Genomic DNA, 121,896 nt, shown 5'->3' on the forward strand with positions numbered 1-121,896 from the left:
GGGCTGGTAGCCGAACGTGAACTCCTTCCACTCCCGCAGCTTTTCCCACTAACCTTCTCAGCAGTCTTTGGTGTTTGTGGGTTGAGAAGTCTGGTAACTGCCACAGCTCACTGATTCAGGGTGGTAGGGCCCGCTCCGCCCAGCTCCTGGTCTGGTTGGTCCACGCTGCTCACGCTGGGCTCTGCTCTGCTCCGCTCCCAGCTCCCAGCTCTGTGTGGGATAGACCTCACCCAGAGACCATCCCGGCTGTCCAGGGCTGGAGCCCTGCTTCCCTCTGCTGTTTTGTGGGTTCTGCCGTTCTAGAATTGGTTCAGAGCCATTTTTTATAGGTTTTTGGAGGGACTTGGCAGGGAGCTCACGGTAGTCCCTGCTTTCCAGCCACCATCTTGGTGAGTCCACTCCATTCTACACAGGATTTTTTCATCAGTATTCTCGATTATAGTCTACAGGTACACCCCAAATCAACAGTTCTTTGTAAGGGTCTACATTCATCTTTATTCCCTCTAACTGAAGAGCCTTTTTTTACATTTAATAGTATTTTATTTTTTGCAATTATATATAATGATAATTTTCAACATTCATTTTTGTAAGATTTTGAGTTCCAAATTTTTCTCCCTCCCTCCTTTACCTTCCGCCTCCCCAAGACAGTAAGCAGTCTGATATGGGTTATACATGTACAACCATGTTAAACCTTGCTGTTTGTCCTTCTTTCTCAAAGAGGACTAAGACATCAGGGAAGTAATGCCATGACATGCAAGTGAGTTGGATTTAAGAGAGGGAGGGCTGTGCAAAGCCACCAGTCTCACTTTCTCCTCCAGAGCCATTTGGGTCCAATGGCCAGATATAGATCAGGATGACTGGAGATGGCCCCAGATGCAGTGGGAGACCTTGGCCTTTTCAAGCTAAGAACAGGTCTCAGTTTGACTAAGGCAGCCCCCATTCAGTGATTAAAGCTTTTAAAAAATGAGGCAAAGAATGACCTATTTAAAAAAATAGATCTGAGAGGGTAAGACCCCTCACAGTTTCTGGCCAAAACAGAAATAATTGTTATTTACATTCATTCTGAGTCAATCAGGGCCCAAACAGTGACCAAGTGGGGCTTGATCAGGGACCAGAGTGATTTGGGGTTAAGGCTGGTCTTTAAGAGAAAAACAAAACAAAATTTTTTCCTTTTGTTTTTTCTTCTCTTAATGTTAAACATATTTCCACATTAGTCATGTTGTGAAAGAAGAATCAGAACAAAAAAAGAAAAACCACAGAAAGAAAAAAAAGTGAAAATAGTATGCTTCGATCTGCATTCAGACTCCTTAGTTCTTGCTCTGGATGTGGATAGCATTTTCCATCGCGAGTCTTTTGGAATTGTCTTGGATCATTGCATTGCTGAGAAGAGTTAAATCTATCATAGCTGATCATTGAACAATGTTGCTGTTACTATGTGCAATGTTCCCCTGGTTCTGCTCACTTCACTCAGCATCAGTTCACGTAAGTCTTTCCAGGTTTTTCTGAAATCCTCCTACTCATCGTTTCTTATAGTATTCCATTACATTCATATACCACAACTTGTTCAGCCATCCCCCAGTTGATGGACATCCCCTCAATTTACAATTCTTTGCCACCACAAAAAGAGCTACTACAAATATTTTTGTACAAATAGGTCCTTTTCCATTTTTAATGATCTCTTTGGGATTCAGACCTAGTAGTGGTATTGCTAGATCAAAGGGTATGCACAGTTTTATTTGGACATATTTGGACATAGTTCCAATAGTTCTCCAGAATGGTAGGATCAGTTCAAAACTCCACCAACAATGCATTAGTGTTCCAATTTTTCCACATCTTCTCCAACATTTATCATTTTCCTTTTCAGTCATACTGGCTACTCCGATAGGTGTAAGGTAGTACCTCAGAGTTGTTTTAATTTACATTTCTCTAGTCAACATGATTTAGATCATTTTTTCGTATGACTATAGATAGCTTCATCTGAAAACTGCCTGTTCATATCCTTTGACTATTTATCAGTCAAGGAACAACTTGTACTCTTATAAATCTGACTCAGTTCTCTGTATATTTTAGAAATGGAGCCTTTATGGAAACCCTGGCTGTAAAATTGCTTCCCAGCTTCCTGCTTTCCTTCTAATCTTGGTTGCATTGGTTTTGTTTGTGCAAAATGTTTTTAATTTAATGTGTCAGACCACTGGACCCAGATATCTCTAGAGGAGAAAGTGAGACTGGCGACCTTGAGCAGCCCTCCCTCACTCAAATCAAAGTCAACTGCAAGGCATGTCATCAATTCCCTGATGTCATGGTCCTCTTCAAGAATGAAGGACAAACATAACCTGTGAGTAGCCTCTGCCTCTACCTCTGCCTCTGCTTCCACTTCTGCCTCTGCCTCCTTTCCATGTTCCATTTCAATGGCTAAAGGCTGCCTCCTTAACTTGGGGTTTACTGGCTAGATTTCTTTCTGAAACACTAAGCTTTAAACCCAAATCACTCTGGAGCTCATAGATTGGACAATAGGTCCCTGACCTCCTAACCCAAAGTGAATGTGAATACCAAATAGTAACTGTTTCTCTTTTGGCCAGGAACCCTTTGGGTCTTCCCCTCTCAGTTTGATTTTTTTTTTTTGGAGTTTTGATTAAAAGAGCCATCCCTTGATTAACTTCTTAAAGAGGCCTATTCACTGAATGGGCATTACCTCACTCAAAGAGAGAACCTAGTGATTTGATGAGAAATCAAGATATTATAAAACAGAACCAAAGGAATGAAAAAATGGAAGACAATGTGAAATACCTCATTGGAAAAACCACTGAGCTGGTGACCTTGCACATCCCTCCCTCACTCAAATCAAAATCAACTGCAAGTCACGTCATCATTTCCCTGATATCATGATCCTCTTCGAGAACAAAGGACAAACACAACTACCTGGTTGCATTGGTTTTGTTTGTGCAAAAATTTTTTAATTAAATGTAATCAAAATTATCCATTTTGCAATTCATAATGTTCTCTGTCTCTTATTTGATCATAAATTCTTCCCTTTTCCAGAGATCTGACAGGTAAACTCTTCTATATTAATTTGTTTATGGTATCACCCTTTATGTCTAAAGGATGTACCCATTTTGACCTTTTCTTGGTATAGGGTGTGAGATATTGGTCTATGCCTAGTTTCTGCCACACTGTTTTCCAGTTTTCCCAGCAGCTTTTGTCAAATAGCTAGTTCTTAACCCAGAAGCTGGGAGTCTTTGGGTTTATCAAACAGTAAATTACTATAGTCATTGACTACTGTGTCCTATGTACCTAACCTATTCCACTGATCCACCACTCTTTTTCTTAGCCAGTACCAAATACTTTTGATGATTGCTGCTTTATAATATAGTTTTAGATCTGGTATGGCTAGGCCACTTTACTTTGTGATAACCATTTTATATTAAATTTGAAACCCCAATAAGAACCAGAGCCTGAACTAATCAAACAGAGGAAGAGTCTGGACCTAACAGCTTCTTTGTTCTTTGAGTAACTCAGAAAATGCCTCTTCTTATGTCAACAAGCCCAGATGGGGCTGACTTAGGAGCATTCTTTCTTCTGTCCATGGCCATTAAGGGTAAGAACCTTGACCCCAGACACTATCTTGAATTATGTGACTTTTTCTTATCTTAATATTTTATGGGCATATACCATGTTATGGAATGTTAATGGTAAGTTAAACGCAGAGATCCTAAGTTGTAATTTCAATGGACACTTTGTCAACTATCCTGACTTATTGTATTTACAACCTATTCCATTAAAGAAAATCCTTTTCTTGTATCATGGTTAAACATACATGGGGATCATAAAAGTGAAGTAATGCAGGCATGCTGAATCTGCTAAAAAATAATGCATATAAGCTTTCTCATTCTTTTGTTCGGCAGTCAGACTTTGTCTGGCTCCATACATGCATGTATGTCTGCTAACTTAAGGGAATAAGTGAATAAGTAATATAAAATTTTCTATCACCTAGTCTGTTTGCCTCCTTTAACCAAACTCTCAGGTCAAGATTTGCATTTTTTTTCATTAATTCCCTTGATATTCTTGACCTTTTGTTCTTCCAGATGAATTTTGTTATTTTTTTTCTAGCTCTATAAAATAATTTTTGGTAGTTTGATTGGTATGGCACTGAATAAGTAAATTAATTAGGTAGAATTGTCATTTGTATTATATTAGCTGGTCTACCAATTAATATTTTTCCGATTGCTTAGATCTGATTTTATTTGTGTGAAAAGTGTTTTGTAACTGTGTTCATATAGTTCCTGGGTTTGTCTTGGCAGGTAGATTCCCAAATATTTTATATCATCTACAATTGTTTTAAATCAAAATTCTCTTTTTATCTCTTGCTGCTGGGCATTGTTGGTAATATATAGAAATGCTAATGATTTATATGGGTTTGTTTTATATCCCTGCAACTTTGCTAAAGTTGTTAATTGTTTCAAGTAGTTTTTTAGTCGATTCTCTAAGATTCTCTAAGTATATCATCCTATCATCTGCAAAGAGTAATAGTTTTGTTTCCTCTTTTCCTATTCTAATTCCTGAAAAGCCATTATTATTGCTTACTCCCGACATAACAACACAAAGTGGGACAATTCTCACTAGCTTCAAGCCTGCCGTAGTCCTTGATCTAACTGGATGATCACAAATTTTAAAAGCCTGTAATTGAAAATTCTACCCCACACATCCCCCAAGAATGGAAACCTTGTGTCAAAAACATCCTCCTGAAGAGAAGGGTCCAGGTATACTTTGGGCAATTACTCACTTCCCCGTGTTGTTGTCTCCGTACTGATAATTTGGAAAATTCAGAATTTGACACCTCTGCTCCCTAGCTTCTAATCACCAAATGCCCACTTTCTTAAGGGTAAATGCATGAACAGGTTCATTTATTTGTCAAAAGAAGCAAATAGAATTCATAACAGAGCCCACGGGAAAAAAAATCGTACCCACCAGTTTTATGCCAGCCAGTGCTAAGCATTGTTAAGGGGCATAAAAACAATAAAGGGAACAATCCTTACCCTCAGTGAATTTACAGTCTAGTTACTACCAGTTTGTTGAATGCCCAGATAAATGTGCAATAAGGTTGATCTATCAGCAACCTAGCCTCTTTTAATGTGTCTCAATTCTTTTAGCCAGAATGAAGGAACAAGTTTATACCTGTTTGTTAACTCATTTCTTTTATTGGTAACACATTAGTAATAAGAAACATGAGTCACTACTAGACTAAGAATAGATATAAAGTTTAATGTCTCATGTACCTTTGTTGAGGTTTGGGGGTGCTAGGACCCCAAAATAGCAACAGGTGGGTCCTACCTGAATGAATTCAACCAAAGCCATCTTTCAGCCAAAGAAAAACAAGGTTTATTAACGATCCTTCATACTCGCCAGACTCTTAAGGAATCTGAACATTTGTATGTCTAATGTAAGGGCACCAGAATGAATCTGAGCACTTTTTATGGAACAGGATGAATCTTATATAGGGAAAGATTGTGGGAGGGATCTAGGGTTGGCCAATAGGCTGAGGTGACTGGAGGAGGGGTCTAAGGAGAATCTTGATGGGAGTAGCCAGTGGTCTGGGGTGACTGGAGAAGGGTCTAGAAAGGATCTTGATGGGAGTGGCCAGTGGTCTGGGGTGACTAGAGGTCTGACGCCAGGAACCAAGAGAATGGGATTTAGAGAGGATCAAGGAGTGGGGCTCTAGGTGGGGCCAGATGCTGACTATGTAAGGCCAGTTGAGAGGATTACTGGCATGGGTAGATGCCTCAGGCGAACACCAGATCAAGGCGGGAAATTCAAGGAGAGTTCAAGGGGGTTTCCAGAGCCTGTACTCTGTCACCTTCACTGCCCAAAGCACAGAATCCTCACTGGGATACCCAATGTGGACCTCTCTCTCTCATTCTTGTCCATAGTTAAAAGCCATCCAGACCCTCTGTAGAATTGCCCTCACTCAACAACATCCCTCACTCAGGGCTTTTTGCTCTCACACTTTCCTTCTCATTCTCTTCCTCTTTTTTCTCCGCTTCCTGCTCTTTCTCCTTCTCCTACTTCTCCCTCACCTCCTTCCTCCACTCACTTATCTTCCCTCATCCCCAAAAGACCAGGCTCCACCTATCTTCCAAAGGGGCAATTAGTTCATCCAATAAATTTATTATACTATGTGCTAAAGAAAGAAGGCTATAAGAGCTTCTCAGGACCCTCGCTTCAGTATTAAGCCACAGATGTACATTATAACAAAGACCTTCTGGAGGTAATAAATAAATATTACTTGGTCTTTTTAATCATTTTGTAGTTAGGCATGGTAGTGGGAAGGGGTAAAGGAAGAACAAGCAGATATAATTGAGTAGCTAAGCAATTAAACTAACTCACTCTATTCTACAACAAGATATATGGGAGAGATCTGTGATTTCATTGGCATGAGGAACTCCCAGTGTGAGAAATCCATCTACCTTATAGGGAGCAGACCAAAAACCCCTTCATGACTTTAGTCCCAGGGAGTTAATTGAATTTTTCAGAATCACTCAGTTAGCATCATAGGTGGGAGTTGAACCCAGATCTTACTGACTTCAAACCCAGCACTGTACCTACTAATACCATGCTGCCTATAATGTAATAATTTCTAAAAGTTAAATGAAATAATAAAAATATATAAGCTAGTGCAGAGAAAATTAGCCTAGAATCTCTCTGGCATAAATTTATATGTGTTTTTCTTCCAAAAAGTTACATTCTAAAATGTCGCCAGTGGGTACCACTCCTGTTGGGTACCATTAATTTAGGCAGTTGTGGCTGGATCTGAAACATAGGTTTATCATTTGTTTACCTCTCAAATTCTGGTGAATACTCTTCATGGGCTCCAAAGCTGGCAAGCTACCTCCCTGGACCAATATAGAAACCCATGAACAGCTCACACTGACCTGTCCTTGTGAAGACACAAAAAGGAAGAAAACCCCAGTCTCTAATACTGGGCCCCTACCAATATCCCGGTCCTCCCTGACTCAACTGAATTCTCTGCTTACATACTCACTACATGTTCTACACGTTGCCACATAGAGGCTGGTCTGATCAATGACACACCAACTCTGTTCCCGCTGACTCCTCTAAATACCCTGGCAATAAAGCAACCCCAGCATGTTCAGTGTCCCAGAAGAATATCTTACTTCCTATTGCCTTTGTAGTGCTCAGGCAACTCCCTGGGACTAAAAGTCATTGAGATGTTTTGATCTGCTATCTACAGGGTAGAAGGATTTCCCACACTTGGACTTCCTCATTCTAAAGAAATCGCAGCTCTCTCCCATACTTGGAATCCTGAGAACCCACTAGTCCAGTACCAAAGGGAACAGAATCCATATTCCAAGACTCAGTACCTTCATCATTCAACCAATGGAGCAGGTCATTTGCACATTTTGTTTCTCTTGTTGATGGACCACCCTGTGGATTTAACAGCACAGGGAAGAGACATCCTGGACTTTCTAACTTTTGTTTATGGAGGTTGGAAAGAGTATTTTCTTTGGAAAGCAGGTATTGAGAATGTCCGTGTTTATTTTCATTTCCTTATTTCTGTTACATTCCTATTTTAGGTAAATATCCTTTTGTATCACTCAGCCCTCATGTGTATAGAACTCTGGCTAATTGTGATTCAGAAGGTAAATGAGGGTCCTGTGAGCACTTTGTTCGAATGTTGTCTCCTCTATTAGATCATAAGTTCCTCGAAGGCAGGGACTGTCTTTCTCCCTCTTTTTGTATCCCCAGAGCTTTGCACAGTGTCTGGTGCATAGTAGGTGCTTAATAAATGTTAATCGATTGAATATGGACTTGAACGGGGCTTTGGATACCTGCAGTTAGCATTTAGGGGATGCAATGTGTTAAAGGCAAGTATCAGAATAGATGTTCTCCATTTTACACGATTACAGACTAACGGTTTCTGTGATGACTAACTTTGATAGACTTGGCTCTTCTCAGCGATACAAAGTTGTTCAAAGACAGCTCCAAAAGACTCATGATGGAAAAAGTTATGCACATCCAGAGAAAGAATTATGGAGTCTGGATGCAGATTGAAGCAAACTATTTTCTATCTCTTTTTTTTCCTCTTCTTTTTTGGTTTTGTTTCTTCTTCCTCATGATTCATTCCATTGATTATAATTCTTCTTTACAACTTGACTATTCTGTAAATAAGTTTAATGTGAAGGTATATGTAGAAACTATATTGGATTGCATGCCATCTTGGGGGGAAGGGGGGAGGAAAGGAGGGGCAGAAAATTTGGAACTCAAAAACTTGTGGAACTGAGTGTTGTAAACTAAAAATAAAAAATAAATTTAAAAAAAAAAAGAATAGATGTTCTCTAAGTTACCTTCCAAGTCTAAAGGGCAGCTAGGTGGTGTAGTGCATGCTGGGCCTGGAGTCAGGAAGACCTGCATTCGAATCTCAGACACTTACTAGCTGTGTGACCCTGGGCAAGTCATTGGACCTCTGTCTGCCTCAAGTATAAAATGGGGATAGTAATACCACCAACCTCACAGTGAGGATCAATCAAGTGAAATGATATTTGTGAAGTACTAAGCATAGTTTGGCGTTATGTAAATGCTTGTTCCTTTCCCTCCCTAAGAGGTTATGATGAAGCTACCTTTAAAAAAACAAAGCACATTTGACCAGGAATACCCATCACTGTCATACCTGAAACTTAGGGTCTACAGTTTTAGGCCCCTGGGGGAAAAAAAAAGCTTGCCCTTCTAACCTTTCCTAGGCTCCTATCACTGGGAATCATAGGACAAGGCACAGAAGTGCCCACAAAAATCACAAATTCTGTATGTCTTACACTAGATCTTAAGTGACTATCATATTCAGATTACTTTATGAGCGAATTTTAGACATGTAACTTTAAAGCTTCTGTGGCTTTTATGAAAAGAACTACCCAAAATGGGTTGCAAAGCTGTAGTTTGGAAGGGGGAGGGAATTGGCAAATAAAAATGTTTTATTTTCAAAGCATAGTGGCTGTGTTTCTCAAAATGCCAGATAACATGCATGCATTTTAGCAATATTTCCCTGCACCTCCTTTTACTTTTTTTCTCTCTTTGAATTTTCTGTGTTTTTTTCTAATTACATGTAAAAACAATTTTTAACATTTTTTTAAAATTTTCAGTTCCAAATTCTCTCCTTCCCTCCATCTCCTGCCCACCCCTTAAGAAGGCAAGCAATTTGATATAGATTATACATGCCTGAACCTCTTTTTTAAATTCCATGTTCTTTGATGGGGTTTGTTTTTTTTTAAGGCTAAAGACTGATTGAAGAGTTTTGTCTCTCCATTGCCTGTCTCTGTCAATTGTTTTACCTCAAAGGATCCATCTCAAATCCATCAAACTAGACAAATGAGAAAAGGAAAAAACACAGAAAAGCAAAATCTAAAATATAACCATATGTTTATGAAATGTACTTGTATATAAGTTGCACATGTCATAAGGTCTGAACTACTAGCAGACAGTGTGTGTGTGTGTGTGTGTATGTGTGTGTGTGTGTGCGCAAATACTAGATGCTCAGTGTGGAAAGTAATAGCATATTTCACTTTTCAATTGTTTCAACAGCCTTATTATGCTTGTAATTTATTAGAACTCATATTGGAGCCTAATAATTAAACATTTCACTACAAAGCAAAATTTTATATAAAATGTCCATCTTAGACCTTACTCAAGGAAGTATTTAGTTTCCAATTTAATTCAAGAGATGTTCTTGTTCTCAAAAAGTTTAAAATTCACTGCAAACCTGTAGTTCACAAGGAAGGCTGTGGCTATACATAGTCTTTATGTGTCCAGACCCATGAAATCTTCCTGGAATTATTACATCAACTGATTCTACCCTCTTTAGGGTATTTATTAAGCAGTAAGAAAAAGCTCAGCACCTAAACAACGTGACCACCCCTGCCCCTTGTTCAGAATAGAGAAGGACATTTTGTTCTGTTTCTCCTTTCACAATATAACTAACGTGAAAATATGTCTACATGATTGCACATATATCAGATTGCTTGCTATCTTGGGGAGGAAGGATAGGAGGGAGAAAAAATTTGAAACTCAAAATCTTATTAAAAGCAAATGTTGAAAACTATCTTTACATGTAATTGGAAAAAATAAAATACTATTTACCAAAAAAAAATTTTTAATTTAAAAAAATAATAGAGAAGGATAGAAGGAAAGACTAGAAAAACACACAGAGATTCTCTGAAATTCAGCCCTGTCAGGTTGTTCCCTGAACTGTCAACTTTGAAGAGCGTTCCTGGGAGATTTTAATTTGGAGACTCCCCAATGCCTGAAAAATGAAAGAATTATTTGAAGAAATAAATTCAAAACTAGGTCTGGAATGTTTATATTATATGAATAGGATATAAGATGTACCTAGAGAACAACACGTATTTCACCTCCCCTATCCCCAACTCTAAGTTGCCCTACCCGAAACAATCTTAGAATCCTCATGCATCATCTATAGTAGTGATACATAGGAAGACTAGCAAAATTAGAATGTGTGTGAATGATGAATCTATGAATAAAGAACAAAGGTAGAGTAAGCCACCAATTCAGGATGTCCTCAGTTGACAACCAAGCAGTCAACAGTTCTCTAGATTGGTCCTTCATAATGGGTACTGTCATACAGAAGCCTGCCTTCATTCGTTCAATTTAACCAAAAGTCACAAGAGATTTCTAGGGTACCACTAACTTTTTAGCTGCTTATAGAGAAAATCATAAGCAATATGAACTCCTTAAGGATGCTTGTCAAGAAGGATTACCTCGTTGTGTTTGAGGAGATGTTGGGAAAAATACAAGGAGAGACTGCAAATGTGTAAATTAGGTTGGAGACTACTCACCTAAAGCTATCTAATACCATGTCAGATTTGCCTAGCATCCATCAAATATATGGGGTACATGGAATCTCAGCAGGGAGTGATGAGAAGATGGAAGTTCTCATTAACTGGCTACCTCCGAAGAATTATTTTGAACTGAAGACATTTCTGGGGGCTGGAAATTATTATCAGAGATTTGTATCCAACTATGCCGTCACTACAAACTTCCTCAATGGTTTCCCCTGTGGATATCTTATTGGAAGCAATCAATTGTAATGGCAAAATGACCATAGCATCGCAGAATCTAAGCTTTGGAAGACATCACAAAGGCCATCTAGTCCCACCCAAACTTCAGTCCATTGTAAAAGTATTGGGAAATGGTAACAGGACCAGGGTCAGAAGGTACTTTGGGCCCCTGAAAAAAAATTCTCTCCACCCCCCGTAACCTGACCAAGAATCATTTCAACAACATTCCCAAAAAAAAATGGTCAACCTCTATTTGAATATTTCCAATGAGAAGAAACTCACTGTCCCCGATGCGGATTACTGTATATTTTTATATAACCTTAATTGTTAGGAAGTTTGTTGTTGTTACTCAGTAGTTTTTAGCCATGTTCAACTCTTCTTGACCTCATTTGGGGTTTTCTTGGCAAAGATACTGGAGTGGTTTGCCATTTTCTCCTCTGGTTCATTTTACAGATGAGGAAATTGAGGCAAATAGGGTTAACTGACTTGCCCAAGATCGCACAGCTAGTTAGTGTCTGAGGACAGATTTGAACTTATAGGGGCAGCTAGGCAGCACAGTGACCTCAGACACTTGACACACTTACCAGCTATGTGACCTTGGGCGAGTCACTTAACCCCAATTGCCCTGTCTTCCCCCCTCAGAAAAGAAAAAAAAAAGTAGATTTGAACTCATGAAAATGAGTCTTCCTGAAGTTTGTACATCACACTCAAGTCCACCTCTATGTAACTTTTTCCTAGCTTTTTTTCTGAGAGAACAATTCTAATCATTCCTCTACATGACTACCTTCAAATAGCTGAAGGCAATTATCAAATCCAGCCCCAATTGTCGTACCCATCTTATCATTTCTAGACTATCTGTAGTTTTTCAAGAGGTCGGGGCAGGGGTGGCGGGGTGGGGCGGTTGGCATGTTTTCCAGTCTTTTCACCATCCTGGTTACCCTTTCCTGAATATGTTCCAGCTTGACCCTTTCTTTCCTAAAATGTAGTAGTCCTAACTGAACACCAGATACGACCTGAGTGTATATAACTTTTGTTTTATTGGTTGCCAAGATACATCTGACAAATATTGAGTAAGATTCACAAGGACCTTTACCCTGATAAGAAGCTTAATAAGAGAAATAAAATGTAACTTGAGTCACAATCTAATCACAACTATATTTATGCCCAAATTCACAGTGATTCTGCATTTAGCTGGGTGATTATGAAATGGCTCATGCTTATGACCCCAGTTAAGAGCAAAAATCTCCAACAATGGGCTGGGGGTTGAGATGCCAGCTCCGCGTTAGGAAAAGTCCCTCTCTCCTGTGTGGCTCCCTTCATATAAACTAAAGAGCAGTAGGTATCATAAGGACAGGACTGACCACAGATATTTATGAGAAATAATATAAAGCCTGGCAAATACAATCTTTGATAGAATATATTTAAGAAAAACAGAAATAGAAGAAAGACTAGGGTAGGGAAAAATCTGTTCATTGTTCCTCTCTCCACAGGCTTGCTTCCCTCAATGCTCTTACTCCTGGGCCAGCAAGTGTCCACTTAAAAAAAAAAAAAAAACACAGTCACATGTACCTCTCAGTTTTTCCACTCAAATGGAAGTCATGTCTTATGATCTTACCAAAGGGAATTGCAGATGTGGTAATTCCAGTTTCCTGAGATGACTGTCACATCTCCCTTTTTCTCTTCCTATTCTTCTTGAGAGTGCCACATGACTGAAAAGTCTCCACCTCCCCTACATTTGAAAGCTTATCTCATACCAGTTTCCTCTCTTTTCAAACTGGGAAGAACTAAAAGTCCCAGAAGCCTTTGTGGCTAGCCAGAGTTTTGCCAAGGATTGGTACAAAAAAGAAGATCCAATGTCTGGGGAGATAGAAATAAAATCAGTGAAAGAACAGAAAAATATGATTTCAGTGGGAAATCTTAATAATAAATTAGTGGATTATCTGAGGAATAAAATGGTGCAAATAAATGATAATAATACCAAGATGGCAGGAAAAATAGCAAAACAAAAATTTAAAACTGAAAGATTTGAAATTCCTACAAGTGAAAGTAATGGAGCTAGAGGAAAGAATTCAGTGACAAAAAATTGAAAACTGTATGAAGAAACAGAGTCTGAGTACTATATTTTAAGAAATCATAAAAGAAAAATTTTAATATTATTGCCAAACTTAAAAGCCCCGGCAATGAAAAGAAAATTTTGTAAGCAGTCAGAAAGAAGCAAACCACGTGTCAAAAAGCATCAATTTGAATCTTGTGGAATTTCTTAACAAAGATGAGAAATAATTGCATAGACTAAAAAGTGAAATACCAAAGGAAACTTGGCCTTGACCCCAAAAATTTTCCATCCTGGAAAACTGAGCTTATCCCTTCATAATAAAAGATGTATTTTTAATACAACCAAAGACTTCAAAACTTTCCTTCAAAAGAAACCATTCCTAGGCAGGGCCTTTAATGAGCAAATAGGCTACAAAGCAGAACCACAACACAGTAGCCAATAATTTATTTTTTTCTATTTAGAGTTTGGTTGTCTTGTTGCTTGTTTTTGGTTTTTTTTTTTTTTTTTTTTTTTAGGCAAACAGGGTTAACTGAACCATGCTGGGTTATATAGCTAGCAAGTATCTGAAGCTGGATTTGAACTCAGGTCCTCCTAACTCCAGGACCAGTATGCTATCCAGTGTGCCACCTCACTGCCCCCAGAAAGAAAGTAGCCAATAATTTAAAGCAAGGAAGGAAGTGATGATTCACAGTGTCTGCATATTATAGGAAGCATAAGCAATTGCCTCTGTCCTTCTAAGAAGGACACCGAGAAATTGCAAGAAAAACTGTGAAACAAGCAGAAGCAGGTGACCTTATGTAGGAAAGAGAAAAGAAAAAGAGAATTTTTATCTCTCAATTAGAGTTCTTCAGATAAAGAATAAGAAAACAAGAAATGGAGGAAGGGTGGAGGAAGGTTTTACCCTAAACCATATTTTTATATGGAAAAAGAGCAAAGGCAGTGAAGCTTAGAAAAGACAGTAAAAGTAAATCCCAGGACCTATGGATTCATTTACTTATTTGTTTATATGTTTGAGAGTAAGAAGAAAAGAGGATAGTGTTTTGTGTATTTAGAGACTAGGACTGGTATAATACTAGTGAAACAAACTATATTGTACCTCATACTGACAAAAAACAATATATCAGAGAGAAAATCAAACCAAACCAAAATCTAATCAAAATAACCATAAATATAATATACATAATAATGCAGATTGCATTAAAAAATATGCCTCAACAATATGATACTTTCAAGATATAACACCTGAAGTACAGGATCACATACAGATTTAAAATGAAATATTGGAATAAAAATTTCTTATGTCTCAGCTAAAGTCAAAAAAAGCAGAAGTGTCAATCATTATTTCAAATAAGGAGGAGCCATAATAGATAACATTAAAGGAGACAAAGGGGGAAACTATATTATACTTATTATCATCTAAAGAGAGTGAAACAGTATCAATATAAAATATATATACATATATATATATATATATATATATACATCAAACAGCATAACAGATAAGTACATAAAGGAAAAGTTAACCGGAATGCAAAAAAGATTTAGCTAATAAGATTTTAATGGTCTTTGACCAGAACTTGTCACTTCAAATAGAAAGTTAAATATGAAGGACATACCAGAAAATAGAATGCTGGAAAAACTCAATATTATAGACATATGGAACTGAACTGAATAAGGAACTGAATGGGAATCTTAAAGAGTTTACATATTTTTCTAGCATGCAAAGTAAATTTTCTAAAAACTGATTATGCTTTAGTATAGAATGAACTCATAAATAAATGCAGAAGGGAAGAACTCTTAAATCCCTTAAAAGATCATATTGCAATAAAAATAGTATTCAGTGAAGGAAATAGGAACAAAAGACAGTAGCTAGAACTAATGCCAAATCTCAGAAACAATAAAAAATTATATTAAAGATAATATCAATAGTGATGCAGCATATCAAAATTTATGAGAAAGAGCTAAAGCAGTTCTCTAAGGCAATTTATATCCTTGAACACTTATTAACAAAACAGGGAGAAAAGAAGACTAATGAACTAAACATGCAGATTAAAAAATCTTTAGATCAATAAATCTCCAAAGTACAAAAGAAGGCATTTTGAAAATTAAAAAAACAAACAATTAAAATTTTAAACTAATCAGCTGAACAAAAAGACTGTTTCAAAAACCCACAGAATTGATAAGCTCTTAGCAATTTATCAAAAGAAGGAAATTACAAAGAATGTATTAAAAATAATGAAAATTTAAGAAACAATTAGAGATGGAGTAACAGGAGAATCCTTGATTTGCTGGCCTAGAGAAACTTCTTCGGAACTGGACATGTGTTCGAGCTTCTAACTGAGGGATATGAACCTTGCTGGGATTACATAAGGAATTCTAGATTGCTCCCCACTTACTTGGGAGTGGGGGGAGGGTATTGAAAATGGTTACTGAATGTGAGAAGGGACAGATTCTTGTTGGAGGAACTTCCCTATTCTGTGGTCTAGAAGAGCTATGGAAACATCTCTACGTCTTTCTTTTTGGCCCTTCTTTCTTTGGGATTTTTTTCCAATGCTTTCTCTTCCTCAGATTTCTAGAAAGGAGAAAGGGGCTGGCAGACAACCTCCACCATCAACGATGGCTTGCCACACAAACCAGAGACATGTTCTTGCTTTGGCAGATCTGAAACTAGACCTCAAGTACCTGACTGCTTTCTGCCTTTCTGTCCCCTTCCCTTGAATACAAGACAGCAAGTAGCATTGCTGAGAAATGAATGTTTCCAGTCTTAATTGTTACCTTTTGAATTCAAGAGCTCTTTGATAAGGGATTTGGGCATCAGCCAACTGAAGTGAGATTTCTAAAAGAACACGCTTCTTGGAAGAGATGACCACCACTAGGATCATTGTATAACCAAAGTACTAAATAAAGCCTAACCTTTGATGCAAAATATTAAATAAAATGCTGGCAAAGCAATTACAGTAATATATCCAAAAAGTATTCATTATGACCAAATGGGATTTATACCAAGAATATAGCTAGCTGTAGTCCTGAATGGCAGCTAGGTGGCGCCGTGAATCTCTATCCATCACTGGGTCTGCAGTCAGGAAGATAAGTTCAAATGCAGCCTCAGACACTTGTTAGCTATGTGACCCAGGACAACTCACTTAATCTCCATCTGCCTCGGTTTCCTTAAGCATAAAATAGGGATAATAATAGCTCCTACCTCACAGGGTTGTTGTGAGGATGAAATGAAATAATATTTATAAAGCATATAGCACAGTGTCTGACACAGAGTGGCATTTTCCCTTCCCTACAGGATAGTTCAACATTAGAGAAATAATTAACATGATAAATTACATTAAAATCAAAAATTTATTAAATGGTACCTAATGGAGTTGTGAACTGATCCAACCATTCTGGAGAGCCCAAAGGGCTATAAAATTGTGCATACCCTTTCATCCAGCAATATCATTGCTAGGTCTCTACCCCAAAGAGATTTTTAAAAGTGGGGCAAGCAGGGTGGAGAGGAAGAATCTATTTGGACTAAAATATGTGTAGCAGCTCTTTTTGTGGTGGCTAAGAATTGATAATTGAAGGGATGTCCATCAATTGGGGAATGCATGAATAAATTGTTGTATATAACTGTGATGGAATATTATTGTGCTATAAGAAAGGACAAGCAGGATGACCTCAGAAAAACTAGTAAAGACTTACATGAACTGATGCAAAGTGAAATCAGGATAACATTGCACACAGTAACAGCAATGCTGTACAATGAAGAATTGTGAATGACTTAGCTATTCTCCGCAACACAATGATCCAAGACGATCCCAAAGGACTCATGGTGAAAAAATACCATCTGCCTCCAGAAAAAGAACTGATGTTGTCGAAATACAGACTAAAGCATACTATTTTTCATTTTCTTTCTTTTTTGTTTGTCTTCTTGCACAAAATGATTACTATGGAAATGTTTTACATGATTGCACATGTATAACCTATATCAGATTGCTTATCATCTTAGGAAGAGGGAAGTGGAAGGAGGGAAGGGCAGAATTTGGAACTCAAAACATATTTTTTTAATGTTAAAAATTATTTTTACATATAATTGGGGAAAATGTAAATTTTATTTTTTAAAAATGATACCTAACATTTATCTAGCACTTTAAGGTTAACAAAGTGCTTTACATATACATCTCATTATCCCTCCACAAGGACCATGTGAGGTAGGAACTGTCATTATTAGATGGGGTTACTAAGTTCAGAGAAGTTAAGAAATTTGCCCTGGGTCACACAGCTAGTATTGGGTAATTTGTCAAGTTGGGTTTCATGGAAGCCGAGGAAGAACATCACCCACTAACCATTAAGTCAGCAAGAATGGGGGTCAAGTAAAGCAAGTAGCCAAACTGAAAGGGATATAAATATTTATTAGCACAATTATGAAGACTGCTTGCCAGTAGCAGTTTCGGCTTTCTACAAATTTAGCTTATTTACAAATTTTTCAGGCCTGTTTAAGGAACACAACCAATCAGCAGCATTCTACAGCATTTTAATAGACCCATGGGATATAGTCTGTCCCTACAGGAAAGATTGAAAGGCAAAGGGAAAAGGTGGTGGCAGGGGATAAAATGGATAGACACAATGAACGAGAGCTTGGACACACTTCAAGAGATAGTGAGAGATAGGAGTGCCTGGTGTGCTGTGATCGATGTGGTCATCAAGACTCTGACACGACTGAAAAACAACAACATAGGAGAGTCAGTCTGGAAAGTCCCTACATGCATGTTGGGTGCAACATTTGTGGGCTTCTGTGCTGCTCAAGAGGGTTATGCGCAGCTGGGTTCTGTGTATTCACCCTAAGGGGGATGGCAGTAGTTGAATCAGGTTTAGTTAATCATTTTACAAAAGAATGGGGCATGGGGCAATTTACTCAGGTTTAGTATATTTAGTCTGCAACAGAAAGGGTTGAGGGGGCCTTAATTAAAGCAAGTAGCATGTTCTGACAACAAAGCTGTTTTTTCTCCCACTAGTAAGTATCTGAGGCAAGATTTGAACTTGAGTCTCCCTCCCTCCAAGATCAACACACTCTATTGCTATGCCAAAGCATATCAATAGATTCAGGGGGAAAGCCTTGGGTAAAATATATTTTTTATGTTTCTTATGTAATTACACTAAAAAGTATAGGTATGAAAGGTTCACTGGAACACAGAATCTAAGATTTGGGAGGGGGAGAAATGGAGGGAAAAAGTACTTATTAACCATATACTGTATACCAGGCACTGTTTTTCACAACTGTTATCTCATCTGATCCTCATAACAACCCCAAGAGGAAGGTGGGTGTTACTATTACCCTCATTTATAGCTTGGGAAACTGAGGCAGACAGAGGTTAAGTGACTTGCTCAGGGTGTAGAGAGCTAGGAACTGTCTGAGGCTATATTTGAACTTAGGTGTGCCTGGCTCCAGGCCTCTACATCAAAGGCTGTCCAGTTCACTCTACCTGACCAAAAATCACAACTACAATGTCGCCGACAAGTGGTCATCTCTAACCTCTGATTTAAGATAATGCCGAGAAATCCGCAACCTCATGAGGCGGTTCCTTCCGCTTTGGAGTTGTTAGAAAACATTTCCCTTGATCAAACCAAAATCTGACTCTCTGCCACTTCCCTTATTGCTCCTAGTTCTAGCCTCTGGGGCCAAGAAGAGTAAGCCTACTCCTTCCACATGATTGAGAACTCTTCAAATGCTTAAAGATGGTGATTGTGTTCCATCTAAGGGCTTTTTAGAGACCACTTGAAGAACAAAGCTAAACATCCTTCCTTCGGTTCTCATGTGGCTCAATAGAGAGGGCTTTCTCCATCAAGGCTGCCTTCCCCTGGATGAGACATCTGCCTAAAATATGGCACCTTGAACTGAACATTCCAGATGTGATCTGACCAGAGAAGCATTCAGTGGAACTATTTGCTTCCACAGTCCTGTATACCATCCATCTCTGAGAGTCCTTCAAGCCTGAAAGTTCTATGATTCTATCAAATTATTGCACTGGGTCCTATGGAAAATACAAATATTTATAAAATGTACACAAATAATTGCATTTGTAACTGTGCACAAATAATAAAAAAAAGTATATAACAGTATGGAATACTTGTTGAAGAACTGTTCTATGTGTGGCTGTGCGCAGAGCTGTACTGGTAAATGTTTAATAACTACCTCTTCAAAAATGTATGGAGTACATACTCTTAAATTTAACCTACCTTATTAATATTTTCTTCCTCACTTTCTTAAGTCTGGACAATTGACAAAACAATCAAGCAAGCCTTTATTTGTACTGTTGGATGATTTCAGAGCCGTAAACACTCCCTGAAAATTCAACAACCCACAGTCTCCAGCCCAATGTGAGGAGGCTCCAGCACATCTCTGGCTACGTGCTGGTCACTTCGAAGGATACGTAGAAACGGCACATCTTTGCCCTCAAGAAGTTAATAGGATCAGGGATCTAAAGCTAGGAGAGACCTTGGAAGCTGTCTAGTCTGACTCCTTCATTTTATAGATGAAGAAAACAAGACCCAGAGACTTGCCTATAGTCACATAAGCAGTTAAGCAGCAAAGGCAGAATTTGAACTCAAATCCTCCCACTCCATCTTCAGCATGCTTTCTGCTAAACTGAACTTCCTCATTGTTTATAATCTTCATTCAGCAGTTGACATTAACATAAAAACCCAAGTTTTTATGTTAACCCAAGACACTATCTAAGTGCCACTTTATAACTCACATTTCAATCACCTTCTTAAGTGGATAAAGCCTTTTTCTTCTCAACAATCCTATGAGGTAGTTAGCATAAAGATTATTAACCTCACTTCACAGATGGGGAAGCTAAAGCTGAAAAAAGTTAAGTGACTGGCCCACAAATAGAAATAGTCACTCCTTTGGCTGGAGGAACGAGAAAGACTTCATGAAGGAGCTGGAATTTGAACTGATCAGGAAAAGGAGAGAGGGGATAAAGGGGGATTTGGGAGAGAAAGAGAGAGAGACAGAGAGAGAGAGAAGGGGAGAAAGAAGGGAGGAAAGAGAGAGATGGAGGGAGGGAGAGAGAAGGAAGGGGAGGAGAGAGACAGAGAGAAAAAGAGAAAGAGAGACAGATACAGAGAGAGAGAGACAGAGAGAAAGACACAGAGACACAGAGAGAAATGGAAGGACTCAAGGACAAGGAGGTCTGTCAGTAACGAAGTTCAAGAAGGAAATTGTGGTCATCTCTGAAATGCTGCAGAAAGCTCAGGTAGGATGAAGACTGGGAAAATGCCATTTGAGAAGTCAATTAGGAGGAGCCTAGTGACTTTTGAGAGATCAATTCTAACTTTATTGCCCTTTCAGCTAATCTTTCGTGACTAGAAAATGAAAAGCCATTGATGCTACATTTAATAAATGTTCATTGAATGAATGAACGAGTTTCGTGAATCTGGGTAGTCAAAATCGTCCCCAGGACTTGTATGTAAAATTTGTAACACTAGGAAGCTGGTAGAGTCTAAGTAGACCCTCTGCCTGAACTGGGGCTTTTCCAGAGTTTAAATAGATGCCCTGAGGGAATGAAGGAAAAGTTGAGGATACAAGGAGGGGAGAAGGGTAGTTATCCAAGCTTGAAAGGGGCCTCACAATGAGTCCTCATGATCAGACTTGGTGGTTTCTCCAGTTTTTCCTCTCCCAACTGATGCTTACATATTGTCTCACATCTCCTCCTCCTGCCTGCCTGCCCGTAGCACTTACTTGCCATCTATAAACAATTTTCAGCATGTTTTGACTCTTGGTTATATTTATTTTAGTGCTTCATTATATCCTGCCCTGTCTTGTTTTCATCCTTAATTGTTTCTTGTACCAATCTTAGTCATCACCCTCATTATAAACCACAACAGCCAAGCTCACTTTGACAGCTGAATGTAAGGTGTCCTAGAGTGGGGAAAGCCTTGTGGCTGGGTATTGCAATAGTTCAGGCATGAGATGAAGAGGCCCCACACAGGGTAGTGGCAGTGTCAGAGGAATGAAGGGGGCATATGCAAGAGATGTTATAAAGTTAAAATCAACAGGATTTGGCAACAGACTAGGGACAGTTGGGGGGCAGCGGGGACGTATGACCCTAAGTTCTGAGCCTGAGTGACTGGAAGGATGGTGATGCCCTCAAAAGCAATAGGGAAGTTCAGAAGAAGGGAAGATTTGAGAAGGATCATGAGTTCAGTTTGGGACATAATGAGTTTAACATAACAATGAGACATACAATTCAAGGTGTCCAACAGTTGAAGCTCTGTGAGACTACAGGTCAGGAGAAAGGTTAGGGCTAAATGATTAGATCTGAGAATCATCTGCAAAGAGATAATAATTGCATCCATGGTAGCTGATGAAATCACCATGTGAAATAGTACAGAGGTAGAAGAGAAGAGGCCCAGGACAGAGCCCCATCTATGTGATGTGAGATGAGGAAAGAAAGAGCTCTTAGGGAATGGCCTCAACTTTTTCAGTGAAATACAAGCGAAGGTTCTCAGCTAAGGGTGAAAGGAGGGTGACTTGAGGGAAGTTTGCCCAGGAGTGAAAAGCTTTTGTGGTGAGGTAGTGAATCGATTTGGTTGTTGTTCTTTGTTCTCCAAGAGGACCAAAATGACAGTGTTATGTCAGGGTCTATGTATGGAGTATCCAATCAGACCTATACAAGCTTGGAAGGCTCTACCACAGGTGGGGCACAAATAGCCCCCATGAACATCTTGAGCAGACGTATCTTTAAATTTGCCATCTCCTATTCCTTTTGAGCTATCACGATTCTGTTTTGCTCATAGAGCACAGAGTCTTCTTTAATGTGGGCACACCATGCTGGGCAGTCCTGAGCCAGTGTCTCCCATGTCTCACAATCAATTCCAAAAAGAGACCTTGACAGTGTCCTTGTATCATTTTTTCTGACCTTCATGTGAGTGCTTGCTTTGTGTGAATTTTCAATAAAATAGTCTTTTAGAGTACAAACATACCTTTGGCATTCAAACAATGTGGCCAGCCCATCAGAATTGCACTCTCTGCATTAGAGTTTGACTGCTTGGCAGTTCAGCTTGAGAAATTACCTCAGTGTCTGGTACCTTATCTTGACAGGTGATCTTCTGAATCTTCCTAAGACAATTCAAATGGTCCATTTTACTTCTCTTAGTGTTCTCTGTCTCATGTTTAGTCATAAATTCTTCCCTTTTCCATAGATTTGACAGGGAAACTATTCCAAGCTTCCCTAATTTGCTTATATCACCCTTTATGTCTAAATCATTTACCCATTTTGACCTTATCTTGGCATACAGTGTAAGATGCTGGTCTATACCTAGTTTCTGCCATACTTTTTTCTTCTTTTTATCAAAGAGTCAGTTTTTGTACCAAAAGCTTGGGTCAATGGGTTTATCAAATATGGGTTACTATAGTCATTTACTACTGTGTATTGTGTACCTATTCTATTCTACTAACCCACCACACTATTTCTTAGCCAGTACCAGATAGTTCTGATGATTACCACTTTATAATACAGTTTGAGATCTGGTACAGGTAAGTCACTTTCCTTCACATTTTTTTCCATTAATTCCCTTAGTATTCTTGATTTTTTATTCTTCTAGATGAATTTTGTTATTATTTTTTCTAGCTCTATAAAATAAAACTTTGGTGGTTTGGTTGGTAAGGCACTGTATAAATAGATTAATTTATGTTCATCACTGAGGAATGAATTCAGGTAGGTTATCATTGTCCATAGGGGTTTTCCCTAGACTACAGTTGTCCCAGGGCTTCAAGAAGCTCTGTGTAGCTGTAAAGGAGTAAGGAGAGGGTTTGTGTAGGAAGGGAACAAGGGGTGCCTACAAGGATTAACTGAACTGGAGATATAAAAGGCTAGATATGGGGTACCTGTAGTGTGCTAGAATGGATGTGCAAGGAGGCTAGGAAGCTCCCCTCCTTCCCAGATAGGTACAATCAAGGCCACTCTAGTTGTTTCCTATTGCCTCCAAAATCAAATATAAAATCCTCTTTTTAGCTTTTAAAGCCTTTCATAACCTGACCCCTTTTTGCTTTTCCAATTTTCTGGTACCTTATTTCTTTCCACATACTCTACTATCCAGTGATACTGCCCTTCTTACTGCTCCTCAGACACAATACTCTATCTACCAACCCTTCCTATAATGCTTATCCTTCCCATCTCAACCTCCTGAATTCCTGGGCTTCCTTCAAGACAGAACTCAAATCCCACCTTCTGCAAAAGACTATTCCCAAATCCTCCCATCCATCAACACTGCCTTTCCTCTGAAAGTGCCTCCTGCTTACACTGGTATATATTTTGTATGTAAATAATTTTAGCGTTATCTCCCCCATTAGGATGCAAGCTCCAAGAGGGCAGACTCTGTTTTTGCCTTTCCTTGTCTTCTTAGCACTTAGCCCAGAGACAGGCGCTAATAAGTGCTTAATATATCCTTGTTGACTGACTGACAAACTGACTGCTTAGTTCCTACAGTTCCCTACCTGGAGAGAAAAGCCAGCAAGTTATTCAGACATTGCAGATCCAATGGAAAGGGATGCTTGCTTGGCAGCCTCCAAAATATGTATAACTTCTAGGAAGAATCTAAACCACAGATTGATACTATGAACCTTGGTGGGAACTCTGAAGGACTCTGGGAATGAGGAATTTGCTGGAATGTTAAAAGGTTGTCTTGATAGCAACACCAAGTTTACTTCCCTAATGAGAAAAGTCGGTGGGTTATTTGAGTGCCTTATGGGTTCCTTTGAATCCTCATAGGTCAACTAGGTGGCACAGTGGATAGAGTACTGTGCTTAGAATCAAAAAGACTCCTTTTTGTGAGTTCAAATCCAGTCTCAGACACTATCTGCATGACACGAGGCAAATCACTTGACTGTTTGCCTCAGTTTCCTCATCTGTAAAATGAGTTACAGAAAGAAATGGCAAACTATTCTAGAATCTTTGCCAAGAAAATTCCATAATGATGTCCTGAAGAGTCAGATACAAATAAACAACAAATGAATCCTCACATATTTTCTTCAAGGTGAAATAAAGGCCGTATCATACCCGATTTTCATTTGCCACCTTGAGTACTTGTCCAGAAGCTGGTAACCCTGTTACCTACATTTGGGAAAAGCTAGATACATGATACCCTTTGTAGGAAGTTTTCCTAAATGTAACTCTACGTAGCAGCAACTCAGTGATAACCCTCACGGAGTAAGGTTCCCACCATCAAACATACTCTGTGTAAGACAGTATACTTGAGACCCTGAGCCACAATTTACAACACCAACATATATAAAGATAAATATAATATTTTATATTTCTCTAACACTTTAACATTTGCTATGTGTTTTTCTTATAAAAACCCTGTGAGGTAAGCAGTACAAATATTGTTATTTCCATTTTACTGGAGAGGAAACCGAGACTCTGAGAACTAAAGTGATATGATTTTACTGAAACTTCATAGTTTAATGTCTGAGGTAGGATTTGAATCCAGGTCAAACCTCTTTCTTTCCTTCTGTCTCTTCCTCTTCTAACTAAGCAGGAAGCAGAAGGGAGAGGATAGTGAACTTCCCATCAGTTCCAATTGCTACTGTCCTGTCACATCTAGAGTCCCAGAGAAGGCAGACTTCTAGAAATCAGATTTGGAATGATTCTGCCAACAGCAGGATCCCATAGGGTAGAAAATGGATGTCTCTTCCAGGAGTAGGGAACCTGCTGCCTTGAGGCCACATGTGGCCCTCTAGGTCCTCAAGTGCAGTCCTTTAACTGAATCCAAACTTCACAGAAATTCAAAGAGAAAGCACCAAACCGGTGAGTAACACCTGATTAAGTCACCCATCTTCATAACAATACTATCAGGGCAAGAAGTCTGGGAAGCCAGGATGACATTTCTTCTCAGGGCCAGAAATTTTGCAATGCTTTATAAAAATTAATCTGGGTTGCACTTGAAATCTGAAATTATATTGCACAAGCATCAAATAAACATCAAGACTTTAAAATAACATGAATATTTTATCCCAGAATCCCAGATAATCATCCCAAAGTATTGTCCATAATAATATACACCATAGAAATGCACAATATAAAGTATCATTTGAGAGGGTGCTTCAGTGACAAAGTGTCCAAATTGCATGCAGAAAATGGTATATACACAACCTAAGAGTAAATGCACATCCATAGAATATAATCAAATAACCACAAAGCACGAGAAAGGGCTATAACAGGAATAGGCCTATAAAGAATAAACAAGTATAAGCATTAGTAAATATGCAAATAAACAATGAACAAAAAAGCAATGCATAGCTAACAGGCAGATGATGTTGCTATGATACAAGTGCATAAACAAATAAGTAAGACAAAACTGTAATTCAAAATGCTATAATTAACATGTGTATCAATAAACATGTATAATTACATTTTATATTTGTAATTTTATTGGTAAATTGGTAACCTCTAGTATTGTTGCCTGGTTATATGTGTTACTATTTCTGTTGGTTCACTCCTAACATGGTTAGAGTGGCCACACTTCAAACGGATCTAATTCATTGTTACCTGATAACCTCTCTACCCCTATACCTGAATTGGTTGGTGAAATAAGAGTAGTAGTCATCATAGTCGTAGTAGTAATTATAGTAGTAGTAGCAGTAGTAATAAATAGCTGGTTTTAACATCGTGTCTTAAGATTTTGCAAACACTTTACAAATATTAGTTCATATGGTCCTTACAACAAACCTGTGAAATTGGTACTTTTATTATCCCATTTTACAGAAGAGGACACTGAGGCAGGGTTACATATTTAGTGTCTGAAGCTAGATTTTAATTCAGGTCTTCGTGACTCCAAGTCCAGAGCCCTACCCACTATTCTACCTGGTTCTCCCTCCTCCTTCTCTTCCTACTTCTTTTCCTCCTTGTCCTCCTCCTACTCTTACTCCTCCTCCTTCTCCTCTTCCTCTTCCTCCTCCTCTTCCTCTTTTCCCTCATCACCATTATAGGCCTACTACACTAAATCTGAACTTGCTGAATCAGTATTTCCATGCTCTGTGAAATCTCTCTAACTAAAGTTCTAGGCAAGAAAAAAGTTGCCACTAGATTCAATCTTTCTACTCCGTCTGAAATGGGGTTCCTTTTAGTTCAAGATAAGATATCCTTTTCACAAAAATATTGCTTGCAGTATTAGTTTCTGGTTCAGACAGTCTTTGTATAATTTGTGGATGGTTTCTTCTACTCAAAATCCAATGAGACAAACTCTACCTCTTTTATACACCTGATGATCAGAAATTCCAAGTAGTTCTCCTCTAAACAAAAAACAGATGTGGTCTATTATTTTTATAGTACCCCCTCTATCTCTGGAGCTATTCTGTAAATAGGCAACTTTCCCAAACTCTCAGCAATTTTGTATGGATTACCTTTCCCCTGATCTGCTAACTTGGGTGTCCCTTGAATATCAGGGTTTCCCAATAGTACTTTTTCCATTTGGAAGGTCTTAACCAAGGGGTCAGGCATCACATCATCATTTCTTGTCCGATCTCTTCTGAGCCAAAGTTATGGCTAATTGGTGGTCTTCTTTTAGTAAGCTTCTCTCTAAGCTGAGAGATGTATGGATTGTGAGTATTTGCATCATCTCCTTTCTCTGAAACTCCAGTGCACATGTCAATAGGTAAGCATAGTTCTCACCCAAAAATCAGAAAATATGGTATAAAGACTGTGGCATCATTCCTGGTGGAGTTGTACATGTGTCCTGGCAATGCCACTGGAAAGCATTCTGGAAGAAATTGGGCATAGACCAATATCTTACAACCATTTACCAAGGTAAGATCATAATGGATATATGATCTAGATATAAAGGGAGATATCGTTTTTAAAAATTAGAAGAACAAGGAACATATTACCTGTCAGATTTATGGATAGGAGAACGATATATGAATAAACAAAAGATAGAGAGCATTGTGGATTATAAAATGGATAATTTTGATTACATTAAATTTAAAAGCATTTGTACAAATAAAACCAATGTAGCCAAGATTAGAAGGAGAGCAGAAAATTAGGGATGGGGGGAAACTTATGGACACTTTCTCAGATAAAGGTCTCATGTCTCAAATACATAAAGAACTTTGTCAAATTTAAAAGAATATAAGTCATTCTCCAATTGATAAATGGTCAAAGGATATGAACAGCCAGGTTTTTGATGAAGAAATCAAAACCATATATAGTCCTACGAAAAGATGCTCTAAATCATCATTGATTAGAGAAATACAAATTAAAACTACTTTGAGATATCATCTACACCTATCAGATTGGCTAAAATGATAGGAGAAAGTGACAAACGTTGGAGGGCGTGTGGAAAAATTGGGACACTAAGATGCTGTTGATTGTGAACTGATGCAGCCATTTGGAAAGCAATCTAGAATTATGCCCAAAGAGTTATAAAACTGTGTATACCCTTTGACTCTGCAGTATCACTTTTAGGTCTGTTTCCCAAGATAATTAGGGTAAAAGGAAAAGAACTTGTATGTTCTAAAATATTTATAGCACCTGTCTTTGTGGTGGCAAAGAACTGGAAATTGATGGACTACCCATCAATTGGGGAATAGCTAAACAAGTTGTACTAGATGACTCTCACTGTGCTATAAGAAATGATATTTGGTTTATTTTAGAAAAACACGGACAGACTTGCATGAAATAATGAAGAGGGAAATGAACAGAGCCAAGAGAACATTGTATTCAGTAACAGCAGTAATGTTCTAAGAACAACTATGACCGACTAAATCATTTTGAATATTATAAATAATCAAACCAACTATGAAGAGCCTTTGAAGGAAGATGCTATCCACTTCCAGAGAAAGAACTGATAAATGGATGTATGAGTACGGTTTTACATATGTGTGTATGTATATTTATATATACACATACATACATATATACACACACACATATACATAGTCACACTCACATTTGTATCTATTGGGGGCCTTCTCTAGTGTGGGTGGGGAAGGAGGCAGAAAAAAATAAATAAAAACTACACCAGGGAGAACAAAAGATAACTCAGAAGAAGCGCAGAAAAGCAGGGTAGCTTTGAAAATGATGTGTAGTATTTATTGCATAGTTTTGTTTTTTTTTTAAGTAAACTATGAGGGGCTGCTAGGGGATGCAGTGAGTAGAGCACTAGCCCTGGAGTCAGAAGGACCCGAGTTCAAATCCGGCCTACTTGACACACTGTGTGACCTTGGGCAAGTCATTTAACCCCAATTGCCCTGCCTTCCCCCCTCAAAAAAATTTAAAAAAAAAATAAACTATGAAATGGAGATTCATGGTTTCATATTGAATCTTTTTTGTGTGTTGTGCTGTATACATGAAAATGTTTTTTTTTCTTTTTTGTATTTAAGTTCAAAATTAATTTTAAAAATATTTTTAATGCCACATGTTGACTCCAGCGAGATTTATGTTTCTAACATGTTCAACAGCATGTAGCCAAAACGCTCAGGCTATGTGAATGGTAGAGTATAGTTCTATACTAATTAATATCTATCAAAGTAAACATTTCCTTATTTATAACTTGCTCTCAAAGTCTCTGGATCCCAGAAAGTCATCCATATATGAAGAAATACTTCTCCCACAATACTTAAAGAACTGTGGGAACTTTCTGTTTCCTGGTTGGGTGTGCTTGTCTCTATACATGATGTAATGATCAAATTACCACTAAATGTGACATTAGTTTCTCCTTCCAGAGGTAAAAAGTCAATGTAAGCAAGTTCTAAAGGTTGGCTGGTGCATACATTCTCTAAATTTGCAGCACAAGTTGGCAGTACTTTTCACATACCAGGTACAAGTTTCACACTTTTTAGTGACATCTGATAGCATCTCAGGCCACTAAAATACGTTTCTCTTGAGTTCCAGGGTCCTTTCAAACCATTTATCCAAAGTTTCTTGGTCGCAGGAAGATATGATCTATTTAGCACAAACTGCTTCCAGGTATACAGGTAATCAGTCACAATCTAGCATAGCATTACATATCTCTATTACATAACTTCTGCCCTGGTCTCCATGGTAAGGTACCTTTGACCAACTGAAATTTGAGTCCTTGAGCATCACTTGTTCGCTTCTTGGTTTGTTTCAGTTCTGTTAGACCTTCCTTCATCAGGCATCTGCTCTCACTGTTGGTCATCCATGGGAAACTGAGGCAAAGAAGGTTGATTCAGTGAAACGATCCACTCCTACACTCAGATCCAGCCAAACTGGCCTTGTCTCTGTTCTTCTCTGGTAACACTCCAACTCCATTCTTTGTGTCTTTGCACTGACTCTCTCTCATTCCTAGAATGTACTTCCTCCTTACTTCTGTCCCATAATTCCTCTCTTACTTTAGACTATAACTTTCTTTAGACTATAGACTATAGCTCTTTAGACCGCCATTGAGGGGAGGAAAAAAATAAAATAAAAAGTGAACAGCAGAGAACAAAAGAAAAGCTAGAAGAAAGCACAGAAAAGATGGATTGCTTTGAAAATGTGGAAGATTTATTACATGGGTTTTTGTGAAATGGAAATTTATTGTTTTATATCGAATTCTCTCTTATGTTCTGCTGTGTACATGGAAATGTTCTCTTTTTTTCATTTTCTTAAGTTTAAAATGAATTTTTAAAAAAGAATGTAGCTCAGGCACTATCTTCTGCATGAAGCCTTTCCTAATTCCCCCAGTTTCTAGTGCCCTTTTCCCAGACTCCCTTGTATTTAACTAGTTTGCATTTGTCTTTATTCTCTTTATGTTATATATAATATGTGTGTGTGTGTGTGTGTATATATATATATATGTATATACATATATATATATATATATATATAGAATGATAGAATTATTCAAATATGATGGCAAATTGAGGTCCAGGATATTAGTGCATTCCACATTCTCAATCTTTACCATCACCCCTTCATGGGACCCTACAAATTCAAGTGAAATAAACTCATAATAAATGATGAGGTCTTTGTCACTGTTTGGAGGGTCTGAGGCAACCTCCTACCCTGGCCCCAAATCCTTCTTCTAATGCCAGGTCAGGATATTTTAGCTTCTGCATTTCTTCACTAGCAAATCCTTTATATATATGGCCATCTAATCCATAATTATTGACAGAAGATGGATCTGTTTCTCTGATCATGTCCAGATGGAGGTCTTCTTGTATCAAGCCATTATAGCCTGCATTCCCTTGGCTCTCTCCCTTTCCAAGGAAGACAGTTTTATCCATCTCTAATTCAATTCTTTTTACCCTCCTTTCTTTGAATATTCATTTGCAGTATGGCTCTCTTGCTTTGCTTCTGCGGTCTATAAATAAAAAGATATTCACGAACAAGTCAAGGTTAAGTCCTTTGTGGTGGTGTCCCACATGTCTGTTAGTATCTGCCTCACCTTAGCTAACTCTGGCCATGTCTCAAGGCCAATGACACTCAGGGTTGTATATCAAAACTATGTTGGCTACAATATGACTTTATCCGCTTTCTCAGTTTCTAATGCACCTCTCTCTCTATGAGCCTCTGTAATTGAGAATGTACTCTAAACATAAAAGTCAAAGACCTTTCTCCTTTACGCTGAACCCTAGAATTGATAAATATAGCACATGGCCCCTGTGATGTCTGATCACCACCATATTGTATCTCTAGGTTTTGTAAACATGCATGCCCTGTTATTCCATGCCTTTAAGCCCTTTACAAAGCCAACAGTCATTACTGTAAGCTTTCCGACAATCTTCATCTCTTTGCTGACTCTAGTACCCAGCAATGCTGTAGTGTATCTGACACTTGGCTAACACAGGCTTCCCATAATTGTTCTCTTGGATGTCATGTTTCCTATCCTGAAAAGATCTGTAATTTGGACCTTTACTAGCACTCTGTTACAGAAGGTCTGGCTTTAGCTTTACCTACAAGGGAAGTGTTGTTTTCAGACTTGAATGCAATTCTCAGTTTCTCTGTGGGAAAGCCTTCTTTGTTCAGGAGAGGTCCCACTTTTCTAAGTAGCTCCTCCTCCTCAGAGGGAAGCTTAGAAATTATTTCCCAGGTACTATTCTCTATTTTCAGTACATCGGGAATGTTTGAATGATCAGATGGGTCAGGTAATTCACAGAGTACTTACTGACCTCACCTATCTTTGTTACTCTATAGAGAGGCTCCTAAAAGCCTTAGGGCAATATTAGGCTATTGAAGCACAAAACTGCACGAACACTTTTGGGGCACCATGGATTACTCTGCAACACTCCAAGTCTTATACTGCTTTGCAATATTTTTTAGTCTTACAAATATCTTTAGTCATAATCTGAGTCAACTCCTAGTATAAACGGAGGCATCTATAACTTTCAATCCCTACAATATGATGATACATTTCAACCACTTCAGCTCAAAGCTCAGAACTATCACCAAAAACCTAACCACAAGAGAGAATTAAAATGGCCTTTCAAAATGATAATAAAGCATAAATCCTAACAACAGCACAGAGCAGCAACCAAAAAAAAACTTTCAAAAATTCATTCCTAAAGATAAAATTTTCATATGTAAGAAAGTTGATTAACCATTTTTAGGAGGACCATGTACAGAAAAACTATCTCCTTCCCCCCTCCCCTCACCCAAAGTAAGAGGTATCAGTAACAGACCTAATTCTTCTATAAAGTACTATCACCTCCACCCTGTTCTAGCTCAGCTTGCACTTTCCAAGGTTTATATTAGGTCTAATCTGTGTGTGTGTGTGTGTGTGTGTGTGTGTCTGTGTCTGTGTCTGTGTCTGTGTGTCTGTGTATATGAATATGGATATGTGTGCAGGTGTATGGATGTGTGTGTATGTTTTCCTATTTATTGGAAACTTGCAAGTACTTACCTAAGTTCACAAGATTGGTACATTCCCCTTGTCTGGGGATTTCCATATGGAATTGGAGTTAGTGGCAGCTACTCCTCCCCCTGAGCCTTAGCACCCCCGCTCAATCAGAAATGAGTCTGCCATTTCTTTAAAAGGATCAAAAAGTCTTCCGAAATCACTATTCTCTCCACTAGACAATCCCACTAGACAAGGATTTGGCAGCCACTGAATTTTCTTTGTGTATAATCAGATGCTGGACATAAACAACAATATGGGGTGGGGAGATTGGGGTGGAGCAGAGTTGGAAACTAGAGACATGATGGAAACTGCTCCTTTCATCTTCCCAGAATTTTGTCCTTCAGCAACCTGGAGTTGCACTCATCCATCTTCTCTCTCAAAGTTGGAATACAGAAGCACCTGAAGAGACTGGAAGCTTAAAGAACTCTGAAGAGACTGGATCTTTCTAGCTCTCACCAGCTCCACCCAGCTCCTTGCAGGGCACTGATCTACACCAATGAGGAAAGAGTCTCATACCAATGGGTTTGGGACTTGAGTTACATAAGATAAACAGCATAAACCAGTACTGACCATTTTGGCTACAGTAGTAACATGGAGGAGCCAGTAGAGAGTCTACAAATTAGATGTAGCTTGATCTTGCTAACCACACTTCCTCCTGCTTGACCAGAGACAATTTCTTCTATTCTGGCTTCCTCCTCCCAGAATCCTCTAAAGCCAAGTTTGAAGAGAATTCATCAAACTAGTGAATTCTGGGATTGCATCTGCTTGACTCTCTAGTTTCCATAGCAATGCTATCAGGTAGAGGGTCAGAGAAATCAGTTACATAATTTTTTTTAAACAGTTCTGATTGTCTTTTGATTTACTAGCTTACATATTCAAGTGAGTTGGTATTATAAGTTTACTACCAGTATTTTAAAATTCCATATCTAGGGTATTCTCTAATTGAGGTTCTACACAAGAAAGACAATTTCTCTGAGTTCAGCCCTACCCACTTGTCTGACCAGGGGCTCTCCTCAGTCCTGGGTAAAATTATTGGGTTTCTCAAATGCAGCATCTACTTTACTCCAAGCAATAAGCTTTCTCAGCTGTTTTCTTTGCTGACTGGGAAGGAAGCTGGGCTTCAACCTTCCTGACTTGATGCTTCAATATAACAGGGGCTGTACCCAATCATTTTAATAGATCTTTTGTATCAAGTGGATGGCTTGTTTCTTTTCTTTCAAAGTTTGCTTTACCTCTTTCCAATTCAGCTAAGATAGCTCAGTTCCAGGATTTTCTATCTGACGTTCAAATCTCTAACTTCTATTTCAGATCTCTTTAATATTCTCTGAACGCCAAAGATTTCTGCAGAATTTTGTCATCTTCCTTTAATTATAGATAAACTTGGGCTTTTTTTTAATTTATTTAACATATTTAGTTTTCAGCATTGATTTTCACAAGAGTTTGGATTACAAATTTTCTCCCCATTTCTACCCTCCCCCCCACTCCAAGATGGCGTATATTCTGGTTGCCCTGTTCCCCAGTCAGCGCTCCCCTCTGTCACCCCACCCCCCTCCCATCCCCTTTTCCCTTCCTTTCTTGTAGGGCAAGATAAATTTTTACGCCCCATTGCCTGTGTATCTTATTTTCTTGTTGCATGCAAAAACATTTTTGTTTGTTTTTGAACATCTGTTTTTAAAACTTTGAGTTCCAAATTCTCTCCCCTCTTCCCTTCCCACCCACCCTCCCTAAGAAGTCAAGCAATTCAACATAGGCCACATGTGTATCATTATGTATAACCCTTCCACAATACTCATGTTGTGAAAGACTAACTATATTTTGCTCCTTCCCAACCCATCCCCCTTTATTGAATTTTCTCCCTTGACCCTGTCCCCTTTCAAAAGTGTTTGTTTTTGACTACCTCCACCCCCATCTGCCCTCCCCTCCATCATCCCCCTCCATTTTTTTTATCTTCTTCCCTCTTTTTTCTTGTGGGGTAAGATTCCCAATTGGGTATGTATGGTATTCCCTCCTTAGGCCAAATCTGATGAGAGCAATGTTCACTCATTCCCCCCTCATCCGCCCTCTCCCCTCCTCCCACAGAACTGCTTCCTCTTGCTACCTTTATGGGAGATAATCCATCCCATTCTATCTCTCCTTATCTCCCTCTCTCAGTATGTTCCTCTCTCATCCCTTAATTTGATTTTATTTCTTTTAGATATCTTCCCTTCATCTTCAACTTACCCTGTGTCCGCTCCCTCCCTCTCTCTCTCTCTCTCTCCCTCTCTCTCTCTCTCTGTATATATATATATATATATATATATATATATATATATATATATATATATATACATACATATATATACATACATACACACATAGATATATACATACATACACATTCACATATTCACATACATGCATATTCCCTTCAGCTACCCTAATACTGAGGTCTCATGAATCATACACATCATCTTTCCATGTAAGAATGTCAACAAAACAGTTCACCTTTAGTAAGTCCCTTGCAATTTCTTTTTCTTGTTCTTTTTCTTGATTACCTTTTCATGCTTCTCTTGATTCTTGTGTTTGAAAGTCAAATTTTCTATTCAGTTCTGGTCTTTTCACTGAGAAAGCTTGAAAGTCCTCTATTTTATTGAAAATCCTTATTTTGCCTTGGAGCATGATACTCAGTTTTGCTGGGTAGGTGATTCTAGGTTTTAATCCTAACTCCATTGACCTCCGGAATATCATATTCCAAGCCCTTCGCTCTCTTAATGTAGAGGCTGCCATATCTTGGGTTATTCTAATTGGGTTTCCACAATACTCAAATTGTTTCTTTCTGGCTGCTTGCAGTACTTCCTCCTTGATCTGGGAGCTCTGGAATTTGGCGACAATATTCCTGGGAGATTTCTTTTTGGGATCTATTTGAGGAGGTGATCGATGGATTCTTTCAATTTCTATTTTGCCCTGTGGCTCTAGAATATCAGGGAAGTTCTCCTTGATAATTTCTTGAAACATGATATCTAGGCTCTTTTTTTGATCATGGCTTTCAGGTAGTCCAATAATTTTTAAATTATCTCTCCTGGATCTATTTTCCAGGTCAGTGGTTTTTCCAAGGAGATATTTCACATTGTCTTCCACTTTTTCATTCCTTTGGTTCTGTTTTATAATATTGTGATTTCTCATAAAGTCACTAGCTTCCACTTGCTCCAATCTAATTTTTAAAGTAGTATTTTCTTCAGTGGTCTTTTGGACCTCCTTTTCTGTTTAGCTAATTCTGCCTTTTAAGGCATTCTTCTCCTCATTGGCTTTTTGGAGCTCTTTTGCCATTTGAGTTAGTCTGTTTTTTAAGGTGTTGTTTTCTTCAGTGTATTTTTCGGTATTTTTTTGGGTCTCCTTTAGCAAGTCATTGACTTGTTTTCATGGTTTTCTCACATCCTTCTCATTTGTCTTCCCAATTTTTCCTCTACTTCTCTAACTTGCTTTTCCAAATCCTTTTTGAACTCTTCCATGGCCTGGGACCAGTTCATGTTTTTCTTGGAGGCTGTTGGTGTAGGCTCTTGCACTTTATTGACTTTGGTCTTCTTTGTCAGCAAAGAAAGAATGCAAAGTCTGAGACTGAATCTGGGTGCATTTTCGCTGCCTGGCCATATTCCCAGCCAACTAACTTGACCTTTGAGTTTTTCAGTGGGGTATGACTGCTTGTAGACTAGAGAGTTCTATGTTCCACGTTTGGGGGGGAGGTGCCAGCTCTGCCACACCAGCACTGCTCCTTCCCCAACCCCCAACCTGGACTGGGCTTAGATCTTCAGCAGGCTGAGCACTCCTGCTCTGATCCGCCACTTAATTCCTCCCACCAGGTGGGCCTGGAGCCGGAAGTAACAACAGCTGCAGCTGCCCCACCTCCGCTGCCCCCGGGGCTGGAAGCCGAACCTCGAACTCCTTCTACTCCCACAGCTTTTCCCACTAACCTTCTCCGAAGTCTTTGGTGTTTGCGGGTTAAGGAGTCTGGTAACTGCCGCAGCTCACTGATTCAGGGCGCTAGGGCCCCCTCTGCCCCGCTTCTGGTCTGGATGGTCCATGCCATTCAGGCTGGGTTCTGCTCCTCTCTGTTCCCAGCTCCCAGCTCCGTGTGGGATAGACCTCACCCAGAGACCATCCAGGCTGTCCTGGGCTGGAGCCCTGCTTCCCTCTGCTGTTTTGTGGGTTCTGCCATTCTAGAATTGGTTCAGAGCCATTTTTTATAGGTTTTTGGAGGGACTCGGTACGGAGCTCACACTAGTTCCTGCTTACCAGCCGCCATCTTGGCTCTACTACCTAAACTTGGGCTTTCTAACATTAATTGTTTCATAATACAGATTCTTTGGGCATCAGCTTCCTCTGAACCAAGTGAAAATGCTCCTCATGAGATCATTAATCATAGCTTTCATACAGGACATAGTATATACCAGACATCACATTATGCACTTTACAATTATCATCTTATTTCATCCTCACAACAATCCTGCGAGGCAGGTATTATTAGAGAACTGAGGCAAACAGGGTCCAAAACTGAAGCCCAGGGTCACATAGTTAGTAAATGTCTGAGGCCAAATTTGAACTCAGGTCTTCCTGACTGCAGGCCTGGTGCTCTATCCCCTGGCCATCTAGTCTACATTTGTACTAGAAAAATTCTGCTTCTCAAATTATATCTTTTTAATTGTTTTTAAGTAAGAAAAACAAATTCTCTCTCAATCCTGCCTTCCCTTCTCCATAAAAAAGGAAAAAAAAAAAGCCCTTTTAACCAATATATGCAATCAAGCAAAACAAATCCTTACATTGGCCACTTCCAAAAAGCTTACCTCTCAATCTGTACCTGGGTCTATCACTTCTCCATCAGGAGGTGAGTATCATGTTTTATCACAAGTCTTCTAGAATTGCGGTTGGTCATTTCACTGACATCTTTCAAAGTTTCTTGTCTTTACAATATTGTTGTTGTATCGATTGTTCTGCTTACTTCCTTCTACATCAGTTCATATGAATCTTCCCAGTTTTCTCAGAAACCATTCCATTCATCATTTCTTACAGCACAATAGCATTCTGTCATATTCATATACGATAACTTCTTCAGTATTTCCTCAATTGATGGGGTCCCCTTAGTTTCCAGTTCTCTGGAAACACGAAACAAGAGCTGCTATGAGTATTTTTGTAAACGCTGGATATTTTTCCTTTCTTTGGTCACTCCTGGAATGTATTTCTCCTCTTGAAGAAATATCCTGGAATATCTTCTTCTTGGAATACCTAGCTTCCTTCAAGGCTCAAATCTGGTGCTACCTCCTATTCAAAGCCTCTCCTGAGTCCTTCAATTATAGTGTTTTTCTCAAATTATTTACTAATTTGTGAATGTTATATGACCCAATAGAATGTAAACTCCTTGAGGGCAGAGACTGAAAACCTAGTGGAGACACAGTAGCTGTCCTCAAGGATCTGAAGGACCATCCTATGGAAGAACTGGACTTATTTTGTTGGGCCACAGAAGGAAGAACCAACAACTAAGTAGTTTTAGAGACATAGATTAAATCTTGATGTTAAATGTAAGAGTGGCCCATGCATGGAGCATGTGTGGGGATAGGTCTTCAGTAAAGTCCTTAGGACCCTCCAGAAGTTCTGGGTGCAACACTTGTTATGGAGTGCTGAATCTGTGCCCTGGACATTTCTGTCAAGACATATACTTTGGCCTCTTTATAAAGGGCATGTACAAGTCAAGGCTTCCAATTGGTCCCTGTGTGTCACATCCCTCCACCTCCATCATGGTGTGACTATCTCAAAAAGAGTTGACCACTTAGCAACAAGAGCTATGTATCCTGGCTTGCCAGAAGGCACAGACCTTGAGTGAGTTGTACAGAGTCAAGGGAAAGATTGTGATGTACAAAAAGTCCAAGAGACACAATTTCTGGGTATAAGAAATGGGAGGAGGACTTTTGTTTCCACAGAACTAAAGGTGTACTTCCCCCCCTCCCCCACCCCAGCTTTAGCAGAAACCAGGCCTCAGGGTCAGTCAGGTGAGAGGTTAGAGGCTTGTACACATGCTTTTTGAGAAGGCAGTCCGGGGAATTAGAGAGGCCAAAACACTTGAACCAATTCAAGCTTATCTAGGGTCTGGTCTTGGTCAAGAATCCAGGCCTACTGATTTGCATAATTTGCATATGTTAAAGAGGGAAAGTAGGGGAAGTAAAAAAATGTAGTTTAATCCTAAACTAAGACAAGGAAAATCTAATTAACTTCACTTTTGCTTCTGTATCCTTATTATCCTACCTATATAAACTATATAACCTAGGAAAACTATGTAAAAAATAAAGATTGTAAACTAACCGTTAACTCTAGCAGGAGTGGAGGGAATGGTTACCCCTGTTCCTGCAGCTGTAATCAGTGTTAGTGTTCCAATGAGCACTACACCCACTCTCTCAAGGAGGGTAATAAAATGCCTTCCTCTGCCCACTCTGGTCCTGAGTTCTTTGGGTGAGAACAGGCAGATCACATGGATCTTCCCAAGGTCATGCAATCAGGAAAACAACAAGCAGCGGAAGCTTGTCTTGGGCTGACTTCCTGACCCTGCCTTAGAGAGTCCTGTGATTCCCCACTGGGGTGTTGGTGTTAAGAGGGCTACCACTCAGGATATCACTTGGGTCTTCCGGCTCTGTCCTGGGAGCCTTTTGATCTTACTGCCGTCCTAAGGGGCCATCACTTGGGTCCTCTTTAGGGTCTGACCCCTAGGAGGCCCTGTGATCCCCACAGATTAAGGGGGGCTACGATTTGGTCTTCCTCTGGAAGTCCTGTGGTCTGCACAGCCTTCCTTAGGGATTATCACAGGGTTCTTCCTCAGGACTTTGGCCCTGTGTAGGAAGTCCAGTGATCCCCAAAACCATGTCGTTTCTTTATTTGTTAATGAGCACCTATTTCTTTTGTGGTAGAGGAAATTAATAACCATAATGATCAACTTTGTACATTGAATACCTTTTTGGAAGGTACTCTGTTAATCACTGGTAGTAGAGGGGACAATGCAGACCAAGTCCATAAAGCAATATACTCTTGTTAGTACCAACGTGCATGGAGGCTTGGTTAGTCTGCTTCTAGATGCATGATGGGGGGCCCTTTCCTTCCCTTATTCAGAACATGCACAGGTATCTTCTGCTTTTTTTTTTTTTGGCTTATTGCATGGTTATAAAAAGTCTTATAATTGGATACTGAGTCAGAACTGAGTTTGCATATAAAAGGTTTGAATGAATGAATTTTCTCTCTCTTTCCTGCTGGGTAATAACTGCTGTGGAACTAACTTCAGGTGAGAGAGAGGGTCCTTAGGCGCTCAGACTTTCTCTCCTACATGACTACCATATGGCCATGAGCACATGACACCTCTGTTTCTTCTGTCTTTGTTTTTATTCTTTTATGATCTTAGGTGGAAGAATGTCAGAAATGAGATGGATCAGCCTACAATTTTATGAGGTTTGAAAGGTTGACCAGAAGAAGCATCAAAGGTCCCCCCTCAGCAGCTGGAGCTGGTAGCAGCAGTAGCCAAGTGCTGTACTGAGCAGTGAGCTGCTTGACCCAGCACAGCCAAAATATTGTGTACTGTAAGCAAAAGAGTGACTCTTCCACCAGCAATGGAATGCTTAGAAGTGAACTTGCTGGGGGTGGACAGGGAATGTCTTGTAAAAATAACTTTAATCTTGATTCTACTCTCCCTGGGGAGATAAAGTCATAATAATCTGGTCTGTTCTGCCTTTGATACTAGTTTATCTAAGATCACTAAAGAATAAACACAAAAGAAGTAAGAGGAGGGAGAGAGAGAAAGAGAGAGATAGTATGAGTTCAGAGGCAAGTGGCTTCCCATAGTTCTTGCTTCACTTGCCACCAGGGAAGTGGTGGCAATTTTTTTTTTAACATGCATACTCCGCTTTGAGCCAGTAGCCAATTAATAGGCTTTTTATCATGGCCATTAAGGTGACAAGAAACAAAGGATATTTGTGCCTGCTCTGAAGTGATACAGGAAGCCAGCCCTGCATCTTGCATTTCCTGAAGCAAATTTAACAAGCCTCCACAGAGATTGTTATCAACTAGAGTATATTTCACATGCTGTAAGGAATGAGACCTCATTGGACAGCACTCCCCCTTTATATCTTTTTGAGGAGACCCTACACATAAGCCAAACTTAAACATTGTTCAAGAAATTGTCCTCAGAGTTCTACTCTGGAATCAGGATACATGAAGCCAGAGACAATGATTAAAAACCAAAAGGGGGGGGGCGGGGCGGAGACACCCACGGGTTTCCAAAGATTAAACCCAGTCTACATGATCCCAGTATCAGGGCCTTTTTGGGAGATACACCATTGCTCCTAGGTGTAAGGGGTCTTTACATAAGGAAAATCTTCCTAGCAATTAGAGCTATCCAAGAGTGGAATAGACTACTTTGGGAAGTAGTGGATAACCTTTCATTAGTGTTCAGGCAAGGGTTGGATGAGCACTTTTAAAACTGCACCAAGACTTTTGGGACACTTTATGTTGCAAAAAGAATCCCTATTCAGGTACGAACGGCACCTCATGATGTCTTTAAGAAGGACAAAAAACAGTAACAAAAGTTGTGCATGAAGTCTGTACACAGAGAGGACTTCCCAAGCAAGTGCTCTGTGTTAAAGCTGCCAATTTGAGCACAAGTTGGGGACTGATCCTATTTCTTCTTCTTCTACTTCATTTATTTATTTGTATTAGGGTGTTGTTTTTTTTTTCAAGAAGCTAGGACCATTTACTTTTGTCACCTGTGGTTTTCATTTTTGATTTCTTGAAATATAACTGTGAAAAGATAGGTTTTTAAAAGCCCACTATGTTTGAAATGGAGCTACTTGACTGCACCTTATTGAATAGCCAATAATAGCCCTCAGCCCAAGCTTCTGTAGTTCATTGTTTAGGTTTTTGATGGCTTAGATAGAATGAGCGTAAGTAGCAATTGTTTTCTGTTTGGTTCAGAAAGTAGGAGAGTCTCCCCCTCCCAGATTGATATCTTTGTGGTGGTAAATGAAGCTATCTTTTGTCTCTACTCTGACCCAGCCCTCAATTATTGAATGGGTGTGGCCTCAGACAAACTGAAACCCGGGAAAGACCTTAATTTAGGAAGTCCAAGGTCACCCACAGCATCCAGACAATTGCCAGTCGTCTTGACCTTTGTTTTGCCACTGGAGTTTGATGATTCCAGAAGAAAGAGTGAGGCTGACAACTTTGGACAACTCTGTACCACTCATATCCAATTCACAGTGAGTCAAGACATCACCCTCATGATGTCATTGGTCTTCTTCAAGAATGAAGAACACCAATAGGACTATATGACACTCAATATTCAAATAAATCTGCTATCTCATCAATTTAAGAGTGTTTTCCAGCAATATAGATAGCAACCCATCTATGCCTGCCCATCCTGGGCCACTCTTATCCATACTCTTCCAAAAGTTCAGCACAGGGACTCAGCCCAACATGCTAGAACCCTTCCTTGCTTTCTCCTGCCATCACAAGGGTACTAGTGGAGCACTCTGGAAGTCTACCTGTCATCCTTCACATATCATGTGACCAATTCATCTTTTCTTTCCATCACAATTTCTTGATGATATCCTTTATTCCTGTTCTGCAGAGTTCCACAGTTACAGTTGTAGCCTGCTGATTCACACCATTCCACCTCTTCCATCATCCTCTGTGTGTTACTCAACTTTAGTTCTATGGAGAGAGTGGTGATCCAAATAGTTCTACAAAGCAATGTCACTTAAATGCTAACATTGAAAAGATATGTCTTTGCTTCCTTGGGTAGCTTGGTTTCCCAAGCCAAGTCAGTAAAAGAGCTTTTCAGTTTCTCTAAAGCAATCCAGCCAACTCTCCTCCTGCTGTTCAACTCTGAGTCCAGATCATTGTCTACTTGCAGTGCATTTCAAATGTCCAACATACTGCTGGATAAACTCTACTGAGTATACATCCAAATGCATGCTGGGATCTGGGCAATAGACATTCTTCAACCTCTTGGTCTTTCCCATGTGGACAGATAATCAGCACCTCAGGTGTGATGGCTTGCTGAGCGCTTTTCAGGTCTGCTCATTCACCTTTGGTCTCCACCTGTCATCCAAGTCTCACCTGTGGTTCCAAGAAGCCGTAGTATATGCAGGGCCACACCCCAGTAAAATCTACTCAGCAGACAGGTTAAACCAGGTTGAGGGTATCTGTCAGGCCTCAAACTCATTGGTGAGTTAAGGGAAATAACTACCTGGCAGACTCCACCCTAATAGGAACTTAATAAATGTTTATTGAAGACCTCACTAACCATAGAGAATATCTCTAGACCTTGACTCTGGAATGGGTTTCTCCTCTTTACAATGATTAATCTCTTTAGCAAACACTTATCTGCGTGTTTCATGCCTCAGCTGATGTTTATTATCAGAGGATCATTGAACAATATTATTTCTACCATTATAACTTCCAAAGAATGTTGAATAATCTTGATATATGGAAGGGAGACATTCTGTTGTAAAAGTCTGTAAGTCATCATTTTGTTCTACCAAATCAAATGTTTTTTTTTATTTTTTGTAATCAACAAATAATTGTACAATTGGATCTTAAATTCTTACATCTTTCAGTTTAATTATGAAATGGTAAAGATTTGATTGATTGTTGAGTATTATTTCTAGAATCCCTGGGTTTTTTTCTACTAAAACTCTTATAGTGGATGCCTTCAACTCATGTAAAGAGGACTTTTAAAGATTTTATAGAAATAGGAGAGAATGCATATATATCAATAGTTATTAATATTTTCTCATCTTTTTCAGTATTAATGAAGTCCAAGATTTTTTTCCACACCTTTGATATCTTCTCGTCCAGATACTTTTTACCTATACTGCTATCTCAACATCCTTATAGTTGTACTACCCCAGTTTGAATCTCTCCTACAAATACCTCAGTCGAATCCAACTACTTTCCTTGGTTCTCTTTAGTGTCATTTCTGAGACTTTTGTTCTGGTTTGGTTTGGTTTTTTTCTCCTAAAAACCAGCCTGGTCCTGGACCAAGCCCTACTTGGTCACTGTTTGGGCCCTGATTGGCTCATAATGACCAAAGGGTCTTTTCTTCCCAGATCTATTTTTTTTTAAGACACCATTCTTTGCCTCATTTTTTAAAGTCTTAATCACTGAATGGGCACTGCCTCAGTCAAATTGAGACCTGTTAAAGACCTTAGCTTGAAAAGGCCAAGGACCCCCACTGCATCCTGGGCCATCTCCAGTTGCCCTGATCCATATCTGGCCACTGGACCCAGATGGCTCCAGAGATAGAGTGAAGCTGGTGACTTTGCACAGCCCTCCCTCACTTAAATCCATTTCACTTCCATGTCCTGGCATCACCTCCCTGATGTCATGGTCCTTTTTGAGGACAAACAGCAAGCAATTTAATGTCATTTCTACTGGGTTCAAGCATGGTGCTTCTACAATCCTTAATAGGGAAAACAGTTTCTTTTCATGGTTTTTATAAATCATTCTCATTTTTCCTGTTAGAAGTCCTTCCATTTTGAACGTTGAATGTCCTCGGATTGACTTTGCTTCGTTGGATATCTTACCAAGATTCACTGAAAATGATTTTACCCTCTACTATTCCTTTTTGCTTTATGAGACAATAGTGCTCATAACCTTCAATCATCCTTTTTTTAAAAACGGGTTTCTATTTTAACCCTATGTTGCTTTTGGCGGCTGTCTCTCTCCTCTCGGCAAGCAAGTCAGTTGTTGATTTCTGGGCTCTTTCTGGGCTTTCTGGGCTCTTTTTGCCTCATTGTAGAAACAATTAATTTATATTGGTTAATCTTCTGGACGCAATTACCATAGACAGTGACTATAATCCCTCGTAAAAAAAAAATTAAGGAAAAAAAGCAATTTAGCAAAACCAACCAACACATCAACTGGCTCTGACAGTATGTGCACTATTCCATACCCAGGCTCTCCAACTACTGCAAAGGGAGAATGGATCATTTTATAAGTTCTTCTCTGACAAGCTTTGTTACTTTGCTAAATAAATGAATGGATCACTTGATTGGATGCAAGGTATAGGAATGAGATAAGTAGGAAATTTCTCTTAAAATGAAGCCTTAAAAAGTCCATCCTACTAGAGAGGAAGGAAAACTGGAAAGAGTTGGTACCTCAGCTGTGCTCCTTACTACGTGTGAGATGTTGAGTAAGTCATTTCCCTTCTTACGTCACTTCTTTTCTTAGGGCTTCAGCTTCCTCAACTGTAAAGTAAGGCGATTAGACTTGGATTAGAAGAGTTCTGTGTTCCCCTGCAGTTCTAAATCTTAAGGTTTTAGGAAGGAAAGAAGGTCTCCAAACGCTCTCAGTGAGAAGAACTTAGTGGAACGAGTCCGGAGTCCATAAGGGGAGGATTCAGTGGGCGTGCCCATAGCATCCCCGGAAAGGTGTGAGGCGGTCCATGGAGCCGTCTGTAAAGACCTCTCTGCGCCGGCTGAGGCAATGTGGAAGGTGTCAGTTCGCCGTCGTTTTCTTGAGGATGGCAGAAAGAGGCTCCTGGACACGCAGCTGCACCTTGGCAGCGGCGGTGTCAGTGAAGCCTGCGGTGGAAGCCGCAAGCACTGCGGCCACCTCCTAGACTGGACACAACCCCCAGAACTTGGGTGGGGCGAGTCAGGAGGGCGGAGGCGGGGCAGGTGCTGGAAAAAGGGGGAGGGGTCTGCGGGGGCGGGGGCACGGAATTTCTTCGCACATGCGCACAGAACCCAGGCGAAGCGCCTTAAGGAGTGGCACTTTTTAAAAGTGCAGCCCTAAGGCCACCCAGTACCCGCTCCTACCTTAGTTTAGTTACTTGTTGGGTCCGATTCGGTCCCTGTGTGCGCCCGGCTTTCCTCACTGAGAACCCAAACCCAGCCCAGTCTAGTCTCCACCATGCCGGTCAAAGGAGGTACCAAGTGCATTAAATATCTGCTGTTTGGATTTAACTTCATCTTTTGGGTGAGTGAGCAGAGGCAGACGCCTCGCACCCCTGTCCCCTGCACCCTATCCCCCGACTCCCCATCCCGCTCTTCACCTGCTCCCTCATCCTGCGTGGAGCAGAGAGAACTGGCAGCCGGGGCTGCTTGGTGCGGGGTCGGATGCCAGGGAAGATGGCAGGGACGGGATGGGGAAGACTGGTAGGACTCAGGAAAGAGCGTCTGTCCTTGTCGCCAGCTGGCATCTCCTGCGGGTGGCGTGCGACTGCACGAGTCGGGACAAACCTGTACAGGACCAGAAGGGAGTGAGAGGAGGAGTTTCTTTCTACGGTGGACTAAAGAGACTGGGTGGGAGGTGGAGGCAAGGGTCACTGAGGATTCCTTTGGGCACTGGCCAGAGCATGGGACGGACGGGATGTTTACGGTCCGAATGGATCTCTTATTGGATGTGGGTGTAGGGATTTGGGATTCAGGATATCTTTCCCCTTCTCTTGCACCCCTTGGGTGAGGACCGGCCGGGGCTTGTTTTTCCACCACTCTGGAGTCTCCTCCCCGGCCCCACCTAGTCCCCACCCTGTCCCGAGTCTGCTAGCTTTGGAGAAGCTTGTTGGGCTTTTCTAGGTGGTGCAGGATAGGTCCAGAAGGCGGTATTCAAGGGTGGAGTTGATGTTTTGAAGTGGCGCAACCTGAAGGAGAGATCCTGGAAAAGGGGTGAAGCGGCTAAGAATTTTTTTTCACAGAGGATTAGGAAGGAGGTGGGGATACTACACTCCTTTGTCCTGCCTGATTTAAAAGTGTTTCTAGTGCTTTTTCCCCCTTTACCAGGCACTTATGGGAGTCAACCTTTGTCCTACCCGGCCTTACACCTTACGTTTACTGGGGCTTTGACTCTAGTACCCGTGAGAAAGTCAGAGTTTCTGTCAAACCCTACCTGAAAGTCTAGCATGTCTTGCTTTTTCTTTTCCTTTTTTTTTTTTCTTGAAGGTTGATAAGTATCTTAATTGGGAAAATGCTTGGGGCTGGGGGAGGAGGAACTGAGATGTCTATCAATCCTGGTTTCCCAGTTGAGTGCTGGGCTTCTCCTGGCTCGGAGCATGCGTGGCTATTAGGGATCAGGTGCCCTCCAGCCTAAGGAGAGAAATGCCTCACCGCTTCCCCCAGGCCTAGGTGGCACCAGGGATCTGCAACCCCATTTACCCAGACCTTGAACTAGCTACCACCTGCCTGAGCTCAACCCAGGACCAGGCCCTCCCCATTCCTGTGGCCCCACCTTTTCAGAGTAGAAAAAACTGAGCTTTGGAGAGAAGTTGTTCTCTATTCTGTTCTCCCCACCCCTATTTAAGGTGGGTTAGAAACAAGGACTAAGCCCTAGGTGTCCCAGTTCTCTGCACAATGCTATTTCAGAAAAAGACTTGGGAAAAATTTAGTTCCTTTTTAGATAAAAACGTGACTGAAGACTACTGTCTGGGCTGAGGGGGGCTGGGGAGGTGGGAGAATGGGGAGTAGTGAAGGGTATTGCACCTCTACCTATTCACTGGAATTAGGAATTTGAGATAATTTGGAGAAAATCTGTCTTTGCTACCTTGTTGATACGCAGAATCCCTTTTTTCATCTAGAGGATCATAGACTGGAAAGAACCTTAGAGATCATCTAATCCTACTCCTTCGTTTTAAAGATAGGAATCTGACCCAAAAAGGTAAACATTTTTTGCCCAAGGTCACACAGTAAGTGGCAGACCCAGGATCCCAACCCAAGTCCTCGGATTCTAAAGCCACTCGTGCAGATTGGGGGGATTACTGCCCTTCTGTCTAGCCCAAGACTAGGGGAAGGCATGAATGGAGGGTCATAGTACAGGGTCTGGCATAGTCCTTGCTGTCTTCCCAAGCAAGACACAGGGCACTAAGCTGCTGCAGAGACCTGTAGCTTTGCCCCTCCTTCCTTCTCACTGTTCTGGAGGATTCCTTTTCTCCTGTATCCTGCCACCTGTCATCCTGCTTATCTCCCTCCTTTTTAATATTTAAGAGGTGAGTGGCTTCTGGGATGGAATAGTATGAAGAAAGTATCTTGGAAGAGTCCCCACCCCACTCAGCCTTCAGAGGGAAGTAAATATGACAACGTTTTCCTAAATGTTACGCTTCCTCCACACCACACCCCAGTCGTCTGTAAACCATGAACTGGTATCTAGACAGTGGCCCCTTGTGCCTCTTCCTCTTCAGTGAAGGGCTGCCGCTGGGGCATGATCAGATCCTAATGGGTGTCCTTCCCAGAAGTTCACAGCCCTTTCTACTCATGGTTCTTCTTGCTGCTGGCTCTTCTTTTCTTGGTCCTAGGAAGGTACTTTCAGGATTAGGACAGACTCTGGTCTGTAAGACATTAATCTTTTAAAGATCATTTAACTAGACTCCGTTGTATAAAAAGTGAGGAAACCAAGGTTTGGCAATAAGTTGTGTGACCAGGGGTGTGGAGAAATTTCTAATCCAGGCTCTGCCACTAATCAGTAATCATGTCTTCTGACTCAGTTCTATCTTTTTACTCAATAGGCAGGAGAGGTAAGTAGGGGGAGGAGAAAGGGGAGAAGGAGCAGTATTTGTGTCAGTCCTCCAAATACTGAAATATTAGTGGGGCACTTGTAAACACACACACTCATAAACACATACACGTATAAAACATATACAAACATATGTATATATGATGAAACATATTAAACATGTATACATGGTGTGTGTGTAGTGCTTTACAACTACCAGATATCTTTACATCCACTATATCATTTGATCCCCACAACAATCTGGTTAGGTAGGTGATGAATAGTATACCTGATTTCACAGATGAAGAAAATTACTTGTCCAAGGTTACAGGCTAGTTAGTGGCAGAACCAGGTCTCAAATCCAGGTTTTTCTGACTATGCATTTTCTGTTCCGTCATGACATCATAGCCCCATTTTCTGAGAGGTGCTCATCTAAGGAAGCTATGAAAACCAACAAATAGCCATGTTTCTAGGCCGCTTGGTGGAGGTAGAGGGGAGAGGAAGTATTGGGAAAGGAAAAGGACCAAGAACCATAGCAACTTCTTGGTATCATGCCCTCACTTCTCTATCTCTGTATCAAGAATTTCATCATACATGTACTTTGGAACAGATTTTCGGGGATTTGAGCAAAAGCTAGATGAATTTAAAAAAACTACAGGTCCTTTATCCATACTTTTTTTTTTTTAATTTGCACCCAACTCATATCTTCATTTGCATTGGAAAATCTCAGTGCAGAAACTCTCTCTCCCACGTTAAGTCAGTAGCCACTTGCTCTGCAATTTATACTCTTGCCTGGGACCCTGAAGGGTTAAGTGACTTTCCCAGGTTCATACAGCGTATATGGATTAGAAGCAGGACTCAGACCGCATCTTTTTCATGCTCTGAGGCCAGCTCCGTCTTCAAGGCTCCCTTTCATTTCTCACTTAAACTATTGTATGCTCGATTACCTTAAGACAATTTTGTGTCAGATGCATCCTGTATTGCTGTGTAGACTAGAGAGTGCCTCCAAAAACTACTTTTTTGGTTTTTTGTCGGTGTATTCCCACAATGCCTTCCACATAGTGGGTGCGTAATAAATGTGATTGTTTTGAATTGGTCATCTTTGGGCCAAGGGAGACCCAAGTAAAACATGTCCTTGCTCTTGGCCTTCTGACATCTAATCTAGGCTGGCGCTCATGGGTGTAGCTTCTTAGGAAGCCAGCAACCACACCAATAGTCTGCTCTCTTACTGCCTGAGTCGTTCAAACCCCGCAGTTTGATGAAAGTTTTTCCATTTCCTTTAGACTATCCCCTCCTACCCACCCTTTCCAAAATAAGTGTTGGCCCACTCGATGCGGGACAAAGTGTGAGCTGTGGCGTGGCATTCTTATGTGGAATATGTACTATCTTCACCCATATGTGCTATTCAACCCTCTTTAGGCATGTTTGATGGGGATGTAGAAGGGATTCCTAGCTCCCTGGTAGTTACAATTGAGAAGAATCAACCTCTCCTACCTACCCTGTACTTCCTCACCTCCCCAAGTGTCTTACCCGTGATACTACTCTGACTGAGACCTTGGGAGGAGGGAGAAAATGGCAAAGCAACAATCCCATTACCAGGAAGCCCTATGTAATAAGTGGAAAGAGCTCAGTGCCATGCACAGACCAAAGGCTTAATACAGGCTTCTTGCCTGGCATCAGGGTTCTCATAACTGGCACCAGATGTGTGACCACATGCAAGTCATTAATCTTCTCTGGCCCTTGGTTTACTCCTTTATAAAATGAAGGGCTTGGACTAAGTGACCTCTAGGGTCCCTACAGAGCTGGGGTTCTGTGAAACTTCCCCACCTCACTGTCCTCCTGCAGCAGGGCTGATCCAACCCCTCTGCCAGCTTGAAGCAGAAACCTAAAGGTAGAAGTAAGCACAAATTGTGCAATAAATAAGCCTAACGGCTTATTGGGAAGCTGAGAAGATTATGAAGATTATCCCAGTTTTCACAGGTCTTGGTTTCACTTTTATATGATATGGTAGAAAAAGCACTGTATTTAGGGTTCAAAGCTCTAACCCTACGCAGAGCTGTTCAGTAGCAGCTACAACCCTTCACTGCTCAGAACTGTAGTTCCTTCTGAGATAAGGGAGTTGAGCCATATATTCTCTTTAAGGCCACCTTCCAACTGTAAATCCAGTGGGTCTATTTGTGGTCCCTTCAGTTTGACCTCTAGAAGTAATTCTTAACTGCGTACCCTGTAATGAGCCTTGCCCACTGCTTCGAATTTGTATGCTGCCAGGCTGCCAACTGGGGGTGGGGGTGGAGGGAGGCTCTCTGTTGACCCTGAGTTTAGGCCTATTCTGTTTGGATATTACTTTTCCTCACCCACACACAGAAGCCTCTTATGCTTTTAAAACTAAACTTCACTTTTTTTTTAAGTGGGGGGAGAAGTAGGAGGAGCAGGCAGAGCCCGTAATGGAGTGGCAACAGTTCCTTGTGAGTTATGAAAGTTCGAACCATAAACACAGCTCTTTCCATAAAGGTACACACAACTTTTGTTCTATCTCCCTTCTCCTTCCTCTCCCTCCTTCCTCAGTGCCAGGCTACCCTATACCTTCACTGTCTCTGTAATTACTGAATCATGTAGCCACATTTCATGTGTTAGAACTTGTGAGGCTGAGGGCAATACCCCACCTTTTAAAAAAGAACAACTTTCCAGTGCCAGCATGTATAGCAGGGGTTCAGGGAAGATAGAAAGGAGCCTGATTCCCCTTCGCCAAATTCCCTGATTTATCCGAGTTCCAAGAAGCTCTAATTCTCTATGTGGGCATTTGGGCCAAGAAAACCATTTCTAAAGAGGGAGCATTGTGCTGAAATGGCTTCCCGCCTCTGGCATCTATACAAAATGGGCGGATGAGGCTGTTATCGCCAAAGCTCTGGCTGGTTAAGGAAAGGGAGAGGGTAGGGCACCTGAAGCCAGGAAAAAAGGACATCTCTTCTCTATCCTCCTCCCCACCCCTATATTCAGGAACAACTCTTTGGGGAGGCCGCTTGTATGGGAATTTTCCATTCTTTTAAAAAAAAAACTGGTGAGTTCCATTTGACTTCATTTCAGTTCATTTGTAAATGGGTGTGGCCACTTTTAGTGATACCTGGGTCTACATGGTGTCTTTCTTCTGATGAACTCAAAGCCTGACAAATCATCACATGGTTTAGTCTAGCAGTCAAGTGAAAAAAGTAACTGGAAAAATCTAGTATATGAGAGTCTTAAAATCTAGAGCTAAAAAAAAAAATTGTTAGAGATCACCTCATCTAAACCACTTTTTACAGCTGAAGAAATTTGGACCAATGAGGTTATATTCCTGACTTACCCAAGGACGCAGTTAATGGCTTAGCAAAGACTTGAACCCAACTCACCTGGATTCCAAACCAGTGTCCTTTTCACTACACAAAATTCCTCTCTGATCACAAGTGGTACAACAAATTTTGCTAGCAACAAGTTATCAAGCTCTGTTAAGTTGGGAGAAAGGGGCAGGGAAGAGAAGAGAGGGATCAAATTAGACTTTTTTCCCCTATTCCATATTCATCCTTTGCCTTCTGAGCTCCCCTTTCTCATGTTCCACCATTTGCTCCAGTTTGGGCTAGTATACACTTTATTTGAATCAAACATTGACAACTCTATCTTCTGTGCCTTTGGCTGGCAATAGGAACAGGCACTGCGGGGATGTGTGACCTTAAATCCATAACAACCTTTCAGGTGCACAGCACAAGGTGTCTGGTCATGCATCAGTCTTGACAGCCACATACAGTCACCACTGTCAGCAGTATCATTTTTGAAAATAGAAGATAGGATCTTAGAAACCTTCTCTCAGGGTCAAGCACAAAGATAGATCCCTGCCACCACTAAGTTTTACTTCTTATCAAAAAGGGATCTAAAAATCAAATGTATCTTTTCAGATTTGGGGGTTTGTAATATTTGAGATTTGACAACACGCAGCTTATATACTTCATTCCTTCAGAAAACTCACTTTCATTTTCTGTCTATTGACAGCCTGCAACTATAGAAGGCCCATCTCTGTCCCAGATAGGATACCTTGATAACAAGTATAGCTAGTAGTTTTTATTTTCTTTCTATAGACTCATTGACCTATGGATTGCCGTTCTGAACTCAGTCCTCTCCTACCATTCTAGTGATTATCAGTCAACCAATAAATATTTATTAAGCACTTACTATGTGCCAGGCAGGACAGCTAGGTGGTACAGTAGATAGAGCAACACGCCTGGACTCAGGAAGACCCGAGTTCAAATTCAACCTCAGATATTTACTATCTATGTGACCCTGGGCAAGTCACTTAACCCTGTTTTCATCAGTTTTCCTCATCTATAAAATGAGCTGGAGAAGGAACTGGCAAACCACTCCAGTATCTTTGCCAAGAAAACCCCAAATGGGGTCACAAAAAGTCTGAAACAAATGAACAACAACAACAAAAGTGCCAGGCACTGTGCTAAGTTCTGGGAATTCAAAAAGAGGCAAAAAAAAAAACCAGACAAAAACAATCCCTGCTCTTAAGGAACTTATGCTCTAATGAGGGAGACAACATTCAAAAAATTTATACAAAGCAAGTACTCACTCATGCTCTCTCCCTCTCCCCCTCCCTCTCCCTCTCTCCCTCATTCTCTCCCCCCCTCTCGCCATCTCCCCCCCTCCCCCTCTCTCCCTCATTCTCTCCCCCCCTCTCGCCATCTCCCCCCCTCTCCCTCCCTCTCTCTCTCTCTCCCCTCTTTCTCTCTACCTCTCTCTCTCTCTCTCTCTCTCTCTCTCTCTCTCTCTCTCTCTCGTAATATATATATATTATATATGTATGTGTATATATATGTATGTGTATATATACACACACACAGAGGAAATACTGAGAAGAGGGAAAGCACTGGAATTAAGAAAAAGATTAAGGAAGCTTTTCTGTAGAGGGTAAGACTTAAAGGAAGCCAGTAGGATCAGAGGAGAAGAAGCCTCCCAGGCATGGGGGACAGCCAGAGAAAAGGCCCAGAGCCAAGAGAGGCAGTATCTTAGTGGTGGCTCATCCCAGAGTCTGTTGATTGAAGAGCATGTGTCAGGGAATAAAGTGTAAGACAATGTCTGAGAAGAGAAGGGGGCAGATTCAAGAGCGATTGCAAAGGTGAAACCAGCAGGCTTTGGCAACAGCTTGGATATGGGAGGGTTGAAATATAGTGAGGAATCCAGGATGACTCGTAGGTTGTGAGCCTAAGGGACTAAGAAGATAGTGTTGCCCTGTACAGTAATAGAGAAGATTGGAAGTGGGGAGGTATATGTGTGTGTGTGTGTGTGTGTGTGTGTGTGTGTGTGTGTGTGTGTAATTATATAATTACATATACAACTAATTTTACATATATATATTTTTCACATATTTCTATGGATAGATAATGAGTTCTATTTGGGACATACTGAGCTTAAGATGTCTGTGGTACATCCAGTTTAAGATGTCTGAAAGGCAGATGGAGATATGAGCTTGGAGGTCAGCAGAGAGATTGGGGTAGAAAAAATAGATCTGAGAATCATCAACATTTTGTTTGGTCACTTCAGTTATGTCTGACTCTTTGTGACCCCTTTTGTGGGGTTTTCTTGACAAAGATACTAGAGTGGTCTGTCATTTCCTTATCCAGCTTATTTTACAGATAAGGAAACTGAGGCAAACAGAGTTCAGTAATGACTTGCCCAAAGTCACATACCTAGTAAGTGTCTGAGGCCAGATTTGAACTCAGGAAGATGAATCTTCTTGATTCCAGACTCAGCACTTCTATCCACTGCATCACCTAGCTGCTGGTCATCAGCACAAGAATAATTTAAATTCATGGGAGCTGATGAGATCACCAAATGAAGGTAGTTATAAAGGGGAAAAAGAAGAGGTCCCTAGACAGAAGGCGGTTCCCCCCACTTTATCTTGTGCCCTATGACTTTCCCACTGTGCAGTAGAAATTTTCTCACTTTCCCCACTCCTGTCCTCCTGCATAAGAAGAGGAGGATGTAAATTACTCTCACCATTCTGGAAATTTATCTAAGGTTAATAGCAGGGAAAAGGGAAAAAGCAGGGAAAAATCAACAAACTGCTCATACCCTTTGGCCCAACAATATGGCTACAAGCTGTATGCTGCAAAGAGGTAAAAGACAGAAATAAAATATGCCAAAACTTCCATTGTACTCTCTCTGGTGGCTAAAGACAAGAAGCAAAGGTGATCATCAATTAACGAATAGCTATATAAATTATGGTTTATTAATGTAATGAATTACTATTGAACCATAAGAAGTGAAGGATCAGATATACATGGGAAGATTCTTGAACTGTTGCAGAACAAAGAAGTCAGAACCAGGAGAATATAATTATAGTGAATTACAATAACACTAAAAATTGATAATGACCAATCTTGGTCCAGAAAAACAGATGATGAAACATGCCTAGCTTCTCTCCATAGAAAGGTGTGGAATTCCTCTCTGGAGACTGTGTGTGTGGAATGTTTCATGTGATGTCAGATGTAGTCCCTATAATGGTTTTACTTGAAATTTCCTTTTAAAAGAGAAGGTTTAATGAAAGGGAGGAGGACATCAGGAAACTATGTTGTATAAAAAAAACAAGATTTCAACTTTTTATATGGATGGAAAAAGAACACCATGTAGTCTTATGTTCAGAGGGAGCCTAGGCAAGCTTCTCCACCCATCCTGGCTCTGACATTCAACCTAATCAGAGCCCCAAGAACAGCTTTGAACCCTTTTTCCTCTTTCTTTTCTAAATTTAATGAGTGATGACTTACATTTATGGTTCAGACAAGTGTAACTTTATTAGCTTCTTGCTAAGCTTCACCTCTCAGGTTCAGTTTTCTCATAGTTTGACACTATTTCAGAACAAAGAGAAGGTTACCCATGAAGCTCATATCCTTTTTTACTTCTCCCCAAAGTAGGGGATATAGAAAGCCCTACCTGACCTTCCCTTGAGTGACTTCTGAGAAAAGGGGAGATATTCAGCTCCAGAAGAACCTACTTACATGAAGGCTAAAAAAATAGAAAGGTAGATCAATGGAACAGAGTAGACATACACTTTACAGCAGCAAATAAATAAAATAACCTTGTATTTAACAAGTGTAAAGACTTAAGGCTTTGGGATAAGAATTCATTATATGGTAAAAATTGTTGGGAAAACTGGAAAACAGTAAGGCAGAAATTGGACACAGACCAGAATCTTACACCATTTATCAAGATACAGTCAAAATGGACACATGACTCAGATATAAAGAGAGATATTCCAAGAAAATTAGAACATGGAACATATTACTTAGACTTATGGATAGGTGAACAATTTATGAATAAACAAGAGATAGAGAGCAAAGTTAGGTTAAAAATGGATAATTTCAATTACATTAAATTAAAAAGGCTTTCTACAAATAAACAAATGTAGCCAAGATCAGAAGGAAAACAAAAAATTGGGAGGGGAATTTATAGACACTTTCTCAGATAAAGGTCTCATATCTCAAATATAAAGAGCTTTGTCAACTCTATAAGACTATGCGTCATTCCCCAATTACAAGATAAACATAGAATTTCAAGAGTTAGAAGGGATTTTGAAGGCCACTGAGTCCTAGCAGCACCTGAACAGGAATCCCCACCTACAATATCTTCAGCAACTGGTGATTCAGTCTTTACTTTTGATAACCTCTTTGGGGGAGGGGGGTAACTTCTTCAAGCAACCAGTTTTTTTTTAATTCCTCTAATTGTTAAAAAGAGATTTTCCCATACTTTGAACCAAAATCTTCCTCTTTGAAGCTGTTACTTATTGCTTATAGAGGATACTCTGGAGCCACCCAGAACAAGCCTGACTCCTTTTCCACATGACAGCTATTTAAATATTTAGAGACTGCCGTCATGTTCTCCCCCTCTGCCTTTTCTCTTCTGCAGTTCAGTCATCCATAATTCTTTGTACTGACCTCCTTATGTGGCTTGGTCTTGAGAATTCTTCCCTGGTTGTCCTCTTCTGGACACTCTAGATCAGGGCTGTTCAACCTTAGGTTTTTATTGAAACAATAGACAGTATATTTTGATTTGCCATTTTAGTCAGAGCTCTGGGGTAGCTGGGCTTAGTTTACTAAAGCATTTATGTAAATTTCTATGCTTGTAGGAGGGCCCGCATAAATTTCATGCGCATTTTGGACAGCCCTGATCTAGATTATCATTGTTTTTTCCCAAAACATGATACCTAGAATTGACCCCAATTCTCCAGATGTGGTTTGATTTGAGAGAGTGTGCAGAAGGACTATCCTTTACTAGTACTGCATTCTCTGCTTCTCTTAATTCAGCCTACTATCACATTAGTTCTTTTTGGCTGCTGTCATCCTGTTAACAGCATTTGTCACTTGTATTTGCAATCTAGTGCGTCCCCTCAGATCTTTTTAATACAAATTGTTGGCTAGTTACATCCTCTTCCATCCTGTACTTGTGAAATTCATTGCTTTTGAAACCATGTGTAAGATTTATCTTGTTAGATTTGATCCTTCGTCTTCATAGGTCAAGGGCTTTTTGCATCCTGACTCTAAAATAAAACATGCTATCCTTCCTTACTTGGTATCATCCTCAAGTATTAATAGTCATGCTTTATGTCCCATTATCCAAGCCACTCATTTTTTAACTCCTACTACAGCACAGAGCCAAGGACAGATATCTAGGACATTCACCTAGAGACCTAGTGAGTTGGAGAGGAAAGGTCAAGATTAATGGCAGGTATAGACACATTAGGGAGAGTGGGTGAGTTTGTTTTTTTGTCTTGTATGTGTTTGTTTCCCACTTATCAAAGGTCTTCCAAAAAGGCCAGCTCTCTGTGAATTATTTTATGACAGGAGAGGGACTTCTTTTGGGGGATATGAGTTATACAGTATGGCCAGCGAGGTCCCTTCCAACTTTGGAAAAAAATGTTACTCTATAAAGAGGACATCTAATGCATAGATTCCAGAGTTCCAGAACTGAAGAGATTTGGGGACAGATTATTTGGAATAATTCACATATTTAAAGCATCTCCCTAGACCATTGCCAGCTGATAGGTTTTGATTGCTTATTAAAGGTGCTCCCTTTTAGTCCTATCTCCAAATTCTTGGCTAGCCCATGACTTCCATCCATAAGGACCCTGCTCAGACTTCAGTCATTTAGTTTTGGTATTGGATAAGGATGATAAAAAATGCTAGCATTTACATAGCCCTTTAAAGGTTGCAAAGTGCTATAGAAATGTTTGAGGCAACAATATATACATATATATGTGTATATATATATATATATGTTATAATGATCCTATTATAATCTATATAATGTATCAAGAATCCTTACTATTCGATTCCATGCAATCAAATGAGCTTTTATTAATGCAACGTATAGAGTGCTGAGCCTGGAATCAGGAAGACTCATCTTTCTGAGTTCAAATCCCACCTTGGACACTTACCGTGTGACCCTAGACAAGTCACTTTAACCCTATTTGCTTCAGTTTCCTCATCTGTAAAGTGAGCTGGAGAAGGAAATGACACACTGCTCCAGTATCTTTGCTGAGAAAACCCTAAATGAGGTCACAAAGAATCGGACATGACTGAAACTCAACATGACTATATGTTACCTCATTTGATTCTCAAAACAACTCTGTGAGGTAGGTGCTAGTGTTACTATCATGTTTCCCATGAGGAAACCAAGACAGAGAGGTTAAGTAACTGGCACACAGCCAGTAAGTGTCGGAGGCAGAATTTAAACTCAGGTATTCCTGATGGCCAATCCACCACTCTGACCCACTGTACCACCTAGACGTGATACCTTGCACATAGTACACGATTAATAAATATTTTAGTCGAGTCGATATATAACGCTGAAGCCTCGTGCAGAAATTGGATGATAGCCTTAGTGGGTGAGACTGAAATCCCCGATCGAGATTTTTCCTGCACTCGGTGAAAACATACATGCAGAGGAACCCCCCCAACACACACACACTCACATGTCGGTATAGCAGAGAAGACACAGGCTGAGAGCAGACACAGCCCTAGAACTAGAGGCAGCAATAGCAGCAGGCCGAGATGTGGCTGAGGGGCAGAGGTCCTAGAGAGGCCTTCGCCAAAAGCCTCTGCCTCCACATGGCCTCCTATTAAGCAAGAGCAGAGAGAAGCTTGGGCCTGTCATGAAGCCATTTTATTGCCAGGACATAGCTGTTGGAAGAGGCAGGGCAGCATTAAGCACATTCTGAGAGTGGGGCCGGTGGTTGATAAACTGCCCTCTGTCCACAGGCACAATGGCCTATTGATAGATGCACAGCGGCGGCCTTTGCCAGATTTCCAACTGCAGCCAAGCTAAGATGACTCCCCCTACACGCACACTTTTTTTTTTTTAAACAGACTGAAAGACAGATGTGCCAAATTACTCCAAAGAACCTGGTCCAGAGGGCAGGGCTTGTGGGCCGAAGAAGCTGCTTTTGGCTGGTGTAGGCCCTCCCCATTGTGGGCCTTGCTCTGGAGAACAGCCATGCAGTCTCAGGCATTCCCCTTCTATTGGCACTAGCTGGTTCCTCAAACACCACTTTAGGCACAACAGTGTAACAAGGGAGCACTTAGTCTGGGATAATAGAAACACAGTAGCAACAGAACAATTTTAGAGACGGTTCCTATTTGGGAGGCATCAGTTATCCTCTGTTGGGAAAATTCCATAGCGTCTACCTGTACTTCTATTTCTAACCTCGCCCACTGTTGTGTTTTGCTTTTACATCGCATTTTCTGACTTACACCTTGGACTAGCAATAACAGCTAGCATTTTATATAGTGCTACACTAGCAAAGCCCTTTACAGACATCTCAGGCTGTCCTGACAGCATCCCTGGGAATTTGGATGCTATTATCATGCTTATTTTGCAGATGAAGAAATGGAGACAGAGGTTAAGTGACTTGCCCGGGGTCACACATACTAATTAGCTATTAGTATCTGCTTTTGAATTTGAACTCAGATCCTCCTGGCCACAGATCTAGTGAGTTCTCAATCCCCTGTGACAGGTAGGCTTCCAGAACAGAGACTACATTTCCCATCATGTATAATATTCCATACCCACAGTCTCCCACCTTTTGGAAATGAAAAGTGTGTTTTATCATGTTTTCCTGGACCAATATGATATTTAACCAGAGTTTGGCTGTCCCCTTCAGTGTTGTGATTGGAATGTAAAGGGTATCTTCAAATCAGTGAAAAGTCTTAGGGTTTTTCCCCCCTTCCATTCCTAGTCAGTGGCTTTTGTGGTTTCTGTGGGACCTTCAGGGTCCCTTTTGAGTCAGGATTGCATGTTGCAGGGAAGGAAGGATTTAAAAAAAATAGGTATTGGAAAGGATATGTATACAGTAAAGAATAAGAGAAAGAGGATCGTTAAGGAGGTAAAAATAGAAGGAACAGAGACCTGTAGATTCTGGGAAAATGACCCATATGACAAAAAGGCCAAGAGGAGGAGGAGGAAGAAGGGAATGGGGTACGTAGGTTAGCTTTGACCTGGTTAAAATAATAATTCTATTTCCCTTGCCTGACTCAGTGCTTCCAACGACCCAGCCTCCCCATGAGTCATGCTTAGGAAACAGAGAGAGATCTTTGTGAAATGCCAAAGAGCTCCATTTGCTTGTGGTGCTAACTCCCTCATAGCTCTAGTTTGTTCAACAGAGTGCCTTGCACTGTAATAGGAGCAGCATCACGGGCCACTTGGTAGAGGAAGTGTCTCTGAAACTACTAATCTGCAGATAACACAGGAACTTGTTGGCCATGGTGACATGAATTTGAATCTTGAGACTCTTGGAGACCCACGCACAACTAAAAGCCAGTGTGTCTGGTTATGAGGTTTTTTGTTTTTAAGTTCCTTGACCAAATGATTTTTCTGGACTTGATTTAGTTTACTGTTAAACAATGTGTAGTACACATGTTGAATTAAATATGGAATTGATAAATACCTGCTGTGTATAAGGTAATGTGCCATGTGCTAAATGACAGTGGGGATAGAAAACGGGGGTCGTGGTCTCTGACCCCAAGGTTACAGACTAATGGAGGAAAGGGGTTGACGTACACAGATACACATAGTATAAGTCAGAGAATTACAAAGAGAGACAGCAAAGAGAAAGAGCCAAGTATTATGAAAAATATTAAGAGCAGAATGGACATTGGACAGGGCTTCACTGAGGTGCTGACTTGGGAATTGTATCTGAAATGAAGGAAGGAATTTCAGTGGAGATGGCTTGGTGGGAGTAGACGTTCTGTTCCAAGTGCTGTATTTTGTTTGGCCTGAGCAAAATCAAAGAGACAGGAGGACAGTATGTAAACAGACTAACTTGTTTAGTAAGACTTTAACACTGGGTGAAAGCATTGAACTCATTCTAAGACTGTTTTCTAAAAAGCAGACCATGCTAAAAAGCTATTGAGTCTCCAGGATGATGGTTCCGGTTTTAAAGTCAAGTCATAGAAAAACTTCTCAAATCTGCTGTTTCTCAAATTCTTGCAGCTGCCTGATTTACACACACTCACACTGAAGGACTGATGGGAGACTATTGATGCTGCCCTTAGGCCCCAACTGGTGGGGGAAGGGAGGAAGGTTGAGTCCTGAATAGATGTGTTAGAATAACATATGCTGAATCTGCATTGCTTATGTAGTAAGTCTCCCTTGGCTTGTGTTCATCCCCTGAATAGAATCATATGATCAGCAGCCTAGGGAGACCTCAGTAACATCTCTCCCTGTTTTACCTCTTTTACTGTTTAGTAAACGGTGGTTTCAGAATTTGTCCCCTCATCCACCTCCACACAGGAGCCAAGGCCTAACATTTAGGTAGCTTTTGAACAACCATATTCTTCTGCCGACCCCAGGTCTTCTCTCCCCATCCACTCTGCCTCTGCCCCTCTGGCCTTTGAAGCATCCCATCTCTGTGACCTTGGGCAAGTCACTCAACTTCTCAGGGCTCTAGGCACCTCCAAGATGGTGCCGACCCGAATGAGTATAGGGAATTTTCACATCCACTGTACCAGTCAGTGAAATAACAGATCAAGTGCCTACATCTCCTTATTCTCTTGGTGTTCTATGGAGCATCACAGTTTCCAAAGAATTAAAATTGAGGCTACTCACAGGGCAACGTTGAGGGGCATGGTGGGCGTGTGCAACCCTTCATGAGGAATTACACAAGAGAAATGGCATAAAGTGAATCATCAGGGAGACATAACTGGAAAAGAAGGCAGACTGGTTATGCAGGGGAAACCCCAGGCTAAGTACTGGCTAAGCTGTGTGCTCTATTGGAGTGCATGTGATGGCCAAGGACCTGGGGGAAGGAGGCACCTGGCTGAAATGGGGAGGCCCGTGTGGGAATTCTCAGGAAGATACTGAGCAGTCCCACCGAGTGAGAAGGCAGGCATGGGTGAGCTATGTGGGATCCGAAGCCATTCCAGGAAGTGTCCATATCAGTGAGGTCATGAGTACCCATTGAAGCATTTGCTTGGAAGAAACAATAATCTTAATTACATCCAGCTCTGCTGCTTACTTGACTAGGTGACCTTGGTTAAGTTCTTTGATTTCTCGGGGATTCAGGTTCCTTCTCTGGAAAGGGATAGATTTCCACTGGATGTTATCCCAAGCCCTTCCCAACCAGAATGATTTCTACCTGAGAATTGTTCTGATTCTTTTGTTTTGGAGCGAAGAATTAGAAAGGTTTTTTCACATATCAGAAATTGAGACTAAAGATAGCTTGCATTTACCTAGCTAAGGTTTGCAATGTGCTTTATTTAGGTTATCTCACTTAGCCCTTTCTACGGTCCTGGGAGGTAGGTGCTATTATCAGCCCCATGTTATCGATGAGGAGACTGAAGCTGAGAGAAGTTAAGTGATTTGCTTAGGATCAAAAAGCTAATAAATGAATTATCCTGCCTCCGGTATGAGCCACGATTCGAACTCAAGTTTTGCTGACTCCTGAGTTCACCACTATCTCCTGGTCTCTCTTGGACCCTCTGTTTTTTTCTCTTCCCCCACTTCTCAGACCTTTTGCCCATGATGATTTGACTTCTCTTACCTGGCACCTTATCAGTCCACGTCAAGGTTCTCGGAAAAGGTGAGGAATTAAAGCATTCCTTGATATTCCCAGACTCTTGGATGGAGCAGAGTTCACAAGCCAGAAAGGTAAATGAGAAAAAGTCAGGGAGTGAAAGTGGTGAAACCCAGTGCTGTGCTATGGGATTGTCTTTGGACCACCATCTTCCCCGACCAACTCCTACCAAATAAACTCACCTCTTCCACTGCATCAGCCCCAATTCCCTACTTTTGTTGTTATTCAGTTGTGTCTGACTCTTCATGACCCCGTTTGGAGTTTTCTTGGCAAGGATACTGCGGTGGTTTGCCATTTCCTTCTCCAGCTCATTTTACAGATGAGGAAACTGAGGCAAACAGAGTTAAGAGACTTGCCCAGGATCACACAGCTAGTAAGTGTCTGAGGTCAGATTTGACCTCAGGAGGATGATTCTTCCTGACTCCAGGTCTTGGTGCTCTATCCACTGCACCATCCAGCTGCCCTCCACTTCCCTTCTAGAGCTTAGAAAATAGCCAGTCCTAGAGCCTGCATTCGTAAGGTCCAAACTACTGCACAATAAGAATCCTTTGCACATCCTCTAGCCCCTACTTGTCAAACTACAGTGAGGAAGAGCCCACTACCTCCCAAAGTATTTGGTCCCTGGCACTTCTGGATAGCTCGTGTTAGGAAGATTTTCCCTACGTGAAGCTTAAATCTGCCTCTCTGCAGTTTTAACCACTGCAGGACAAGTCCAACCTGTCTTCCTCTTAATAGTCTTTCAAATACTTGAAGATCACTGTCATATTTCCCTTTAGTTTATAATTAGCATAAGGTTAGTGGGGATTTTTTTGAGGTTTGATTTTGTTTTTGTTTGAACTAGGCCTGTTTTCATTGGTAGAGAGAGCTCCCAGTAGGGAAACTCCCTCTACCAATGCAGATCAGCAACTGCTCTTTCTTTGACTTGATCCTAGAGAGTTGCATGGGGCCTCTGAAAGTAAAATGACTTACCCAAAGTTATGTCAGAAAGGGGAGTTGAACCTGGGTCTTTCTAATTCTGAGACACACTCTCTCTCTCTCTCTCTCTCTCTCTCTCTCTCTCTCTCTCTCTCTCTCTCTCTCTCTCTCCAATAGGCCATGCTACCTATTATTAGTTACTCTCTTCCATTAAAATCCTCCTCTCATTGCCTCATTTTTCCATTTCACGTGAATAAAGTAGGAGCCAAAACAAACCAGAGCCAAAACCAAAAAGTAATTGAGAACTCTAGTCAGTCAGCCATCATTTGAATGATGAGGTCAGAAGCCAGATTGTAGAGGGGTTAGAATGGAGGGGAGAGGAGAGTCTCTGATTTACTCAAGGAGTTTAGCTGAGAAGGCGAAGAGAGATTAGGATGGATTAGGAAAAGATTAACAGGGACAGTTGGATCAAGAAAGAGGTTTTTTTATGGATGGGGGAGACAGCATTTGGAAGCTGAAGGGAAGTAGCTAGTAGATGGAAAATTTGGAGATTAAAGAGAGAGAGCGGGGATGATAGTGAGAAGACAGGAAGAGATCGAATTAAGAGCACACATATAAGGATTGGCCATGGCAAAGAGAAAGACCACTTCTTCACCTGAGACAGGACTGAAAGATGACATAGAAAAGTAAGATGTCTGAGTGATGAGATAAGGAGGAAGAGAAAAAAGGAAACTCTCTGACAATGACCTTAAGGTTTTTTCAATGAACTGTAAAATAAAGGGGCAGCTGGGTGGTACAGTGGATAGAGCACTGGCACTTGGAGTCCAGAAGACCTGAGTTCAAATCTGGACTCACTTAACCCTGTGACACTGGGCAAGTCACTTAATCCAGTTTGCCTCAGTTTCCTTATCTGTAAAAGCTGGAGAAGGAAAATGGAAAACCATTCCAATATCCTTGCCAAGAAAACCCCAAGTGGGATCAGAGTCGGACATGATTGAAACAGCTGAACAGCAGGAGCAATAAAATGAGGTCCTCAGCTTAAGAGAGTGGAGGGAAGAAGTGCTGTGGAAGACTTAAGGGGAGACAAGATTTGGGACAGCTACTGCGAAGATTGAAGTAAAATTAATTAGGAGCCAAAAAAAAAAAAAAAAGAATTTCCTTTGTGGTGAGGGCCTAACTAGTATTAGGTAATTAATTTATAATGGACCCATTTGGCACATTTTAGTGATTTTTCTCAAGAAGCACAAACATTAAGACTGAAGAGGGTAGATAGTACGAATAATCCGGGATTGGGGTTGGCAGGGTGTGATCAGTGATAAAAGGACAAAGGGTAAGGGATTCAAGGGAAGAGGGTAACTCAGAGTTGAGCTGGTTCACCAAGGGATCAAGATAGAGAAGGCAAGAGAGTGTAGCCAGTGCAGAGATGATGGCTAGGAAAGAACTGAAGGTAATTTGTGCTATAAGAAATGGTGGGCTTGTTGATCTTAGAAAAACATTGAAATGATGAAGAGCGAAATGAGCAGAACCAAGAGAAGGCTGTATGTAGTAACAGCAATATTGTTTGCAGAACAACTGAATGACTAAATTATTCCAAGTATTATAAATATTCAAATTAAATTACAAAGGACCTATGAGGGAAGATGCTATCTGTATCCCGAGAAAGAAGTATGTATAGAATGATTTTACATACATACGTTTATATAAATATGTGTGTATGTGTATGCATGTGTATATTTGTGTCTAATGGTAGCCGTGGGGGAGGGGGTTGGGCAAAGGAGGGAAGGAAAAAACAGATTTGCACGATAGCTTTATTATATATTTAAAAGGAATAGCAAGTTGCAGCAGTTTCATGTTTAATCATCTTTTTTATCCTACTATATTATGGAAATGCTTATTTTATTTCATAAATTAAAAATAAAATAAAATTCAAAAAGTACTGAGGGGGTTATAGTGAAAATAAACAAGATTAGGATTCCTAAGGCATAGGCAAAAATGGATTGTGATCAAATAAAGGAATTTTGGGGTTGATGAGCATGTAAGGTGGGTGGGAGTACAACCACATCTGGGGAGAGCTTGGGAAGTGAGTGGATTGAGGAAGTGGGATGTTAGTTTATTTGAAGATCATCAAAATGTTTATTGAATTTCCCTAGTATAAGGGCAGGATCTGGGGTGAAGAGAGACTGTGAGCCAGGTACTGGCTCACTGAGGCTCATTCCTCCCTGAGGAGGGGAAAAAGCTGTGCTGAGGGTCAGTAGATAACTGCCACCAGAATCTGCATTACTTGGATACTGTGAACCTCAGAGGAGGAGAGGTTGCTGACTCGTGGTGGTAGAAGAAAACCCTGGAAGTGGCAATGGAGAACAAGGAGTATTCCTTGACCAGAGTGGAAAGAAAGGGTGGAGAGATGAGAAAGTACTGCTAGTGCTGAAAAGAGTGCCTAGGAAAGTTGGTCCTGGCTAAAGAAAACCCTGAGGGGGAAGGGACCCAAGGAAGCTTGGAGGTAGGTGACAAGGTTGAATTCCAAGGTGGAAGCTAGGAAGAAGGTGGCTGAGTTGGCCTCCTCGAAGGTCCAGCTACCTGGTCTGGCCCTGGAGGATGACCTGGGGTAACTCTGACAGTAGAGGTAAAAAGGTCCTTGTTGATAAACTCCTGACCCTGGTAGTCATGCCCTGGTTCAAATTCGCTTGCCTGGTTCAAATTTGCATATTTCCATGATCCTCAGAAGATAATAATATGTAATAATAACAACAGCTTATATATGTATCAATGACTTCTCCCTCATCGAACTTTCCCAGAGAATCTTTGTATGACTCTCTGTTTTGTCCTTACCATGTTCTACTTTGTGCTGTGTTTATTTGGGTCCTTTCCAGATTCCCTCCTCTCCCTCCACTAGTTTTCAGCAGCCCCTAGGGTTGTTGCTCGCTTATTTATTTCCCTTTCTCCCTAGCTGAACTATATCTTGAACAGAAATCAAAAGATTTGTGTTTCTCTTGGGTGTAGGGTCTCCCTTCACTTAAAAATGTCCCTCTTTAACTTAGGTGACTGGTAAAAGAGCTACCTAAGGTTCAGAAAGTTGAGGCGACTTGTCTGTGGTCACAGGGTTGGTAAGTGTCAGCTTCTGGAGATGAATCCCAGTCCAGCAACTTCCATGGTTCCAAATGCCCTGCACATAGTGGGTACTTCATAAATATTTCTTGAATTACATAGGGATTTTGAAGTGCTTTGTATGAACTTTCTTCATTGAGCCTCAAGGAATGACACCCCTCATTTTACTGAGGACAAATGAGGACTAAGGGGCAGTGTCAATATAAGCAGATGGAGGGCTTCCCTACGAGTCAGGAAGACATGAGTTTCAAACCTGCTTTCAGACACTTATTACTGTCATGACTTGGGACAGGTCATTTTACATGTCTGTGCCTTAGTTTCCTCACTCATAAAATGGGGGTGAATAATGCCTACCCCAGAGTTGTGAGATCCTAGTGAGTTAGTTAACTGCTGTAAAAGTGCCTTGCAAATGTTCAAAGGCTATGCATCTTTTTTAGAGGGCCACATGGCTAGTGGGAATTTGCCTGTATTGTTGCTGGGTCTGATTAGGTTAGATTCTTCCCTCTTCGAGGGACTGAATCCATGGTTCTGGGGTAACTGGGAAGTTTGTCCTGTTACTCACTTTTCCCACTTCCTTCCCACCCACCCCCAGCCTTGGAAACTGGTGTCCTGAATTTCCCAGGATTTTTTTTTTTGGAGGCGGGGAAGGCAGGGCAATTGGGGTTAAGTGACTTGCCCAAGGTCACACAGCTAGTAAGTGTGTCAAGTGTCTGAGGTCAGATTTGAACTGAGGTCCTCCTGACTCCAGGGCCAGTGCTCTTCTCCACTTAGCTGCCCCAATTTCCCAGGATTTTAACTGTCTTCTATCAAGGAAGAGGAAAATCTACTCAGCCTCTAAGTGTATCACTGCTATCTTGTCCCATCTTCTCAAAGCACTTTACCCAACACTGTTGCAGCATCTTTCTCCTTCCTCCCCTTCCCCCCACCTTGTATCCCCATCCCCATTCTTTAAGGTCAGATTAGCAAAAGAAATAATGCCTTCACTAGGGTTTAGGCAGGATATAGGAGAAAGCTTTCTGCAAAAACATGCCAATTCTGACTCCACTTCCTATTTTTTAAGAAGCAGTCTTTTGCCCTAACTCTGAGGCAGCTGATAAACTCAAAGTAAGCACCTATGTAGACTGCTTTCTGTATCTGTATTCAGTACACCACATTCCAGGCTCTTGGGCCTGGACGCCACATGTGGCCTTCTAGGTCCTTAGGTGCAGCTTTTGACTGAGTCCAAGTTTTATAGAACAAATCCTTTTATTAAGGGGATTTGTTCTGTAAAATTTGGATTCAGTCAAAGGGCCACACTTGAGGACCTAGAGGGCCTCATGTAGCCTTCAGGCCAAAGATTCCTCACCCCTACTCTAGACTGATCCCAGGACAAAATGGTACAAATTGCTTCTCTACTGAAGGATGGATGTGAATTTGTGTACTACAGAGGCTTGGGTGTAGAAACAGTCTGTTAAAATTAACATTGAAATTAACACATAAAATTAACACATTCACACATTAAAATTTTTTTAAAATTAACCTGAAAAATTAAGAAAAATAACACTTGACTCAATAGAGGAAATCTAGGGTATTGATAGGGAAGAGACCTTAGGAAGGGCTTAGAAAATTTTGCTGTAAGGAGATCGTTAGTTTCAACTGGATTTGCCTTTGAGAACAGATTTCAAAGGGTTCAGAGAGAGGATAGGTAAGATCCCATGGAATAGATTCAACAGGAAAGGCCACCCCTAATGTAATCTTCAGCCTCATTAAAAGAGGCACAGGGTCCAGGACTAGGCAGTTCACAGTTCCAGTAGAGATTGCCCAGATCAAATGACATCTGAAGTATGTTACGTTCCAAACACCATATTTTAGGAAGAAATCCAATAAGGTGGAGCATGTCCTAAAGATATGGACAGGCCTGGAGTCCATGCCACACAAGAATCAAAGAGGGATTAGTCTGGTTCTGCTTGAGCCCAGAGAGCAAAACAAGGAATAGATGGAAAGGGAAGAAGTCTCAGAGAGGCAGACCTAGATCTGATGGGAGGAAAAAATTCCTAATAATTAAAACTTCACTAAATAATTAAAGTACACTGGGCCGCCTCAAGAGGTTTCCCTTCACTATAGGGTGAGGAAAAAACTGGATTAACCACATAAGAATAGGTAACATTTATGTAATGCTTTTAAGATTTGCAAAGTTATAGATACATATATATATATATATATATATACACACACATATACACATACACACACACACACATATATATATGTGTGTGCGTATATATATATATATATATATATGTGTGTGTGTGTGTGTGTGTGTGTATAAAATCACACTTGATCCTTAACTTCTTCAACAACTTGTTGGTACCTTTGCCAGGGTCTCACATCTACTAAGTGCATGCTGAGGAAGGCTAGGAACTTGCCTTGTGGATTCCAGGTCCCAGCACCTTCTCCACAGTACCACTGAACACATTGCCTTAGTGTGATGGTCCTGTGTTCTAGGGCAGGTTTTTGGTGTGGGTTGGACTACATGGCTTCTGGTATCTCTTCTAACTGACATATTGTAGTTCTGTAACATAGCCGAACCTGTTTCTTATTGACTTGCGTAATTTTTCCCCCTCATTTACTCCTAGATTCCTAATCTTCTCTTGCCCCCTCAATCCACACCTGCTTCAAGTATTTTCTTTTGAATTGGCTGACGGAATAGAAATACTTACATTCTAAATAGAAACCAGTTTTGCAACTTTTGTGCTGCCAAATGACCCAAATCTCTCTAATACTTAAAAAAAAAATTTAAGCTTCATTTTGAATTGGAAACTTGTTTTTAATTTCAACTCTGGTTGCTTTTGTTGTTGCATTTTGATTTCTAGTCTTATCCTTATAAACATCTGATTCATAAAAAACCACAGGGCAAATCTTTTAAATATAATATTTTATGTAATTGGGGAAATTACATTTAAAAGATTTGCCCCATGGTTTTGGCTTGTTTTTTTTTTTTTTAATAAATGTTGTTCTTGGCTCAGCTTAATATATACTTATAGAGGATGGGGCAAGAGAAATAACCAAGAAATGGGCCGGTGCTTAATTTGGAGCTTTTGTGGTTTCCAAAGCTAAGGTGACACTTGAATGTGACCTTGATATGGCTTGGCTACTGTCGGCCTATTTAATTTGTTGAGTAGAAACCTTCATGGCTAAAAGTCAGGAGGTCCAGGGTCTATAAGCAGTGGGTGAATGACTGCTTTCTAAGAAGGGACTTATACCTCAAGTCTAGATTGAACTAGAGGTCCATTTGAGATTCTATGACCTAGGTTCTGCAGCTCTGCTGGCTTATGTGATTTTAGTCAAGTCTTTTTAGCTTTCTAAGTTTATCTCCTCATCTACAAAAGACCCTGTTTCACCAAACCACCCAAGGAAAGCAAAAAACACTTCTGCCTTCTAAAATAATCTAGCACCCAGACATAAGGCTTCTTGCCATCTTGAACCTGCCTTGCCCAGAGCCCGAGACACTTGAGTTTCTTGGTGCCGTGAGCTCAGACATTAGAGCCAACACAGAGCCAAGTGCCCATTCCACATTCAAGTAATCTTTTGGCTGTCTATTATTCCTGTCACTTTGGGGTGAGAAAGGAAGCACAAAGAGAGAGAAAAATCACATAGCTAGCTAGTAGAAGAACATCCTGTTTGTCCTTTGTTCTTGAAGAGGACCATGACATCAGGGAAATGATGACATGACTTGGACTTTACTTTGATTTGAGTGAGGGAGGACTGTGCAGGGTCACCAGCCTCACTTTCTCCTCCAGAGCCATCTGGGTCCAGTGGCCAGATATTCACCAGGATGACTGGAGATGGCCCAGCGTGCATTGGGAGACCCTGGCCCTTTTGGGCTGAGGTCTTTTCAGGTTCTCACTTTGAGTGAGGTAATGCCCATTCAGTGAATAGGCCTCTTTAAGAAGTTAATCAAGGGTTGGCCCCTTTAATCAAAACTCCAAAAAATAAAATAAAATTTAAGCCTCTTTTTAAATTTCTTATCCATCTACATGGCAGCCACCCCAGTTCAGAGCCTTATCACCTCTTGCATGGACTGTTACATAGGCTGCTGGTTGATCACCCTTCCTCTCCACAGGGTCATAGATCTAGAGTTGAAAGGGTCTTCTGAAAGTCATCTGGTCTAGCCCTGTCATTTTGCAAAGAAGGAAGCTGAAGCCCAAAGGGTGACTTGCTCAGGGCTCCCCAACAAATGGGTTTTGAACTTGGCCCATAACTCTAAGTTAGTGCTCTTTCTACCAGCCCTACTGCCCTACTTTATGTCTCCACACAACTGTCCAAATAATCTTTCTAAAACCCAGGTCCAACCATAACATTCTCTGGCTCAAGTAGCTCTGGGCTGAAATACAAACTACTATGGCCTTTCATAGCCATTCACAGACTGGCTCCCTTCTACCTTTATGGATGGATAGAGCTCTCCATCTTCCCCTCTAAAATTAAGCCTAACTAACTTACTTTCTGTTTACAGACACAGGCATGCCGACTCCTGTCTTCATGCATTAGAATGGGCTTATTTCCCAAGCCTGAAAATAAGCCGCCTTCCTTCTTACCCCTAGAATCCCTATCTCCTTTCAAGATTTAGGGAAGATATATCATGTTTCCATATGAGCACAATCAAAATAAGTTTTTTTGTTTCAGTCTTTTTTTTTCAGCTGTGTGCAACTCTGCCTGACCCCATCTGAGGTTTTTTTTTTTTGGCAAAGATACTGGAGTGGTTTGCCATTTCCTTCTCCAGATCATTTTACGGTTGAGGAAACTGAGGGAAAGAGGGTTAAGTGACTTGCTTGCCCAGACCTATACAGCTAGTAAGTGTCTGAGGCCAGATTTGAACTCAGGAAGATGAGTCTTCCTGACTCCTGGCTCAGCACTCTATGCACTTCTGCCATCTAGGTGCCCTATATACAAAATTAATGAAAGATAATTGGGGTGGGGGGAAGATGTGGGGAGGCAAAAAGCAGAAGGGAGAGAGCTTCTCATGTGGTTCTGAGTGACTGCACTCTATTTTCACCATCTTTAAGTTTGTGTCTGTGGAATAAGGGGCCCTGTGCATCCTACCTTCTCCTGCTTCTTCTAGCTGGGCCTTGGTCCTGTCTTTCATCGCTTCTTTCTATTGAATCTCCAAATTAGCATCTGGGGAGACAGGCAGCAGGAAAGGCTTCATGGCACTTGAGCTGTATTTTGAGGTAAACTAGGCAGTCTGAGAGGCCAAGCTAAGGAGGGAACATATCCCAGCCATAGGAGATGGTCGGTGCCTAGGCACAGAGACAGAAGTAGGGGCCTCTTACTTGAGACATAATTAAGGTTAGTTTGACTAAACCACGGAGTACACAAAGGGAAGTAATAGATAACAAGGCTCGGAAAGGTGGGGCGGATTCAGATTGTAAGAGCCTTTAAATGCTAACCAGAGACTTTCTATGAGTGTAAGGGTAATAGAGAGCCAGTAGAGTTTGAGGAGGGGATTGACGTGTTCAGACCTGCATTTTAGGAAAATGACTTAAGCAGTTTGGTGGAGGAACCAACTTGAGGCAAAGAGACCAATGATTATAATTATTGGTACCAACAAGCATTGTGTAGCACTTTGTTCAATTGTTTTCAGTCACATCCCATTCTTTGAGACTTCATTTGGGCTTTCCTTGGCAAAGATACTGGAGTGGTTTGCCATTTTCTAGCTCATTTTACAGATGAGGAAACTGAGGCAAACAGGTTTAAGTGACTTTCCCAGGGTCACACAGCTGGTAAGTGTCTTGAACCAGATTTGAACTCACAAAGGAGTCTTCCCGACTCTAGGCCCAGTGTTTTATCCACTGCACCACGTAGCTGCTATATATAGCCCTTTAAGCTTTACCATTTGCTTTTAAAAATCGCATTTTATTCCTCGTGACCACCTTGATACTTAGGTGCTAGTACTATTACCACTTTACAGAGAAGAAAACTGAAGCAGACAGAAATTAAGTGACTGGCCCAGGGTCACAGAGCTAGTAAGTGTCTGAGGCCGGATTTGAACTCAGATCTTCCTGACTCCAGGTCCAGGGCTCTATGTACTGTATCACCCAGATGCCAATTAGAAAGCTACTGCAGTGGTACAAGCAAGAGAGTGACAAGGGCCTGAGCTAGGGTGGGAGCCGTGTGAGTAGAGAGGCAGTACTATGGAGCACAATCATCAGAACTTAGCAAGTGATCAGATAAATTGGGTGAAGAATAATAAGGAATTAGGAGGGATAGCAAGGTCGGGAACCTGGATGACCAGAAGGGCAGTGGTACCTTGAGGATAATAGGGAAGTTTTGGAGATTCAGTAGAAAGAAGGGATGAAAGACAGGACCGAGGTCCAGCTAGAAGAAGCAGGAGAGGGTGGGATGCACGGAGCCCTTTATTCCACAGACAAAGAACGTAAAGTAAATGGTGAAAATAGGGTGCAGTCACCCAGAACAACATGAGACGCTCCCTCCCTTCTGCTTTTTTTCCCTGGAGGCTGAATAAACAAGCCTATTGCTGCTTTCTACTCAGTGCTTTTCTCAGCAAAGACAAAATATTTCCATTCTGCTATGCCTAGAAAATAAAATGAAGTAGAGTAAACTAGTTCTATCCTGAATTGAGTATAGGCTCGAATTCCCCCTTGTCACATGATACAAATATGACCTTAGAACAAAAGCAACCTTCTTCTTTTAGGAGTCTAAGAAGGCATTCTCGGTCAGATAGATGGCAATGCTACCGTGGTAGACAATAATGGAACAGGCATGAGAGGAAGGATGGGGTGTTAAATTCTGGATTTGGAACCCACTTTGAATTCTGTCCCCCATCTTTATCAGCTGTGTGGCCATGGCCAAGTCATGTGACCTTTGAGTTTCATTTCCTCCCTCAGTAAATGAGAGTAGTAGCATCTATTGTACCTACCTCATAGGATCATTGTGAAGATGGAATGAGCTAATCTGTGTAAATAGCCCTCTAAAAACTTGAAACATGAGCCATTAAGGTGCATGGCCACTGCGTGCTGCCATTTTCATAGCCGAGTTTCATTTCATCGTCATTGAAGAACATCCAGGCAATTTCTTAACCCCCAAAGTTCCATTGGTTTGTTTTCTGAAGTCTCTTTTTCTATTTGTCTTGAGTCCTTCATTTAAGGACAAAAATCCTCTTTGAGGGAGTTCAGATTCTTTCCTGGGCTCTAAATAAAATGGCAGCTTGAGACAGAAGGTACCAGTCTGACCCTTTCAGAGTTTAAATATGGCATTTCTCGTATCTATCTAAAGTCAAAAAGGACCTCTGTTATAATCTAACTATAATGGGTTGGACTACAGATGAAAAAACTGAGACCCAGGGAAAAGGACTTGGCTGATCCAAACTACCAGTTAAGTACATTCCACCTCTTCTCACAAGCTGTCCCCTGCGCATGGCATTCACTTCGCTTGAAGTTTGGGTTCAGTCAAAAGGCCACACCCAAGGATCTAGAGGGCCACGTGCTCCCCACCCCTGTCTTAGAGCCGTCTCTACTCTTCCTCCTTTTAGACTCTCCTTGCTCAAACTACCTTGCTTTTACTTCTCTATTTACAGGTATCTTTCTCCCCGGGTTTTTTTGTTGCCGTTTGTTTATTTTAACTTTTGTCTTGTCTTTCTATCTCCACCACCTAGTAGGCTCTTTACACATAATAGGCACTTTAATAAATGCTCAGTTGGCTTGAATGGGACATTGACTAGGTCAGAGTTACATAGCTAATAATCGTCAGAGCTAAGGACCTGAGCCCAGGTTATCTGACTGTTCCTTCTGCTGCAGCATCCAGGATGCTGACCAGACCCCTCCACCTGTTTGCTGGCCACTTCTGCCTTCTGGACCTCTGGCTCCCTTTCTCATCCAGCAGTCTCCTTCACTTATTCCCTGTGAAGCAGCAAGGGGCTGCTCAAAGTGATCTTTCCTTTACCTCTATGACATTCTGTCCTGTATCATGCTTATTGGAATAGGTTCTCTACTACCCCAAGTAAAATGTGAACCCATTAAGGACAGTCTGGCATTCTTCGTCTTTGTATCACCAGCACCCAGCGCAATGCCTTGTGTGTATACCTTTTTTTTTTTTGACTGGATCTATTAGGAAACACCTCAGTGAGGAAATTCATTATCTTAATGCAGATTGCCACTTGCTTTGAAATTTCGTATTAAACTTCCCTAGGGGGTGTTCTGGAAGGACCATCACCTCTGTGGTAAGGGCTTTGCTGAGCCCTTTTCAGGGCCGCTCATGCACCTTTGGTGTCCACCTCTCATCTAACTCCCACCTGTGGCTCCAACAACCTCTTAGCAGATGGCTAAACCAGGCTGAGGGTAACTAACAGGGCTCAGACCCCAACCTTACGAAGACTTTCTCTGATGGGATGGGCAGATGAGAACAGTTTGTTCCAACAGCCATAAAGGTGGCTGAAGCAGACACCGGAGCTCTTCGAGCGTGGTCAGACATTGAAGATGCTGAGGCCATCCGTTGCCTCCCATACCACCTCCAGTCACCTTGACTTTTGTTTGCCCCTGGACTTCAATGACTGTGGAAGACAGAGTGAGCCAATGGCTTTGTGCAATTCTGCCTCCCTTAAATCCAATTCACGAGATGTCACCCTCAGTGATGTCATTGGTCCTCTTTGAAAACAAAGAATAAACAACTACAACAACTTGCCCCGGGGTTACACAATGAGTATATGTCAAAGGCAAGGCTTCCCGTCACAGAGCTAGTCCTCAGTTTCATGCTGCCTCTTGTCATGTATACAGTAAGCACTTAATAAATGTTGAATTCTTTCGTATACTTACAGTTTCTTGTAAGTATATCGTGATCCACTAGGGCCATGTTATAATTGTTACTTTTAGTACCACTTGCTATCACCTTCCATTAGCCCTCTTGGATACACACGCGCGCGCGCACACACACACACACACACACACACGCATGTGTGCGTCCTGGAAGGCAATTTCTTCAACAGATTTAAAATGATGTCCATGGCATCTTCCCCTTTGGCTAGATAGATCCCTAATTCAATCAGAAAAGGAAGCAAAGGTCATCCATCCATCAGTGGCTATGAATTTTGTGACTCAGAGCTCCCAGCCCTGCCTCACTTCCCTTTCTTTTCAGCTTCCTTTTAATTACTTACATTATGATTCTTTTGTGCCTCTCCAGAGCCAATTGTAACTGTGCACTTTGTCTTTACAAACAGGCAATTGCCCCATTAGTTCTGGGAATAGCATACAAGGAAATGGGCCGCTCCTAGGCTCTGAATGTGGCTTGGCCTATGGTGCAATTTGCAGCTTCTCGGCATTTCTCAGAGCCCAGTGCGGTTCAGTAGAAAAGACTCTCTGGACTTGGAGTCTGAGGATGTTGGTTTGAATCTTAGCCTTGTCCCTGACTTTGGATAGGTCACCCCAGTTTGCTGCCCATGAGAAGCTTCATATTCTGCACTCAAAATTACAGCAGTTGAAGAGATCTTATCCCAAGTCCCTCATAGAGAACAAAACTGAGAGTCAGGACATAGCGATTTATCTAAATTCACAAAGCTGCCAAGCTGGGACTGGAACCTGACCACCTCCTTGCTCCTTCCAAGTCCACGGTTCTTCCCGCATCATCTTTATGCTTTGAGATGAGAACATAAAGTCTTCATCTGTTTGTTTGGATTACCTGTCTGCTTTTCATGGTGTTTTTTGATAGAGGGTTTTTCTTGGCATACCAAGGAATAAGTGGATAACTACACTCAACAACCTGCTAATAAGTAAAATGACTGGAGATGACCCAAGCCAGGGCTACCCCTGTAGTAAGAGGTTCAAAGCAAGAAAGGAAATCAGACTGGCCCACGGCCCTAGGAGGGTCTTCTTCCAGGCCACCACTGCTCCTGGCTATCAGCTGTGTTCCATCACAAGAGCTCTACTGACTAAGGAAAAATATTTGTGGGATGAAGTCTGTCCAAAAACCAGAGCCCTCTGCCAGGGTCCATAACTGTGCGTAGGGCTGTATCCTATTTGCTTTAGATGGTAACCCTTTCAAGTAAGGAAGGTAGCCAGGAGGCTGAAAGGAAGAAACTGGAGAGACTTGTTTGTTACTTTTCCCACCCTCCTTGGAGGTCAATGTGGATTTGTTCTTTCTCCTTCTGTTTTTCTGCTGTCCTTAATGCTTAATTAATACTGAAAAGGAACTGCTTTATTTAAAGAGGTGAGTCGACTGCTTCAGAAGCCCAGGTGAGCTCCCCTATGGCAGAAACACTAAAAAGAGTTTCCTTGAAATCCAATTCAGGGGTCCATCAAGGCATCTAAGAATCTTCACACAGTTTTACTAGCCAGATCCCTAGATGATCAGGTCCTGAGACTGATGTGGCAGAGTAAACAGAATACCAGACTTGGAGTTAGGAAGACCTGAGTTCAAATCTTGCTGCTATGTAATCCTAGGCAATGTACAACCTCAAATTCCTCACCTATGAAATGAGGACGTTGCATGAGGGAATTCCTTCCAAACCTCCATCTGTAATCTTATGTTTTCCCTACATAGTGTTATCAAGGTAAGAGGGTGGAGGGAAGATAAGAGAAGAATACATTTTTACCTTCTTAAAAGAAGTGATGCCTTATTTTTTTTTTTTTTATAAATCGGCCCGTGGACCAATGTCTCTTTGCATGGCTGTTTGTAATTAAACTAAAAATTTAGCCTATTTGTCTGAACTCAAATCATCTTCTCCTTCAAGTCTTATTTTTTTTCTTCCAAAACTGTCCAACCATCAGATGTGGTCACAAAGGTCAATAGACTTACACTAATATTGAACAATGAACCATTTAATCTGCTGACCCATGGGGGGGATTGGCCAGTCACTGTTCAAAGGTCAGTCCTGAGGGACCTTACCGTTGTGATTCACCATGGAGAACTTAAATAATGTGGGAGAGGGGTTCCTGGGTTTTGTCAGGACTGAAAGAGTTCAAAATGCCTCCTCTTTCCAAATCACTTCCCATCTACTGCTCCTTCTCTCGTCTCCTTGAAAGGCATATCTCACTTTGTGTTGTAATTCTTTACCATGTGTGTATGCAGTATTCTCTCTTAGCCATATATATGGTAAACTGTAATTCTATGAAAGCGTAGACTTTTTCTTATCTCGAGTTCATGTTTCTTCCGTCTCCTAGCCCAGTATTTGGCATAAAGTGTTCGTTAAAAATGTTTGTTTGATGCTCTCTGCCTCTAGAGAAAGAACTCATATTGTCTAAATTAATATAGACTGAAGCATACTATTTTTCACTCTTTTTTTCTATCCTTTTTTTTGTTTGAGTCTTCTTGTACCAAATGACTAATGTGGAAATATTTTACATGATTACACATGTATAACTTGTTTCAGATTTCTTACCCTCTCAGGGAGAGGGAAGGCGAGGGAGGGAGAGAGAGAATTTGGAACTCAAAACTTTAAAAACAAACATTAAAAATAGTTTTAACGTGTAATCGAGGGGGATAAAATATTTTTTAAATGTTTCTTTGAAACACAAACAAATGTTTTAGTGTTGACATTGTGTGTCCCTTCTTTTGCATTGCCCTATTTCAGGCAAAGGCACTTCTCTCCTTCCAGTTGCCCAGATCCATAATCCTTTACCCATCATTTTCCCTCCATATGAGGGAATCCTCCCATATCTCATCAGTGGCCAAATCTTGCCACTTTTTCCTTCATAACGTCTCTCAGCCAATACTTTCTCTGTACTCACATAGTCAACAGGCATTAAGTACCTACTAGGTGCCAGGCACTTTGCTAAGTTTTTTTTTTCCCCCATAAGGCTACATTGCTCTGGACTTCTCCATCATGGCTTAGAAACCTCTTCATCCTTTACCCCTGGAACTCAGCCCTGGGAAATTGGGCCCCTGGGCTTTGATTGGAGGGTTCCTCCTAGAACTTCCATTTAATGAGGGCACTGGGGCCGGCCATGTTTTCATTTCCCACCAGGCTGCATTCCTCTGGATTCTGTCCTTTTCAGCTTCCTTTTTACCTGTCATCTTCCCCGTTAGAATGTAATCTTCCTGAGGGTAGGGACTGTCTTTTTGTTTATGTTTGTATTCCTTGTACTTGGCACAGTGCCTGGCACACAGTAGGTTCTTAATAAATATTTATTGACTGATAACAAAGAAAATAAAAAACAGTCTCTGTTTTCTCCATTGAGACATTTCAGTCATGACCCCATTTGGGATTTTCTTGACAGGGATACTAGTGTGGTTGGCCATTTCCTTCTCCAGCTCATTTTACAAAAGAGAAAACTGAGGCAAACAGGGTTAAGTGAGTTGTTCAGGATCACACTGCTAGGAAATATCTGAGGTCGTATTTTAACTTAGGTCTTCCTGACTCCTTGGCTGGTGTCTTATCCACTATGCCACCTAACTGGTTCAGTTCCAGACCACTGCAATAAAATAAATGTCAAATTAAAGTGAGTCACACAAATTTTTTTGTTTCCCAGTTCATAAAAAAGTTGTTTATAGTATACTATAGTGTAATGTGGTATAGAATAGTATACCGAAGTCTATTAAGTGTGCCATAGTATCATGTCTAAAAAATAATCAGCGTACCTATCTTAATTTTAAAAATTTTATTGCTAAAAAATGCTAACCATCATCTGCACCTTCAGCAAATCAAGATCTTTTGGCTGGTGGAGGATCTTGCTTCAGTGTTGATAGCTGCCAACTGATCAGGGCGGTGGTTGTTTGAAGGCTGGGATGGCTGTGGCAATTTCTTAAAATAAAACAATGAAGTTTGCCTCATCGGTTGGCTTTCTCTTTCACTTGGACACTTAGAGGCCTTGCAGGGTTATTAATTGGCCTAATTTCAACATGGTTGTGTCTCAGAGAATAGGGAGACCTGGGAGGTGGGGGAAATGGGGGAGCTGCCAGTAGGCAAAACAGAATATGCACAGTGTTTATGGATTGTTTGCTGACTGATGGGTGCATTTCATGGTGCCCGAAAACAATTTCAGCAGTAATATCAAAAGTCACAGATCACTATGGCAGATGTAACGATGAAAAACTTTGAAATATTACAAGAATTACCAAAATGGGACGCAGAGACATGATTGGAACATATGTTGTTGGAAAAATGGCACTGATAGACTTGCTTGACACAGGATTGCACAAACCTTCGATTTGTATGATTTTTTTTTAAAACCTGCACTATCTACAAAGTGCAATAAAGCAAAGCTTGAGTATTCCCATATTTCCCTTCTTCTTTACCACGGCCTCATAGAGTCCCAGGCACCATCTTTTACGTGAAACCTTTTCTGATTTCCCTGCCCCAACATTGCCAGTGCCCTCCTCCAAAAAAAACCAAAAACTACCTTGTATTAAATTACTTTGCATTTCTATGTATTTATGTGTGTTTGCAGTCAATCTTTTTGGAATGTAAGCTCCTTGCAAGTTGAGAATATTTCATTTTTTGAACTCGAAAGCCCAGATCCTGGCACAATGCCTGGCACAGAGTGGGTACTTAATAAAGACTTGTTGGTTGATTGATTAACCATAGGCAGATAGTGGTGCTTTATTGTTTTGCTAAAGGTAGAAAAACTGAGGCGAGCAAACTAAAATCCAGAAATACATATCTGCTCTTCTCTATGCCTGGGGAAATGCTTACATAAAAGTACCAAATCAAACTAAGTCAACTTGGAACTTCCCCTACAGAGAAGATACACCTAACTTGAGAGCGACATACGGATACTGAAAAGGGGCATCTTTTCCCTTGTTGTTAGACACATTAGATTTAAAGCAAAGACATCCTTAGCAAAGATGACTTTGTAAGACTTTCATAAAATTCTTTTCTCACACCAACCTTGTGAGGTAGGTAGTGCAAATATTCTCATTTTATAGACTAGGAAAACAGAGGGTCTAAGAGGCTGTGACTTGAAAGTGCCTTACTTCAGTTGTGTCTGACTCTTTGTGACCCCATTTGGGGTTTTCTTGACAAAGATACTGAGTGGTTTGCCATTTCCTTCTCCATTTCATTTTATAGATAAAGAACTGAGGCAGACAGGATTAAGTGACTTGCCCAGGGTCACACAGCTGTTAAGTGTCTGAGGCTGGATTTGAATTTAAGAAGATGAGTCTTCTTGACTCTAGGCTCTGCACTCTATCCACTGAGCCACCTAGCTGTTGAGATTTTAAGTAAAGATTTCTAATGTACCAGCACCCAGGATGGAGCAGGATAGAGGTAACATGGAGCACATAGCACTAGAAAATCTGGTTTAGTCTTTGTCCTGTTGACCTAAGAAAGTCAGGCTTCCATACACTGAGCAAGCTAGCCATCTCCCATTTTCCCGTGGCTCAATTTCTCCATCTTTAAAATAAGATGATTTCTTCCAGCTGAGCAAACATCATCTCATTGGTTAATATTTACTGGGTCCCTAGCTGGAAAAAAATATTTCATTTAGGGCTCATGGGTTTGGTGATTACTGTTGGGAGGTAAGGTAAACAGGGGAGAGACAAGGAGGGACAAAACTAATTCTTTGATATTTGTTCCTTCATGCAATGGGGAGTTAGGATCACCATGTTTATCTTCATTTGAGTGGTTAAGCATAGTAGATGCTGTCCTGTGTGTAAAATTTGCCAGCTGATAATCTTCCTTGGCATGTGGAAGGGAACACTAACCAAGCATAAAGTACTTTGCAAATATAACAGTTTGGGGTGCAGGAGGGTTATTATCAGTAACAGCTATTAATATGGGTGTGTCTTCTTTCTTATAGCTCGCAGGAATTGCGGTCCTTGCCATTGGTCTATGGCTCAGATTTGACTCTCAGACGAAGAGTATCTTTGAGCAGGAAGAAAACAATTCCACTTTCTACACAGGTAAGGCCAGAAGGGGAGAAAGACTGTGAAGAAGTGATCTCTTGGGGAAGGAATTAAGAGAGCTAAAATCTCCAGCGAGCAATGATTATTAGCAAGTAATATAAACTATTTCCTTTCACTACTATGGAATCATGGAGCTTAGCTAAAGGTAGGCCTTGGGAACAGAAGGATTATTTTTTCAATTAAGCTTGAGTAGGGGGTACTTTGAGTCAGAAGTATTAAGTTGGTTATAGAAAGGCAGCTTGGGCCTCAAAGGCTGAAAAAATCCTTCCTTAATGAACATCTCCTCGTGACTCTGCTGCCCCTTTTAATCAAAGAATTCTGTTCCTTTGATTCACTCATACTGACCAAAACCAAAGAGGGAGGGAACCGGATAGGCTTTGTTGTTCTCATTTTTTTCAAATAAGAGAACCTGAGACCCAGGTGAGACTTGTTTTCCAAGCCATTGAGTGGTAGTAAATCAGAGAACCCAAGAATGTAGACTTCAGATTCAGATGTGAATCCTGGGGTTTGTTTTCCAAGTTGCTTGTATTGCATGGTCGGGATTTTAAATTTAAATGTACATGGAAAGAAAGGAAGGAAGGAAAGAAACAAGTAGTGATTAAACATGTACTATGTGCCAGGCCCTGTGCTGAGCACTTGTACAAATATCATCTCCTTTGATCATCATAACAGTCCTGGGAGATAGGTACTATTATTAATATCTCCAAAACAGGGAGATAGAGGTTAAGTGACTTGCCCAGGGTCACACTGTTAGTAAGTGTCTAAGGCTTAAATTGAACTCAGACCTCTATCCATTCTGACACTTAACTACGTGGGGACATTTGAACAAATAAAAACCCAGATTTTTCCCACATAGATGTCTGTGTACCTCCTCTCCCCCAATTCCGCCTCAGAGCTTTCCATTTTTTAAATCTTATTTTTATTGCTATTTCATCACCAAACACATCACCCCTTGTAACAAAGATTCTAAAATAAGATCTTAGGGATGGAGTGGAAAGCAGTACATCAAAACCACACCCGTCTCTGTGGATTAGGGAAGAAGGTGCATTTTCTCAACTGTTTTCTGGAGCCAAGCTTTACCGTTATTTTAATTCATTCCCTCTTACATTTAAGCTCTTCAAAATAGTTTGAAAAAGCCTCGTGTAATGCATTGCCTCACACAAACAGAAGGTGAAAGGCAGAGTTAAATGTTGGTCGAGGGCCATCAAACTCGATTTCCAGGCTTCCAAGTAAAACATGGAGTGTTCTATTTTCTGCTGAGTGTTTTGAATAGGTGGCTTCGTTTAGAAGAAACAAAATAAACTTCTTTAATTCTCAAACGATGCTATCATAGAGCTCAAGCCTTCCCACCCACCAAAGAAGACATTTAAAGGAGGGGGGAACAATATTGGTGGGCAGAGGTTCTCTTCCCCTTCATCCTAGGACAAGATGAGCTTTGACTTGAACTTTCCACTGAACCTAGTTGGAGCAGGAAGGAGTCTGTTCACACAGCCTGTTTGGTTGCATTCCAAACAAGACACAGTGCTGGGGCTTAACTGCTTTGTCTTTTGTTTTGGTTTAGGGCGTACCACCCACTATCAAAAGAAAGTGAAATAGAGGAGTGAGCACAGTGTCAAAAAAAACCAGTTTTAAGAGAACAGGTTTCCATAGTGTCCCGGCTTGTTTTTAGCAACAGAGAGAGAGAGGAGAGGCCACAGGAGGGTTGTTGTGCCATCCTGTACCGTTGGCTTCAAGAGAAGTGTTACAAAGAGGTAGCTTAAAAGGAAATAGGGGAAGGGAGGTTGAAGGATCTTTGGAGGTAGGGGATGGGGTTGGGTGGCAAATAATCTCCTTTTGCTGTAGAACACCGTTTTTGCCCCTTAAAAAAAAGACCTCATTCTTTCTGACCAGAAACAATGGCCAAGTATTTAAAGGGATGTCATGTGGAATCAGGATTCAATTTGTCCTGATGAGCCCCAGAGGGCAGCAGCAGGAACAGGGGGTAGGAGACGTAGAGACAGATTTCCTAACAATTAGAAGTAGGTAGCAGGTTCCTAGCTCAGTGGCTAGACTCAGGGAAGCTCCTTGGTGAGTTCAAATCTGGCCTAAGATACTCACTAACTGTGTGATCCTGAGCAAGTCATTTAACCCTGTTTGCCTTAGTTTCCTCATCTGTAAAATGAGTTGGAGAAGGAAATGGCAAACCACTCCAGTATCTTTGCCAAGACAACCCCAAAATGGGGTCATGAAAAGGTGGACACAACTGAAACAACCAAATAACAAAAATGGATTTCTGCTCACTTGAGGTCCTCAAGCAGAGTTTGTTGGATGTTAGAAGCAGTAGAAAAACCAATGACTCTGGAGTAGAGGTACCCAAACTTATTTGGCCTATTGCTCTCTTTTCAAAAAAAAAAAAATTAGGGGCAGCTAGGTGGCACGGTGAGTAGAGCACCGGCCCTGGAGTCTGGAGGACCTGAGTTCAAATCCAACCTCAGACACTTGACACACTTACTAGTTGTGTGACCTTGGGCAAGTCACTTAACCCCAATTGCCCTGGCTTCCCCCCTCCAAAAAAAGTTTACTTAGCACCCCCCTGGAAATGTACTTTCTTTAAACCTTTAACAGGTGTTTTGTTTTTTTTTTTTTTGAAATGTGCATCATTTCAAAAAAAAATACATATTTTTTAAATGACACATCTTGAATTTAATGTGAATTTGTGGGGTTTTTTCTGCATTTAAATTCTGATGACTCAATATTCTGTCATGTAACCATATAGTATTGTATTGTAAACAAGTCATTACACACATGTATTCCTGCTGATATATGCCAGACTTCTCAACAATGCCCAAAACATTCACCTACCAACACTTGTTTGTTAAGACCTGTAGGCAAACTTGACCCCAATTGCTTATAACTTTGTGTGTTTGTTTGTTAAATAATGTAGTCACTACAACTTTAACTCTGTTACATAACAGATGAAACATGAACGAACAGTTTTTCAAAATTTTCTTCTCTTCTTATGTTTTCACCACCCCCTTATTTTTATTCAATGCCCCCCAATTGTACCTGAGGCTACTACCACCCCTCTGGATCATTCTAGTGCCTCCCTGGGGTAGTGTCACCCACTTTGGGAACCTCTGCCAAGGCATCTAGGTTCAAATCCTGCTTCTGATGCCTACGTTACTATCTGTGTGACCTTAGGCAAAGTCTTTTAATCTCCCGTAGATTTCACATCATTGAAGTGAGAAAATAAGACTAGAAGGCCCTTCTAAAGACTAGAACACCTTCTCATCTCTAGATCTAGGATCCTATGATGCTAGAAGAGACATCTGTACAATTATAGGTTAGCCCAAGATGGCCTCTTGGGTTCTTGAGAGTCAGCAAAGCATTGGGCATGGAGTCAGGAAGTCCTGCCACTTAGTAGATGTGTGAACCTGAGCATGTCACTTAACCTCTGTTTCCTTAAATGTAGAATTGGGATAATCATAGCACCTACTTCACAAAGGTGATTGTGAGGATCAGTTGATTATAGTTGTAAATATAAAATTTGTGCCTGGCACGTGCTGTAGTTGGTGCTTAATAAATATTTGTTTCCTTCTTTCTAACTTGCCTTTCCAACTTTCCTTTTTTCCAACTCTGAGTTTCCCTGATCCCTCCTTTAGGGAAAACAGAATTGCCAATAAAGATCAGGAGCCATTTCAGTGTTTCTTTCCTGACATCAGCCCAAAATCATACCAATATTCTACCCCTTCCCCCCAAAGAGGCCCTTAATTCTTTCATTGTCCTCCCTGCAGGGTGAATAACCTCCCCGTTCTGATTGCTGCTGTCAACCAGATGTTTATTTTGTTAACCATGGCCTGGATGCTAGCTAAATTTGTTGACCAGGGCAGATTTAGACTGTACCTTGGCTACTTAATGTTTTGTAAAATGGAGTGAATGGAGGGAGACTTATATGGAAACATGAGAATATTATCTATCAAGATTATCTATTATTGTCAATCTGTCAAGTGAAATAATGTTTGTATAAAGTACTTAACACACTGCCTGGCACATAGTAGGTCCTATATAAATGCTTATTCCCTTCCCATGAATCATTTCCCCTCTGATTTGGAAGGTAGTCACATGGGTCAAGTTGGGTGTACTACGGCCCTTTTCCCCTTGCATTTGGAGACATCAGGTCAATGCAGGGAATACTTCCAGCTGGCCAATGGAAGGGAATACCTCCAGCTGGCCAATGGCCCCCAAATGCCTCAAAGAGTAGAAAAGACTACTAACTCTGAGCCAGTCAAGAGTCTGATCCTTGTTGTCACTCATGGAATGGGAACTGTGACACCCCCCCCCCCCCCCGCCCCAGCAGCCAAAACTAGACAGATCAGCTGCCTAGGGCTGTGTGTGTGCAGAAGGTTATTGGGTGGTGAGCTACACCTAAAAGCTTTTGAGGAATGCAGATTTCTCTCTCAAGCTCATACCATCCTAGGCACATGGGTCCAAAACCCTAGACCAGCCACTGTAAAACTGGCAGTTCTGCCAGGAAATCTTAGATTCCTGGGATTTAGAGCTGGGAAGGACCTTCAAGATCATCTAAGCCAACCCCTTCTTCTTTCAGATAGGCAAACTGTTGAAGAATTGTTTATTAAGGAATACAGGAACAGAAGGTTCCTCGCTTCACAAAAACAAAAAAAGTGACAGTTAATGATATTGAAAAGTCTCCCTGCATTACCACTGTCACAATCACCACCATCTTTTCCTATGCTAATCCCAGGTACCATTTTTCGGGCACCACCTTCTTCTCTAGATAGACTGAAGTTTTTTGTAAGACAACGGCTTTCTAGAGTCTAAAGAGAGAGACTGGTTCTGTGAACTCATTGGTATAGGGAATTCCTTCTACAGATACAGGTCAGCACTTTCTCTGCATCTTATAGTCTTTAGAGGATTGTCTAGGGAATCAAGAGGTAAAAGTGACTGCCTACAGTCACCCAGCCACTAAGGGTCATGGGCAGACCTTGAACCTGAAGCCAGATCTTTATCAACTACGCCGTAACGGTCACTCATGTGAATGAAGGTACTGGGAAGCAATATTGGGTGGGACGTGGCCATAGGCTACCCTAGGTGGTTAGTCGCTTGATCTTGTGCCCATATCTTGTCTGCCAGCTCTTCGCTAGTCTCTCTTCACCACTTGTGCCAGCTGCCAGTTTCACCTGGACATGGCTAAAGTAGGAGATTTGTGACCGAGACAACAGTAAACTGTCTCAGTCTCGGCTAATTATCTTGGGGTGAATAATAAATACATTTCATATAACAGACATGCAACAGCATGACCGTGGTTTGAAATATTTTGGCAGTTAAGTAAAGGCTAAAAAATTAAACTGTATGGTAAAGTTGCCAGAGAGGCTTTGCTATTTTTGTAACCTCACCCCCATCATTGTTTTAGAGAGTAAATAGTTTGCAGAAACTTCTTACAGGTCCTCGCCCACGGAAATAAACCCAGAGGCTCCTGGACTGGCCACAGCACCCTTGGCTCTAGATAGCAGCTACCCTCTCTTCCTCCACAAAGGCTCTTGATTGAGACCCCAACAGGAAGGAGCCCTGACTTGTGCTTGTTGGGGTAGTAGGAGTGGCCCTCCACTTCAAGTGCAACAGTTACCTGTTTAGGTGACCAGAACAGGTCACTCAGAGGAGCACAGACTTGTCAGAACACCTATTTAATGCTTTCTACGCCTCCTGAGACAGAATGAGAATCTCACAAATTGGGCTGGAAGCAAGGGGGAGCTCAGCGTTGATTCAGGAAGCAGGGTAGCTATCCATCCAGGTACAAGTATGTCAGTACCGTTGTCCCCAGGACATATCCCAGACCCTTCAGCTGGTAGTAGCACCCCGAGGCTCAACTCAGTGACACTAACAGCTGAAGTTCTTAGAGTGGGGAGCACGCCTGCCAGGAAGTCCAGCAGGATGTCCGTGGTCAGAGAGTCTTCGTACGCGAATGGTGAGGCGCTTATTATTGGAAGGTTTGGATGCTGATAATGCTAATGGCTGGGTGCCTTGTGGTTAGCTGATACAAACCATTAATTCTATGCTTTCTCTATCTTGCAAGAAAGCAACAATTGCTCTTACCTAGAGACCTTTGAGGATGAAGGAGTTCTTAGTATTGGTGGGCTCAAACATGCAGTAGATGCCTAGGGAAAATGTATTGGGATTAGGGAAGAGTTTGTTGTCATTGAAAAAAAAAATTGTGTTTTGACCTGAATAGGCAACCAGATATTTGGGGCATCTGAAAGAGACATTAAATTTTTATCCCCTTGGGCCGCCTAAAGATACAGATTTTCAAAGAAAGAACTTGCCTGTTATGACAAAAATTGGTATCAAGAGAATCTGATATATAAAGTAGTTTCCCAAATTCGGCCCAATATGTGCTTCTCTGATAAGAAAGAAATAAGAAATACAATCATTCCAAACAAGATGAGCTCAAAGGCTTTCCTGGATTTTATTTATAATCAAAAACCCTTAGGTGGTCTGGGAACTCCATTTGCACAGCTAAATAAAGTACCGTTTCAGTGGAGGGAAGTGAGGAGGGGGTGAATATCAGGAGGAGCAAGTAAGAATATTTTCTTTTCTTTTTGCTGAGTCTCAGAAAACTAGTCATATACCCTGATATGATGGTCATCCCTGCATTTCATAACCGTCACACCCAAAGCTCCAAATTTTCCTAATCCGAATGCCTGAAATGTGTGTGAGGCCTGAAGCGCCTGCTTGAAAGGATGGGATAAATAATGTGGTTGTTACAGAAGTTAGTGCTGTAATCCTAGAGGAGAGAATGCTCGGCGACAGATGACTTTTTCCATGAGTCAGACCCAAAAAGCTAACACACATTTGTTTTGTAAACTGTAACAGCTTGTCATTGGCTGCTGATCCCGAGGGTTATTGGTTGAAAATAAGGGTGGAATTTCTCATGGAGACAAAATAAGCCGCCCATTTTAAAAGCCAGCCTTACTCTGAAGGCTTTAAATGGGAGCCTGTTTCCGGTTAGGCCACTATATAGTTTGGTATCTCAAGCTAAAAACATCTGGCTCACATCTGAGAAAGCTCCTTCAAACTGAGACCTCTCTTTCCTCTCATCTCTACCTCCTAGCTTCCTTCAAGTCCCTACTAAAGTGTCCTGCCTTCTGTAAGAAACTTTCCCCAATCTTCCTTAATCTTAGAGCCTTCCTTCCAAGAATATCCCTAATTTATCCCGTCTGTATCTTGTTTTGTTTGTAGTCATTTGCCTAGTGTCTCCCTCATCAGATTGGGAGCTCCTCGAGAGCAGGGACTGTTCTTTTGTCTTTCTTTGTATTCCTAACACTTAGCACAGTACCTGACACATAGTAGGTACTTAATAAGTACTTGTTGACTGACCAAAAAAAAGCCTCCATCCTCACCACCAACCTGTTCTATAGCTAAGTAAAAAAAAAAAAAAATCAAGAGAACCATTAAGACAGTTGCATCTATGGTTAGAAAACACTTGGGGCAGCTAGGTGGTGCAGTGAGTAGAGCACTGACCCTGGAGTCAGGAGGACCTGAGTTCAAATATGACCTGACATTTGACACACTTACTAGCTGTGTGACCTTGGGCAAATCACTTAACCCCAATTGCCCTGCCTTCACCCCTCCAAAAAAGAAAAAAAGAAAATACTCTTTCTACTGTCCTACCCCATGAAGAATATCCTTATGTTTGATTTTTATAACCACTAGAACAGATGTGCAAATAATAGGGGTGTTTTCTAGGTGAACCTTAGACATCTAAGTTCTGTTAGTGCCTTCTCCTATAACCATAGTCTCTCTGTTATAAAATGGGATTTGAACAAATTTGAAGGAATCTTTCTACCTTCATGAATTGTAAATCATTTTTAATTTCTTAATGACTGCCTTTATTGAATAATGGTCAACATTAACATAGCACTTTAAGATGTTGCAAAACACTTTACAGATTTCTCATTTTCTCCTCGAAACAACCCATTTTATAGGTGAAGAAATTGAGACACAGAGATCAAGCGACTTGCCCAGGGTTACACAAATACTAAGTGTATGAGGTTGGATTTGAACTAAGGTCGTTCGGACTTCACATTCTGCACCATCTTTCATGCAATTCAGTAAATGATGTTTAAGCACCTAGTTTGCATAAGACACGCTGCTCAGCTGCAGGGATCCAAGGAAAAAAGATGTCAAATATCCTTGATCCTCTAGAAGCTTCCCTTGTCCTGGAGGCCGCAGCAGATCCACAAATAAGTAAATGAAAGTTGATTGAGGAAGGAAAGCACCCCGAAGTGGGGTGCAGATCTTGAAAGGCCAAAACAAGATTAGGAATCTGAGCCTTCTGAGCGTGGGGGTGAGGAAGGGCATTATTTAAATGCTTGGAGGCAGACAGTGACATAATGTTAAGTTCTGGAAGTAGCCAGTCGTCCAGTCTGGCTGGAAATGTAGAGTTTGTCAAGGGTGTTGTAAAACAGAGCCAGAGAGGGAGATGAAAGCCAGATTGTGGAATGCCTGGATTCAATTTAGCCTTTCCATGCCCCAGGTAGAAGCAGGAAAAGGCACCAGTCCCACTGGGCTGGGGGACAGCCGAGTTGGAAGCAGCACTGAGATGAGAACCTCAGCCTCCTAACTCCCAGCCAAGAGGCATTGTTAGTAGTAGTTACAAGAGCACTGGACTTGGAGTCTGGAGTCCTGGGTTCAGATCCTGGCTTCTGACACTTCCTAGGTCTGTGGCTGTGAGCTTCAGTTAAAGTCACTGAGCCCCAGCTTTATCCTCTTTAAAATGGAAATAATACTTGTACTCTCTGTGTCCTGTGATTGTTTTGAGGGAAACATTTTTTCTTCACCATAAGGAGCCATGAAATATTAGCAGATATGATCTTTTGTGGTTGTACTGGCTCCCCATGGTGCAGAGTTTATACCTATTGGTAATACAACATTTAGATGTAATCTGTGTTTGTACTCCTCCCCCAGATAAGACATTCAACCCTGGGAGTGTCTAGAAATTATAACCATTATTAGCAGGGATCTTACAGTAAACCCGAGTGACTTGACATCACTCTAGATAGGTGGGGGTCAGTGAAGGCAGAAGAAGTGTGAATTCTTGGCTACAGGCCCCCCACTTCAGACTCACCCATCTTGCAAATGCATAGAAAGCTGTGGCTCAGTACTGACTTGGGCCTGGGGCTTTCTGGCCTGGATGTGTACAGTGAGGATGAGAACCATCACCACCCTGTCTGCTGATCTTGAGTAACTCCATTCTCAAGACTATGTTTTTTCTCTCCATAAATTGGAAGTGGTTATCAAGCATTCGTGGATAGGAATGAATGAAATGCTCATAAATGCTTGAAGCCCTTAAAAGAAGCAATTGAAGAAAGGTAGCCCTGGGTGGAGAGACAAAGGCACCGGACTGGAAGGCAGAGGGCTTGGCTTCGAATGCCAGCTGTGCTTTTTATCTTTGTGATCAGGCAAATCTCCTCTCTTAAAATCAGCTTCCTCATCTAAAAAATGAGGCAGTTCAGAAGAACTCTGAGGTGCCCTTCAGGCCTTATCTTTATGGCCACACAGTCCTAGTATCATAATCTCAACACCACCCACATGAGTAGTTACCATTTTCACTATAATTCTGTGTATTCAGGAGAGGCAGCACACCGTGTTCATAGAGCCTTGAAGACCTGGTTCTAGTCCTCGTACTGTGGCTGAGGATACAAAGGAAGAAAAAGCAAAAATTCCTGTCTTAAAGGAGCTTACACTTGAATGAGGGAGAAATCTATATAATAAACAGGTACAAAAAAGATACATCCTGAGTAGATGGCTCTCTAAATGTTGTTGCCTGTGTGACCATGGCCAAAAGACTTGATGACCTCCCCGTGCCCCATTCAACCTTTGAAGACTCTTAAGTTAAGGAGAAGATACCAGTTTGGCAATAGTAAAAGAAGCTTCTCACCAGGAGCTCCTTTTGCAATGAGATCACAGGTCCAATTTCTTAGACCTGTTAAAAGTCAGAATTTTTTTTTTTTTACCTTTCCACAATGTCTTGTACATAATGTAGGTTCAAGTCAAAACAGTCAACAGTCCCATAAGACTTTTAGGTCTGTTCGTAGTCTAGGACTGCCTTTGCCACCCAATTGGATGTGTAACCTGAATAAACTTTGAACTTGATGGCAGTCTTCCCTTCCTCTGAGTACAGTAGTATACATAATAGCCTAACAAGATGAACGCATATAAAAGCTGGTTCCTCCAGTCTTCTTTCCTTGCCCTCTGGCAGAGCATGGGCAGATTTGAGCTCATCCGCACCAGTTTCAGTACTTCTTCTGCTAACAAGGCAGGCAGTGTTGGCCACCAACTCACTTCCCCCACCTTCTTCTAGTCCAAATCTCTTTACCTCTTAACCCTTAAAAGTGTTATTCACCAAGTTCTACTCTGGCATTCATGACCCAGTGAGGGCAACAGAAGCCTTTCCATTCTAAACATACCTAAGTCCAAATAAAATAATATAAACCCTTTTAGAGCTAGAAGAGGACCTTAGAGATCATCTAGTCCAGGGATGGAGAATCTGCGGCCTTGAGGCCACACGTGGCCTTCTAGATCCTCAGGCGCCACCTTTTTGACTGAGTCCAAGTTTTACAGAACAAATTAAAGGGATTTGTTCTGTGAAGTTTGGAATCAGTCAAAGGGCCGCACTTGACGACCTAGAGGGCCACATGTAGCCTTGAGGCCACCCCTGATCTAGTCCAATCTTTTCAGTTTAAAGACTAGCTATGGAGCCATGGGCAAATCATTCTACTTTTCTGGGGCTCTTTTTTTTTTTTAATCTGTAGAATGGGAACAAAACTTCATCAGATGGTAGGAAAAGTCTTAAGAGTGCTCCATAAATGTGAGATTATAGTGTTAGACTGTAATAGTCATCCCAAATGACACACCTGAACAACAGTGCTCTAATCCATTTTTAAAATTTGAGTAGCAGCATATTGTCATCTCCTGCATGCTCCAGCCTCTAGGAAGGGCAGTACTCTACCGGGCCAATGGGTATCTTCATTTGCAAAGCTCTCCAAGGTCAGGACTTTCCTCTCTCATGTCCTCCAGCATTTTAAAAATTCATCAACAACACCCAGGTACTGGCTGAGAAATAGAGTGGTAGATCAATGGAATAGATTAGGGTCACAGTATGTTGTAGTAAATGACCGTAGCAATTTACTGTTAAACCCAAAGATCCAAGCTTTGGGGACAAAAACTCACTCTTTGACAAAAACTGCTGGGAAGATTGGAAAACAGTATGGCAGAAACTAGGTATAGACCAGCATCTCACACTATAGACCAAAATAAGGTCAAAATGGGTATATGATTTAGACATAAAATTTGATTCCATGAGCAGATTAGGGGAGTATGGAATAGTTTGCCTGTCAGGTCTATGGATCAGGGAAGAATTTAGGAGCAAACGAAATGGAGAGCATCATAAAAATGAATAATATTAAATTAAAATTCTACATAAATAAAACCAATGCAACCAAAATTAGAAGGGAAGCAGAAAACTGGAGGAAAAATTTTACAGCAAGTATCTCTGATAAAGGCCTCATTTCTCAGATATATAGAGAACTGATTCAAATTTACAAGAATACAAGTCATTCCCCAATTGATAGTCAATGGCTATGAACAGGCAGTTTTCAGACAAAGAAGGCAAAGCTGTCTATAGTCATATGAAAAAATGCTCTAAATCACTATTGATGAGAGAAATGCACATTAAAACAACTCTGAGGTACCATCACACTCCTGTCAGATTGGCTAATATGACAGAAAAGGAAAATAAATGTTGGAGAGGATATGGGAAAACTAGGACACTAATGTACTTTTGATGGCATTGTCAACTGATCCAGATGTTCTGGAGAACAATTTGGAACTATGCCCAAAGGGCTATAAAACTGCATACCCTTTGATCCAGCAATACCACTGCTAGGTCTGTATCCCAAAGACATCAAAAAAGGCGGGGGAAAAGACCTATTTGTACAACAATATTTATAGCAGCTCTTTTTGTGGTGGCAAAGAACTGGAAATTGAGGGGATGCCCATCAGTTGGGGAATGGCTAAACAAGTTGTGGTATATGATTGTGCTGGAATGTTACTGTGCTATAAGAAACAACAAACAGGCAGATTTCAGAAAAACCTGGAAAGACTTACATGCACTAATGCAGAGTGAAGTGAACAGAACCGAGAGAACGTTGTACACAGTAACATCTATGTTGTATGACAAACAACTGTGAATGACTTAGCTATTCTAAGACAATCCCAAATGATTCATGATAAAAAATTCTGCTTCCAGAGAAAGAACTAATGACATCTGAATACAGATTGAAGCATACTATTTTTCTTTCTCTCTTCCTTTTTTTCAGTTCAAGTTTTCTTCTTCAAAATGATTGATATGGAAATTTGTTTTACACGATTGCACATGTATAACTTATGTCAAATTGCTTACTCTCTCAAGGAGAAGGGAGGAGAAGGGATAGAATGTTGACCTCAAAAATTTTTTTAATGAATGTTAAAAATTGTTTTACATGTAATGAAATAAAAAAATTTTTAAAATTTAAAAATTCAGCAACAAAAACATTAATGATAATCATAGCTAGCATCTCTATTAGCACTTTAAAGTGCTTTGAAAGTATTATCTCACTTGATCCTTACAACAGCTCTGTGAAATAGGTGTGATTGTTATCTTCATTTTACAGATGAGGGAACAGATGAGGCCAACAGAGATTAAGTGACTTGTCCAGGGTCACACAGCCAATTACTATCTTCCTGACTCCAGGTCCGACCCTCTATCCACTAGCTGCGTTGATAAGCACTTCCTTAATTATGATCCTGTATAAGGTGCTTTATAAAGAACATTACACACAAAGCTATCCCTGTTTCTTAGGCATTTGCAGTCTTAAGAAGCTGGCCACTCTCCACTTTACAAGACTTAAACCATTTAAATCCAGTTAGACCATAATAGTCCTAAAGGACATCTTTTGTGAAATTTAATACCACAACCACTTCCCTGAATCATTAAACATTTCCTTGGCAAATTAAGAGACATGTATTCTCTTTATCATCCCAAGCAGTCTTATTTTAAAAATGGTTAATATCATTCTCCTTTTCCTTTTCAATAGAAATATGAAGAGCTAAAGAAACCCACTGATTTGGCCAGGATGATCTAGTTATGTCTTCTGCCCCTAAATCCAATATTCTTGTTACTTAACTATGCATTTTTCTTGGACCTAGTATACAAAATCAGCCAGGCCAGTAGATGTTTTTTGTTTTGTTTTGTTTTGTTTTTTTTAACTGTTTGCAGAGCTGTGCTAAGAAGTGATTGAGTGTGTTTTTTCTTCTTCTCTCCCTTCTGTCCTCTTAGGTGTTTATATCTTGATTGGGGCTGGTGCCCTCATGATGCTGGTAGGTTTCCTGGGCTGCTGCGGGGCCGTGCAGGAGTCACAGTGCATGTTGGGCTTGGTGAGTGTCCCTTTTGAAACTGTCTCATCACTCCCCTCTGATCCTGTGTCCCATCCAGGCACAGATGGCACAGAACCCCTCTTTGGCTTGGAATAGGGTTCTCCAAGGAAATGAACTATCCCCATATCTCCTTAGCACTCTCTTCCCTTATGGCAGCAAAGATGGGGGTGGTGGGTGGTCAGCCTAATTATATCTAGTTCTCCTTGGTGGTGACTGGTTTTCTCTTCTTTCCTCCTGAAACTATCCCATGGCTGCCCCTAGACAACTAAGTGCCAGAACTTTGCTTTTTCTATTTTTGAAGACCATGTTTGCTTTTTTTCCCTGAATCCACAGGTATCTTTTTCCTCTCTACACTGAAAATAACTCTAGTTCCCTTAACTCTTCCCAGCATCCATCACCTCCTTTCCCTTTTCCCAAGATTTAGGATCTTTGCAAGTAAAATGTGGCCATGCTTTTGCAAATTTATCAATTTAAGGATGACTTCTTATTATCTGCATTTTAGCTCTTCTGAGTCTTTGGGTTTTTTTTTCTGACTTTTAATCCTACTGCTGCTATAATACTTTCCCTTTTTCTCCCTGACAATGTGACTTAATTATTTGTGTCCTCAGAAACCCATTCCCTAGAGTTTCTATTCTCCTTTGTTTCAGGAGTCTTTGAGAACTCTACCAAGGATATGCTTAAAATTGTACAGAACCCATCCTGAAACCCCATACTCTAACTACTTTTATGTGCGTGGGTTTTTTCTTCTGACCCCTGTTCTCCTTTTTTGTCTTTTAGTTCTTTGCCTTCCTGTTGGTGATTTTTGCCATCGAAATAGCTGCTGCCATCTGGGGTTATTCCCACAAAGATGAGGTAGGCTTTGCCCGAAAGGCCTCTCTTCCATTTCTTGGAGTAGTGTGGGTTTGAAGGATGTGGCATTGCTCCTCCTGCCTGTCGTCTTTGCCAGTTTTGAGCAAAATCTTGACTTACCATGAAGTAACACAAACACATATTCACATGTGCATGTATACGCATGCCAGGGACCAACAATAATTCCATCTCTGCTCCTTCAGTTGAAAGTGTTGAGGAAGTCTCCAGGCTAATCATCAGATCCAGTGGCCCTTTCTCAGACCTCATCCCCTTTGGCTCTCACAACACTTGGATGAACATTGTAGGCTACTCTTTCCTCCTCAATGCCCCCTCCAACCCTAGCCCTATCCCCCACCAAAAAGAAAAAGTGCCGGAGAAGACATAGCCTTCCAAGAAAAGCAGAGAATGTGATGGACACTTTAGTATCTTTATTTAGTCAGTACATATTTATATAGGGTATCTGCTCAATAAATGTAATAAATATTACAGAGGTTATAGAGCCGTAGGAAACAAGGTTCCTTCCCTAGTAGAGAAGATAAAATAAAGACAAATAACCAGAATACAAGGCAGAACATGAGTGTTGTGAGAGGTACAAAAAATATTCTAAGACTGCAGAGGTAAGAGAAGTCTCCCCTAGCTGAGGGGATCCAAGCAGGTTTCATGGAAGAAGGTAACATTCCAGCTAAAATTTCTAGAGGCAGAGATGGGGTGAGAAATTTCGAGCAAGGGAATGGCATGAGCAAGAGAAAGAAATGGAGATGATTTTGTTTGACTGCATTGTAAAGGAATAAAGTGAGAGATTGTCAACAGCAGAGGAAAAGGACGACTGAATACTCAAAGCTAGAAAGCCAGAAAGAGATTTCTTCTCTCATCCCTCCTTTTTATTAAAGTTTAAAACTTCACTGAGACTTCAGGGACACCCACCCTGTACGTGCACATCTACTGAAAGGGAAAGGAGATGAGCACTTAAATAGAAGTGGTTTTCAACAGTCGCTACAAGGAATGAGCGAAAGGTTTTGTGAAATAAGTGTCTTTGTTCTTCCTTGCATCCACCCGTAGGTGATTCGTGAGATCAAGGAATTTTATAGGGACACATACAACAAGATGAAGACCAAAGAAACCCCCTACAAGGAGACCCTCAAAGCCATCCACCTTGCAGTAAGTCTCCCTTCCTCACTTAGCTTCTCTAACTTCTTCAGAGGCAGTGGGGATGTGAGTGTGAGTACAGGTCTGTGTCATGCCAACTCAGCAGACTTTTCTTTTCTGTCTTTTTTTGTGTGCCCTACGCTTACCCCATTACAGCTAGATTGTTGTGGCTTGACTGGAGTTTTGGATCAGTTCATCACAGACACCTGCCCCAGCAAGGACTTGGTTTCCTCAGTAACCATGAAGGTAAAAAAACGATCATTTCTCCTCACCATGTCTTCCCACCCTATCAGTATTGGCCAGCCACCATTTACTCTCCAAGTGTCTTCTAAATAAATCCCTTCTCCTCTCTGAGCTAGCAGGCAGCTTTGTCTTCCATATTGTTTCTTGTATGATACCCTTCTGCCTCCATTTTGTCCACAGTAGCAAAGCAGGTAGAGGTTGGGGAGAGAACCCAGATGGTCCTGGCAATCACTATGATGCCTAAAGTATCTCATTCAGGAGGTATAACTTTCATACCTTAGAGCTCCCTCATCTGACTCACCATACAAACATTTTTAATATGACACAGTTAAAAGAAGACTGAATGTAGGGACCTGGGTTCAACTCCTTGATCCAATGCTTAATTTCTCTGTTATTGAACAAATTATTTTGACATCCCTGAACCTGTTTTTCATCTGTAAAATGAAAACAATATACTACTAACATTCCAGGAATGTCATGAATCTCAGATGATAGTGAAGTCTAAAATGCTCTGTAAATATGAAGTGCTATATTAATGTAATTTTGGATCAGAGGAAAGTACCTAACCTGAGAACAAATCCAGACCCTAAGGTAGCAGCTTAAAATTTTGCTTCTCCCTACATCTCCCAGCCAGTTTTTAGTAACCCTTTTTCCATGTTTTTCCAAGTTTTCCCTCTTGGCTTTCAGCCAGGATTTCTTCTCTTGAGCTGTCTTGTTCTCTGCCTTTTCCCCAGTCATTGTTCTCCTCATCAGTCTTTCCCAGAGCGTGCTGTTTGCCAGAACATGAGGAGTATCTAATAGGGAAAGCTGGGTCAAAGCATGGGTTGTGATACATGTCTTTGTGTTCTCTCCCTAAAGCCTTGCCCAGTAGCTATCGAGGAAGTCTTCAATAATAAATTCCACATCATTGGAGCTGTTGGCATAGGGATTGCTGTTGTGATGGTGAGTAGCGGAGGAAGCGGTTGGTTGCTCATGGTGTAAGGGTAGAAAGGAAATTCTGTAAATCAGGCCTTGGTCACCTGAGAAGTTTATGCTCCAGGATGGGCACTGGCATGAGCAGCAAAGATGTGCAGCTGAATAGGACCATTAAACCAGGATATGAATGAACAGGGTGTTTGTTAAATGGTAGATAGGGGGAGTATCACCTAGAGAAAGATAATCTGGGAGGAATAGTTGGAAGAGCACCATGTCCAGATTCACCAGGGCAGGGGGGAGTCCTGTAGCACTATGCCATGTGTGAGTCATCCTACCAATTATGTTGGCACTGATTCCCCACCCCCAACTGCACAAGTACAGATTACTCACTCAGATTACGTATTATCATTCAGGCCCTTTGCTTATTTATACACAGTCCTAAGACTGCATTTTGCCATTATTGCAGAGTCTTCCCTTACCAGCTTTTTTACAAGACAGTGCTGATCTCTGTGAGCTAAATTTGCTTAACTGACTTTTTTACCTCTTAATTCCTTGGTCCAGCATCAGCTAGAATCAAGATGAGAGCTTCTGGAATAGACCTTAGAGATTATCAAGTTCAGTATATACCTTTAAAAAAAAAACTCCAGAAAGGTGGCCAGCAAAACTAATAATTCACTTTGTGGCTAGTCAACACAGCTTGCAATTTATTCTGAAGTCCCTAGGCAGCGTCCATGAAGAATTGCCCTAATATAAGTGAGCTGTCTAGGAGCCTGCCATTGAACTTTCTTTTATTTGTGATGGAATTAGGCACAACCAACAGAGAAGCCAGCCAAAAAAGTGACAAGGCAGGAGAAAACTTTGACTTTTCTTAAGTAAAAAGGTTTCCCTCTAGTCTAGGCAAAGAAGCTGTGCTGAGACAGATCTCCCACTTTGAATTCCAAAACAAAGGCCTACTGGTAGTCATCTTCCTCTAGACCTGTCCCTGATACCACCTGAGCCTCAGAGGGAATAGTCCCGGACTTGTCCTAAGATCTGGATTCTGGTCCTACTTCTACCATTTTTTCCTTCTTTGACTTGGGACAAGTGTCTCTGCGTTTGTTTCCTCAGTTTAGGATTAGGGGATCCAGAGTCCAGAAGGGCCTTAGGGATCATCTGGTCCAACCCCCTGATTTTATAGACGAGGAAACCAAGGCCCAGAAAAGTGAAAAAATCTGCTCAGGGTCATACAGGTAGCAGTGCCAGAATTCAGAGCCAAGGCCCCTGACTCCTAATCTAGTGTTGTCTGTACGGTACTGTGTGCTGCTCTCTTCTATGAAATGAGAGATTGATCCTCCCCACTCTGACTGTGGTTTTCTTATGCTAAAAGATCTCCAGGGTAAGTAAGAAGGTTCCCTAGCTTTCAGAGATAGCAGATTTCAGGTTCCTGGAAGTTTTAACAGGAAATTCTCTGATACCTAACTTAAGTAATAGATTCCTATAGACAGTACTCTGCTCATAATCACCCTACCTTAGAGACAATGATTCCATTACCTTCCCTTCAGCCTCCTCCTTTTTTTCCTTTTGAAATGTTTTAATGATGGTCTTCATTTTGAAAAAAATTGGTCCCTTCCCTTTCATTTCTCATCACCTCCTAAATAGAACTCTCCCTTATAACAAGTAAGTACAATTAGGCAGCACAAATAGTTCATTAACCTTGTTTGAAAATGTCTTCCTTATTCTCTACAACCCTTGTGCATCACCTTTCTGCCAAGAGCAAGACAGCCTGGTCTCCTGCCAATAAAACCATCTGATTTCTGGCTTCTTTTCTTTCCAGATCTTTGGCATGATTTTCAGTATGATTCTGTGCTGTGCTATCCGGAGGAACCGAGATATGGTCTAGAGTCTTTGCTTTCATCCCCTGAGCAGGAATATCTGCCCTCTAGAACTGTTCTGTTTGTGTCTTTTGTTTTATTTTATTTTGTTTGCCACTAACTTTAGTATTCATTCTGCATTTTTAAATGGACAAAGTTGTTCTATATTTGTTATCTTTTTAATGCCTTATTTGATACCGATGTTTGTAGTTGAGGGTTTTTTGGTTTTTGCTTTTATGGTCAAAGAAATCCTGCAATGAAAGGTACTATATTTGCTAGACTCTAGTTAAAGATATTGTACAGAATAAAGGACCATGTTGGCCTTTAAATAGATAAAAAAAAATGTCTTATCTCAGATTTAATCAGGATGTAACTTATGTTGAAGACAATTTCATACATAATAAAGATTATGACAATAAGTCTGACTGGTTTTTCTAAATGGCCTCCTCATCCTTGACCAATGAAAGGGAAATTGTGTTATTTGCATTAAATTAAATACCTACTATCCATTTTTTTAAAAAGCTTTATTGATGCCTTGGGTGCCTTCCCTTTCCCTACCCCAATCCATCCAGAAATGGAATTTTCTTGATTCCAATAGAGTCAAAATAACCCATATGTCTGGTGAGTCCCACCTTTTGGGGCTCTCTAGAGTCCTGATTCATAATACAATCTCTGAAATTTGAGTTGGAAGGGACCACAGTAGTCTAGCTCAACCAGTACTTGTACAAGAATCCTCTCTGCACTATGCCCCCACAAATGGTCGCGCAGCCATGACTTGACACCCTTTATAGAGGGGAAGCCACTGTTTACCAAGGTGGCCCATTCTCCTCATTGTTAGAAAGACTTTCTTTTCATCAGGCCTACATTTCCTTCTGCAAATTTTTCCATTGCTTCTAGTTCTGCTCACTCTGTTAAAAGGAAAAAGCTTAATCTTTCCACATGATAGTTCCTTAAATGCATAAAGGAAACTGTCAAGTCTTTATTGGCTTGGCATTTAACCACTTAACATCAATTAGCTTTTATAAAGAGATATTTACTTTAAAGATGTAGCAAGAACAAAAGTAAATGCACACCCCTGCCCCCTCCAACAACTTAGGGACACATTCTCGCTTATCTTAGGGATCCAACACACTAGTAGTTTTAAGTATTGAGGAAATTGAGGCCCATAGAAAGGAAGTAAGTTCACCTTAGTCTCTGAGGAGAATGGACTCACTTTTAGCACCGTTCCTACATAGCATGGATCCCACCAAGTTCACATCCAAAAGTGTCATCACCACTAGATGAGTCCTTGTCTCAGCCGCCTCTGGTTGTGTCCTGACAGTCATTCTTTGCTCATCAGGATATCAATGCCAAAATGACTACAAAAAATATTGAGTTCCCAGAATCTCTAGTCCCTTCACCTAGAAGAGAAAAGAACAAATAAGGCCAGCAAAGAATTCAGGCTTGTATTCCCAGGACCACCTGACTTCTGGAGGAGATGACCCAAGGTGTCTTCCCTTACAGCGTGATCGCTCACTGGACACCATCAGTAGAGTCAAAAAGAATCACCACAATTGCACAACCAAAAAGAACAGCTGAGACTTTTGCCACTAGTCCCTTTTTTTTTTAAGGTAACCTTCTTTCTGACTATATAGACAATAAAAAGTCCACTCCTAACCACTTGATTAGCAGACTGGAACCAATTACACCATACCTACCAATGCTAAGTCTTTCCAAGATGCTTCAGCTACATGTGATCACAACTCTCCTGGATGTAGCCCTTCTCATGGAGAGATAACTTGAACATGTGCCAGTCCCCACTAAAGAAAGATAGAGTAAGGAACCAGTAGGTAGGGCCAGATGCAAGATTAAAGTGGGGGTGATAGTGGAGTAATCTTCTAAATAAGGTGTGATCAAGGATGCATTTAAAACAACATTCAAACTCAAAATATAAACAGATTTCCTGCCCTCGTATTGACTTAGAAAACCACGAGTTAACATTATGTTGTATATTTATTTATTTTGTTAAACATTTCCCAATTGCATTCTACTCTGGTTACCACAGCATATATCTGATAGAAAGGAATTGGCCTTGGGAAGGAGAAAGTCAACCTCTTCAGAAACAGGGTTTATGGAGGAGACAGTAGGGAAAGATATTTAAGCAATTCATGATGAGGAGGAGGGAAAAAGGAGCTCTCAGGTAAATGGCCTCAATTTTTTCAGTGAAGTGTGAGGTGATATCCTCACAGGATGGAAGGAGATGGTTCTATGAGAAGCATAAATAGAGGCAAAAACTTGAAATAGCCACTGAGGCTAGCAAATCCTCAAGTGAAGCCCATATAATAATTAAATAATGTTGTTTGTCCTTCATTTTCAAAGGCAACTGATGACATCATAGGGTGATATCTTGACTCATGCCCTTGAAAGAAGAGATGAAAAGATACTTCCAACCCACTCCTTTGCAGAGCTGGTTGCACATTGCACATATGTTTCAGACTTTTTCAGTATACTGGTCAGTTATACTAGGTCTTTTTTTTCTGTCTTTAAAAAGTACTATTTGTTCTGTAAAATGGCTCTCAGGGAGGGGAAGGGATACTAAGGAAAACTATAGTGACGTAAAAAAATGTGCATCAATATCAACTTATTTTTCAAAATGTGAAAGACCTTGGATGCCAAGATAATGAGCTTGAATTATATTCCTTTAGCCATCAGGAACCATTAAAGCCATCGGGAGTCTTTGTGTATATTACGAAAATAAGTTGGGGCAGCTAGGTGGCGCAGTGAGTAGAGCACCGGCTCCGGAGTCAGGAGGACCTGAGTTCAAATCCAGCCTCAGATACTTGACACACTAGCAGTGTGACCCTAAGCAAGTCATATAACTCCAATTGCCCTGCCTTCCCCCCTCCAAAAAAAAGAAAGAAAGAAAATAAGTCTGGTAGGGGTGAGAAAGATAGACTGTGGGGAGGGAGTGAAGGCAGAAGAGCCGGCTGTTGAGAGTGGAAGTAATTGCAATTAGTCCAGGCTAATAGGAGTGAGGGCTTCTATTAGTTTGGCATCGATGGAATGATGGATGAGGGAGGAGATGTGAGTGATACTGTGCAGATAAAATCCATTGGCGATTGATTGGCTATGATAAAACTAGAGAAGAGTCAAAGATAGCATTCAGATTTTTGAACATGGGAGCCTTTGTGAATGGTAGTACCACTGAAGAGATAACCACATTTGAGACATCTTCACTAGAGCCACTGGTGGGACATCCAAGGAGAGAGATCTTTTGAGTAGTTGAGCATGAAGCACAAAATAATCTCTCATGGAGAGTCAACCCTTCCCGCCCCACCCCCAACACACACACACACACACACACACCCCTACCTTTCAAGAATTTCCCCACAGGATGGGTGTTGCTTGAGCTAAAATTAAACCTACAAGTTTGAGGACTTGTTCCAAAAGGAAGAACATGAGAACTGGTGAAACAATCAGCAAATGAAGACCTGTGAGGTCAACTAGTTTCAGAAATGCCTTTTCACCCTAAGATAGTTGTAACTACAGGTGCATATTGCAGCCTGAATGACTGCCTCCCCCACAGTGCTGCTTTCCAGAGGGAGGCTGAGATGCTATTTCCTGGAATCAATATGACCTTGTGGCTGCTGTTACTCATCAGAACCTCATAGGTCCCCTTATCCCAGGGAGGAGGGAAAATTGGGCAGGAATTACTCTCACTGGGCTTTAACCAAGACCTAAGAAGCCCTGTGAGATTGCCGAGGCCTCCTGGGAATCACTAGCAAAGCTACCTCCCCTGGAAAGCTTCAGAGTTCCGTTTGCTTTTCTCTCTTCTCAACTCCAGTGGTGATGAAACACAGGCAGGACATGTGTGACTCAAGGATCCCTTCACCCCCTAACCTTTAATGCTGTTATTGGTAGAGTTCTGAGCACCTAATTGTCAAAACTGAAGCAATAGCAGACCCCGGGGCAGCTAACTCAATTCTTTTCCTTTTAAATTGGATTTTCATGAACCGACTGCATGCACTGTGGAAATGTCAACAGGCCATATCTCATCCTGGTCAAAAGCTCTCATCACAGTGTCTGTGAGGAGGTTGCCCTTGCAGAGAGCTATGGTTTCTCAGGCTCTAGAGGTGGGTTGTAGGTTAACAGGCATCACAGCTGCAACAGGATCTACAAGTGACCCAAATAGCCCTCCAGAGCCACCAGCTCAGTTATGGAACCCAGGTCTTCCGACACCGCCCAATGGGTGGAGCCTAATTCAGTGAGCCTATAAGGAAGGCCAGAAGGTATGAGGGGGTGGGGGAGGGGTGTAGTCCTGAGCTGCTACACATGATCTCTGTGGTTTATACTTGGACCCCAAGTCACATTGTTGCAGAACTTCAGAGATGAAAGAAATCAAATTACAAAATGTCAGAGCTAGAAGAGATCTTAGCCATCATATAGTTCAAAGTCCTCTTTTGTAGATGGGAAAACAGGCCCAGAGAGGGCAAGTAATTTGCCCAAGATCTTAGAGTTAGGAGGAGGCAGAGTCAACAAGCCAGGCTCTGGTGGCTTTACCCCAACCCCACAATGGAAGTGTACCCACAATCCCTGTGCCCTCCTGTCTCCTTTGAGACTCATAACAACCCTGTGAAATAGGGAGAGGAGGATTATTGTTATTACAGAGGAGGAAACTGAGTCCCAGAAAAGTTAAAGTTGCTTGCCCAAAGTCACAGAGTCAAGACTAGAACTCAGGTCTCCTGGTTCCCAGTCCACACTTTTCCTGTCACCCATCACACCGAGTTCAAATGCCAATGCATGGCCCTCAGGAGCCCCTCAGTAATCTGACCACTTTCACGCTATCCAGCCTGATTTCTCATTTCTGCATTTTGGCCCACGATCTCACAGCACAGAGAAAAAGCCTCACGTTAAGAGGCAGCTAGGTGGCACCATGGTGCACAGAGTACAGGACCTGTCATCAGGAAGACCTGAGTTCAAATCCTTCCTCAGACACTTATAAGCCATTGACATTGGGCAAGTCATTTATCCTCTGTTAGCCTGAGATTTCCCGACTGAAAGATGGGAATATCAAGAGCACCTACCTCCCAGGGCTGTTGTTTGATAATAAGATAATGTTTGTATAGAGATAATGAGATAATATTTGTAAGGCAGCGCAGGGCCTGGCACATATGTTTATTTCCTTCCCTTTTCAGTTAATCAAGCTACAGGGATAGCTAGTAGTATACAAACTAACCTAGCGCACATAAGGTATTGAAGATGGATGTGTCCTGCCTACCTCACAACCACCCAGGTCTCAATGTTAGTTCTAACTCTGAAAAATTAAACAGTGTAATCAACCCTATTCAGACAGATTCTGGGTGGCCCAGGGTGGTTAAAGGATGTTATACAAAGGTACATCAAGACAGCTAAGGCCATTTACAAATGCATTAAACATGACAAAGACAAGAGGTAGTACAATTCCTCTGGGTCAGGGCCAAGAGTTATGCTTACTGGACTCACCAGTCATTCTAGCTTCTCCTGTCTACCTGTCCTTCCTCTTCCCTCTAATCTGGGGTTTTTAACCTGTGGGGTCCCCAAACTTGAACGGGAAAAAATCATCTTTATTTTCTAAATAAAATTTGCCATGTCAAAGAGAGGGAGCCAAGATGGCAGAGTAGCAGGAAGAAGTAAAGCCAAGCTCCTCAAAAATCACAGTGAATGGTATTTCCAAACTGGGTCGACATAGGAAGACAAAGATGTCAATGGACACTCAGATAAGTTCCTCATCTATACAGCTAAGTCCTGATTACTGTGAATTAGGAAGCCCCTGAAGTAGTCATGTTATTCAAATGCACACTGCATACTTCCAGTGACCATATTTTACATAATTTTGACTTTGAATAGGTGAACTCAAATAGGTGTTACCACTTTAAGAGATTCATTATTTCCTCTGAGAACCGGCTATAAAATAAGAAAATTGTACTAGATGATTTATCTCTGAGTTCCTTTCCAGCCCTAAATATCAAAAATTAACTATTACATAGAGGATCCAGCTCAGAGATGTCAAACACACCTTGGGCCCCAGGCAGCCCAAATCAGATTAAGATGTAATAGGAATGGAGCAGCTAGGTGGCACAGTGAGTAGAGCACCGGCCGGGTGTCAGGAGGACCTGGGTTCAAATACAGCCTCAGACACTTGACACACTTACTAGCTATGTGACCTTGGGCAAGTCACTTAACCCCAATTGCCCTGCCTTCCCCCACCAAAAGAAAAAAAAGGTTATAAAAATGTAATAGGAAAATATTTGTGTAAAAATACAATAAAACATGAATAATGTTAATATGTGGTTTTCTGAAATCTGCCTGCTCAATAGTATTCCATTACATTCATGTACCACAGTTTGTCCAGCCATTCTCCAATTAATGGGCATCCCCTCAATTTCCAATTCTTTGCTACCACAAAAAGAGCTGCTATAAATATTTTGTAAATGTGGGTCCTTTTCCCTTTTTATGATCTCTTTGGCATACAGTAGTGGTATTGCTAAATCTGGATGCACAGTTTTATAGCCCTTTGGGCATTGTTCCAAATAACTCTCCAGAATGGTTGGATTAGTTCACAACTCTACCAACAATACATTACTGTTTCAATTTTCCCATATCTTCTCCAGCATTTATCATTTTCCTTTTCTGCCATATTAGCCAATCTTATAGGTGTGAGGTGGTACCTCAAAGTTATTTTAATTTTCATTTCTCTAATCAATAGTGATTTAGAGCATCTTTTTATATCATTGTAGACAGGTTTAATTTCCTTATCTGAAAACTGCCTATTCATATCCTTTGACCATTTATCAATTGATGAATGATTTGTATTCTTATAAATTTAACTCAGTTTTCTATATATTTTAGAAAGGAGGCCTTTATCAGAAACACTGGCTATAAAAATTGTTTCCCAGCTATCTACTCTCCTTCTGATCTTGGTTGCATTGACTTTGTGCAAAAACCTTTTAATTTAATGTAATCAAAATTATCCATTTTGCATTTCATAATGTTCTCTATATCTTGTTTGGTTATAAATTCTTCCCTTCTCCGTAGATCTGAAAGGTAAACCCTTCCTTGCTCTCCTTATCTGCTTATATCTCCTTATCTGCCTTTATATCTAAATCATGCACCCATTTTGATCTTGGTATACAGCACGAGATGTTGGTCTATGCCTAGTTTCTGCCATACGATTTTCCAGTTTTCCCAGCAGTTTTTATCAAATAGTGAGTTCTTGTCTCAGTAGCTGGAGTCTAATATGTGGTTTTCCCAATCAATATGCCACCCACAGGGATCCTTACACATGGTTTGATGGCCCCCATTCCTATTTTAGGTTTTAACACCACTTAACTAGTATAATCCCCTCATTTTACAGATGAAGAAACTGAGGTCCATCAAAATGAAGTGATTTGCCCAGGATCATACAGGCAGGGCGGCTAGGTGGCACAGTGGATAGAGCACCAGCCCTGGATTCAGGAGGACCTGAGTTCAAATACATCTCAGCTATGCGACCCTGGGCAAGTCACTTACCCCTGACTGCCTCCAAAAAAAAAAAAAGAAAGAAAGAAAAGAAAATGCACCAAGATTCCACAGGTAATAAGTAAGTTAGCAGAGTCCTCCAATTCCATGGTTTCCACTGTATGAGATCTTGTGGCCCAGACTTATCCTTCCACGAAAACTTTGTTTTGCAAAAAGAAGAAAATTCAGTTTGAATTTAAAGTTTATCACCCACCTTAGGTGCTAGCAGTGATTGGAGAGAGGGAGGGAATAGGCATTTATTAAGTGTCTACTATGTGCCAAGCACTGTGCTAAGCACCTCGCAGATACTCTCTCATTTGACAAGCAGGTAATAGCTTCCTAGCTTCAGGAATGGAGGGAAGGTCTGTAATGGCAAGCAAAGTGGGATTTTTTTGCTGTTTTTTCTTTTGGAGTGCTTCTCAGCACTAAGGCAATCAAGTGCCTTTGATTGAGTCTTCCCTTTGTTGGAATCAAGAGTCTTTGATTGGAAACAGTATGTATACTCTGAGGTTAGCATTTTGCTTTGGGGCTCACTCATTAGAAGAGGGTTTATGTGATTTGGCCAGATGAGACTCTGGGTAGCTGTTAAGGAGCCCCTGGCTTTGAAAACCCAGATGTTGGTGCTTCCCTCTCTGGTAACTATGTATGTATTGCTATGATCAGACAATTAGAAGCCTGTCCGCTGATTTGTGTTATTTTCTGTGTTTGTAATTTCTGTTTGTATTTGCTCTGAAGTTCAGGGTGCTGACTTTTCTCCCTGAACTAAGTGAATGACATATGTAGATTGTTAACCCTTTAAAGTTGCTTTCCTTTAAAAAAAGCAGATCAAAGAACTTGCGCTAGCAGCCCTCCTGTGTGCTAGTGTTATTGGCCTTGCACCTCCACAGTAGCTGCAAGTAACATTGTTGTCACAAGGTCATAGAAAGGGATGACGAGGGAGGTTAGTGCCCTGTGAGTGTGAGTGAATGTGCTCCTTTGTTGGTAGCTTTCAGAATTGGTTGGATCCTTTCTATTTATACGAATATATTTTCTTCCCATGGGCACAGACACCTAGTTTGATCCCCACCTAACCTATTGCTTGTACAGAACCAGAGGGATGCTGGAGCCAGCTGAAACTATCTCTGGAGAGCCAATTGTTAAATTTTCTAGTGTGAGTCTTAACACCTCAGAAATCAACACTACAGAGCAGGGCTTGATTTGTTGTTTTGTCAATCATCTAGAGTTGATAGAGAAAATATTAATAATGCAGAGTAAATTTAAAGTGTATCTTGGGTACTTTTTTTTTAGAACTAGTTGTTAAACATTTAGCAGCACAGAACCTTCATGTGGTAAGGCCTAATTAGGATCACCAGTGCTACATGACTCCACCCTCAAAAAGTGGAGAGAAAAGAGACCTCCAAGTGTCTGAATAAGAGAAACTTCTGCTTACATGCATATGGAAGCACAAATTATAAACTCCCGTCAGCCAGTCCTAGCTTCCAACCTTAGCATGCCAGTATCCATATACACTGAATGTTGAAACCCCCTTAGTCACTAGCTTCACCAATCACTTCTGAAGGTCCACTGACTATAAGCATCCTGTGAGACTTCATGCCAGAATTAATCTCTGCTGTAAAAAGCCCAACTGTCCCAGACTAGGAGAGTTGTCATCGATGACAGAAGGGTCAGAAACAGAGACTGCCCCAGGGACAACAGCATTCATATCCTGAGACCCTGACGGATAGCTGTGTTTCTTGTTGCCCTAACTCCCCATCATACAGCCCATTTCATAATACATATAAATATTAAGTAAGTATTAGTAAATATTAAGTAAATGTTCTGGCTGTATAATGTCAAGTCAACAAGTCAAACCAACAAGTATTTCTTAAGTACTTACCATATACCAAGCACTATTCCAAGTGCTGGGGGTACAAAGAAAGACAAAAAACAGCCCCCCCCTTCAAGGAGCTCACATCATAATGGCAGAGTAACATGCAAACAATTGTGTTCATACAAGTTATAGACATATACACAAGGGCAAAATGGAGGTAATTTAAGAGGGAGGTCACTAGGAATCAGGTAAAGTCTCTCGCAGAAGGTAGAATTAGAGCTGAATCTTGAAGGAAACCAGGAAAGCTTTATAGACATTAAAAACAAATCACAAAGCTGGGAGATGGAGCATTGGGTGTAAGGGACATCAAGAAGTCCAGTGTCAGGCAGCTAGGTGGTGTAATGAATAGAGCACTAGCCCTGGAGTCAGGAGGACCTGAGTTCAAATCTGGCCTCAGACACTTGACACTTACTAGCCGTGTGACCTTGGGCAAGTCACCTAACTCTGCTTGCCAGAGTTTCCTCACCTATAAAATGAGCTGGAGAGGGAAATGGCAAAATCTATTTTGGATTGATTATTCATAACTCTTATCCTAACAGCATTAACATACAAAGCTAACTTAAGTTTAATCCTATTCTGTTTAATTCATTTATACAATCATTAATACTTATCAGATCTCAATAATATGATTAAATGCTGATTAATTTGAGTAAGGGGCAAAAAATTATCACAATTATCCCCTTCAATTCAAAAAAAGACCTCAAGGCTTTTATGGATCGCTAAAATGCATAGAGGGCAGTCATCTATAGGCAACACAAAATGCCAGAGCAGGTAATCCCCTATCAAGGTACAAGAGAATCCATTGGGGGCAGTGCCTTTTGGTAAGTCTTCCAGGCAATACAATAATCAGTGACTTTGTATCCTACTAACCCACTCCCAATGTTCATTAATATTCGGTTGATCTTCAGATGTCAGATGTCTCAGGTATTTGTGAGGTCACTGGAAACTATTTCTCATGGAATGGCTCTCAGTCGATGGCAGTTTGAAAGGCGGGTCTTCATAGAAGGGCTGGACACCTGCATAGGTTCCTCCAGGTATTTCTGCAATAAACCTTTTAGAAAATAGATCTTAATGCGATTTCATATGTATTCATATATATTCATCTGGCCTTGTTATTTTCTCAACAAATCTATACCCCGGATATTCACTCCAATTTAGTTACTCACTGTAGCTGCCCATGTTGCTAGGGGATCTAATCTTACTAACAACACTTTGTAAGGAGGTGGCTTCTTTGCCTAAATTTAATGGACACACAGCTAAATTTACCTTAGAGATACTTATCATACTCCAACTGCAACGAAAGCATAATAAACCTAAGAAATATTGGATGTCACAGATAGCTGATTGTACTGAAAGTCTATTTTCTTTTAAACAGACAATGTTTCTGATTTATTCTCACTAGATAACAGATTTATACCTTGGTCCTACAATCTGCAGAAACATTGTCTAACGCTTCCCATAATACTCTGAGATATTTCAAGGATTTTATTGTATAAATGACAGGCAGATAACAAGCCCAAATACTCATTTGTTTAGTAGTTTAGGATATAGAAATGATGATAATTTCAGGTTGAATAGTTTAGGTCTTACACATTAGTCTACGAGATAAAAATTTAATCTACTGATCACCTGCCATGATTATAGAAATTTGCCATAGAAAGAAAAAGAGGGATATAGTTATAGGAAGGGAAAAATACTTCCCTAACTTAATGTCAATTCCAGGTAAGAGTCAAATAGGCAGCCAATTGTAATGACAGAATGTCACAGCCAGACTTAGAATTTCAATCAGGTGGGAAAATTTCCCATTCAAGAGGAAATTATCCACTGGAAAAGTCAGGTCTGGAAATTCCTACCTCAGCCCATGCCAAAAGTCAGTCTCTCCACCTTTCTTTGAAACAAAACTCTGCCTGAACTAATTTGCAAATGTCATTCTCATTAGCTGCTGGTCTCATAGATCGTTGGCTCAATAATTTTTCCTGATGATCAGTCCTCAAACCTCTTATTAAAACATAAGAATTCTAGGGCAAAAGGCCATCATTACGATTTTTAAAGATTATTATCGCATTCTTTTTAATAACTCAATAAGAAAATGGCCCCTGTAACATTGGTCCCTAGTATTAACAGTATTTGACAATAATTTAGAAAAATTTCACATACTTCTCAAATTTCATCCACTCACACTCCTATAATTTCTTGTGATGCAGATATAATAAAGCCAATGGGAGACTATCAGGCCATCTCAAATGGAATTCAAAGGATAATTTACCAACCATAGTCTTAACGTGTGTCCAACTTGACCAGAACTTTGAGAATGGTATGGGGTGTAGAACTTGGGAGTGATACCATGATTAGAATTCACTTGAGAGAGAACAGAATCAGTGAAATGAGATTCTCTATCATAGTCTATGTAGGCAGGTGGGCCACACCTGAGCACAATTTCCTTGGTGAGAACTTTGGTAACAAAGGCCTCTGTGGCTTCAGAACTAGGGCATACTTTAATCTTGGTCAACAGTGACAAGACAATGTTTATAATGACCTGTCTTGGGTATATTAGTAAAATTTATCTCTAAGTGCTCAAAGGGGGTGTAAGCTTAAAGGACGGCCACCAGAGGATGTGGCTCAAAATGCATGCTGATTAAAAGGCAGGCTACCACTGAGGTGATAGCTAGAGCAACCCACCCTTGTTTAATTGAATCTATTATCCCTTGTGTGCCACTATGGCCCCCTTATGAACAAAAAAAAGAGAGAGAGAGAGATACCTGGTCATAGAAACTCTGGGGGAAGAGTGACTTACCTTCCTCAGTCATTGCCTCAAGACACCTGTTTAGCCTTGTACTGTTGTTTCCACTTCTTCATCTCAGCATCATGGTAGGGAACAGGATGCTATTGTCTTAATAAGTATCAGCACCTGGATCCTTATATGTAAACACAAGTTCAGGCACATAGTGAATAGTTGGGTTCAAAATACAATTTCATGATTTTCCAAATGATCTTAAATAAAATTCACTTATTATTTAGAGTTTAACTTGTACATTTCTCCACTTTGACTGGAAGAGTTCCTTAAACTTCAGAACTGCAGTTTCACAATATACTGTCAGGAGGGCTATTAAAATCTCATAACCAGCCAGAATAGGAAGTGACAAGGAACCTCCCAGACAAGAACCTCTAAAGAGGAATTTGCTACTCTTTTCACCCAATAATGAGGCTTTATTGTTTTCTAATCTGAAACAAAATAAAACCCTAATTAAATGAGTAGAAGTTTTCAGACATACAGTAATATTGTGTAACAGATATATGTATCATCTAACAATATTCAGTTTAAAAGGGGGAAATGACTTAAAAAGCTTTTCTGAGCCTTCATAATACAAGAGAAAATTTTGCATCTCATGTATTCGAACCTTTATTGCCAATCAGGTGATATTAATTAAGTCAAATACATTGCAAATGTATCAATTCATGGAATTTATCTTATTACCCCTGGCATTTTCATACTAGTCATATCTTAGGACAGTTATCCCTTCCACATCGTGACTTTCCCCATCACGATTTTGATATATCTCGAGTCAGCATAAGAAATTAAGTGAGAATTTTGAGGGAATTTTGCAGAAACTATAGATGACACATGAAGGCCAAGAGATGACAAAGAAAAAGTTTAGAAACTCAGAAAGACATAAAATATATGCCTAGTCTTGTATAATATCAACATATTTTATTATTTAATACCACAAATATACACAATTTCTTTTTTAAATTAAAATTTGGAAAAAAGAATGGGAAAGCTAGCAGATGACATACCAAGGCCACTACATTTTACATGGATTTTCCAGATCATAGAGGCATCACACTCCTAACCACCCATGATGTAGAAGGGATAACTGTAATTGATATAGGGCTTACCACATGCCAGGTTTTTTTCTAGGTCTTAGAAATTGCTTTAAGAAATTTCAAATGAGAGGCAATTAGGTGGTGTAGTGAACAGAGCACCAGACCTGGAGTCAGGAGGACCTGGTTCAAATCCAGCCTCAAAACTTGACATTTACTAGCTGTGTGACCTTGGGCAAGTCACTTAAATCCAATTGCCTTACCTGCCCCCTCCAAAAAAAAAAAAAAGAAGAAGAAATTTTAAATGACTGTTCTTGGTAGTGCTTTAAAATGTTTAGTCTATGATTTTTCAGTTATAATTTGTTTTTATTTGTTTGGAGGGGGAAGGCAGGGCAATTGGGGTTAAATGACTTGCCCAAGGTCACACAGTAAGTATATCAAGTATCTGAGGTGGATTTGAACTCAGATCCTCCTGACTTCAGGGCCAGTGCTCTACTCACTACACCACCTAGCTGCCCCTCAGTTACAATTTGAGCTCCTGACATGACCAGCAGGTTAGGACCTAGTCTTGGTGCCTCAGTTATAAGTAAAAGGGTAATGTAGTATGTTTATACATAAAGAGATGCAGAGATAAAAGACAGGTTTTAGATCAATTTAAAATCAATTTTACATTTAAAAAATTCATGTGCAAAAATCCAAAGGAAAGAGTAAAGCTAAAAAAAAAATGAAGTTTTCTAAAGGGTCTAAGCAGACGTTTTAGCTGGCATTAAAGGGAAAGTAATACTAAAATTATGAAAACCTGCTCAATTCCCCCCACCCTTTATGAAGAGAAGAAAAAGGGGAGAAATTCAATTTGTATGTATTTTTAAATCTCAGGGCAGTTTTTAATCATTTTGTCAACTTTTCTAATTCCTAAATTAACCTAAAAGCTATAAAGCCTTCTTAACTAAAAGCATCTAATGGAGAAATACCCATTTATTTTGGAAATTATTACTAGTCTCTTTTTCAAGCCATATTAGGGACCCTTTTCAGAATGAAAGCTTAAAAGGCCATAAATTTAGAAACTTATCACCTGCAGTCTGGAGAGGCTTCCTATGGCCTAGACAATTTGAGTAGCCGTGATTGTGGGGAGTCCAACCTCCCAAGGCCATCCTCCTAAAGATTCATCCAGGGACTGCTCCTTTTTGGATCTGTTTGGGGAGGCAGCCAAAGAGAGTTGGAGTCCACATCTCAACCTCCTGGCTGGCTTTCCAAAATGTGGACTAGTAAATTTCAACCTGTAATAAAAGTCACTGAGAATTCTAAGTATGATTAATTAACTTATTAGAGAATCTGGGGGGGTCTCTAATCAATTGGGTCTAAGACCTTCTTCATGGTCAGGGACCCCTCCCCTTGGGTGCTTGCTAATTTTATACACTTGGAAGAGAACTAAAAAATAGAAGAAGGCATTACAATTCACTGATTGGTCAATCCCAGAAGTAGGGCTCTCTTGTGGCTGGTTAAGGGAAATGTCCATCAGTCATAACCACTTTGTCCACAAACCTTTCACAAATCATGAAACCTTCCACAAGTCATCAACTCCAGGTCGTCCTAGCAGGGGCTTTCCAAAGGTCATAAGACCCTTTCGATAACATCTCAGCATCTTCCACAAGCCAAAAGAACCTAGTGTTTGACCAACAGTACCTTAGGATCCAAAGAAATTGTGGGTTTGAAGCAAAGGTCACTAGGGAGTGGACAGTAGTAATTCATAGGATGGACGTGGGGTTATTGCACCAGTAAATGAACCTTATTATGGCATGTTACAGAGTTGGGGGGAGAGAGGAGGTGCTAAGAGCATTCATAACTCTTATCCTAACAGTATTAACATACATAACCGACTTAAACTTAATCCCATTCTGCTTAATTCACTAATACCATCACTGATACATCAAATCACAATAAACTGAATAAATGCTGGTTGATCTGAGTAGGGAGTATCAAAATTATCATCACACTATCCCAACTTGATTTAACTCACAGGGTTAAAGCCTCTCTAATACTCTTTCACCTAAAAATAGAAAGAACAGATGCAAAATGACAAATAAAAACCAACAACAACAACCCACCACCAACAACAACACACACACACACAGAGGCTGTATTCATGGGCCATATGCTTGCCCAGGTGGGAAAGATTTCTCTCACTTAAATGCAAGCAGATAAAGAAGAGAAAGAGGTTCTCTTTGACCAGTCGGTGCTTTTTACATCTACCCCAGCTCTATCTTCATCCTTCTTGACCTCTCTGCAGCTTTTGATGCTGTTGATTCCTCCATGTCCCTGACACTCTCTTCTCTCTAAGTTTCCATGACATGCTCTCTCCCCTGGTTCTCCTCCTATCTGTCTGACCCCTCCTCCTCAGTCTCCTTTGCTGGATCTTTATCCAGGTCACACTCACTAACCAGGAGTGTCTCACAGAGTTCCATTCTGGTTGCCCTTCTCGTCTCCCTCTATACTACTTCAGTTAATGATCTCATCGGCTCCCATGGATTCGATTATCCCCTCTGCGCTGATAGTTCTCCAATCTACCTACCCAGCCCCAAACTCTCTGCTGACCTCTAGTCTCCCATCTCCAGCTGCCGCTCAGACATCTTGAATTAAGCGTCCGATAGACATCTTAAACTCAGTATGTTCAAAACTGTGCTCATATTTCCCCTTAAAATCTCCCCCTATTCTAAACTCTCCTATTGCTGTTGAGGGCTCTACCATGCTCCCGATCACCCAAGCTTACAACCTAGCTGTCATCCTTGACTCTCTCTCACTAATTTCACCCCAATATCTCTCCAATAAGCCCCCTTTTCTCTCCTCTGGTGCTGCCCTCGGGAGAAGACGTGCCTGCCGCTCCTGCGGGTCTTCACCACTAATGACTGCCGACACCCCCGAGTGGAAGCGTTCCCCCAAGGAAACGTGCCTTCGAGCGAGCTTCAGATCTACACCTGGATGGATGCAACCTTGAAAGAATTGACTAGTTTAGTAAAAGAGGTCTACCCAGAAGCTCGGAGGAAAGGTACACACTCCAATATTGCTATTATTTTTACGGATCTTAAAAGACCCGGTTATCGAGTGAAAGAGATTGGCATTACTACGTCTGGCAGAAAGGGGACTGATGACTCCATGACCCTACAGTCTCAGGAGTTTCAAATAGGAGATTATTTGGACATAGCAATCACTGCTCCAAATCGGGTACCACCTCCCTTGGGGTGCATGAGACCATGTTAAACCTTGTTTACTGTTTCTTGCATTTGTTTGACATTGTGTCAACATCAGCTCTTCTCTTTACTGCCTTCAAGCTTTGGAAGCCCTAAACCTAGTTTTAAATCATCTGTTTTAAGAATTAAACATTGGCTATGTTCTGGTCATTATGATGTAAATATTGACAGATGAGGCGCCATGTTTCAAATCCTTGTATAAAATATAAAGAACATAAAAGTGGAAAAAAAAATGCCTCATGCCTGGACTATTGCGGTAGCCTGCTAATTGGTCTGCCTACCACAGGCCTCTTCTCACTCCGGTCCATTCTTCATTCAGCTGCCAAAAAGATCTTCCTAAAGCACTGGTTTGACTGGTTTGAGCACTTCCATAGCCAATAAACTCCAATGGCTCACTATAACTTCTAGGAGCAAACACAAAATACTTTGTTTGCTGTTCAAAGCCCTTCATAACCTATCCCCTGCCACCTTTCCTGTCTTCTTATACCTTAAACCCTGTACTTTTTGATCCAGTGACACTGGCCTCCTTGCTCCTCCACGAACAAGGCACTCTATTTCTCAGCTCTGGGTAATTTTTCTGGCTTCCCGTATACGGCTTATTTTTATATATTTGTTTGCATGTTGTCTCGCCCATTAGATTGTAAGCTTGAGGACAGGGAATGTCTTTTGCCTCTTTTGGTATCCCTAGCCTGTGCTAGGGACAGTACCTGGCATATATTAGGTGCTTAATAAATGCTTATTGACTTACATATGTGTACATAGTATTAAGCTTTTATAGCCTAAAACTGCACTAAATCTTTTGGAACACCTTATATACATGTGTGTGCATACATACACACACTTACATACATATATATGAATTTTGTATTTACGTATGTACATAAAATATATACAAGTATATTTAAATATATTCATGTTTATGTACATAAATATGTATATGTAACAAGAGGTCTAATGGGGTTTGGCTTTGGTAATAGAAATCTCCTCTAATAACAGTTAGCAGCCCCAAGGTAGCTGGCCAGCTACTGCAGTATCAAAACCATGTAGCCCTGGTGATACTTCCTATGCCAGTTTCCAAGTCTTCACCCCAAAGCCTCAACTCAGCTAGTTTTTGGTTCACCTATCCTTATATGTCTCTCTATATTTGTAGTCTAAAGGATAAGCAAAATTCATATACTTCCTTTCTCTTCCTCCTATTGGTTACAGGGCTTTCTCATCCACACCGGAAAATACCTCTCACTTCATTAAAGGGGGAAAAATTTCTCCTTCTCGCTGACTGACTTTAGTTTCTTTCCTTCCTCCCAGTTTCACCATTCTGCCACCATTAACCACATCACCCTGGGTTGATAACCACCAGTTTTTTGTTTTGCTTTGTTTTGTCAAGCTTACGAATTGAGGTATTAATAGAGAAACAAAAACACAGACAGCATCTATCAATCCATCGCCTGGCTCGCAGCTGAAAGTGGACAATTAACATGTCTCTCTTTCACTTCTCTTCCCCCATTAGGCAAAAGGAAACCAGGAAGTAACTGTCAAAGGGTTCAAAGGAGGAATGGGTGGTTTTAGGCCAAGCTTCCATTTAGGAGCAGAGAAGAAGCAGATAATTCTGACCACCCAGGCTCATCCACTGTGTCTTCTGTCTTCACTAAGGTCTCAGCTCTGACATCTGTATGAGCCGCCAACAAAGACTCACCAGAAAAGGGTGTGCTACCCTGACTCCTAGCAGCCCTACTCCTTTTAGCTAACCAAGATAGATATCCCAGTACCCTATCCCTTTCCTAGTCTCTTCCTTCAATACCAAATACAACAACAAGGGCCTTTGGAAACTCTGGGTAACAATGTGTACTCAGCTGCCCTAGCCATCTCCTGTGTCTTATATGAGCATGCCGGAAAGAATGAGCAATCAGATGGGCTACATAAGAGATGAGTCAGTAGTTAAGGGAGAGGTGTGGAATACAGTCACAAATAAAAGTGATATAAAAACAAAAAAAATAAATAAAACATTTGTTTAAACAAATGGATGATACCTGACAGAAATATATAAGAACAAAAGTTCCTTCTCATCAGATACAAAGTCAAAGGATATGAAGTTTTCTTTTTTTTTTAATTTTTATTTTCAGTTACAAATTCCCCCCAACCACTGAGATGATAAGGAATATGATATCCATTATACATTTGAAGTCATGCCAAACATTTCCACATTAGCCATGCTCCAAAAAAAAAAATTAAGAAAAATAAAGGGAAAAAATATACTTTGATCTTCATGCTGAGTCAATCAATTCTCTACCTGGAGGTAGATAATATTTTTCATCATGCATTCTTTGTAGTTTTGGTGGATCACTGTCAGACGTACGGAAAGTCTTTCACAGTTATTTATCTTTACAATACAGCTGCCACTGTGTACATGCTTCTCTTGGTTCTGCTCACTTCACTTTGCATCAGGATATGAATAGTTTTCAAAAGAATTACACACTATTAACAACCATATGAAACACTGATAAAAAGAGAAATATTATTCAAAACTACTCTGAGGTTTTGCCTCCCACCCAACTAATTGGCAAACATGTCAAAATAAGGAAATCAATGTTGGAAAGGTTACAAAGAGACATAGGGGTACTAATTGGTTCAACCATTCTGGAAAACAATTTGGAATTAGGCTAAGAAAGTGACTAAAATGTCCATAACTTTTGACCAGAGATCTCATTGCCAGGTATATGTGTTAAGGAGGTCAACAGTCCAAAGAAAGTTTTTATGCACTACAAAATATTTATAATGGAACTTTTTATAGAAGTAAAGAACTGGAAACCAAGTAGATGCCCACTGATTAGAGAATGGCTCAACAAGTCAAAGTATATGAATGTCATAGAATATTACTGTTAGAAGAAACAAAGAATATGATATATACAGAGGAGCATGGGAAATCTAACATTAATTGATACAAACTGAAGTAGGCAAAGCCAAGAACACAATATGACAATAACTACAATAATATAAATCAGAAGCTCCCAAACTTATTTGGCCTATCTCCCCCTTTTCAAAAAAAATTACTCAGTGCCCCCTGAAAATCTACTTTCTTTAATCCCTTAATGGTTTTTTTTAATTTGCAACATTTTTAATGACACATCTTAAATTTAATGATTTATTGTAAGTTTGTGGGGCTTTTCCCACATTGAAATATTGATGATGCAATATTACATGATATAACCATATAGTATCATATTGTAAACAAGTCATTACACACACATATTCCTGCTGATGCACGCTGGACTTCCCAGCAATGTGAGAGACATTCGCCTGCCAACACTTGCTTGTTAAGACCTGTCAGCAGACTTGACCACTGATCAGTTATAACTTGCATTTTGTGTGTTTATTTGGAAAATAAATAATCACTATGATTTTAACTCTGTTACACAACAGATGAAACACACACAAACAGTTTTTTAAAATTTTCTTATCTTCTCTTCTTCCCTTATGCTTCCACCATCCCCTTATTTTTATTCAATGCCCACCAATTGCACCTGAGGCTACAACTGCTCCCCTGGATCATTCCAGTACCCCCAGAGGTCAGTGTCACCCACTTTGGGAAGCTATAAATGGAAAGTATAATAAGAAAACAAATGAACTTGAATGCTGTGAAATTAGAATGGCCAGGCTTGGTACCAAAGAAGAGATATGAGAAGAGCTCTCCCAGCCTTCTTTGCAGAAGTGGGGGCCTATATTTTTGGAATACTGAATATAATGTCAGATTTCAAGTGTTGATTAGTTTTGTTGTTTTTTTTTCCATCTTTGTTCTATGTTACGAGTTTCTCTGGAAGGAGAGGGAAGAGAGATATATTGAAACATTTAGGCTTTATAAAAACAAAAGCTATCAATAAAAATTTGTTTTAAAACAAAAATTAGGTGTACACCTGTAATCCCTGCTAATGGGGGAGGCTGAAGCTGGTAGATCACTTGAACATGGGTTTTCTATGCTTCAGTAGATCTACAGCTGATGGAGTATCTGTAGTAAGTCCGGTACCAATATGGTGAGCCAGAAGCAGGGGCCCACCAGGCTGCCTAAGTAGGGCCGAACTGGCCCAGTTCAGAAATAGAGCTGGTCAAAGAGTCTGTGCCTATCAGAAGGGGTGTCAGGCCATGAGTGACTGCTACACTTCAGAATGCTTAAGATAGGGAAAAAGAGATAGATAGATAGATGGATAGATAGATAGATAGATAGACAGACAGATAGATGGATGGATGAGTGGGTGGAGGGAGGGAGGGAGGGAGAGAGAGAGAGAGAGAGAGAATGAATAGATAAGAGGTCAGAGGATATGAAAAGCTTTCCAAAAAGAATTGCACACAATTAACAACCATGTGAAACTGATAAAAAGAGAAATGTGAATCAAAATATAAATAGATAAAAATATAGATAAATGATAGATAAAATAGATTAATTAACTAACTGTCCTTTAATGTGATTGTGTGTGCCTGAGTGATCTGCCTTGGCAATCTACATAGGGCATTAGACCATCTGAAGTGACTGGCCATACCTGTTGCTTTAACTAGATGTCCCCTGCCCTGGAGAAACAGCCATGTTACTTTTCCTCAGCACCTCTTGCAGGATAACCACCTTTGGCTTTAAGAAGGTAGTTTGATGTTCTTGTTGATGACCTGTCTGAAGGTGGGCCCGACTGAGTAGGACAGTAACCCCAGTTAGGTAAACAAGACCTGCTCCTCTTACCTTGGAAAGCAAGAGGGTAGAAAAGCATGAACTGACAGCCCCGATTAGTCCCAATTTTCCCTATCCCCCCACCCCAGCCACCTCGTAGCCATGAATACATGTCATCCAAAGTATATCCTGCCTAGGCAAGCCTAAGTCTGGGTTTGGGCTGCCTCTTTTGTGTTCTTTCTTTCCTAACCCAAAAGTGAATGAGTATCTATCCCAAAATGAACATTTCCAGGCATGGAGGCAACATTGTAAGTTTGATAGATCCAGAAATCCTATGGCCTTCTAGTCAGAACTGACTGGCCATTTAGGAAGGAGTGCCCAGAAACTATTCTGACACTCTTGGAGAAGATGACCACCATGTGATCCATTTGGGGTCTGAAGATAGAGACCGAGAGTGTTTGCACAGTGCAAAGCCAAAGTGAAATGCCATCAGCAATTTAAGTATCAGCTTCCCAACAGACTATAACAATCATTTTAAGTCAAGTTACTGAATGTTGCTTTTGTGTGTAGGAGATTAATAGCTGTCCCATACCTGATACATATTGTACATTAAGTACCGTTTCATTCCCCTATTGGGGAAGACATTGACTTGAGTCAAAACCTAAGCTTTAAACTATCCCCACTGTTTGGGTGGTGATTAAATGAGCTGAAGAATGTGAGAAAAGGGAGCCTATCCTCCCTCTTATTAGAGGTTAGGCTCCCCCAGGACTGTACTTGCTCCAGACCACATATGTGGTCTAGGAGAAGGCTCCCTTATGGGAGAAAGAAGTAAGAAAGGATGCAGCACCCCAGCCCCTTGGGTCCAGCAATGGTTTTTTTAATATACAAAGAATGCTGTATCTTCATCTAAACTGGGGAGCAGAGGAATAAGAGGTAACATTCTACTCTCTTGTCTTACTTCCCTTCTACTTCCCTGGAGGCATGTTAACCAAAGAGCCTAGGATCCAGAATTCTTGGGTTCTAATACCTATCCCTCAAGGCTACACTCAAGCCCCCCTCTTCCTACACCCCCAGCCATCATTGATTTCCCTTTCCTCTAATCTTTTTTAAAAAATTTTTAAATTTTAATTATTATTTGAACTTGGGTTTTCTGCCTTTAAGTCACAAATTTCTGTTAGTAAATTTTTATACATTTAGCAGCAGCTCAGTCAATATATATGGCGAAAATTGTAATTAAGGCAATAATTGTAATTCAAATATGGTCTCACTGAAGCTAATAAATTCTAGTGGGTATAATGTTGGTTCTTAGAGTATGAAAACTGGGTCCAAATTCTAGTTCACATACCTACTAGCTATATGACCCCTGGACACAATACTTAACCTCTTTGGGACATTTTTCATCTATATAATGTGTAAATTAATAACATCTATCAAACAGGCTTGTCATGAGATCAACTGGCATAATGCGCATGGTACATAAAGCTCTGAAAACTGTAATGAAAGTTTAATAAATGTGCTAATCATTATCCCCTATTGTGGACACCAGTCCATTTTCATTTGTAATACATATATGTAACCCGCTGCTTTGCAACCCTCACTTTGGGCTCATACAAACTTGGTCCAATCTTGGGGATGGCTTCCCAAATCAACAACTCTTTAGGTTTTATTCTCCCTACTCAGAGTTTAAGCTGGGAAACCTCAGAAGCTCACATGTAGGTCTCTAAGAGTGTGTTTTTAAAATGTTCTCCAGATCTAGCAAACTCAAGGTAACATAGCATTTAGCCATTTATTGGGTAGTGAGAATCCAGAACTCATATAAAAAATCAATCCAATACTCTCACTTTTTAAAATTCCATTCACTTTCCATAAGGTTTTTAAGTTCTTCAGACTTGGCATCAGCCTGAGGTTTGAACTCT

General features: G+C 40.8%; 1 protein-coding gene across 1 annotated transcript; it reads left to right on the forward strand.

Annotated features, from left to right (window-relative positions):
• The first annotated feature begins 44,717 nt into the window (after positions 1-44,717).
• CD9 (CD9 molecule) lies at positions 44,718-99,299 on the forward strand. The gene is made up of 8 exons (XM_036759999.1): positions 44,718-44,958; positions 80,302-80,404; positions 93,780-93,877; positions 94,655-94,729; positions 95,786-95,884; positions 96,029-96,118; positions 96,974-97,057; positions 98,844-99,299. The coding sequence occupies exons 1-8, from the start codon at positions 44,893-44,895 to the stop codon at positions 98,907-98,909; spliced, it is 681 nt and encodes a 226-aa protein (XP_036615894.1). The 5' UTR covers positions 44,718-44,892; the 3' UTR covers positions 98,910-99,299.
• Positions 99,300-121,896: the final 22,597 nt, after the last annotated feature.

The sequence above is a fragment of the Trichosurus vulpecula genome, chromosome 5 (genome assembly GCF_011100635.1).
Source record: "Trichosurus vulpecula isolate mTriVul1 chromosome 5, mTriVul1.pri, whole genome shotgun sequence".
NCBI classification, from domain to species: domain Eukaryota; kingdom Metazoa; phylum Chordata; class Mammalia; order Diprotodontia; family Phalangeridae; genus Trichosurus; species Trichosurus vulpecula.

What these genes read in the sequence shown, in the direction of transcription:
- CD9 (XM_036759999.1), top strand. Translation starts at nt 44,893, where the DNA reads ATGCCGGTCAAAGGAGGTACCAAGTGCATTAAATATCTGCTGTTTGGA. An exon ending in GATTTAACTTCATCTTTTGG is followed by an intron (nt 44,959 to 80,301) that starts GTGAGTGAGCAG and finishes TCTTTCTTATAG; the next exon opens with CTCGCAGGAATTGCGGTCCT. An exon ending in TCAAAGCCATCCACCTTGCA is followed by an intron (nt 95,885 to 96,028) that starts GTAAGTCTCCCT and finishes ACCCCATTACAG; the next exon opens with CTAGATTGTTGTGGCTTGAC.